This window comes from Chiloscyllium plagiosum, unplaced genomic scaffold (genome assembly GCF_037043375.1).
Source record: "Chiloscyllium plagiosum isolate Xiang-an unplaced genomic scaffold, Cpla_swu_hap1 HiC_scaffold_13, whole genome shotgun sequence".
NCBI classification, from domain to species: domain Eukaryota; kingdom Metazoa; phylum Chordata; class Chondrichthyes; order Orectolobiformes; family Hemiscylliidae; genus Chiloscyllium; species Chiloscyllium plagiosum.
The window spans coordinates 26438889-26573849 of NW_028270151.1; the positions used below are offsets into that span (position 1 = coordinate 26438889).

Sequence of the window (134961 nt, forward strand, 5' to 3'; positions counted from 1 at the left end):
TCTACATAAATCTCACATTAGTTTTGGGAATGTTCAACCTCAGGCAGTTGTGGTTCTCAATTACGGCCAATTATTGAACAACGTTTAGTTATAATTTGCTTACAAATCTACCTCTGAGCCAGAAGGCCCAGATTCAAGTCCCACCTCATTATCACACATCCAAAAAGGCAGATTAAAAAATATGGACAAATCAATATGGATTGCAAATTTTGATCAAATATCATTTATTTCGTTTGTATGCAATACAGGTGGCAATATTGAAACATAAATCTAAATAAAGAACTGAATTAATATTGCTGCATTGGTCAAGCGATTGAAACATATTTTTATTTTCCTATCTTGGACCTTTATGAATGTAAATGCGAACCACAAAAAGCAGGTTTATATCTCTCTCACACCACCACCTCTCCCCCTGCAAACAGTTTTCATTGATCCAACTGTAACAATGATAAACTGCAACTTCATGCCAAGTAATTTTCTTATTTTTTTTAAATCAGTAACCATGATTCATTAACTGAACAAACTCTGTTTGCTGCAAAAGTAAGTTATTATCTCACATTTGTTTGATGGAAGTGCAGTTCTACTACTACTGTTTGTCATTCAATCAGCGTCACTCCATAAGAATCATGATGCTAGTTCTTCATGACCTGCAACTGTAAGTGTTGATGTTGAGGCTGATATTTTCCTTCCCAAATATTGTTTTGCCAGTCAATTTTGGAAAGTGAGTAAAGTTCGCTGATGTTTTAGATACTACTTATTCATTTCTGAGAGAAATATATAAGAATCAGTCCTTAAAACAGATAGAATTCAAGGTTGTGAACAATTTAAAAGCAAACAATTCAAATAGATCAATAGACTACTCTACAGCATAGAACTGAATTACACTTAATATACTCAGTACGAAAGATCATTTTTCATTTACTATTTCATTCATATAGCTAGTTTGCAACTGCTGCACATTGTCATTGCAGTAACATTACATATTTCATTCAATAATGAAACATATTGAACCAATGTGGGGTTTTTTTTAAATCAGTAATGCAATGATGAAAGTCAACCCAGCTCCTTCTCAAATTATTGAATGTCATCATATTCTCTTCCAAATTCAGTACCAAATGAAGCAAATGAATCTAAAAGAAAAGAAAAATAGGCTGGTGTTATGAACTTATTACACTTAAGTCCCAAATTAACCAGTTTTGTTGACTGACATTTTAGGAATCCAGTGCATTGCCAATTGGTTCATTATCAATTAAAACTGCTCCATGTATTCATTCAGCCATCACTGACTCAACAAAAACAGAAAACTATTTTAATTGAGAAACTTAATTACCAAGTGTTGTGGATTCTTTAGAAACCTACTTAAGACTTCTAAATAAAAGATTTTGTGTGTAAAAATGGGAATAGCTTAAAGGAAAATACATGGCCTGAGGACCTTTCTGTTGATTTGAAAAAAAAATTATTTTTATTTCTAATTGCTGAGCACATGTTAGCAATTTGTGTATTTTCCATTACCAGCGTTTCAAACAGCCTTAACATATCATCGAGTCAGAGTTGTACTGCACGGAAACACACCCTTCAGTCCAACTCATCCATGCTGACCAGATATCCTAAATTAACCCAGCCCCATTTACCAGCACTTGGCCCATATCCCTCTAGACCCTTCCTATTCACATACCCAGCCAGCTGTCTTTTAAATGTTGTAACTGTATCAGCCTCCACCATTCCACAGGCAGCTCATTCCATAAAAGTGTGGAAATGTTACCCCTTAAGTCCCTTCTAAATCTTTCCCCGCTTACCCTCAACTTTTGCCCTCTCATTCTAGACTCCCCCAACACTGGAAAACAGCTTGTCTATTTACCCTAGCTATGCCCCTCATGATTTTATAAACTTCTATAAGGTCAACCCTCAGCCCTCGACGCTCCAGGGAAAACAGCCCCAGTCTATTCAGGCTCTCCCTACAAGTGTCATTTAAAGGTGCAGAATTTGTTCATGGAGCCACTCTCTATATTTCTTTTGTTTCTTCGGAACACTGAACAGAAGAACACATGGAACATTTATACTTATATGGACACAGTGGTCGATCTTTGAATTTTGTTAAATGTCCAGAATGTTTCTGCATTCTTTTATCACAAAAAATGCAATTTCAACTATCAGTTTCAACAGTCCAAAAACTACCAAATGAATTGTCTAACAGTGAATTTGTCTGATGCTCATCACAATGCATGTTGATATATGAATAAAATCATCCTTATATCTACTGAGGGTGACAAATAATGATGCAATGTCTCTTGAATCACACTGCCAGTATGCTTCAGTTGAAAGATATACAATTTCAGTGAACACTCAGGCGTTATATCGGATTTAAGTTCATGAGTGACTTCAATCTAAAAAAAACCTCTATTCCTAATATAGTAGCTTAACTATGATGGGATTATTTTATTTTGTCTTGCTCTCCACTGGGAATTTGTGCTGGAACGGTGTGAGAGAGGGTGCCCACTGGCCTACCTTGCATATGTATATCATCACCCTCATGTAGCTCACTTCCTGTATAATATTCCAGTTTCAGTGAACTGTTAGATTGGATATCTGTAAATGGAAAACATTGGAAAATTAAAATTAACATTCCATTTAAATATAATGTGTCACGTGCATAAATCTCAAAGATAATTACCCGGTCCTGTTCCAAGGTTGTGAATCTCAATCTCTTCATAAGCAGGCTCAGGAAAGCTACTAGCAGGATATTGTGTCTTTCCGTAGCCTGTGAAACCAAGAATGCCAGGTTATACATGGACATGTGTTAAAAGTTATATTAACCTCTAATACCTGTTTTCCAACCTCCATTTTTCTTTATCGTTTCCGGGAAACCTCTCACATAACCTTTGACATTACATTCACTGAACCCTGAAGGATGCTATGCCCTCAAGAAATTTCTGCACCCGTACGTCAATATGTATTTGTCTTGGCAATCAAGTGTAATCATTCATAAAATCCTTGGTCAATTTGAAGACAGCAATGTAGTTAAACTTTCTTAAAACCATAACCTGCTGACTCCAAACTTTCTCAATACAATTACTGAACAGAAACTTTCGCACTCTCTGCACATAAAAATATCATTCATTTCAGACTGCAGAGGATTAAAGTTCAGCCTAATATTGAGTCAGGACTGTGACAGTGTAATCTTCACTTGCTTGAAAGGATTCAGACCCAACAACACTCAAGTAGAATGTTATTGGAGCTGCAGCCAGGAAACAGTGTCTCAACCTCACTTTGAGGACACACGCCATTGCATTATCTGGCACTGGGTCTGCGGCAGGTGGTGAAGGAACCAACAAGAGGAAAAAGCATACTTGACCTCATCCTTACTAATCTGCTGGCTGCAGAAGCATCTGACCATGACAGTATAGGTAAAAGTGACCACAGCACTGTCCTTGTAGAGATGAAGTCCCGCCTTCACATTGAGAATAATCTCCATCGTGTAGTGTGGCACTATTACTGTGTTAAATGGGACACTCTTCGAATTGATCTAGCAGCTCAAGACGCTGTGGGCCATCAACAGCAGTAGAACTGCACTCCAGCACAATCTACAACCTCATGGTCTGTCATATCCCCCACTCAACTATTACATCAAGTCAGTGGATCAACCCTGGTTCAATGGAGAGTGCAAGAGGGCATGCCAGGTGCAGCATCAGGCATACCTAAAAATGAGGTGTCAAGAAATGAAGCTCTCAAACAGGATGACTTGCGCCTCAAATGTAATAAACAGCAAGTGATTGACAGAGCTAAATGCTCCCACAACCAATGGATCAGATCTAAGCCCTGGAGTTCTTCCACATCCAGTCACGAATAGCCATGGACAATTAAACGACTCACTGAAGGAGGTGACTCCGCAAATATCCCCCATCCTCAATGATGGAGGAGTCCAGCACATAAGTGCAAAGATAAGGCTGACACGTTTGTGGGCGGCACGGTGGCACAGTGGTTAGCACTGCTGCCTCACAGCGCCAGAGACCCGGGTTCAATTCCCGCCTCAGGCGACTGACTGTGTGGAGTTTGCACGTTCTCCCCGTGTCTGCGTGGGTTTCCTCCGGGTGCTCCGGTTTCCTCCCACAGTCCAAAAGATGTGCAGGGTCAGGTGAATTGGCCATACTGAATTGCCCATAGTGTTAGGTAAGGGGTAAATGTAGGGGTATGGGTGGGTTTCGCTTCGGCGGGTCGGTGTGGACTTGTTGGGCCAAAGGGCCTGTTTCCACACTGTAATCTAATCTAAATCTAATCTAATAATCTTCAGTCAGAAGTAACAAGTGGATGATCTGTCTCAGGCTCCTCCAGTGTGCCCCAGCATCACAGATACCAGTCTCCAGCCAATTTGATTCACTCCAAAAGATATCAAGAAACAGCTGGAGGCACTGAGAACATTCTGGCAATAGTAATGAAGAGGCGTGCTCCAGTACTTGCCGCTCCCCGAGCCAAGCTCCTCCAGGACAGTTACAACACTGGCATCTACCTGACTATTGGAAAATTGCCCCAATAGTCCAGTACACAAAAAGCAGGACAAATCCAACCAGGCCAATTACTGTCCAATCAGTCTACTTTTCATCATCAGTAAAGTGATGGAAGGGGTCATCAACAGTGCTATCAAGCAACACCTGCTCAGCCACAACTACTTTGGGTTTTGCTCGGGTCACTCAGCTCCTAATCTCATTACAGCCTTGGTCAAAAATGGACAAAAGAGCTGAATTCCAGCGATGAAGTGAGAGTGACAGCCCTCAACATCAAGGCTGCATTTCACAGAGTATGGCATCAAGGAGCCCTGGCAAAACTGTAATCAATGGCTATCGGGGGCAAACACTCTGCTGCTTAGAGTCATACCTGGCACAAAGGAAGATAGCTGTGGTTGTGGAGGATCAGTCATTTCAGCTCCAGGACATCTCTGCAGGAGTGCCTCAGGGTGGTGTCCTAGAGGCCCAACAATCTTCAGTTGCTTTGTCAATGACCTTCCATCTGTCATAAGGTCTGAAATGGGGATGTTCACCGATGATTGCAGTATTCAGCATCATTCATGACTCCTCAGATTCTGAAACAGTCCATGCTCAAATGCAACAATATTTGGACAATATCCAGGCTTGGGCCGACAAGTGGCAAATAACCTTCGTGCCACACAAATGCTCGACAATGAACATCACCAATAAGAGACACTCGACACTGCCATTTGACATTCAACGGTGTTACCATCACTGAATGTCCCACTGTCAACATCCTTGGGGTTACCACTGACCAGAAACTCAACTGGACTCAACACGTAAACACAGTGGCTACAAGAGCAGGTCAGAGACTAGGGATATTGTGACGAATAACTCATTTCCTGACACCCCAAAGTCTTTCCACCATCAACAAGGCACAAGTCAGGAGTGCCTTGCCTTGATGGGTGCAGCTCCAACAACACTCAGAAAGCTTGACACCATCCAGGACAAAGCACCTCACTTGATTGACACCACATCAACAAACATTCAATCCCTCCTCCACCGGCACTCAGTAGCAGCAGCGTGGATTATCTACAAGATGCACTGCAGAAATTTATCAAAGATTCTTAGACAGCAACTTCCAAACTCAGAACCACCTCCACCGAGAAGGACAAGGGCTGCAGGTACTTGGGAACACCACCACCTGCAAATTCCTCTCCAAGCCACTCACCATCCAGATATGGAAATATACCATTGTTCCTTCACAGAATCCTGGAATTCCCTCCCAACTGGCATTGTGGGTCAGCCCACAGAAAGTTGACTGCAGCAAATCAAGAAAGCAGCTCATCACCATTTTCTCAAGATCAAACAGGGATGGGCTATCAATACTGGCCAGCTAGCAATGCCCAAGTCCCACAAATGAATTTAAAAACTACTACTTTGGTAAATGGGACTTGGAACTGAAAACAAAACATCTATGAGGTACTCCAGGCCATGAACAACAACAGAATTGCACTTCAACATAATCTGCAACCTCATTGCCCAATATATCCTAATTCTATCTCACTGGAAAGGCAAGTGATCAACCCTGGTTTAATGAACAGTATGGGATGGCATGTCAGGAGCAACACTATGAATTGCCGACATGCTGAAGCCAGAATAAAACATGACATGTTGTCAGACACCAAAAACTGCAAGTGATAGACAAGCCTAAGCAATTCCAAACCATCAGCTCTGATCTAAGCTGATCTTAGTACTGCCATATCTATTAAATAAAATTTTAAAAACTCACTGGAGGATAAGGCTCCACAAATATTCCCACAGAGTCTTCGAGTCATACAGTATGGAAGAAGACCTGACTGTCCAACCAATCCATGTTGAACATAATCCCAAACTAATCCAGTCCTACCTGTCCGCTCATGGCCCATATCCCTGCAAAATCTTCTCATTCATGCGCTGATCTCAGTGTCCCTTAAACGTTATAACTGTACCCGCATGCACGACTTCCACTGGAAGTTCATTCCACATGCAAACCACCTGCTGCGTAGAAATGCTCAACAATGGGAGAATCCAGTACATTGGCGCGAAAGAAAATGCTGAAGCATTTGCAACAATTTAAAGCACTGAACAAATGATCCAGTTTGGTTTCCTGCAGAGCACCTTGCAATTATACACAGCAGTCTTCAGCCAAATTGATTTATAATATTAAATGATATTTAAAAATGGCTAGAAGTATTGGACACAGGAAAGGCTCAAGGTTCTGAGAAAATTCCGGCAACAGTAGTGCAGATGCAGACTCCAGAATTTGCCCCAATCCTGTGTGATATTCCAGTACAGTTACAACACTGGCAAATGCAAAATTGTCAGGGGTTGTCTTATGCAAAACAAAACAAGACCAATTCAACTCAGCGAATTACCACCACATCTTGATCATCAGGAAAATGGTGGAAGGTGTCATCAGTGCTATCAAGCAGCATTTTCTAAGCAATAGCCTGCTCACTGAAACCAACCAGATTTAGATCCTAACCTCTTTGCAACCTTGGTTCAAACACTGAAGTCATATTTGACTGAATATGGTATCAAGGAGCCCTCACAAAACAAGATTCAATGCAAATTATGAGGAAAATTGTCCATTGATTAAAGTCATATCTTGTAGAGTCATAGGAAGATAGTTGTGGTTGTTTGAGATCAGTTATCTCAGCAGGAATTCCTCAGTGCAGTGTCACAGTGCCATCGAATCGCGGAGATGCACAGCACAGAAACAGACCTCGTGGGCGGCACGGTGGCACAGTGGTTAGCACTGTTGCCTCACAGCGCCACAGACCCGGGTTCAATTCCCGCCTCAGGCGACTGACTGTGGGGAGTTTGCACGTTCTCCCCGTGTCTGCGTGGGTTTCCTCCGGGTGCTCCGGTTTCCTCCCACAGTCCAAAGATGTGCAGGGTCAGGTGAATTGGCCATACTAAATTGCCCGTAGTGTTAGGTAAGGGGTAAATGTATGGGTGGGTTCGCTTCGGCGGGTCGGTGTGGACTTGTTGGGCCGAAGGGCCTGTTTCCACACTGTAATGTAATCTGTAATCTGTAATCTGTAATGTAATCTGTAAAATGGTCCAACCCATGCATATTGACCAGATGTTCTAAATTAATCTATTTCCATTTGCCAGCATTTGAGCCACATCCCTCTAAACTCTTCCTATTCACATACCATTCAGATGCCTTTGAAATTTTACCAGCCTCCATAACTTCCTTTCACAGCACATTCCATTCATGTACTACCCTCTGTCTGAAAAGGTTGCCCCTGGGGTCCCTTCAGAATCTTTCTCCTTTCACCTTAAATATATGCGCTCCAGTTTGAGATTCCCCTACTTTGGGGCAAAGATGCTGGAGAATCAGTCGCAAAAAGGAGGCACTGGAAAAGCACAATAGGTCAGGCAGCATCCAAAGAGCAGGAAAGTCGATGTTTTGGGCATCATGGATAGGGTAAATAGACAATGTCTTTACCGCAGGAGAAGGAGTCCAAAGTTGAAGACATAGGTTTATGGTGAGAGTGGAATTATTTAAAAGGGACGTAAAGGGCAACTATTTCAGGAAGAGGGCAGTATGTGCCTGGAATGAGTTGCCAGGGAAAGTGGTGGAAGCTGGTACAATTATAACATTTAAAAGACATCTGGATGGGTGTATGAATCGAAAGTGTTAGAGGTATATGTGCCAAATAGGCAATAGACAATAGGTGCAGAGTAGGCCATTCGGCCCTTTGAGCCAGCACCAAACATTATGATCATGGCTGATCATCCATAATCTGTATCCTGTTCCTGCCTTATCCCCATAACCATTGATTCCACAATCTCTAAAAGCTCTATTCATGTCTTTCTTGAAGCTATCCAGAGACATGGCCTCCACTGCCTTCTGGGGCAGAGCAATCCATATATCCACTACTCTCTGGGTGAAGAAGTTTCTCCTCAACTCTGTTCTAAATGGCCTCCCCCTTATTTTTCAACTGTGTCCTCTGGTTCTGAAAAATGGAACTGGATTAATGTGGGATACCTGACCAGCACGGATGAGGTGAGCAAAAGAGTATGTTTCCATGCTATACATCTCCACAACCCTATGTGTATATCCACTAATTTTTTTCCCACTTATATACACTTTATGAATGGCCGGATCACATTGTCAAACCTCGATGAATCTCCAAATGAAAGCAATTCTCATAAAACTGCTGCTAAACCTTGTACCAATTATTTCAGTTCTTTGGCCTCGAACAACTGAATTCTCAACTGAGTGAGATTGATTTCCCCATCCACTCTACCAATGCCCCCCCTCATTGCCATATTTAAATCAAGTTAATCTCTCTTAAGCCTCCTATGTTGAAACAAATAATTTCCTGCAGAACCAAACATTTACCAATCTTTCCTCATTACGAATATCCTTGATAGTACAGAATTTAAAGATTTCTAATAGGAAACTAGAAATTGAAGCTATTTGTCTTGTGATGATGTTGTGGCTTTCAGAAATGCATTTTGTGCTGTTTTTGTTCGAAGAGAGGTTTGACAGAGAGGTCGAAGCTGTCTATTTGAATTCAATAAACCACAGGTGAGGTCCTTGGGAATTGTTTTTCAAGTGAGAAGAATAGAAGCAGCCTGTTTATAGGTGATCAAACTCCTGTAAGAGCCAGGATTTTAGTTTATCAGTTGCAGTTACTGGGATCTTGAAGCCGAACATAGGAGCTGGAATACAGCACTCCCTGCTACACTTTCTCTCAGAGATTTCTCTTAACATTTTCCCTCCAGGACTGGAGAATTGCAGGTGAGACAGTCTATTTTACTGAATTTCATTTTCCCAGGGTGGGTTTCCAGAATGTTACTATATTGGAACAGCTACTGTTTAGTAGTTAAATAATCTATTTTTCTATTAATTTTTCCAACAGAGTTAAATCATTTCCATTTCTCCTTCATTTTGTTGTATTTAATTATCATGTGTTTTGCTTTCAGATTTCAAGGTAGTTAGACATATCAAATTGCATCTGGAACATAATGCCTAGCACTTGCCTTTAAAATAAGAAAATGTTAGGGTCTAGGCTATCTTCTTAATATATTTTGAAGGGATTTGATCTGGTTCATAACAAAGTGGGACTTATCAAAATCTCAAATTCTAGTTTGGGTTTAGTATTATTGAACTAACTTGCAGTGTGCGATAAGTGTTGATGCTTTACATTTTAGGTGTTGCATTTGATTGCTTTAAACAGGGTGTGCCTTGAGTAATAATGGCTCTCCCAGTCATGAAGAGGTTCCTAGGGATAGAAGAAGTCACTTCAGAAGTTGTACAGAAAGTGAATAAGAGAAAGCTTTTGGAATCGGCAGACAAGCTGGAGTTGGGGTTGTCCATGTCTGTGAGGAAAGAGGACTTAATTAATGCAATTTAAAATAGCCAGGAATGTCATTGGAAACTTCAGAAATGGCAACAGCTCAACTGAAAATGAAGCATCTTGAACATGAAAAGGAAATGAAACAGTTTTACTTACGATTGAAAGCAGAAGAAAGAGAAAAATGGGGGAAGTTGAACTTCAGAAGTGGAAACTGAAAACTCAAAATTGACTTAAAATGTTGGTAGTAGAGGTGAAAAGTAGAAGTAGTGATGAGGACGGTCATGGAGCACATTCACATAGTAACCAAAGGCCTGATGAGTATCTTTTTAAATATTTCCAAGCACTACCTAAGTTTGACAAGAAGGATATAGAAGCCTCTCTCACTTCATTTGAGAAAGGTGCTAAACAAATGAAATGGCTGATGACCATTTGGGTATTGTTAATCTAAACAAAGTTGATTGGTACAGCTAATGATGTATCTGCACCATGATCAGCGGAGGTATCTGGGGAGTAACATGAGGTGATCTAAAGTGCTTATAAACTAGTAGCAGAAGCATACAATGATTGAGGAATCTAAGGAGGGGACCTGGTCAAATGTATATTAAATTTGAAAGGCTCAAACAAAGTAATTTTGATAGGTGGATAAGGACATTGAAAATTGATCAAGTATATGATGCATTTAGGGAGAGAATTATTTTCGAAGAGCTCAAAAATTCACTACTTGTATTACTGATAACTCTCTGCTCTTTCATATGAATTAAGATTAGCAGCAGAAATGGCAGATGGTTATGAGTCACCTTATAAACTGCAGTTTATCTTCCAACAATCTGTCAGGAATATAAATTGGGAAGAGAAATCTTCAGATGGAAGGGAAAAGATTTCATTGAAGAAAGTAAAGGGAGTTTAACACAGGATTAAAAAAGAAACCCATGAGTGGGAAAAAGAAGGGAAAAAGCTCAGGCGCTTTCATTTCAAGAAGGTTCCATGAAGTCACAGTGTTGGTTGTTTACAAAAAAAGCACTGCAAAGACAGGTGTAGGAAAACAAGATAAGCTAGTGAGCTTTGTTGAAGTAATAAAGGAACGCTCAGTGAAAGCTAAAAATCTGCAGAAGGTGCAACATGACCAGTGTTGATTGTGAAAAATTGCCACATCTCTTTAAACAAGTTACTTGCAGAGGGAAGATTTACTCATGTCTCCCAGGAGTAGTTGGTAAAGCAATTAAGATTTTAAGCGATACAGGAGCAAGTCAATCATTGAAGATGAGAGAGAGGAGTTCTGCAATTCAGAAGCAGTATTTCCAGAAAAGGTGGAAATATGTGGAATTCATTGTGAGAAGTGCAGTGTTCCATTATATAAAGTGAGATTAGAGAATCTAGTGAAAAGTGGTGAAGAATTGGCGGTGTAGTTGACAGCGAAGAAGGTTATCTCAGATTACAACAGGATCTTGATCAGATGGACCAGTGGGCTGAGAAGTGGCAAATGGAGTTTAATTTAGATAAATGTGAGGTGCTGCATTTTGGGAAAGCAAATCTTAGCAGGACTTATACACTTAATGGTAAGGTCCAAGGGAGTCCTGCTGAGTGCAGGTTCACAGCTCCTTGAAAGTGGAGTTGCAGGTAGGTAGGACAGAGAAGGCGGTGTTTGGTATACTTTCCTTTATTGGTCAGAGTATGAGTACAGGAGTTGTGAGGTCAGGTTGTGGCCGCTTTTGGAATATTGCATGCAGTTCTGGTCTCCTTCCTATTGGAAAGATGCTGTGAAACTTGAAAGGGTTCAGAAAAGATTTACAAGGATGTTGCCAGGGTTGGAGGATTTGAGCTTTCGGGAGAAGTTAAACAGGATGGGGCTGTTTTCCCTGGAGTGTCAGGGGCTGAGGGGTGACCTTGTAGAGGTGTATAAAACCGTGAGGGCCATGGATATGAAAAATAGACAAAGTCTTTTCCCTGGGGTGGGGGAGTCCAGACCTAGAGGGCATAGATCTAGGGTGAGATGGGAAAGATACAAAAAAGACCTAAGGGGCAACTTTTTCACGCAAGGTGTAGTACATGTATGGAATGAGCTACCAGAGGAAGTGGTGGAGGCTAGTACAACCGTAACGTTTAAAAGGCATCTGGATGGGTGTATGAATAGTGAGGGTTTGGAGGGATATGGGCCGGGTGCTGGTAGGTGGGACTAGACTGGGTTGGGATATCGGTCGGCATGGACAAGTTGGGCTGAAGGATCTGTTTCCATGCTGTACATCTCTTGGACTCTCTGACTCTATGGTGATGGGTTTAATAGAGAAATTCTCAGTTCCATAAATACAGCTTATCTTTGGTAACAATACAGTTTGATCACAAACTGTGTTGGGAAGCCAGTGGAAAATCAGGTAACTGAGGTGATACAGGAAGTATGGCCTGGGATTTTTCCTGACTGTGGGGGAACAAGGTCAGAAAGCCATAGGTGGAAACAGGAGGAAAAAAAATCAAAGAATAAAAATAAGGAATTTGAAGTTCAACTATCAGAGATTATGTTTGACCAAGTTGTATTACAGTGGGCTATAGAAAGGAGGTATTGAGGATGGCAAATGAATTACCAATAAGAGTTTGAGTGTTAAAAAAAAAACTCAACCCACATTACCAAGATATTTTTATGGGCCTGGATTGCAAGAGGATGTGTTTGAATTTTGCCAGGCATTTCATGCCTGTCAGGTATTTGGAAAACCTCAGGCAGAGATAAAAATCAACATTCTTAATACACATTCCAACGTTTGAGGAACCTTTTACCAGAGTTTTAATTGATTGCGTAGGACCCCTACCAAAAACAAAAAGTGTGAATCAGTATTTGTGACCAGAATAGTTGTGTCTACTAGATCTCCAGAGACTAGTCTCTGATGGAGGGGCATGGCTAAAAGGATTGCCAAAGGGTTACTCAGTTTTAAAAAAAGAGATACAGACTAGCCACAGAGATACAATTGGATCATGGGTCAAACTTTACAAAGTTATTTGAGTTATGTATTGTTTCGAAATAAAGCAATTCAAATCCACTGCATCCTAGCCAAAACTGTAAGGGACATGCGAACACAGGCATCAAACTGTAAAGACCATGTTGAGGGTTTATATTCAAGACTAGCCAGAGAATTGGGAGAAAGGAATTCAATTTGTACTTTTTGCAATTATGAATGTACCTAATAAATCAGTTAAATTCAGTCCTTTTGAATTCGTTTTTAGGCATGAGGTGAGATGACCACTGAAATTAAATAAGGAAAAATTGTTGAGTCAGAGTTCAGAAACCACACATTTGGACTGTGTGTCATGTTTTAGGGAAAGTTTAAATAGAATTAATTGGATAGCCTTAAAAAGTAGCATAGCATGTGGTAAAATGGGAAGCAGACAAGATATCAGAAATTCACAATTTCGTAAGTGAAGGTAAAGTGTTAATGTTACTTCTTCTTGTTGCTGAAAATCTTTAAAGGTGAGTTTTAATGGATATTATCAAATCAAAAGGAAATTGAAAGTGAGGTGAATTATTTGAAAAGTCTCACACCATGCGTCATGTGGATACGTTCAAAAGGTATTTTGAAAGGGAAGGAAACCAAAAGGAGAATGTGGTACTGGTTACAATACAGAGTGAAGAACTAAGTTCAGATGACTATGAACTGGACATTCCTCAAATTAAATTGGACAATATAAAAGTTCTCAAAATTTGGGAGAAATGATCGAATTATTTTCCAGTGGAAATTGAAATGACCTGAAAGAGTTAATAATCACAGTCATGTGGGGAGATATATGGGAATAAACTGAAAAATACTAATCTGATTATGCATAATGTAGACATAGAAAATGCTGTTCCAATTAAGCAACATCATTATCGATAGAACTCTCTAAAGTTGGCACCAGTTCAAAAAGAGATTGAACTCATGCTCAACGACAATGTAATCAAAGTGAGTTGCAGCGAATAGAGTTCACACAGAGTAATAGTGTCAAAATCAGATGGTACCCAATGATTATGTGTGGACTATCAGAAAGTCAGTACAGTTACAAAATCTGATTCAAATCCTATTCCTCATTTGGAAGACTTTATTAAGATGGAGAAGCAACTTACATGTCTAGGTTGGGCTTACTGAGATGATATTGGCAGGTACCTGCCTTATTCAAAAGAGTGAAGGAAAGTTTGGCTATTGTGACACCAAATGGACAGTAATGGTTTAAACTCATTTACATTCTGTATCAAAAATATGTCAGACACATTGCAAAGACAAAACAATAAAGTCATTTTAGGGGAGAACATTGATGATCCGGTGATTTCTAGTCATCCACGGAAGGAACATTTGCAACATCTATCAAAATTGTAAGATCGACTTCGGTAGGCGGGCTTAGTGATAAACCTGGCTAAGAATGAGTTCACAAAACCTTAAGTTGTGTTCATGGGCTACGTCATTGAACATGGAAAGATGGCCCCATCTGATGTGAAAACAGTGGTGATGTAGCAGATTCCCAAACCATCAAAGAGGGAAATACTACAAGTCTTGGGTCTGAGTGTTTTTGTTGGAAGATCACACCGAATTTTAGTATTGTGCTTGCACCACTGACTGACTTATGCAGAACGTTTCAGTGAATGCAGAAATGTCAGAATGCAGTTGGCAACCTGAAAGCTGTGTTAACCACTGTCCTAGTGTTATTCGCACCTATTTAAGCAAAGCCATTCAAATTGACTATCGATGGAGTGATGCGGCTGTTAGTGCTAAACTCTTGCAAACCGAGAAGGTTGAAAAACCTATTAAGAATTTTTCCAGAAAACTGAATAAACATCAACAGAAATATTCCACAATTGAGAAGGAGATATTGTGCTTACTGTAGGCATTGCAACATTTCTACTTTCATATTGCCACGAATGGTGTCTGAAACAATTGTATACACAGATCATAATCCCTTAAAATATGTGGAAAAATTAAGGATGAAAATTCCAGACTGTTGACTTGGAGCTCAATATTTCAGCCATTCAATTTGAAAATTGTACATGTGGAAGGACAAGAGAACGCAATTGTCAATGCATTATCACAACTTTGATTAGGAAAGTCATTCAGTTGCTGGAAAAACAATTTGAACTGGAAGATTGCAGTGAACGTTAGCATGCTTTGAGTGAATGTAATGTACATGTACTGTATTGTCATCTACTAATAGTGTAAGATTAAATGTTTTTGAAAATTAAGCTTTCATTTTGTTTCATTATTTGAAGGGGGAAGGTGTGTTGATATTATGGTTTTAGGGGTATATTTTGATGTTTTGTTTTTAGTTTTAGTTTCTCAGTCGTCGTTTTTGGGGTCTTGAAGTTGGGTTTTGGTGCTGCAATACATCTCTCCCTGCCACTCTCTTTCTCTCCGAGAATGTTCTCTTGATGATTTTCCTGCTGGTCTAGAGAACTGTATGAGAGACAATCTATTTTACTGAATTTGCCTTTTTAAATGTGTGTTTATGAGATGTTACTAGACTGAAACAGTTACTGTTTAGTAGTTAAATAATATATTACTCTGTTAAGGTTTCCAACAGAGTTAAGTAATTCCAATTTCTTTCTTTTTTGGATTTGAACTGTCATATAAGAAGAAAGTAAGTGTGTTTTGCTTCAAAACTGATAGTTTGACCAATCGAATTTCATCTGGAACACAAAGCCTGGCACTTGGCTTTAAAATAAGGAAAACGATAGGGTCTAGGCCATCTTCTTAATATATTTACAGAGGGGTGCGTCTGGTTCATAGCAGTCTTACACTCAACTGAACTAGGATGTAAGAAACACAATATTTGCAAAACAAATGGTGTCATAGAGATAGCCAATATCTGCTGTATCCTGATCACAATGTCCTAACCAATCAGAATCTCTCTGACTGGTCCGAGAATGAAGATGGCCTGTTAACTATCCCACTTGCCACATCTTTGTGTTAATCATGCCCCAACGAATCAGTACCCACTTCTCATATTGTGGTAAATGTAAACTCTTCATTGTGCCCTCGTCTGATGAGTGCAAGATAAAAAGTTTCAAATGCTGGTCTCCGATCAACAATGTTTAAAGAAAATTCTCTAATTTGTCTAATGTCCTTGTATATTGTCTCAAGCTAACATGTGACCACATCCTTCCTGCAAACAATAAGAATTGTAGAAAGTAAGATTAGCAGGAATCAACCATATTACTTCTGGGGCAGGCCTTTTAAGATTAAATTAACCAACCTTTCTGAAAGCTTCTTTGTAATTCTGCAGCCAAAGCAATTGACACAGCAATCAAAAGAATAATAAAAACACAAGGGATGATGAAGAGAGGGATTCTTTGCTGGTTGAAGGGCTCTGTGAATTCTTGATGGCCTGTAATTAAAAACATTTAATAACAATACAAAGAAAACTGGCCTCATGAATTTTATTTATGTATATATACACCAACAGCTTGAACCAAAATATTTGTCAGTGAAATTGGATAAGAAGCATGTAATCTGGCAGGAACTCCATTATTGCACTCATTGTTACAATTACTTATAAGTATTAGTTTAATTCTGATTCAGTAGGGTACTCAATCTGAATCTTGCACTTTCCAATTTTTGAACAGCATTTGATCGTAGCCTGGTGTTAGGCACCAATTGCACTAAGTAGAAATATTGGGAAATACAGCAGGTTGTAGCATGGATGGGGAAATAATGTAAAAATACAACTTCAGTGTGAGGAAAGAGATATATATTAAACATTAAAACTGACTTCTAGAGATCTGACAAAGTATATGGGGCAGCATGGTGGCTCAGTAGTTAGTGCTGCTACCTCACAAGTGACAGGGACCCATGCTGGTTTCCAGCCTTTGGTGACTATCTGTGTGGAGTTTGCACATTCTCATCGTGTCTACATATGTTTCCTCCAGGATCTCCAGTTTCCTCCCACAGTCCAAAGATGTGCGGGTCAGGTGAATTGGCCATGTTAAATTGCCCATAGCGTTAGGTGCATCAGTCAGAGGGAAATAGGTCTGGGTAGATTACTCTTCGGAGGGTTGGTGTGGACTTGTTGGGCTGAAGGGCCTGTTTCCACACTGTAGGGAATCTAAAAATATATTGCAGAAAACAGAGAAACCTCCAAATGGTAAATGAATTGAATAGTGGCAAATAGAACTCTTACGTGTCTGGATTCAGTCATACACTTTGGACCTAAGATTTATAGATTAGAGTATATTTTTTCAGATTAGATTAGATTACTTAGTGTGGAAACAGGTCCTTCGGCCCAACAAGTCCACACCGACCTGCCGAAGCGCACCCACCCAGACCCATTCCCTTACATTTACCCATGCACCTAACACTACTGGCAATTTAGCATGGCCAATTCACCTAACCTGCACATTTTTGGACTGTGGGAGGTAACCCACGCAAACACGGGGAGAATGTTTGTCAGTCGCCCAAAGCTGGAATTGAAGCCAGGTCTCTGGCGCTGTGAGGCAGCAGTGCTGACCACTGTGCCACCGTGCCGCCCACAAGTATCTTCTAAATGAAGGAATTATGATGCAAGGATTACTATTGGTGATACATAAAATCTAAGAATTGGAGAATTCTAAAGGTTGTATTGTAACTTTAGGACACAGATAGCACAAATAAGAGCAAAGAGTATATTGAATGTAAAGATCAGTGCAGTAAAATCAAGATTGAATTTAAAATGGCATACCAGAGCATATCAAATTGACATCTTCTTTATGGTCACAGTCATGATTGGCCATTACTGACAATTGGCAGTCCCACAGGAATAATTCACTCCCCTTGCATTTAATTTCATCAATCCATATTGTGCCATTTCCTCTTTCAAACAGCACCTCTTCCAGATGTGAGACTGGATGACCACAGTTTAAATGCCGACAGATCACAGCAGCATCCTTCCTATCCCAGGAATCATCACAAACCGTTCCCCATGTACCATTGGTGAATACTTCAACTCTTCCAGAACAATTATTAAATCCTGCAGCCAACCGCAATTCTGCAGAAACAAAAGTTGTGTGTGAGAATTTGAAGTATTTTAACTTGCAATTGAATATAATTACTTTGTTTGCCTTGTTCCATAATAAAAAAAAACATGATCACACAGGGTGTACCACCTGCAAAATACATTGCATTAACTGATCAAAACCCCTTCAACAGCACTTTCAAAATACATGACTTCTGGCACATATGTAGACAAGGCAACAAGGTCTCATGTATGAGTGTGCCAGCAGCTACAATGGCACTTCAAGCTACATACCATCTTCAAATTCATCTGCTATCATCTTGCCTTTATTGTCACTCAGTCAAAATCTCCTACCTCCCCTAGATAGCAACAGTGTTCTGACATCTCAAGGATTGTTGCAGTTCATGAAGACAGATCATCACCCCACTCTCATCAAGAAATAGAGACAAACAACAATGCTGGATTAGCCATTGACAGCCAGGTCACATGAATGAATTTTTAAAAATTCATAGCTCTGGGATAATTTGCTGCAATCAAAAAAATAAATAAGTTGACCAATTTGTACAGCAGAAACTGTTTACTCATGTTTAAAGAGAGATCATTTAAAACATGGAAATGGAGTCATGTTCATTAAAATTAAGCCTGCTGAGCATAATTGAATATTTGACAGTTATGCTGAACTTTTCCAGAATTCAACGGTCCCGAACAGAGGCAGAGGCAATGTGTTCATTCCAGTGTGAATGACTGAATAAATGCAGTCTGACAGCTGATACTTTGTTCAGACTAGTTTCCCCAATATTTTGTCCCTGGATTAATCTTTCAACCCTTTCCATTAATGAGTGATACTAAATTATCAAGCATTTGATGCTATGTTCCTGTTACTACCACTGGTATAACCAATCCAGTGATACCAGCTGGCAATTGAAGACAATTGTGCACTATACTTAACTCTGGCACTTGGACTCGCTGCTCTGCATTAAATAATTGGTCGGAGAAAGCGAGGATTGGAGATCAGAGTCAAAACGTGTGGCACTGGATAGAACAGCAGGTCAGGCAGTCTGCGAGGAGCAGGAGACTCAACATTTTGAGTATAAACCCTTCATAACATTCCTGATGAAGGTCTTATGCCCGAAAAATCAACTCTCTTGCTCCTCGGATGCTGCCTGACCTACTGTGCTTTTCCAGTGCAACACTTTTTGACATGAAATAATTGGTATTAATGATGCAAAATAATTGTAAAAGTTGAAGTGATGGACAGATTGTAAAGAACCATTTTGGTATTGAAATCAGAAATTTCACAAAGAATCAAAAAAAAGGTTCCTACTGGATGACATTTGTTCATATCCATATCACTAATTACCAAACTTTTCTGAAGCTAGTTGAGTTTTACTGTTCTTCATGTCTCCCTCATTGCGTATTTTCCTTGGACTTCGTTCTAAAAAAAAAAGAAACATTTAATTACTTCAGCAACAACTTGTGTTCATACAGCACACGAGATGTCCCAAGGCACTTCCTGGGACCACAATAAATATAACAAAATATAACACGGAGGCACAAAGTCGATATTGGGTCAGAAGATTAAAATCATGGTCAATTGTGGTCAGATTTTAAGAGGTATTGTAATGGAGGACAGAGACGGATAGAAGCAGGGAGGTGAAGTGGAAGAATTATGAAGCTGAGGACCTAAGCAATTGAAGTCATCTCCATGCAGCAATTGTAATTGGAAATGCCCAAGAGACCAGGCTTAGTGGATGGCAGCTATGTCAGAGAATTATAGGGCTGCAGCAGTTTAAAGTAATAGGGAGTTGTCAAGTAGTGGAAGCAATCATGAACTGGGATGAAAATTTTAAAACAAATTACTGCTTGACCTGGAAACCACAGAGATGAGACAGCAAAGGTGTTGTCTGGACATTGACAATGAAAATGTGCATAATTTCAAATTTGAGTGTGCAGAAATATTAAAAGATTGGTGAAACATTTCAAGACAATTTTTTTCAATTTGCACTTCTTACCTGAACAGATAATTCCAACATCTTCCTGGTGGTCACAATTATGTTCACCCCATGGTGAAGATGGACATTGCCACAAGAACATATCATGCAAGCGACAGTTCACATCATCGAGCCAGATTGGTCCAGAACCGCTTCCAAAGGTAACATCAACATCCACAGATTGGGCAGATCCACAGCTGAGCTGTTTACAAACAACTTCTGCATCCTCCATATCAAAAGAATCAGAACAAACAGTCCCCCAGGTCCCATTGTAGAAAACTTCAACTCTGCCCTGACATGGGTTTGCTCCATCCTGCAGCCTAACAGCTCTGTGGTCTGTAGAACAAACAGTGAGCTTTAATCTGAAACAAAGACAGATGTTGCTGGAAAAACCAAGCAGGTTTGTTGAAAGAAACCAGAGTTTCTGTTTCAAGTCCAGTGACTTCATCAGAACTGATTGCAACTTGGAAAAACTGATTATTATGATGAAGAACAGATTGGAAGGGGATGGGAGAAGGGAGAGTGAGTGAATAGATGGAGATGGAGCCCAGAGAGAGATGTGTGAAAGGGTTGGGTTAACATGGGGATTATGGACAGGCCAGGAGAGAATATAAACTGAATAAGTGATCTTGAGAGCTGAGGGTAGCAAAGAATGGATGGTCTGTGCTGAACGCAAACCATACAGTGTCATAACAGAGTGGGTGAAAATGGGTTGGCTGTGCTAAAAGCAATCCATGTCATGATACGACTGATTATGAGGATGGGGAAGAAATATCAAACAATGGAATCAGGTTGTAAAGTTATTGAATTTGATACGAAGTCCCAGAGACTGTAGAATCCCCAAATGGAACATTAAATGTTTACTCTGAGACTCACTGAACACTGCTGCAAGCATGTGTCAGAAATGTTGGCATTGGAGCACAATGATATGCTGAAATGGTAGGCAGTTGGCAGCTCTGGGTCATTTAAATGGACAGAATGTTGGTGTTCTTTGAAGTGGTCACCCAATTTGCATTTCATCTTGCCAATGTAAGGAGATTACAGTTTGGCTGCAGTAGATTAGATTGAATGAAGTTAAAAAATTGCTGCTTAACCTGGAAGGTATGTCCTACGGTCTTGGATGAGGAAGGAGGAGAAGGTAAGCAGGTGTTACACCATCTGCGATTGCACAGGAAGGTAACATGGGAATGTAAGGACATGTTGGGAATGAAGGAGGAGTGGACCAGAGTGTGCCAGAGGCAAAGGTACCTTTGGAAAGCTAAGATAGAAGAGGAGGTGAAAGTATGACTTTTTGTGGCATCCTGTTGGAGGTGATGGAAATGACAGCTTACAATCCTTTGGACGTGGAGGATAGTGGGATGGGAAATGAAGTCTGGGGAATGTGTCATTTTTGTAGGAGTGAGGAGAAAGGATGAGGACAGAAGTGCTGGAGATGGACCAGGCATGGCTAAAGACTCTGTCAACCCCAGTAGCAGAAAATCCTTGGTTGAGGAGAAAAGTAGGCATTTCTGAGGCCCCCCAAGTGGAAGGTGGCATCATCACAACAGATTCAACATAGATGGAGAAAATGGGAGAATAGGATGGTATCCTTACAGAGAGCAGGATGCTCATGGCATGGAATGAATGGCAGGAGCTGTAGTCTTTGAATTAAGACGTGCAGTGTATTTCATTGAATGAGTGGGTGCAGTATGATTCACCAATTGTATGATTCAAGTTTGTTTGATTGAATTAAAACGTTAAGCTTGACACATTGAATGAATCATGCTTTTGCCCGAAATGTCGATTTTGCTGCTCGTCGGATGCTGTCTGAATTGCTGTGCTCTTCCAGCACCACTGATCCAGAATCTGGTTTCCAGCATCTGCAGTCATTGTTTTTACCTCTGTGAGGATATTTAGTCCAGGTAACTGTGAGAGCTGATTAGTTTGTAATGATTATTGGTAGCAACCCCCTACCCCCACCCCAAATAATGGAAAGACAGTGGTCAAGGAAGGGAAGGGAAGTTTTGGAGCCAAACCACTTGAAGGTGACAGCATAGTGGAAATTGGAAGCAAAATTGATAATTCTTTCCAGTTCAGAGTGAGAGAAGGAAGTAGAACAATGATGTCATCGATTTTTCAAAGAAAGGGTTGTGAAGGGCCCAAGTAGTATTTGAACAGAAATGTTCCATGTATCCCACCAAGAGCCAAGTCTAACTGGGACCTATGCTGGTAATCATAGCCACATCATTGTTCTGAAGAAAGTGAGAGGAATTAGAGAAGACGTTGCTCAAAGTGAGGATGAGCTTGTCAAAGCAGATGAGGGTGGTGATTGGGCCGCAACATCATGACTATCCCACAATTCATTGAGGTGGAGTGCACATGAATCAAACTAAGACCTTTGCTGAGGACAGAATGTTCAGTATCAAACTTTAACCTTTTGTTCAGTTTATTGAACTGTTCAAATCAATTGTGCAATTTAAACATCCGTTCAAAAATAATGACGTTTTAAAAATAAATTCAAAGAATGCACCCCCAGGACAATTAACTTAAAAATATATATCTTAAAAGGCGTTCCACTGTCTGATATTTCCCATATATGTTATCCTTATGGGAGTGAACCAATGGCCTTTCCCTTAGTTAATCATTAGGCCGAACATTGAATTATTCATTAATTACCAGGACTAAAATGTGAATATCAATTCATGCGCAGGTTTGTTGAAGAGTTCCATTTGACAGGACTGGAAAGGGTGAATATTTCAAAAGACATGTTACCTGAGCAGATAACACCAGCATCTTCTTTATGATTGCAGTCGCTCTCACTCCATGGCTCCACCAGACATTCCCACAGATCAGAATCATTCAATCTGCAGTCTAACCATACAGGCCCCAAGCCTGGACCAAACCAACCGGAGACTGTTGCATTTAAAGCCTGTCCACACTTCAGCTGGTTACAGACAACTTGGGCATGTGCTAAATCCCAGGAATCATCGCATGCAGTTCCCCAGCTTCCATTGTAGTAAAGTTCCACCCTTCCAGCACAGTCGCTTCCACCATCCACCAGTCTTATCGGAATATGATCTGAATGACAGGAATGAAAACGAACTGCTGAGAATTATCAGTTGCAACTCCTCAAAACACAGATACTACAGTGCTACAAATAATCATGTGTATGACTAATTTTATTATTTTAATTTATAGAGCTCAACTCCATCTGAACCTGCTTGAGAAATTAAGCCTCTGAATTTTAAAATCCAGTTTCTGCACATGGGGTGTCATATTTCAGGTCAGCTTTATTTAAATCGGTCTTAAAGAAAATGGTCCTGTTGATTGGCTGGGTAGGTTGTGGCGAAGGCACTGTAATTAACCCAGTGTGTTTGAGAGTTGAACTGTTCCGGTTGGACAGGACTAGAGGTTTACTTCCCTAAATTACATTAGTGAAATATTCGGGCGCACTTATCACAAAACGAGACCAATGGAAAGGAAACATCAATGGGAAAATAAAGCTGTCAATCTTTCTTTGCTCACTTCATAACTATTGCAGGATAGTTAGGGCACAGAAATAAAACCGGTTCGAACTATCATTGCAATGCTATTCCAGGCTTCATCGTCTGAACCAATCTCTCTTTTTTCAGCTCCTTTTATCTCATATGCACACTGACTCTCCCATTTCACAAAACAGTAGGCAGACCTACCCTGTGGTTCTAGACACCGTGTGAGAACATAACTTTCTCTTGAATATTGCATTAGCTTTGTTATCGACTCTGAGGTTCTTTATCCAAGTGCTAGCAGGAGGACAATGGTTAGATCTGAGGAAATAAAAGAGGTCATACCAGAGCACACCACTCCCACGTCATCTCCAATTGATGACTGCTCCGATTTTGTAAAAGTGCAATTCCAAAGGAAGGGTTCACTTCCATTGCACCTGACATTACTGATTAAGGTCGGTCCGGTGCCTTTCCCAAACTTCAATTGGTTGTAAATGCTTATTGCAGAGCCACATTTCAGCTGTCTGCACACCACTTCTGCTTCATTGAAATTCCACTGAGTGTCAGTCACTCTCCCCCAAACACCGTCATAATAAACCTCCACACGGCCTTCGCAAATGCCCTCTCCGTTCGCCAATCGTAACTGCCAATCTTCACCTGTAAGAATGCAATTTTATAATCAACGTTCATGCAATGTTTCAAAATAGACAGCAACTGAACATAAGCTATGACCATTAATGTTATTGCACGATTTATCTATTCCCCGCAGTTCATGAATAGAGAATAGAAAGCAGGAATAGAAAGTATCCGGTAATTGAAATGTAGAGATCGTGAGGAAGATTAATGTTTCAAAAGACTCGGTCAGAGCTGCTGTGCTCAGACGGATCGGGTCTTTCCGAGCGGGGAAGATAAAAGATTGCATGTTGTCAGTTGCACTATTTTATTCTTTTCAGGGATGTAGCTACCGCTGGGGAGGCCTGGTGACGGTTTGCGACTTCCATGAATCTTGCAATCCTATTGTGCAGGTAAAGACATAACTCTTTAAGGGAGTGAGTTTCAGGAACCAAAAGAGAAAATGCTGGAAAATCTCAACAGGTCTGGCAGCATCTGTAAGGAGAAAAAAAAAGAGCTGACTTTTCGAGTACAACTGACCCTTTGTCAAAGCTTAAAGGGAGGTATTCAAACCAGGCTGAGAGGTAAGTCATGGCTCCCGAAGCAAAGGTAGCAATAAAGAGGTGATAATGACAGTGCATAGAGAGATTATAGGGAGATTAGGAGCTGTGAATGACCAAGGCTGAAGCCAGTGCTATGTGACAGAATGTGTGGGGGATGGGTGAAGCAACATGGAAAACAGGGGAGAAGGGTAGCAAAGGGGGAAGAGGAGAGGGAAAAGGTGATGAGAGAGTGGGGAGCGAGAGAAAGAGAGACAATTAAGAAATAAGAGGTACAGAACAGTGAAAATTTTTTTTACAAATAAATGAAATAAAATTATGGAGCAGAATGAAATCAGAGGGGTTGATCATCTGAAGTTGTTGAATTCAATGTTGAGACCGGCAGGCTGTAACGTGCCTCGGCGGAAGATGAGATGCTGTTCCTCCAATTTGCGTTGAGCTTCACTGGAACATTGCAGCAGGCCAAGGACAGACATGTGGGCATGGGAGCAGGATTGTGTGTTGAAGTGGCAAGCCATGGGAAGATCCGGGACCTGAGTTCCAGGATCTGAAGGAGTACAACTGTACTGCAACGTTGGTATGTGTGGAGTGCGAGCTGAAAGGAAATTTATTGGTGTTAGTGTTTTCCTGCAGCTGTTGCATTTAATTCCGTAAATGACGGATGTATTGGACTTGGAAGTTATCTGTGGGAAATGGAACCCACTCACTTCAATAATTTCAGTCCGAGACAAGATCTGAAGCAGTATTGTTTATTATACACTTGCAAGCGTGGTGTCTTATATACAATTCATTTCTCTTTTACTCCTCCCCCGCTTATTCCATTGCTCCTCTCCTGTTTACATCTCCCACTTCTCTCAACGCGGCGCCTATTACTGTTGTTTATCTCTTGCCTTATCGGCCTTGTGCATCACAAAGTACAAGATTTGCTTGGCAATTTCACCACATCCTGCTGTGGCCCATTGTTATATATCCTCCTTCACTGCCATCTGTTTCCCTTGTTTGTAACATTTCCTCCCATTCTTCATCCATTCTGAGCCTTATGACCTCTTGATTGTGGATTGTTTTTGTTTTTGCAGAAGCGGGAAACAGATGCTTATAACTACTGTTTGTACAAGCATGTTTAGCTTAACCTACACTCCCTTCCCTCACAGCACCTTATTTATTTGTCTGTGACGTCTACCATTGTTTACAAGCACATTTCATTCTTGTATGCACATTTTAGCTAATGCAAAAGCAATTATATATTTCCTTCACATAGTTTTCATTCTTATTAACTCAGCTCTTGGCTGAAACAATTATACACTGGTGTGAGTTCATTTACCCTGCATAAGCAATAATGATTGCAGAAGTAACACTGCTTTACCTATATCCCACATTATCAATGAGCTTTGATGAATTGTTGCAATGAACCTTTGGGATAACAGACCTGTTCTGTATCAATCTGATGTGGCGCATTATTAGTTGCACATTATGACTGAGGATGTCCAATGATGAGGGGATGGGGGGCTCGTCTCGTATGACCATATAATATGAGAAGGAATAGGTCATTTGGTTCATAGAGTCTGAGCTGTCATGGGATCATAGCTGGTCTGTTTCTCAACTGCCTTCTCCCGGTAACTCTTTATTCACTTACTAATCGAGACCCTATCTATCCCTTTCTTAAATGCACTTAAGGACTTCACTTCCACAGCCCCCTTCAGGAATGAGTTTCACAGAGTCACCACCAAGTGGCCAAAATGGGTGATCTATAGGTCACTTCTGGTGGTACATACTTGCATATGTGTTAGCCTTCTCCTTTTATAGTTGTGGTCTGAGCACATCCATCATTACCAAGTGAAATGTTTTTGTCATAGCTTTTTGGTTAATTTTCCAGAATTCATCACAGGATTTGACAAGGCTACAGGGGTTAATCTGTTCAATTGTTTCACTTCACTTTGTGTTTATGATTCTGTGGTTTAGTATGCCACATAGCCTTATGTTGAAACTCCTCAAGGTTGTACCCCTCACCCTTAGGTGTATCATTTATTACTTATTCTTCTGCAGTGCTCATTAAGAGAGTGGTGGTCATGTGCCATGAAGGTAATGGTATAGTGAGAGTTATGGCATGTCAGGAGTTTACTGTTTGTGGTGAAATGAAACATTGCTGCTTATTATAGCTAATGGCACCTTATGAATATCCAGTCGAAGAGTGTGGTGCTGGAAAAACACAGCCGGTCAGGCTGGGAGATAAATGGTCCATTTATCTCCCAGCCCCCTTGGCCCACAAGCCTCATTCCTGCTGAAGGGTTTATGCCCAGAACCTCAATTCTCCTGTTCCTCAGATGCTGCCTGACCGACTGTGCTTTTCTAGCACCATACTCTTCCACTCTGATCTCCAGCATCTGCAGTCATCATTTTCTCCATATGGATATCCAGTCTTGAGATATTAGATTTGCATTTTGACATTTTGACACAATAAGCAGTCCATTGTTGTTACAGTGACCAATATTGCCATTGATAGGTCCATATGAGTTGAGTAGACATATTTAGCAATGTATTTGTTCCTTTGTTACCTGCTGCATGGCTAGATATTCACAACTGGCCAAGCACCCTCCGTCATAATGGCAGTGACAGAAAGTTCACTGTACACATTGAAGAAATCAACACAGAATGTTTTTTAATACACTCAGATTAGACTGAAATTTGGTAGACTGTTAACTGAGTCAATAATATGGACTGGAATCATTCACTGGAAGAGTCATTTTCTTTGAACATTTATGGAAAGTAACATCAAGTCATGTGTACTTTCCACATCCTCCGAAAAGGGCCCAGAATTAATGAGGTGTTGACCGATTAAGCAAACAAATTTGAGTAAGCAAACAAAGTACCGATTTAAAATATTTCATTCATTTTCTAATTAATATTCTATCATTTAATTATTACTCATGGTAGATTTGTGTTTGACTTAAATCTACAAGTCTTGGTTCCATGTGCCCTAATATCTCTGGATAGCCAATAATGGTTGGCCTCATGTGTAAAATTATTGTGTTAGCTGGCATCCACTTCTACTTTGATCATGGACAGAAGAGTGGGGAAGATCAAAACTCCTTCAATGCCTTATAAAAAGAATTCTTACATTTTATCCTGAATGGCCTTGCAGCGATATTAATTCTATGTCCCTTTCTCCATGATTCTGACACCAGCATCAAAATAAAAGCTTTCTCAATGTTATCATTTCCTTTCACAATATCAAAATGCACATACAATCACTCTTTAATTGCAAGGGGAGAAAAGCCTTTTGTGACTGCATGGTCTCTTCCTAATTTAACACTTGGAAGACTTGGATGCACCAACATGTGCTTTCAACAAGTGATACAAAAAATGGTATTCCATTTTCCAGGTGTGCTGTCAGTCTAAACTCTGTATGTTCAATTCCGAATGATAAATTAAAAAAAACAACACTTGGGCACACAATATGTGTGTTAATATGGGTTACGAGTTATAAACACCTACTTCATTGGGGCAAACTCACATCAACCTAGCATATAGCATATTGCTTTTAAAATTAGTTGAACTCTGGTCAGTGTTATATCCAATGCACCCAGCTGACATTGATTCATAGTTGGGCTCCTCGCATCAAAAGTTCAATAGATTCATTTCAATTTCTTCTGATAACGAAGATAAATTGAAAAGTAATGAGTTACTCTTGGTTGCAGATATATCACAATTGAAGCAGAACATGCTATTGCACATTTCTACTCACAAATAAGTAACAATATAATTATTAGACTAATTGGTATTTGGCAATGAGTTCATGCCTACCTGAACAGATGACACTAGCATCATTTCTGTGTGTGCACTCACGGTGGCCCCTGGATGCAATTGGGCAGTCAGTCAAACGGATTTCATTGCCAGTGCAAACGTGGATATAATTCCATACTGGCCCATTTCCCTCTCCAAAGTATGCACCTCCTGGAGTTGAAATCGCAGCCCCACAACCAAGTTGATTGCAGACCACAGCTGCATCTTGTAAATCCCAATAGGTATCACATACTGTGTTCCAGGTATCATCAAACATTATCTCCACTCTTCCTGAGCAGGTATCATTGCCACCAATTAACCGTGGTCTCCTTTTTCCTTTGTCCAAGAACAATGATCATTTTTCAGTGGATTTATATTCATTTGGATAGACTTCTCATTCAATTTCAAAATGTGTACAAAAGCAATCATTCAAATAAGAAGAAAAAACTGAGAAATTTTAGAAGAAATATACCATGGTGATCCAGCATATTCTCATCTATCATACCAGAGAAACACAGCAGTGCCACAGTGAAAGAATGGGAGTTGCTTTGGAAAAACTGTTGGAACTCCTGTTGGAGCAAGTGTAGCTTATTCTATGTGAGAAGCTCAGAATTTGCTGAGGGAAGAAATTATGAGGCTCTTTATCTTGTTGCAAATCTAGTCCTTCTGCATGTACCATTGAAGTGAAATTTACTATTTAAGTAAAATTGAAGTTTGTGCCAAATTTATAGACAGATAGATAACTTCACCACTGGAAAGCAGTCGTAATAAATTCATTAATTAACTGGTATTAGTTGGGTTGCTGCAGCTCTAGTAGAGTTGGCTTTCTCTTTATCTGTTGTAATCTAAATACATGGGTCCCAGTGCAACTTCATGCAATACCACTGGGATAATGTGTGAAGCTGGAAGGGGGCAGCTTGGCTGAGCTCGGGAAAAATACACAGACACAGAAGTAGCTGTCTGGAACCATTGCTTTGCCCGGAATTCCGATTTACATCTCTATTCCAAGAGAACAATCAACCAAACCTTACACTCCAGACTGAAACTAACTTTCACACCTCCATCTGGCCAACATAGACAGTATGGAATACCTATACATTTACTGGACACTCAACTTCAATCAAAATACTTTCACATACATTCTTAACTATTTGAAGGCCAACTTTAAAGAAAGAACCAGTCACACAATGGCAAGCAGAGATGTAGCACGAATCTATGAGGCGTGCAGTTAATATAATTTCAGGCCCTGAACTCAACTGAAGGAGATATCCCCACAGCTATCTCCAGATGGGGGATCCCTGAGAGCTACTCCCCCAACAGCTAATTCCAATGACTGTTTCTAAGAGCTATCCCTGGAAGGGGATCCCCACAGCAATTCCAAAACCTACCAACAACAGACCTGTTCTAAGCCAGGGAAACCAATGGCAACTGACCACGACCAGAAGACCTAAGAACTGACAACCTCCATGTAGTCATTAGGATTAAATTGACCTTGTTAGGTGCATGCTCCCCACCCTCTGCACCAGACACCTTCCCTTGCCACTGCACAAGGTGCAAAATTTATGCACACACCTCCCCTTCACCTCCTTCTAAGGCCCTCAAGGATCATTTCAACTCTGGCAGAGTTTCTTGCACATCCACCCACCTCATTTACTGCAGAATTTGCTCTGGATGAGATCTCCTCTACATCAGGGAGACAGAGCGCCAATTTGCGGAATGGTTCAGGGAACATCTCTGGTCCGCATGCACCAAACAACCCCACCACCCTGAGGCAACCACTTCAACACCCCCTCACATTCCCCCAAGGACATGCAAATCCTGGCCCATCTCCACTGCCAAATCAAAGTCACCCACCAAATGGAGGAAGAACGCCTCAAATACTGCCTGGAGACCATACAACCACACAGCATCAACATTGACTTCACCAGTTTCCATATCTCCGCAAATCCCAACCTATCATAACCATCTCCCACCTACCTTCCCCCCCCCCCTCAGCCACAGTCTCACCCTTCATTTTTCTCTCAGTGCCTTCCCCCTCCACATTCCTGATGAAGGGCTTACATCTAAAATGTCGACTCTTTGAAGTTGAGATGGGGGATTTCTTTGGGAACAGTGATCACAATTCTATAAGTTTTAGAATACTCATAGACAAAGTTGAGAGTGGTCCTAAGGGAAAAGTACTAAACTGGGCCAAGGCCAATTATATCAAAATTAGGCAGGAGCTGGGAACTATGTATTGGACACAGCAATTTGAAGGGAAGTCCACATTTGATATGTGGGAGGCTTTCCAAAGATAGTGCAGAATAGACATGTTCCATTGAAAGCAACGGATAGGAAAGACAAGATTCGTGAACCATGGATGATAGGAGAAATTGTACAACTAGCCAAGAGGAAACTGGAAGCGTACATAAGGTCCAGGCAACTAAGAACAGAATGGACCCTGGAGGAGTATTGGGAAAGTAGAACTCGCCTTAAATGAGGAATCAAGTGGGTCAAAAGGGGTCATGAAATAGTTTTAGTGAGCAGAATTAAGGAGAATCCCAAAGCATTTAATTCTTATATAAGAAGCAAGTGGGTAACAAGAGAAAGGATTGGTCTATGAAAGGATCAGGAAGGAAGGCTGTGTGTCGAGCCTGAGAAATGGGTTGCGATTCTAAATGATTACTTTGCATCAGTGTTCACTGAAGAGAGGGACATGATGAATGTTGAGATTAGAGATAGAAGTTTGATTACTCTGGATCACATTGACATGAGCAGGGAGGATGTGTTGGGGAGGCTAGATGTAATTAAGTTGGACAAATCCCCAGGATTAGATGGGATCTATCCCAGGTTGCTGAGGGAGGCATGAGTGGAAATAGCTGGGGCCCTAACAGATATTTTTGTAGCATCCTTAACATAGGTGAGGTGCCGGAGGACTGGCAGGTTGCTCATGATGTCCCCCAGTACGAGAAGAGCAGTAGGGATATTCTGGGTAACTACAGACCAATGAGCCTGACGTTACTGGTGGGAAAGTTGCTGGGGAAGGTACTGAGGGATAAAATCTATTTATCTTTGGAAAAGAATGGGCTTATGAGTGATAGGCAACATGGTTTTGAGCAGCGGAGATTGTTGTTTACCAACTTAGAGTTCTTTGAGGAAGTGACCAAGTTGATAGATGAAGGAAGTGCTGTAGGTTTCATATACATAGACTTTCGTAAGGTGTTTGATAAGGTTCCCCATAATAAACTAATGGAGAAAGAGAAGTCACATGGTGTACAGGGTGTTCTTGCTAGGTGGATAAAGAACTGGTTGAGCAACAGGAGACAGAGAGGAGTAGTTGAAGGGAGTTTCTCGAAATGGAGACAGGTGACCAGTGGTGTTCCACAGGGATCAGTGCTGGAGCCACTGTTGTTTGTGATATACATAAATGACCTGGAAGAGGGCATTGTTGGTATGATGAGCAAGTTTGCAGATGACACGAAAATTGGTGGAGCAGCAGAAAGTATAGGGGATGTCAAAGAATACAGGAGGATATAGGTAAACTGGAGAGTTGGGCGGCAAAGTGGCTGATGGAGTTCAATCCAGACAAATGCAAAGTGATGCAGTTTGGGAAGTCTAATTCGAGAGCGAATTATACTTTAAACGGAACAGCCTTGGGAAAAGTTGATGAGTAGAGAGATCTGGGAGTTCAGGTCCATTGTACCCTGAAAGTTGCTGCACAGGTGGATAGAGTGGTCAAGAAGGCATATGGTATGCTTGCCTTCATCAGACTGGGTATTGAGTGTAAGAGCTGGCAGGTCACATTAAAATTGTACAAGACTTTGGTTTGGCCACATTTGGAAAACTGTGTACAGTTCTGGTCGTCACTTTGAAGAGGGTGCAGACAAGGTTTACAAGGGTGTTGCTTGGTATGGAAGGTGCTAGCTATGTAAAGATGTTGAGTAGGTTAGGATTCTTTTTATTGGAAAAAAGGAGATGGGGGTGGGGGGAACCTGATTGAGGTCTACAAAACCATGAAGGATATACACAGCGTAGCTAGAAATAAGCTTTTACGCAGGGTGAAGGATTCAACAACAAGAGGTCACACTTTCAAGGTGCGAGGTGAAAGGTTTAAGGGCAAGTACTTTACACAGAGGGTAGTAGGTGCCTGGAATGCATTGCTGGCAGAGGGAGTAGAGGCAGGCATGGTAGATTCATTTAAGATGCGTCTGGACAGATGCATGAGTAGTTTGGGAGCAGAGGGATACAGATGCTTAGGAATTGGGTGACAGGTTTAGACAGTGTATTTGGATTGGCTCAGGCTTGGAGGGATGAAAGGCCTGTTCCTGGGCTGTAAATTTTCTTTGTTCTTTGTTCTTTATTCCTGCTCCTCTGATTCTGCCTGACCTGCTTTACTTTTTCCAGTGCCACACTTTGCAAGTCTGTTTCTCCAACATCTACAGTCCTCACTTTCTCCTTGTTAACTACGAAGTACTTGTTTAGGGTTGTGAACCTGGGTCAATCAGGAAAGCCTTAGCTGACCAATATATCCAGTAGATTAGAATCTCCTCAGTTGAAAATTTACTCCAAGCTGGCTAACCACAGCCAGTGTGTTGTATATTAGTGAATAAAGGGTGACGGGACTTGGCCTCTGTGAAATTATTTCACTCCAGAAACTATTGACCTGGCAAACACCACAAGGCCTCAGACAGTCCTGAGGTAAAAGTCAGGCCTGCAAAACCACCAGAAGGTATGGAAAACCTTGCACTCATCCGATAACTCCAATACTCATACTAACGCATCAGTGTACTTAACCCAGACTGAAGGCCTGCACAATTTGAAGTCTTCATCGAAGCACTGGGTACAGCAAGTGGGAACAGCCATCTGTACTTCAAAATTGCACTTTTCCCCAGTGGTGACCTTAAACTGCCAAGATGCCAAAATTTCTAACCTAGCTAGCAATAAGGGAAAGGCAGGTAGTGAACTGCAGGGACCCCAAGATTCGGAAGCTTGAACAAAGAACAAAGAAAATTTACAGCCCAGGAACAGGCCCTTTCAGCCCTCCAAGCCTGAGCCGATCCAAATGTACTGCCTAAACCTGGCAGTCAATTCCTAAGCATTTGTATCCCTCGGCTCCCCACCTACTCATGCATCTGTCCAGACACATCTTAAATGAATCTACCATGCCTGCCTCTACCACCTCTGCTGGCAACGTGTTCCAAATGCCCACCACCCTCTGTGTGAAGTACTTACTGCATGTATCCCCCTTAAACTTTCCACCTCTGTCCTTGAAAGCATGACCTCTCATTATTTAAAGTTTCTGTGATTAAAACTGCAGTTTAGGTTCTAAAAGTGTTAAATCTGTGTTTTACTTAATCGTGTATTTCATTGCTGTCCTCTGTATAATTGATAGTGTCAATTTCACTGTTTGTAGGTTTGACTTGTACTTACTTTTTTTGTATTTAACTAAACACAATGATTCTTTTGCCTGAAACACCTGTCTTTAATTCACATTCCCTAAATAAGTCCAGTGTCAAAACCAGGGAACTGGGTATGGTTTGAACCACCTGAAAGTCAGCAAATTACTGATCGCAAACCAAAGCCCTGTATAATGCAGAGTTATTCTACTGATCATGTATTACTTAATAACAGTTTTGCATTTGGGTACTGATGAGGATGATAATTAGTCAGTAGAATCCAGAAAGAGGCGAAAATGAGGCCTGCAGATACTGGAGATCAGTGTCAAGATTAGAGTGGTGCTGGTAAAGCAAAGTAGGTCAGGCAGCATCCAAGGAGCAGGAATCGTGATCACTGATGAAGGGCATTTGCCCGAAATGTCGATTTTCATGCTCATCAGATACTGCCTGACCCGCTGTGCTTTTCCAGCACCACTTTAATCTTGATTCAGAATCCAGAAAGAGCCAAGTCACTGTCGTCATAGGTGGCTCAGCTGCAAACGGGGAAAGAAGAATAGAAAAGCCATGATGACAGTGTATGGGAAAAACTGGTATTTCTGAAACTGCAGATTTCACACTAGAATGTTATGTTTTCTCAAGGTGTCAGGAGCAAGGATGGCACAGAGAGACTTCAGGGTATTATCCTCACGGAGGATAAACAAACAGGTTATGTTCCATTTTGGTTCCAACATTATTAGGTAGGAAGAGAGATGAAGTCTGTGACACAGATTTTTAGCTAGTGAGGAAAGAGATTTAAAGAGAGGACTTTGAATGCAGTCATCTCAGCTACATTCGGTATCACATGCTATTAAAAATGTTTGGCTCGAGAATTGATGGACGATTAAAGGCAGCCAACTTTTGAGGCATTGGGACAACATTTCTCGGGCAGATGTAACTCGTATAACATTGGTAGGTGCATCGTATCATAATCAAGGCAACTATCCTAGCTGAAACATTTTTTGCTGCTGCTGGCCAGTGTTTAAATTAACTTCCCCTTTGACGGAAACCTGAGAGCTCAAAATGAAGGGAAGAGAACCTGATTATTGGAAAAGAAAATAGTCAGTAATTTCTTTGACAGACCATGTTTAAGAAGATATTTCTTACAGTCAGGTTGTGAAAAAGACAATTGAAGACATGCTATCTGAATACACACAGCATTCATGGCCAGGTTAACGATTTGAAGCCGTGAATATGGAGAACCGTATGATTTAATGATTTAAGATTCCAGGGTGAGTAAAACTGAGAATTGAATGCTCAAGGGTGTTCATCATTTAGGAAAGAATGGCAAAAAGAAAGGAAGTGAAGTAATTCTTCTGATTTAATACTAATTTCTTCAACATTCCATTTTCAAAGTACCCTACCATTTCTGGGAAATCTTTCAGTATCATCCTCCATGAAGGTAAATACAAAGAAAATGTTTTTAATCTGCACCAGTTTCCTATTCTCTGATCTTCTGTCTACACCAATAAAAGATATGTTATTTCACAAGAAAAACAGAAAAAAATGGACTTTTTGAACACTGGATATTGTGAAGTGTTGATAGCTAAATGGTCTTTATTCATAAGTGACAAAAAAAGCCTGAAGTCAGAAGGAAAATGCACTATTGACCCACATCACAAGGAAAGTTAAGTATAGGAGCAAAAATCATTTGGTTGCTACTGTATGGACACCTATACTTACATTACTATCTTCAGTTTTGTCTGCCTACCAAAGGAACAACACACATGCTACAGAAGTAATGAAATAGGGTACAATTGACTAATTCTTCCAGGGCAGTACTGACTTATTAGGCAGATTTTTGGATTCTGTCCTTAAATTCTTTGGACTTTCAAAGAAGCAGAGGTCATCTCTGATACTTTGAAAACTGTGACAGCACAATACAGGGCCAATGTAGATAAGATGTTGCCCTGGCTGGTGAGTATAGAACCAGGTGACATCGTCTCAGAAGAAGAATTTTTACTTGAGATGAGGAGTAAGTTCTTCATTCAGAAGATCATATATCTTTGGAATTTTTAAACTCAGAAAGCTCCTGAAATTCAATAATTGAGGAGTGGAATATGAGACCACAATGTCATATCCAGTCACCAAGATTGAAAAGGCAACTGCAATCTGAATCTGACTCTAAGCATCAACTATGTTTCCCATATAATTGATCAAGATGTAGAAAAATAATGCTGTCAATCTATAATTAAAAATGGTCAGATTTTAAACTATCTTCTACTTGAAAGCAGGTGGAGGAAAGGATAAAACACTTACCAGAACAAATAATACTGACATCATGTCTGTGCGTGCAATTCTTTTGATTGATTTGTGTCGTAGGGCAAGACCAGAGAATGGTCTCAGTTCCCTGGCATTCATAGACATCTTGCCATATGGGACCACTGCCCTCTCCAAACTGAGCTCCTCTCCGTACTGTTACAACTTCTCCACATTCGAGTGATGTGCACACAACATTGGCATCCAGTGTATCCCAGTGTGAATCACACACAGTCCCCCAGGTCATTCCTTTCTGGATCTCCAATCTTCCAGCGCATCTACCTGCTCCACCAATAAGCCTTGGCTGCTTGTGACCTGTTATTTTAAAACAATGAGGATCTTTCACTCTACGAGGTTAATCAAGATCTCTCAAGCTAGTTATGTTGTGTGGAAAGTTGAAACTTTTTTTCGCATTGGAGCAGTCTTACCTTGAAGTTACTGCAATCTCTATTCATTACATTATAAACCTAGTACTCTGCAGCTTGTGTTAACATTTATGAAGTACATAACAAAATTGATAAGACTGGTTAGCAAGGTTCAATCTCATGGAATACAGAGAGAACTAGCCATTTTGATACAGAACTGGCTCAAAGGTAGAAGACAGAGGGTGGTGAAGGGTTTGTTTTTCAGATTGGAGGCCTATGATCAGTGGAGTGCCAAAAAGATCGGTAATGGGTCCACTACTTTTCGTCATTTATATAAATGATTTGGATGTGAGCATAAGAGGTAAAGTTAGTAAGTTTGCTGATGACACCAAAATTGGAGGTGTAGTGGACAGCAAAGAAAGTTACCTCGGACTACAGTGGGATCTTGACCAGATGGGCCAATGGACTAAGGAGTGGCAGATGGATTTTAATTCAGATAAATGGGAGGTGCTGCATTTTGGGAAAGCAAATCTCAGCAGGACTTATACACTTCATACTAAAGTCCTAGGGAGTGTTGCTGAACAAAGACACCTTGGAGTCAGCTTCATAGATCCTTGAAAATGGAGTTGAAGATAGTGAAGAAGTGTTTGGTATGCTTTTCTTTATTGGTCAGAGTATTGAGTACAGGAGTTAGGAGGTCATGTTGTGACTGTACATGACATTGGTGAGGCCACTTTTGGTATATTCCGTGCAAATCTGGTCTCCTTCCTATCTGAAGGATATTGTGAAACTTGAAAGGGTTCAGAAAAGATTTCCAAGGATGCTGCCAGGGTTGGAGGATTTGAGCTATAGGAAGAGGTTGAAGAGGCTAGAACTGTTTTTCCTGGAGTGTCAGAGATCCAGTATTAGCATTTCGGGTCCAGTGACATTTCTTCAGAACTGTTCTGAGGAAGGGACAGTGGAACTAAAATGTTAGCTCTGATTTCTCTCCATAGATGCTGCCGGAGCTGCTGAGATTTTCCAGCAATTTCTATTGTTGTTTTTGTTGTTGTTGTTGTGATGCCATTTAGTATGATGCCATCACAATCGATTGTGTTCTTGTTTGAGATGCATAGATTTTTGAACTGTCTCCTGCCTCTCAGAAAGTAAGGCAATCAGAAACCACCAATGACAAAATTAAACTTTCATGGATATGGTGATGAATGTACATTTAGCAGCCCAGGAGAAAAAGATCTGCCTTTGGACAACAGCAAAAATGACATAATTTGAATGTCACTATATCATTGGCAAGTTGGAGGTAATTATGTAAGGCAGTGGTAGATCATGCGTGGGCATTGTGCAACTGTAAATACTTGCAATAGACTTTATGTGCATAATTTCTAGTTGCTGTCCTGTACTTCTATTTGATGGAAGAATAATTTGCACTGCATGTTCACTTTCCACGTATTACTGCAGAAATATTCTGACTGCAGTCTACTCTGGCTTATAAGCATTTAACAGTTATTCTTTCTGTTGATTTTGCTATCAAGGCAGTTGCTAAATCAACTTCCTTTTTGTTATATTTAGTGAAAGGCTGACCTGCTTACTCATGTTCCTATTGAAGGACAACAGATTCAAATTCTATGTGAAAGATAACATGCATAATTAGTGTATCTGTAAAATATTAAGAATGGTTATATTTCATTTCCAAATCTGCACCCTTCAATCTGACTTAAACAACTTTAATTATTTTGCAATCTGGTGTTTTCATGTCTGCTGTGTCAAGAAGTGATATTATCTCCCCTTGTTTTAAATGTTTCAGACAGGAGAATTACCTGAACATATGACACCAGCTGGTTCCACTTCTCTCGAACACCTTCTGTTAAATACAGGAGTAATTTCACAATCCCAAGGATTATTCTCACTGCTCTTGCAGCCAATTTCAAGGTTTAGTATGGGCAAATTGCGATCTCCAAACTGAGATGCTGATGCTGATACAGCTTCGCCACATCTGAGGTATTTACACAAAACACGAGCGTCATTCATGTCCCATGTTTGACCACAGATATGATGCCATGCAAAAAGGAGGTAAACTTGAAGTCTCCCAGCACACGGGCTCCCTCCATCTCCAAGAATCAGGTTTTGCTGCACTGCCCCTGGAAAAATGCATTTACAGTTTGATCATAATAATTCTGATGTGCTAAAATTAAAAAGAAAGAGAAAACAAGCCCTAACATTTCTTCTTATTAGGATGCAGTCAAACATTTGAAATCTGACTGAAACAATATTAATTGATCACCAATATTTTATTCCAACTCACCTGTACTAGGTTTACTCATATTATCCCATTAGATATCTTTTCTTACTCTGTTTTTGAAAAGTACAAGGAGCAATCATAAAAAAAGTAGAAAAATCGCTGAACTCTAAATATCCCTGTGCTTTTTAATAATTTGGCATACCACACCTTCAAGATCCAAGTCCAGGAATGCCTCACTTCTACTTGAACTGGAAGCATTATACTGTGGAAAATTCAACAGAACACACACTGTGAATTCTTTCACTTCTTTGGCCTTAAGATGACAACACTGACTGATAATTGGTTAATTAAAGTCCTCCCTCCCATTATCACCCTCTAAATTTTTGTCCTTCTCAATAATTCTGATGCCAATCTTTTTCTTCACAGCTTTACATCTAATTGGTGGGCTAGACATTGTACCCAACATTTTTTCCTTTGCTCAAGACCATTAGATGATGCTCTTGTCCATGGCATCACCACCAAGGAATTTCTGAACTTTTAGAAAGCAATTTACTGAATGCTATTGTGTACTATTTGCATTGCTGCTTTTTTCAAGCAGTCAAGACAGTTATTGAGAGAAGGGCCTGTGTTATGGACGAGGCCAGACCCCCACAAAATATTTCAAGTCGCTAGCTCAGACCCTAACCTGCCTATTTGGTTTGAGCAGGTGTGAAATGGACATTCCAGGAGTGAATCAACTGGTCAAAACTCTTTGGTTTTAAACAAAACAGAATTTATTTGCAGACTACCAAGTGAATCACAAACAAAAGAAACAGAATAATGTAAACTATCTGAAAACCCAAAGACTATCCCAACTTAATGATGCTGTTCCAAATTCTTGCAACATAAATTCTTCCCCATAAACACCCCTTGGCAAGAAAGGTAAAATCAAACACAGGGTCTTACAGGAGGGCGATGTCAGAGAGATTGAGCATGGAACACCTTCTTCCATGCAACTGTATCTTTGTCCTGCAGCCTCAAAATACTGTTTGCTTGCTCTGCACAGCCATACTTCTAAAAATCAAAACCAAACCAAACCAGAGTAGAGCTGAGCTGGGAGAACAAGCCACTCTCCTTTCATTGTACAAGTGTTTGTTTAAAAACTTAAAAGCTTCTCCAAGTAGATAAATGCAGACAAAATGGAACCTCTGTTTTTACTACCCCTCTGAAATAAAAACCTAAGAACAACCTAACCTTGTTAAAGGTGCAGCATCGTCACACCTCGCCTTAGAAAAAATCAATATTTAAAGATGGCTTCATTTTTAAACTCTTTAATCTCACACTGTTAGTACAATTACAACAAATGTATCCATTACACTGACAATAATCTCACAAACATGAACACTAAATTCTATTACAATCTGTTTTAAACCAACCACCAAACATCTCCATTTCTCATTCAAGTCTTGACAATACATTGGCAATCACATTTTTCTGTCCTGCCACAGGTACAATTTTCAAATTGAATGGCTGTAACTTTTGTCCTTAAATTTCTCCACAAACTTTATTGGTTTATGATCAGTTTGTATGATTGTCTCAGATACATTACTGGTAACATAAACAATGAAATGTTCTAATGCCAACACCAAGCTCAAAGTTGACTTCTCAACTGTTGAATATTTCAGCTGATGAATTTTCAGTTTCCTTGAAGTACCTGATACATCTTTTTATCTTCTTGTTATCTTCCTATAAGAGAACAGCACCGACACCCACATCTCTCACATCAATAGCCCCTTGAATGGCTTTGCATAATTAGGTGAGACTAATACTGGAGCAGTGGTTAAAGCAGCTTTCAGGCTGTCAAATGCCTTCTGACAGCCTACTGTCCACTGAGGCTTCTTGCCTTTCTTTAGTAATTCAATGAGTGGAGCAGCCACAGTGCTAAAATTTGGCACAAATTTCTGTTAAATTCCACTCAATTGCAAGAATCGTAGTCCAACCCGTTTTGTCGATAAAACATAGAACATAGAACAGTACAGCACAGAACTGCCCCTTCAGCCCACAATGTTGTGCCGACCACTGATCCTCATGTATGCACCCTCAAATTTCTGTGACCATATGCATGTCCAGTCGTCTCTTAAATGTCCCCAATGACCTTGCTTCCACAACTGCTGCTGGCAATGCATTCCATGCTCTCACAACTCTCTGTGTAAAGAATCCATCTCTGACATCCCCTCTATACTTTCCTCCAACCAGCTTAAAACTATCATCCCTCGTGTTAGCCATTTCTGCCCTGGGAAATAGTCTCTGGCTATCGACTCTATCTATGCCTCTCATTATCTTGTATACCTCAATTAGGTCTCCTCTCCTCCTCCTTTTCTCCAATGAAAAAAGTCAGAGCTCAGTCAACCTCTCTTCATAAGATAAGCCCTCCAGTCCAGGCAGCATCCTGGTAAACCTCCTCTGAACCATCTCCAAAGCATCCACATCTTTCCTATAATAAGGCAACCAGAACTGGATGCAGTATTCCAAGTGCGGTCTAACCAAAGTTTTATAGAGCTGCAACAAGATCTCACGGCTCTTAAACTCAATCCCCTTGTTAATGAAAGCCAAAACACCATATGCTTTCTTAAAAACCCTGTCCACTTGGGTGGCCATTTTAAGGGATCTATGTACCTGCACACCAAGATCCCTCTGTTCCTCCACACTGCCAAGAATCCTATCCTTAATCCTGTAATCAGCTTTCAAATTTGACCTTCCAAAATGCATCACCTCGCATTTATCCAGATTGAACTCCATCTGCCACCTCTCAACCCATCTCTGCATCCTGTCAATGTCCCGCTGCAGCCTACAACAGCCCTCTATACTGTCAACAACACCTCCAACCTTTGTGTCATCTGCAAACTTGCTGATCCATCCTTCAATCCCCTCATCCAAGTCATTAAAAAAAATTACAAACAGTAGAGGCCCAAGGACAGAGCCCTGTGGAACACCACTCACCACAGACTTACAGGCAGAATATTTTCCTTCTACTACCACTTACTGTCTTCTGTTGGCCAGCCAATTGTGTATCCAGACAGCAAGTTCCCCTGTATCTCATTCCTCCTGACCTTCTGAATGAGCCTACCATGGGGAACCTTATGAAATGCCTTGCTGAAGTCCATATATACCACATCCACAGCTCGACCCTCATCAACCTTTCTAGTCACGTCCTCAAAGAACTCTATAAGGAATGTGAGGCATGACCTGCCCCTCACAAAGCCATGTTGACTGCATTTAATCAAGCCATGCTCTTCCAGATGGTCATAAATCCTATCCCTCAGAATCCTTTCTAACACCTTGCAGACGACAAACGTGAGACTTACTGGTCTGTAATTGCCGGGGATTTCCCTATTTTCTTTCTTGAAGAGAGGAATTACATTTGCCTCTCTCCAGTCCTCAGGTACGACTCTAGTGGAGAGCGAGGATGCAAAGACCTTCACAAGTGGCGAAGCAATTGCATTTCTCATTTCCCAAAGCAGTCAATGACAAATCTGGTCTGGGCCTGGCGATTTGTCAATCTTAATGTTTGACAAAATTTTCAGCACATCAGCTTCCTGTGTCTCTATCCACTCCAGCATGCACACCTGCTCTTCAATGGTTTCATTCACTACAAGGTTCGTTTCTTTCATAAAGACAGAAGCAAAAAACACATTTAGGGCTTTCCCTACCTCCCCAAACTCCACACACAAATTCTCTATGCTATCCCTGATCAGCCCTACTCTTTCTTTGACCATTCTCTTATTTCTCACATAAGTGTAAAATGCCTTTGTGTTCTCCCTAATCCGTTCTGCCAAGCCTTTCTCGTGCCCCCTCCTGGCTCTCCTCAGACCATTTTTGAGCTCCTTCCTCACCTGCCTGTAATCCTCTAGAGCTGAGCTTGATCCTAGCTTCCTCCACCTTATGTAGGCTACCGTTTTCCTTTGACAAGAAGCTCCACCGCTCTCATCATCCAAGGTTCCTTTATCTTACCACTTCTTGCCTGTCTCAGAGGGACATATTTATTCATCACTTGCAACAATGTTCCTTAAACAGTCTCCACATGTCTTTAGTGCCTTTACCATGGAACAATTGCTCCCAGTCCATGCTTCCTAACTCATGTCTAGTCGCATCACAGTTTCCTCTTCCCCAATTAAATATCCTCCCATTTTGCCTAATCCTCTCCTTCTGCATAGCTATGTAGAATGTGAGGCAGTTGTGGTCACTATCACCAAAATGCTCTCCCACCACAAGATCTAATACCTTCCCCGGCTCATTTCCGAGCACCAAGTCTAGAATTACCTCTCCCCTCGTCGGCCTGTCAACATAAGGATGGCCTCTCCCCTCGTCAGCCTGTCAACGTAGATGGTATGGGAAACTCCCCAATTACCTTTGTTTTTGCACTTCATGTGGCCGTTTGTTCATGTCCAATAACATGGCACAGGAAGGTGAATCTGGCTTTGGAAATTCACTTTTAGCCACGTTTATCATCAAGCCTGCTTCCCGAAGTCGATTGAACATTTCTGATTAAATGTTGCAAATGTTCCTTCATGAGTGACTCAAAATGATGAGGTCATCTATATAAATAACACAATTGACAATCTGGAAGTGATCTTACTGGTTAGTCTTTGAAATGTGGCTGGCACATTTTTCATACCAAATGGCATTACTTTAAATTGATACAGTGCATTTGGCATTAGGAAAGGCAAAATTGACTTCACTCTTTCAGACAAAGGTACCTGCCAGTATCCCCTGAGCAAGACCAAGTTAAAAATATATGTTGATTGTTCCAACTTTTCCACACAGTCTTTCAAGTGCAGAATTGGACATGCATCAGCCTTTGTAACTGCATTAAGTTTGCAATAGTCTACACATCTACGTTCGGTACCTCTTGGTTTTTGGCACCATGACTATGGGCGAGCTTTAGTCACTGTAACTCACTTTGATTATATCATTTTGGAGCATGTGTTCAATCTCCTTTTGAATCTGTACCAATTTTAGAGGGTTATGCCTGAAAAGATGTTGCTTAATTGGAACAGCATCTCCTATACCTAAATCATGCATGATTAGGTTAGTACTTCACGGCTTACTTCGACATATCTCTCCATGCAATATTAATGACTCTTTCAGGTCATTTCAATTCTCCTCTGGAATGTTACTCAATAATCTATCCCAATCTTTGACAACGTCCTCATTGTCCAATTTAATCTGAGGAATGTCCAGTTCAGAATCCTCTGAATTTAGTTCTTCCCTCTGTGTTGTAATCAACAGCACATTCTTGTCTTGCTTTCATTCTCTATCAAAATCCTTTTTGAGCATATTGACCATGACAAACCCTGTGAGATTTCTTTCTGTCTGGAGTCCTTATTAAATAGTTCACCTCACTCAATTTCCTTTCAACACGATAAGGTCCACTCAACCTTGCTTTTAAAGGTTCACCTATCACTGGAAGTAACAGTTGACATTTTATCCCCAGTAGCAAAATTGTGAGTTTTTGATTTCTTGTCTGCTTCCCATTGCATTGTATGCTGGGATACTTTCAAATGTTGTCTCGCCAACTTACCCATTCTATTTAATCATTCCCTAAAACCTGACTTATAGTCTAAACATGTGGTTTCTGAATTCTGACTTGCCAATTTCTCCTTAATCAACTTTAGCAGTCCTTTCACTTCATGCCCAAATACAAATTCAAATGGACTGAATTTGTTCGATTCATTTAGTGCATCTCTGACCGCAAAAAGTACAAATGGAATTCCCTTAGGCCAATAATTTGGATCTTCACTATAAGCCCTTTAATGTCTGATGCCACCTTTCTCATGCTCCCTGTAATTCTGGATGCTATGCAGTAGATTTGCATTGTTTTATTCCTAAACTGTCCACAACTTCTTTGAATAATTTTGTTGTGAAATTTGACCCTTAATCTGATTATATCTTGTCAAAAATTTGAGTAACTCCTTTACAATCCTTTTTGCGGTGATATTGTGAAATGAAATGGTCTCTTGAACTGGAGGGGACACATCCATTATTGTGAACAAGTACTGATTCCCACTTTTAGGAAGGGGTCCTACACAATCAATTAAGATTCCTGTGAAAGGTTCCTCAAATGCAGGAATGGGTACTAAAGACGTGGGTTTTATTTCTGCTTAAGGTTTTCCAATTATCTAAAATGTATGACATGTCTAGCAAAATTCAAATATATTCTTGTTCAGTCCAGGGCAATAAAAATGTTTTGTATTTTAGCTTGTGTTTTTCATACCCTTAAATGACACCCTACTGATAGTTCTTGCATAACCTCCTTTCTGTAAGCCATTGGCATTACCACTTGATGAACTTCTGTCCATTTCTCATCTGCATGAATATGCGATGGTCTACATTTCCTCATTTACATCATTTTTAAGATAGTAGCACACCAGGAAAACATCCCAGGATATGTATCCTACAACAGTTCAGTTGCCTGAGTTTGCACTGGCTTTTTGTGCATCTCCAGTTGCAAAAGTACAAATGGAATTTCCTTATGCCAATTATCTGGATAGTTTTGACGAGAAGCCCTCAACATAGTCTTTAATGTTTGATGCCACTTTTCTTGAACTGCCTGCAATTCTGTATGGAACGCAGTACATTTGCATTGCTTTATTCCTAAGCTGCCCAAGACTTCCTTGAGCAATTTTGATGTGAGGTTTGACCCTTCATCTGATTTTATCTCTGTGAGCAGTCCATATCTAGTGAAATTTTTGAGGAACAGCAAAAAAAATCACAGATGATTGAATTTCAGATACAATGGAGGGTGAAATAGTATCCTCTAAAACCAGGATGTTTTGCGTAAACAAGGAAGACTATAACGGGATGAGGGAGGAATTGGCTAAATTAGGCTGGGAACACAAGTTATATGGCGAAACAGTTGAGGAATAGTAGAGGACTTTCAAAGAGATTTTTCACCGTGCTCAAAGGAAGTATCTTACTGTTGAAAACAAGGATAGGAAGGGTAGGAAGAACAAGCATTGGATAACCAAGGAAATAAAGGAAGGCATCCAATGAAAAGCTCAGGCTTACAAAGTAGCCAAGAATAGTGAGAAACAGGAAGAGTGGGAAAACTTTAAAAAGCAACAAAGAACCACGAAGCAAGCAAGCAAGAAAGGAAAGATAGATTATGAGTGCAAACTATCACATAATCTAAAACAGGTAGAAAACAAACATGGTGGATGGAGGGAAATAGGTAGATGTTGTATACTTGGATTTCCAGAAGGCGTTAAATAAGGTGCCACATAAAAGATTCATCCATAAGGTAAGAATGCATGGAGTTGCATGGAATGTAATAGCGTGGATAGAGGACTCATTAACCAATAGAAAACAGAGTTGGGATAAATGGATGTTTCTCTGCTAACTGATAGGTGGTGAGCGGTATGCCACAGGGGTCAGTGTTGGGCTGGACTGAGTTTGCTTATCCAAGTTTGCTGATGATACAAAGCTGAGTGGAAAGGCAAACTGTGCAGAGTAGGTGGAGGACCTGCAGAGAAATTTATATAGGCTAAGTGAGTGGGCAAGGGTCTGGCAGATGTAATACAATGTTGGTAAATGTGAGGTTATCCACTTTGGAAGTAAAAATAGTAGGTCAGAGTAATATTTAAATGGTGAAAGGCTGCAGCATGCTGTTGTGCAGAGGTACTTAGGAGTGCTCGTACATTAATCGCTAAAAGTTGATTTGCAGGTGCAAAAGGTAATTAGGAAGGCAAATGGCATTTTGGCTTTCATTGCTAGAGAGATTGAATTTCAGAGCAGGGAGGTATACAGTTCCTCATCTTTCAACTTCAAAGATTGAGAGGATACTGGTACCTCTTAATATTGTAACATCTTTACCTGCTGCTCCTGGCCTATCTGAGTAAACTTTATCTTCATCTAGATATGTGGTTTAAGAATTTGGCATTTCCTCCTGAAACAACCTCCAACCAGCTTGTACACTCTGGTGCAGCTTTCTAACCTCCACTGTGCTTTCCATTAACACTCCAATAAAATTCACTGGCTTCTCCTGTTTTCCTCCGTCTGGCTTCCCAATGCTTTTCCGAACCTACCAACACTGTGAATGCATGTGGCCTATTTTAATGCATTGAAGACATTGGAGTTTTTTTTAACTTCTCTTACCCCTTCAAGAGTTACCTTTTTACTCTGTGGTAAGTTATGCTTATAGTCCTCACTGAGATGGACCTTTCCCTTTCCATGTGAGGATTTCTTTTTCCCCAATTTCTATCCCTTGTGGATTGAAATAGATTTGGAAGCCAAGTCTTGATTTATGGACCAACTTATAATCATCAGCCATTTCAGCTGCTAATCTTGCATTTTAACTCTGTGCTCCTCCTCACTAAGCTAACATTGAGCCTTCATTTCTGACCTTTTAAGCTAGCTTTCCAGTCTAAGTGTCAATTTCTGAAGTTCAAACTCTTTCCCTTTCTCCTTTCCTTCGCTCTCCTTTTCTCTCTCTTTCTCTCTCATCGCTCTCTTTCTTTTTTGCTCTGCTAAGGTGATTGGTTCTTTTTTTCTCTTTGCTCTGCTTTTATTCATAATTCAAACAGTTTCATTTCTTTTGTCATTTCCTTTTCTTTTGCCTCCAACTCAAGCTGCTTCATTTTCAATTAATTTTAGCCATCCCTAAAGCTTCTGATGGTATTTCCAGCAAATTTAAATGCTGAGCAATTGCTGTAATTATCTCTCCTTTCCTCAAGGTAGGAGGCAGTTCCAACTTCAGATTGTCTGCTAATTCCAGAAGGTTGGCCATATTCACCTTTACTAAGGCCCGCAAAAATAATCTCTTCCACTGTGGTACGGCACGGTGGCTCAGTGGTTAGCACTGTTGCCTCACAGCGCCAGGGTCCCGGGTTTGATTCCAACTTCTGGTAACTGTGCAAACTCCACACAGACAGTCACCCCGTGTCTGCGTGGGTTTCCTCCAGGTGCTCTGCTTTCCTCCCACAGTCCAAAGGTGTGCAGGTTGGTTGATTGGCCATGTGTAAATTATCAATTAGGTACATTAGTCAGAGGGAAAATGGGTTTGGGTGGTGTGGACCTGTTGGGCTGAAGGGCCTGTTAACATACTGTACGGAATCTAATCTAAAACTGTTGGTGACTGGAAGAGCCATTACTACCGAAGTACTGTTGAAGTCAGTCCCCAGAACAAAAGACACTAACACCTACCACTCGCTGCCTTTGAGTCCAGCAACCCTAACCCAAATTGGAATTGTAGAACAAATTCTGGACAAGCCACCAATCTGTTATGAACCAGGCCAAACCCCCTTAAAACATTTCAAGAAGGTAGTTGTTTTGAGCAGATGTGAAATGGATATTTCAGGAGTGATGCAGCTGGTCAAAATGCCTCGCATTAAACAAAACAGAATTTATTTACAGAGTATCGAATAAAACACAAACTAAAGAGAACAGAATACAGAATAACTTAACCAACAAACTATCACAGCTTAGAAATACTGTTCCAAATTCCTGCAAAAATCCTCATAACCACCTCCCTGCCCACCTTGACAAAAAAGGTAAAATCAAACACCGGTTTTGACAGGAGAGAGATGTCAGAGAGATTTAGCAGGAAAACCTTTTTCCATGTCGCTGTTTCTTGGACCAGCAGACTGCTTGCTCTGACAGCCAGACTCCCAAAAACCAAAACGAAACAAAACCAGAGAAAAGCTCAGTTGGCAGAACCAGTCACTCCATTTTCACTGTACAATTGTTTGCTTAAGAGCTTAAAATCTTCTTCAAGTAGATACATGCAGACAATATGGAGCTTCTGAATTCACAATCCCTCTGGAAAAAAAAACCCAAGAACAACCTAACCTTGTTAAAGTAGCAGCATCATCCCACCTGCAACCATCAGGGGCTGTATTAACTCAGGGCATGGTTAAGAAAATGGGACTGGGATATCATAGCAATTAAAGAAATATGGCTCAGGGATGGGCAGGACTGGCAGCTTAATGTTCCAGGATACAAATGCTACAGGAAGGATAGAAAGGGAGGCAAGAGAGGAAGGGAAGAAGCAATTTTGATAAGGGATGGCATTTCAGCTGAGCTGAGGGAGGATATTCCTGGAAATACATCCAGGGAAGTTATTTGGGTGGAACTGAGAAATAAGAAAGGGATGATCACCTTATTGGGATTGTATCATAGACCCCTAACAGTCAGAGGGAAATTGAGAAACAAACTTGTAACGAGATCTCAGCTATCTGTAAGAATAATAGGGTGGTTATGGTTAGGGATTTTAACTTTCCAAACATACACTGGGACTATCATAGTGTTAAAGGTTTAGATGGAGAGGAATTTAAGTGCGTACAAGACACTTTTCTGATTCAGTATGTGGATGTACCAACTAGAGAAGTGCAAAACCTGACCTACTCTTGGGAAATAAGGCAGGGCAGGTGACTGAGGTGTCAGTGCACTTTGGGGAGCACTTTGGGGCCACCAACCACAATTCTATTGCATTTTAAAAAGTGATGGAAAAGAATAGACCAGATCTAAAAGTTGAAGTTCCAAATTGGAGAAAGGCCAATTTTGATGGTATTAGGCAAGAACTTTCAAAAGCTGATTGGGGACAGATGTTCGCAGGTAAAGAGACGGCTGGAAAATGGGAAGCCTTCAGAAATGAGATAACAAGAATCCAGAGAAAGTATATTCCTGTCAGGGTGATAGGAAAGGCTGGTAGTTATAGGGAATGCTAGATGACAAAAGAAATTGAGGGTTTGGTTAAGAAAAAGAAGGAAGCATATGTAAGGTATCGACAGGATAGATCGAGTGAATCCTGAGAAGAGTATTAAGGAAATAGGAGTATACTTAAGAGGGAAATCAGGAGGGCAAATAGAATTAAGGAGAATCCAAAGAGTTTTTACAAATACATTAAGGACAAAAGGGTAACTAGGGAGAGAATAGGGCCCCTCAAAGATCAGCAAGGAAGCCTTTTTGTGGAGCCGCAGAAAATGGGGGAGATACTAAATGAGTATTTTGCATCAGTATTTACTGTGGAAAAGGATACGGAAGATATAGACTATAGGGAAATAGATGGTGACATCTTGCAAAATGTCCAGATTACAGAGGAGGAAGTGCTGGATGTCTTGAAATGGGTAAAGCTGGATAAATCCCCAGGACCTGATCAGGTGCATGCAAGAACTCTGCAGGAAACTAGAGAAGTGATTATTGGGCCTCTTGCTGAGATATTTGTATAATCAATAGCCACAGGTAAGGTGCCGGAAGACTGGAGTTTGGCAAACGTGGTGCCACTGTTTAAGAAGGGTGGTAAGGACAAGCTAGGGGACTATAGATCAGTGAGCCTGACCTTGGTTGGTAGGCAAGTTGTTGGAGGGAATCCTGAGGGACAGGACGTACATGTTTTTGGAAAGGCAAGAACTGATTAGGGATAGTCAACATGGCTTTGTGCATGGGGAATCATATCTCACAAACTTGATTGAGTTTTTTGAAAGAAGTAACAAAGAAGATTGATGAGGGCAGAGCAGTAGATGTGATCTAAACGGACTTCAATAAGGCGTTTGACAAGGTTCCCCATGGGAGACTGATTCGCAAGGTTAGATCTCATGGAATACAGGGAGAACCAGCCATTTGGATACAGAACTGGCTCAAAGGTAGAAAACAGAGGGTGGTGGTGGAGGGTTGTTTTTCAGACTGGAGGCCTGTGACCAGTGGAGTGGCACAAGGATCAATGCTGGGCCCTCTACTTTTTGTCATTTACATAAATGATTTGGATGTGAGCATAAGAGGTACAATTAGTAAGTTTGCAGATGACATCAAAATTGGAGGTGTAGTGGACAGCGAAGAGGGTTACCTTAGATTACAACAGGATCTTGACCAGATGGGCCAATGTGCTGAGAAGTGGCAAATGGAGTTTAATTCAGATAAATGCGAGGTTCTGCATTTTGGGAAAGCAAATCATAGCAGGACTTATACACTTTATGGTAAGGACCTAGGGAGTGTTGTTGAACAAAGAGACCTTGGATTACAGCTTCACAGCTTCTTGAAAGTGGAATCGCTGGTAGATCAGATAGTGAAGAAGGCATTTGGTATGCTTTCTTTTATTGGTCAGAGTATTGAGTACAGGAGTTGGAAGGTCATGTTGCGGCTGTACAGGACATTGGTTAGGCCACTGTTGGAATATTGCGTGCAATTATGGTCTCCTTCCTATCGGAAAGATGTTGTGAAACTTGAAAGGGTTTGGAAAAGATTTACAAGAATGGTGCCAGGGTTAGAGTATTTCAGCTATAGGGAGAGGCTGAACAGGCTGGGGCCGTTTTCCCTGGAGTGTTGGAGGCTGAGGGGTGACCTTATAGAGGTTTACAAAATTATGAAGGGCATGGAGAGGGTAAATATGCAAAATCTTTTCCCTGGGGAGTCCAGAACTAGAGGGCATAGGTTTAGGGTGAGAGAGGAAAGATATAAAAGAGACCTAAGGGGCAACTTTTTCACACAGACGGTGGTACAGGTATGGAATGAACTGCCAGAGGAAGTGGAGACTGGTACAATTGCAACATTTAAGAGGCATTTGGATGGGTATATGAATAGGAAGGGTTTAGAGCGATATGGGCCAGGTGTTGGCAGGTGAGACTAGATTGGGTTGGGATATCTGGTCAGCTTGGACGGGTTGGACCGAAGGATCTGTTTCCATGCTGTACATCTCTATGACTCTCTGACTCATAATCTCTGTCCCTGACCATGTAAATTATGAGGTCGCTATTCAATTGAGTATGCCTTAGCCTGAATCATACTTTTCAAGTGCAATCGCACCTTAATGGTACTCCAGCTTAACAGTTGAAGTTAAGATAAATTAAATTTATTTCTGGCAGATAGTCTGATTTAAAATTGAGCATGACTCTTCTTTGCCACTTCCCTTTAAAAGGGACAGCCAAATTTTGTGTATCGTTCAACCACATCAGTTCCTTGCTAAATGCAACAGTCGCTGACAACTTTAAGAACAAAACTTTGGTATGCGGCAGACACACCAACTTTTCATGTCACACAGATAGCTTTAGCTGGCATCAGCAAATTTTGATGTATAACACGATAAGCAGCAAACATGGTACACAAGTTCAAGCCTCTTGAAGTTTTTTTTCAGAATTTATGGGATATGATTGCTCAACATGATCTGCAGCATCCTCGATATTTTTGGATTATGTTGTCGGTGGTATCATCGCTATTCGTTGGAAAATATAAAAAGGGAAAGAATGTAATGGTTATCGTTTGTCTTCTTTTGTTCATCTCCCTAATTGACACTATGATAACTGTAATTGAGTTATATAGCTTTTCTCTTTGTTACTCTATTTTTGTACCTAATCTACTTTGTACTTAAGATGTGTATCTAGTTAATTTGTGCATGAAATAGCACCTTGTTTAGTAACATTATGAACTTTTCACTGTACTCCTGTACTTTGTACTTTTGGTCGGCACCGAGCAGTTTGGCCAAAGAGCCTTTCTCCGTGCTGTAGGAATCGTGTTACTCTATTCTGAGTGAGATGTATAAGCAAGAAGACACATCTGCCAGCATTGGTATCAGTCCAACATCCTGTTACCAAAGCAGCATTATTGGTAGCGTGATCTTCAAGGATTTCCGCTCATATTCCTGGCTAATTCCATATGATAAAGTATGCTCACAGAAATAGTCAACATTAATAAGCAATTCATAAATACCGTTGCAGATGACGATGACACTCATCTCAGTATCGCACTTCTGCTGGCCGGAAGGACTGAGCGCACACTCCGACAATGAAGATTCTGTTCCTTTGCACTGAATCTTATCCAGGAAGGCAGGTCCATGTGGGATGGGATGTACCTGTCCTGAGAGATAAAACTCACAGCCAATTTGCTTGCAGACAACCTCTCCAGCAGCTGAATCCCACGAATTACTACAAACGGACTTCCATTGACCTCGGTCATAAACCTTCAATATCCCACCACATGGCGCGTGTGGCCCCAACAATGTGGGGTTTCTGAGCTCTGTTAAAAGTCGAGGAGAAAAAAGATTAATTTTGCAAAGCTCTCCCAAACTGAACTGAAGAAAGCATCTTGGAATCTTTATAATTTGACGCAATAATTACACAGATTCATCGGAGTCGATTAGCTCAGTTGGTTGGACGGCATCGAGGTTGACGACATGCAGAGTGATGGTGCTGTTTGATTCCTGCACTGGCTAAGGTTATCATGAAGGATTCTCCTTCTCAACTTCACCCCTTGACTGAGACGTGGTGACAGGCAGGTTAAACCACTACCAACTGTCTCTCTCCACTGAGAGTGCAGTACCAAAGTATGGGAGGACAATGACGACTTGACCTTTAGTTGCACAGATTCGCCAGATTATTAAAGTTTTCATTGTACGAATGCAATTTGTTTCAAAGTGCTGCTGTGTTCACCGATTTTGGCTGGACCACTCTCTCTGAAATCTTTCATGACTCCCACTGAGTGCTTGTGTTATGGGCAGAATTACTGAAAAAGAAGTTCCTGTTTTTGCCCTCTTCATCTGTGCTACTGACCATAATTGCATTACAATTTCATTTTGGAAATACTTCATTTTATTAATCTTCAAAATGTGATATGACTGACTCAAATGGTACAACATGGTCAATAGGTATGGCACAACTTGGACTGCCTGTATCTGGAACAAGAAGAGTGAAACTCTGTTTATTGGAATGACCAATGCATGCTTATTGTGCAGCCAAATTGAAACTAAAATGAGAGTCATAGTCCCCGAATAAATGATCGTCAAGCTTTTTTTTGCGCACAACTGAATGACTTTCCAACCTCTAAAATTCCAACCGTGACTCTTTTTCTTTGTTTTATTCATGTAGTAACCACCACTAGTGACCAAGTGAATATTTACAAGCAAAACCCATTATGGGCAATGTAAACCATCAAAGGTAGCAGGATAGTTGTTGCAGGGAGAGCTGGAAGGAACTAAATCAAAATGGAGTTGGAAGGTGAAAGAAAGCACTGCATTTCTTGCGGTGCCCACCTCTCTCTGAAGGCATCCAGAGCAGTGGTGGATACTACTTGATCCTCCTCCAAGGGCACTGCAAAAGAGGGGCAGACAGTCAGCAAGTATGACCCCCACTATAGTCTGCTGCCTATTTACAGCTGACCTGGCCATAATAAGGAGCAAACCCATGAGGAGATGCTCTAATCAATCCATTCTTCTCTGTACCAGATGTCCAAAGATCAGGAGTGTGGGGAAAACTGCAATGTAAAACACAATGAAAGATTTTTCAAATATCTAAAAAGGGAATGCAAATGCCCACACCAATATAAACACGGTCCATGGACCCCACAGCACTGCTGGAGTCTTATGTGCAGTTCTGTTTGACACACTATAGGAAAGATATGATTGCACCAGAGAAGATTTCAGGATTTAAATGTTTTAGTAGGGTCAGAGGTGGGGGTAAAAGAGGGAGAGGTGTGGCATTGCTTGTCAAAGATAGTATTACAGTGGTGGAAAGGACGATGGATGAGGACTTGCCATCTGAGGTAGTTTGGGCTGAGGTTAGGAATAGGAAAGGTGAGGTCACCCTGTTAGGAGTCTTTTACAGGCCTCCTAATAGTCCTAGAATCATTGAAGAAAGGATAGGAAAGGTGATTCAGGAGATGAGTGACAGTAATAGGGTGGTTGTTATGGGGGACTTTAACTTTCCTGATATTGATTGGGAAAGCTATAGCTCAAGTTCGTTAGATGGGTCAGTGTTTGTTCAATGTGTGCAGGAGAGTTTCCTGACACAATATGTAGACAGGCCAACAAGAGGTGAGGCCATACTGGATTTGGTTCTGGGTAACGAACCAGGCCAGGTGTTAGAATTAGAGGTAGGTGAGCACTTTGGGGATAGTGACCATAATTCGGTGATTTTTACTCTCGTGATGGAGAGGGATAAGTGTGTACTACAGGGCAAGAGTTATAGCTGGGGTCAGGGAAATTATGATGCGGTGAGGCATGACTTAGGATGTGTGGCTTGGAAAAGTAGACTCCAAGGCAAGAGTGTAAATGATATGTGGAGCTTGTTCAAGGAGCAACTATTGAGTGTCCTTGATAATTATGTACCTGTCAGGCAGGGAGGAAAGGGTCGTGCGAGGGAGCCGTGGTTTAATAAGGAATTGGAATCCCTTGTTAAATGGAAGAGGGCGGCATATCTCAAGATGAGACGTGAAGGTTCAATTGGGGCGATTGAGAGTTATAGGGTAGCCAGGAAGGACCTGAAGAGAGAGCTAAGAGCAGCAAGGAGGGGACATGAAAGGTCCTTAGTCGGTAGGATTAGGGAAAACCCTAAGGCTTTCTATAGGTATGTTAGGAATAAAAGTATGACTACTGTAGGAATAGGTCCAGTCAAGGATAGTAGTGGGAAGTTGCGTGTGGAGGCGGAAGAGATTGGGGAGACACTGAATGAATACTTTTCTTCAGTATTTACTCAGGAACAGGGCATTGTCGTCGATGCGAATACTGAGTCACAAATAAGTAGAATGGATGGCTTTGAGGTATGTAGAGAAGAGGTGTTGGAAATCCTGGAAAAGGTGAAAATAGATAAGTCCCCTGGGCCTGATGGCATTTATCCTAGGATTCTCTGGGAAGCAAGGGAGGAGATTGCAGAGCCATTGGCCTTGATTTTTATGTCCTCTTTGTCTACAGGAGTAGTGCCAGAAGACTGGAGGATAGCAAATGTGGTTCCCTTGTTCAAAAAGGGGAGTAGGGATAACCCTAGTAACTATAGGCCGGTGAGTCTCACTTCTGTTGTGGGCAAAGTCTTAGAGAGAATTGTAAGGGATAGGATTTATGCACATCTGGATAGGAATAATGTGATCAAGGATAGTCAGCATGGTTTTGTGAAGGGCAGGTCGTGCCTCACAAACCTTATTGAATTCTTTGAAAAGGTGACGAAGGAGGTTGATGAGGGGAAAGCGGTAGATGTGGTATATATGGATTTTAGTAAGGCGTTTGATAAGGTTCCCCATGGTAGGCTACTGCAGAAAATACGGAGATATGGCATTGAGGGTGAGTTGGAGGTTTGGATTAGGAATTGGCTGGATGGAAGAAGACAGAGGGTAATAGTTGATGGCAAAGTTTCTTCATGGAGTGCCGTCACTAGCGGTGTTCCGCAAGGATCTGTTTTGGGACCATTGCTGTTTGTCATTTTTATAAATGACCTGGAAGAGGGGTTAGAAGGTTGGGTGAGCAAGTTTGCGGATGATACGAAAGTCGGAGGAGTTGTTGACAGTGAGGAAGGATGTGGCAGGTTACAGCAGGATATAGAGAAGCTGCAGAGCTGGGCAGAAAGGTGGCAAATGGAATTCAATGTAGCTAAGTGTGAGGTGATTCACTTTGGGAAGAATAACAAAAAGATGGGGTACTGGGCTAATGGTCGGATACTTGGTAGTGTGGATGAGCAGAGGGATCTTGGTATCCATGTACACAGATCTCTGAAAGTTGCCACCCAGGTAAATAGTGCGGTGAGGAAGGCATATGGCGTACTGGCTTTTATTGGTAGAGGAATTGAGTTCCGGAGTCCTGAGGTCATGATGCAGTTGTATAAGACTCTGGTGCGGCCGCATCTGGAATATTGTGTGCAGTTTTGGTCGCCATACTATAGGAAGGACGTGGAGGCACTGGAACGGGTGCAGAGGAGGTTTACCAGGATGTTGCCTGGTATGGAAGGAAGATCGTATGAGGAAAGACTGAGACACTTGGGGCTGTTTTCATTCGAGAAAAGAAGGTTTAGGGGTGACTTGATTGAGGTGTACAAGATGATTAGGGGGTTAGATAGGGTTGACAGTGTGAACCTTTTCCCACGTATGGAGTCGGGTATTACAAGGGGGCATAGCTTTAAATTAAGGGGGGGTAGATATAGGACTGAAGTTAGGGGTAGGTTCTTCACTCAGCGAGTCGTAAGTTCATGGAATGCCCTGCCAGTAGCAGTGGTGGACTCTCCCTCTTTATGGGCATTTAAGCGGGCATTGGATAGGTATATGGAGGATAGTGGGTTAGTATAGGTTAGGTGGGCTTGGATCGGCGCAACATCGAGGGCCAAAGGGCCTGTACTGCGCTGTATTCTTCTATGTTCTATAAGATGGAGAGGAGATTCAGGGCGATGCTGTCTGAGCTGCTGCTTTGCTCAGAGCAGAGAAGGCTAAGTGGAGATCTGTTTGAAATACACAAAGATCTGAAGTGCATAAACAGGTAGATAGAGAGAAATTATCCCCTTAGTAGTTGGGTCAACAGGCTGCACTACAACTTTAAAGTCAGGGTCAAGAGGTTTACGGTGGGTTTGATGAGTAAAGAATTCATTCTTAGGGTTGTGGGTAAATGCAATTCACTGCCTGCAAGGGTGGTGGAGGCAGGAACTGGCACCACAGCTAAGAACTCATTTAGGTGAATACTTGAAATGCCTTCAAATATAACGCTATGAATTAAGTGCTTGAAAAGAGGATGTTAGTCAATGCATGCATGGTAACAGGTGTATGACAAGCTGAAGGGCCTTTTTACCTGCAGTAAATCTCATAAAGAACAGACACGAAGGGCAGCATGTGCTTCATCTCAATCACAGTCACATTGGAAGTCAAGAGGACAAATTGTCAACAATTTTGCATAGTCACCTATTTAATTGCTGAAGGATTGTGAACAATTTTTGACATGATTCTTCATATAATTGGCGTTATTTTACCATTATTATACATCCTGGATGTTGCTTGAGCTGGAATGTTTTCTCTATGAGAACAGACTTGTCAGGCTGGGTTATTTGCTTTACAGCAGAAAAAAATGGGATGGTCATCCAACTGAGTTACAAAGGGCAGAAAGGGCAGATAGAGGAACCTTTCCCCTTATGAGAGAATGTAGGTCTAAGGTGTTTTAGGGTAGATTTACGAAAAATATTTTTCACTCCGATGGTGGTAGCTACCTGGAATGCACTGTCAAAAGGAATGTTAGATGTGAGAATCATCACAACATTTGAAATTAAACTTCATGTACACTTGAAATGATAAAGTAGACAAGTCTGTGGGCGACGTACTGACAAAATGTATTAGAGTAGATAGGAGTCTGATGAATGAAGGGCTACGATGGGCTGATGGGCCTCTTTCTGTGCTGTAATATTGTAAGACTCTGAGAGTCTACTGTGTTGCTTTGAAATCAGTGTCATGAAGAAAACGTTGACAGATTTCAAGCCAGTCTTCGTGGTTGCAATGTACAAGGCATGTTAACAAGAAGATTAATATTTATGCCAACTCACTATCATGATGCCTGAGAGATCATAAATACATATTTTCTGAGAGATTGTGAATGATTTTTTTTTAACCTGGTATGAGAGACCATACTGTTAGACTGCAGGAAAAGCTTAGGCATTGACTATCATTGCACCACACTTCCTTTGCATAACAAAACTATTGATACATTACATAGAAAGTCATAAAATCCATGAATTCTATATATGTCTACTAGTGAATTCTAAAGCACAAAGAGTTCTAGTTGTTGGTTACATTGTTCTTCATACACCAAACAAAGCACGCTCCATTTGCATAAAACTTTAAATTGCATTTGCTGTCACTATGCAGTTTAAGTGTGACAATCTGCATAGAGCATGAAGAGAAGTTATTATTTTTTGGGACGATCATGCATTAGTTTCTTCAAGTTTGCACCTCACCATTCTGATGTTCAAGATACCAAAGGCTGATTCAGCAATAAATTACATCAGGAACTAAATTATTTCATAATATTTCAGTAATGTTATCACACCAAATCTGGACTTTGTCATGAAGGCCTCAACTTATTCATGGCCCATAATTAATGAGCAATTTGCCTTTCCCACCTAATCCTTGGTGAAGTATTATGCACAGTGCTATAAAACATTTTGTCTATTGTAAAGTATCCAGGATCGTGGCAAACATAAGTTGCTTTCTAAAAGCGTCTCCAAAGTGCTGACTTTGTTTATCCTGTGTATATGTACCAGGAGGCCGATTGATTAAGTGGGAGGATATGATTCAGAAACAGAGGAATCCCTCTGGTCCTTATTATTGTTTGGTGAGTAATTTTTATTTATGTTAAATGTTTAAATGTACATGAGAACGTTTCAGAATGTCCAGAATGGATAGCTATGTGTTTGTGTGGAGAATACAATGGGTAGCTATATCTTTTAAGGAGAAAGTGAGGGCTGCAGATGCTGGAGATCAGAGCTGAAAATGTGTTGCTGGAAAAGCGCAGCAGGTCAGGCAGCATCCAAGGAACAGGAGAATCGACGTTTCGGGCACAAGCCCTTCTTTAGGAATGAGGAAAGTGTGTCCAGCAGGCTAAGATAAAAGGTAGGGAGGAGGGACTTGGGGGAGGGGCGTTGGAAATGCGATAGGTGGAGGGAGGTCAAGGTGAGGGTGATAGGCCGGAGTGGGGTGGGGGCGGAGAGGTCAGGAAGAAGATTGCAGGTTAGGAACACAGTGCTGAGTTCGAGGGATTTGACTGAGACAAGGTGGGGGGAGGGGATATGAGGAAACTGCCCCAAGGGACACTTCCATATCTGCCACAAATTCACCTGCACCTCCACACACATCATCTATTGCATCCGCTGCACCCGATGTGGCCTCCTCTATATTGGGGAGACAGGCTGCCTACTTGCGGAACGTTTCAGAGAACACCTCTGGGACACCCGGACCAACCAACCCAACCACCCATAGCCCAACACTTTAACTCCCCCTCCCACCCCACCAAGGACATGCAGGTCCTTGGACTCCTCCATCGCCAGACCATGGCAACACGACGGTTGGAGGAAGAGGGCCTCATCTTCTGCCTGGGAACCCTCCAACCACAAGGGATGAACTCAGATTTCTCCAGTTTCCTCATTTCCCCTCACCCCACCTTGTCTCGGTCAAATCCCTCAAACTCAGCACCGCCTTCCTAACCTGCAATCTTCTTCCTGACCTCTCCGTCCCCACCCCACTCCGGCCTATCACCCTCACCTTGACCTCCCTCCACCTATCGCATTTCCAACGCTCCTCCCCCAAGTCCCTCCTCCCTACCTTTTATCTTAGCCTGCTGGACACACTTTCCTCATTCCTGAAGAAGGGCTTGTGCCCGAAACGTCGATTCTCCTGTTCCTTGGATGCTGCCTGACCTGCTGCGCTTTTCCAGCAACACATTTTCAGCTATATCTTTTAAGTCATACTACTTTGTTGCAAATGATTCATTTTTAATCTGCATTAAATGCAATAATTTTAGATTTTGTTCGAAATGTAGAAAATCTTCAGTTTTCTGTCACAATTCTCACTGATGCATGTTCGCTGCAAGGCTAAATTGCAAAGGCTTAAATGCAAAAGGGGCATGTATTATGCAATGATTATTTCCTTACATTAAATGTTAGAATATGAACACTTGAAAATCGCAAAGAAAGGTCCTAAAAGTTCAAAGATTACAGAATGCTACAATAACAAGGAATATTCCTGTAAGAGAGGATCTTTCTCACAGTAATTCAGGTAATCTGTTCCCAACTTGCACGAAAGTTTGCAGCTGTTCTCATCATTTCCCACATAATTTAAGTGGAACCAATGAGTAAATGTATAAATGACTGAAAATGTACTTTTGGATTGTTTGGGACATCACCAGTTTAATGAATTGCATCCAGAGGACAAGAAACTGCAAAATTTCAAGGAGTTAGTGAATGAAGACAAACCAACACATTCCTTGTGAAACTTTACTACCGCATTAGACCAGATCAATAAATAGCCACATTTTCACTTTCAGCTTAACTGGTAATTTATTCGAGTAACTAAATTAATTATGTCTTTCAATTTGAGCAAATTTGCATCTATGCCCAATCACCATGATAAGTTGCCAACAGTCATTGCATTGTATAAACTCTGATAAAATAAAAACCTCTAAGTCCTGGGGCCATACAGAAAGTGCACGAGCTGCTTAAAAAATAAAATAGTAATGTGTGAGGGGGGTGCTTAAGGCAAAAGAAAACATAAAAACTGTTTGAGAAGCTCATTATTTGGGAAGAGAGAAACAGAATTAATATTCCAAGTTAAAAGTGACTTGTTCAGAATTCAAATTTTCTCTTCACATGCTCCAACCTCTTGAATATTTTCAGCACTTCCGATGCTTGTTCCAAATTTCCTTAACGTTTTGCTTTTCATTGGAAACAAAGTGATGGCAAATAAAATATGAGATAATCCAAGGCATATTTTAATCACCTTAGGGGCTAAAATGAATCAAAGTGGCTAACTGTGTGCGGAATCAGAAGGCATAGGTAAGGTTTTAAATGAAAACTTTGCATCTGTATCTGCAAAAGTGGGGAATAATGTGTATATAAAAATCAAGGAGGAGTGCGATGATAAGATTGAACAAATGACCCTTGAAAGGTAGTGTGAGAAACTTTAGCAGACTCAAAACTGGATAGTCATGCTTTGGAGATGCCGGTGTTGGACTGGGGTGTACAAAGTTAAAAATCACGTAAAACCAGGTTATTGTCCAAAAGGTTCATTTGGAAGCACTAGCTTTCAGAGCACTGCTCCTTCATCAGCATCACCTGATGAAAGAGCAGCGCTGTGAAAGCTAGTTCTTCCAAATAAACCTGTTGTACTGTAACCTGGTTTTGTGTGATTTTCAAAATTGGATACATTGCCAGACTTCATTATTCCAGGCTTCTGTGGGAGACAAGAAATTAGTTTGCAGGGACCCCGATATTAACTTTCAAATCCTCTCTGGCCACAGCAGGGGAGTCTGTGAACTGAACAAGTGCCAATTTGGTAACCAAAGGGTAGTAGAAAAATATGAACCAAAGATTTAGAGGTCTATGAGTCTAACATTATTGGCAAGTAAGCATTTGGAAAATAAAATCTGAGGGACAGAATTGTTCTTCACTTCGTTGGTAAGGAGTACACAGGAATAATCATCATGGCTTTATCTGGGGGTGATCACATCTGACAGTTTTGATTGAGGAGGCGATGAGTGTGCAGTTGAGTGCAGTACAGTTGAAGTAGTCTACATGCACTTCAGTAAAGATATTGACAAAGTGTCATTTGGAAGAATGTAATAGCCATTAGGATCTAAGGCAATTTGTATCAAAAATGGCTCCGGGGCAGAAGGCAGAGAGTGATAGTCAGAGGTTGTTTTTGTGAATAAAAGCCTATGTCTACAAGTAAACTGTAGGATTTGATGTTGGATCCATTGCTATTTGTAGTATATACATTTCTGATATGGACATAACTGTAGGTGGTCAGATTAATAAATTTACCGATTATATAAAATTACTGGTATGGTAAATAGCAAGAAGGAAAAGTGAAGACTAACGCATTATTCAAACGGGCTGGTCAGGTGTTTATGGACTAGTTCCAAATGAAATTTAATCTGGAAAAGCATGAAGTGATGCATTCTTGCTCAACGAACAAGACTAGTTTGTAAATGATGATGGTTGAGCCCGAGGAAATATGAGGATTCCACTGTGCAAGTCCAGTGGATAAGGTGGTTAAGAGGGCATATCTAATTGCCTTGATCAGTCACTGTATTAAATATAAGAGCAGGTTGGTTATAATGGAATCACATAAGATGTTGTTCAGGTCATAACTGGAGTATTCTGTGGAGATAAATATAGGAATAATGTGGTTGCTCTAGAGAGTTTGCAGAGGAAGCTCCCCCAGGATAGTGCTTGGGCTGGAGTGATTCAGCTGTGAAGAGAGACTACATCGGCTTAGATTGATTCCTGCCACTAGAGAAGGCTTTGTGGGAAAGGAGGGATAGGGGCTTTACTGTTAACTATTCTTTATTTGTCTACTTATTCTACGAAGTAATGTTTAAATGTTTAACTCTCTTAACCTTTGGACCTTGGTACCTAAGATGGCGCCTCTATGGCCACAAGGCCCACTTTTCACTGTATTCCCGTACTTCTGTACTTGAGTACAAGTGACAATAAAATCGAAACCTAATGTCTAAATCATTACCATTGCGCCACAAGAGACCGAAATTCTGAGTTTTAAATCTCTCAACCGCACTTAGAAAAGCAGATGCATCACTTCCTCATTCTCTCATTCTCCACAGAATATTTTCCACTGGTTGATTCAGTTGCTCCAATTCGGAATGAATTTTCAACATTTCTTTAACTCATAATCCTGTCTCCCAATAGCAGGCAGACGTTCAGGGCTCCTTCTCTCTTTATTGGAGATATTTGAGAAGTAGTATTTTAGGTTCTTGCACAGATTCCAGAAATCTTTAATACTAAAACGCAGGAGACAGCCATTCGATGCTTTAAATCTGCAGCGGCTCCTTTGAAGAGCATTCAGTTCATCCCCGTCTGTCTCCGTTCGCCATATCTCACTAATTTCTCTCTCAAGAACTCACCTTAACCTCCTTTAAAAGTGCCATTCAGCTTGCATTTGTCACGGTAATGGGCAGTGCTTTCAAAATCACAATGGAAACAGAATTGGAAAGATGACCTAAAATGTCCATTTCCTCGTGCGAGAATCACTCGGGAACTCTTCATCTAAGATTTATGTTCAATTCGAAACTTGAATAATTTCTGACAGATAAATATTCAGCGCACTTTACAAATTCAACTTTTAAAAAAATCACATTAAATTACAATCAATGACATTTTAAAATATATTTGAGGAAACTAATGCCATTTGAATGGTGTAGGAGCCAGCACGAACTCTCAGAAATCATGTTTTGGGGTCTGTGAGAGCATGTTAGCTGGAGACTGCTATCAACCCGCCTTAAATCAAGTTATTTCTCAGTCTCTTGTGAAACAGCCTTAAACTGAATGCTTCCTTCAGTGCTCACTGTGGAAAGTGAGCAACAAGACTCGTTATCTGTTCAGAAGTAACCTTGAACGAACTTACGATAGAGCCTGAGATATCGTTTAAGGGGTGATTTGCGCAATGAACATATAGAGTCATAGAGATGTACAACATGGAAACAGACCCTTCGGTCCAACCCGTCCATGCCGACCAGATATCCCAACCCAATCTAGTCCTACCTGCCAGCACCCGGCCCACATCCCTCCAAACCCTTCCTATTCATATACCCATCCAAATGCCTCTTAAATGTTACAATTGTACCAGTCTCCACCACATCCTCTGGCAGCTCATTCCATACACGTACACCCTCTGCGTGAGAAAAGTTGCCCCTTAGGTCTCTTTTATATCTTTCGCCTCTCACCCTAAAACTATGCCCTCTAGTTCTGGACTCCCTGACCCCAGGGAAAAGACTTTGTCCATTTATCCTATCCATGCCCCTCATAATTTTGTAAATCACCCCTTAAACGAAAAGAGTTGACGTTTCGAGTTTTGTCAAAGGGTCAATTGGACTCGAAACGTCAGCTCTTTTCCCTCCTTACAGATGCTGCCAGATCTGCTGAGATTTTCAAGCATTTTCTCTTTTGGTTTCAGATTCCAGCATCCGCAGTAATTTGCTTTTACATCAGTGAACTATCCCTATTTTACCAGCCCTCAGTTGAACCGGGAATCGATGATCTCGCTGAGCTGCTTAAGTGGTAGAGCTGCCTCAGTGAGATCCGAGCGAAGAGGCTGCTGTCACACTGAAGGAAGCGTCAATTTTAACAGGGTTAAAAATCACACAAAACCAGATGATAGTCCGACAGGTTTAATTGGAAGCACTAGCTTTCGGAGCGCCGCTCCTTCATCAGGTGTTTGTTGACTCCGCAACCACATGATGAAGGAGCAGCGCTCAGAAAGCTAGTGATTCCAATTAAACTTGTTGGACTATCACCTGGTGTTGTGTGATTTTTAACTTTGTACACCCGGTCCAAAACAATTTTAACAAGAAGACGAATGGACAGAGACCGGATTGAGGGATTATTGTCTCCTGGTATACGGCAAGCCATTGTTGTACTAATGTAGGAATTCTACTTTCCATCAAAGAGAATACTGGTGGTGTCATTCTTGTCCATTTGAACAATTAAAACTGATCTCCCCGGAGCTGAGAATCTCTGGAGAACAACTGCTTTATTATCTTGGCGGCATGAAATGTCGAAAGTTGGTTAATCCATAAAACGGTAAGATATAGTACAGAATTAGGCCATGCGGCCCATCGAATCTGCTGCGCCATTAGATCATGACTGATATGTTTGTCAAACCCATTCCCCTGTCTTCTCCTGCCAACTCGTGAGCCCCTCACGAATTAAGAATCTACCTATTCACCTCCCTGTCTTCTGGTATTTTATTTCACAGAAAATACCTGACCACAAGGTCACCATCCCTAACCCCAGATCCACTGGACGTTTCGCCGTCTTGAGTGTTTAATCAGAATCGGTTTAAGGCGGGTGAAGGCACGCCGTCGCTAATCCAAAAAAACAGAGGAATGATAAGCACAAATGGTTAATGCAAATCTGCAGCAATCTGAGAGAGAAGATCCTGCAGATGTCATGGTCTAATTATTGTGTGAAATTAGATTTTGGATGTTACTCCGCCTTCTTCCAAAATATTGTAAAGCATTGCTGATATTACACTTATGAAATAGTTGTAAATTTCGGGAAATTTTACTGTCATGTGGTCACACTTGTCAGGTATGTTATGGGTGTTGTTGAAACGGTAGATAATGACAATTTAGCTGCTGTCGATGTCAGGACAGTGAGAAACATCTGAAGGAAACTCGCAGGAGACAATAATAAAACAAAAATTCCCAACGGAAACTGCCAAAGTATTGATTCAAATTTCTGAACTTTATCGTTCTATTTAAAGTCTCATTTTCTGGAGGAAACCTAAAAGGAGAGAAAATTAACGCTTCGCTGAATCTAACATCACATTGAATTCTAATTTATCTGATTGGAAAGTTTCTTGTTTGTTGTTGGCAAAACAGACTGACAAATATTTTTCCAAATTGGGATTTCGTTAAAAACACAAGTTTGAAACTTTTCTAACATCTTTCCAAATAAATAATTCCATTCATATTTGTTAGTTATCCTCGCTAACCTGTAATAATAACTGAAAAACCCAAACGAATCCTTAAAGCTACAGCCACAATAACAGGAAAGTGCAATATTTTAAATTGTTATTTTGAAATTAGTTTATTAATGAATAACCACTGAAGCCAATACCTACAATATTAGGTTGATTTAAGTCACTAGATGGTGTCTCAACTTATAATCAATTATTAATAATTAGGGTTAGTTAACTGACCATTCGCTCAGGTGGAAACATTCTGTTCTGCAGAAATTTGTCTTTCTTTAAGACAATGGCTGCAGTCCATCTAGGACAGATACCTGCTTAATTCCTTATCAGCTGGAGAGTTTCTGGAATCCTTTCGCACGATCAGCACATGGATGGACAAGTAGGGTATCGGGGGTAAAAAAAGTTTTACAACTGAACAAAATATCACAGGCCATCACTACAGAAAACAAATCGCGAGAATATTATTTAATCATCCCACGTGCGTAATGATTCCGGCGTGGTCTGGTGTTATTCTGGTATTTTATTTCACAGAAAATACCTGACCACAAAGTCACCATCCCTAACCCCAGGTCCATTGGACGTTTTGACGTCTTGAGTATTTAACAAGAATCGGTTTAAGGCGGGTGAAGGCACGCCGTCGCTAATCCAAGAAAACAGAGGAATGATAAGCACAAATGGTTAATGGAAATCTGCAGCAAACTGAGAGAGAAGATCCTGCAGATGTCATGGTCTAATTAGAGCGCCAAAGCCTCTTAATGCGGAATGATAGTTTTTTTTTTACGTGAGAATTGACATCTCTCTGCTCCACGTTCCTTTCTTGAAAATGATCACAATTAATATTCCAAGATTTCACAAAAACAATAAAGATTTTGAAAGAAAATGAGCGTTAATTGAATAAATGGTGATGGATTGGAACGTAGCAAAAACCATAATTTCCAGCGTTTGAATAAATTGTTGTAATCTACTTACCCATTGAAACGTGCACAATCAGAACAAACACCCCCAAGCGATGCATTTCACGGCGACTGTGTTCAGGTGATGTGAAGGAAAACCTGATCAAAGATGTACGAGTGGTTCTAGTTATTTAAAGGAAATTGACAGTGAAATCCAAATCTGCCAATGATATCGCGTCTTCTCTTTTCAGCTGTATAGATTTGCAATAACCGATGTAATTGCCAATTTAGGTAAAACTGTAGTAATGTCGTTGGGGGGAGGAAGTTCTGTGACCTCAAAGTAGTCCATCAGCTTTTGATTCGAGTTCAAATTCAGAAAAAAATTCTGAAGATTGGATTTAATTATGTTGCACTTCACTCACACCTTCTGCAATTTTCTTGGGTTTTTAGAGAGTTCTGAGTATTGCATACAGTTATATACCGAAAAGATACACCCAGCTGTTCCACAATATTACGCAGGATACCACCGAGAGGCATAATAACGTATGATATGTTCCAGTCCACTGCGCTACAAAGTGCAAATTATTATGACATTACAGAAAGAACGAACGAACGAACAGGGAGAAATTGTCCTTTCAGTTTTATTTTTATTTATCCATGTAACCTGGCCAGTATGTATAACCTGTCCCTTCTGGCACTTGACAAATGGCGGAGAGCTGCAGACTGAAACCACTGCGATCCATGCACACTAGTTTGACCCACAATGCCTTTGGGAACATAATTCCAGGACTTTGAACCAACGACACTCAAAGAACAACAATATATTTCCAACTCAGAATTGTGAGTGGCTTCAAGGGGAACTTGCATGTGATGGTGTTGTTTTGTAACTGCTGCACTTGTCCTTCCAGACGGAAGCGATTGTGGGTTTGGTCGATCTTCTGAGGACAGTCGGCGAATTTCTGCAGTGCATCTTGTAGATAGTACACTGCTGCTGGCTGAGACTAGATGGTGCAGTGAGTGGATGCTTGTGAATGTGGTGGCAATTAAGTGCACTGCTTTGTATTGAATGATGCCAAACTTCTTGAATGTTATTGGAGATGCCCTCATTTCAGGCTGGTGGGAAGTATTCCATTACACTCCTGACCTCTATCTTGTAGATAATGGATAGTCTTTGGGGAGTCAGGAGGTGATTTACTTGCTGCAGTATTCCTAGCCTGTGACATTATTTTGTAGCCATTGTATTTATGTGGCATGTCCAGCTGAATTTCTGGTTATTGATAACCCATGTACATTGACAGTGGGGAATTCATGTGATGATACCACCATTGAATGTCAAGGGATCGTGGCAATAATGACTCTTACTGGAGGATGGTCATTGACTCACATTTGTGGTGCAAATGTTACTTCCCTCTTGGCAGCCCAAGCCTAGATGTTGTAAAGATCTTGCTGCATTTGAACATGGATTGCTTCAGTATCTGATGAGTCACAAATAGTGCTTGACTTTGATGAAGTAGTTGAGCCAAGGATACTACCCTGAGGAACTGCTGCTTCGATATTCTGAAGTGAGATGAATCACCTCCAACAATTTCAACCATCTTCCAATGTGCCAGGTACAACTCCAACCAGTGGAGAACTTGTCCCTTGATTTTCATTGATTCCAATTTTTCTTGGCCTTTTTGACACCACAGTTGGTCATAGGCAGCCTTGATGTCATGAGCTGTGACCCACACTTCATACCTGGTATTTGGCTTTTTTGTCCATGTTTGAATGACAGCTATAATGATGTCAGGAGCTGAGTGCCTCAGGCAGAACCCAAACTAGGCATCACTGAGCAGGCTATTGCTGAGCAGGTGCTGTGAGATAGCACTGTTGATGACAGGTTCCATCACTTTACTGATGACTGAGAGTAGACTGATGGGGCAGTAATGGGCCAAGTTGGATTCATTCTGCTTTTTGTGTATAGGTCATATCTGGTCAAGTTTCCACATTCTCAAATAGATGCCAGTGCTGTAGCTGTACTGGAAGAGCTTGGCGAGGGGAGCAGCAAATTCTGGAGTAAAAGTCTTCAGTACCATTATTGGAATGTTATTAGCAACCAATGCCTTCAGCCATTTCTTAATATCACTTGGAGTAAAACGAATTGGCTAAAGACTAGGGACCATTGGAGGAGCCTGAGATAGATCCTCTACTCAACACTTCTGGCTGAAGATTGCTGCAAATGCTTCAGCCTTATCCTTTGCAATGATGTATTGAGCTCTTCCATCATTGAGGATATGGATATTTGCTAGCTTCCTGCTGCTTTGAGTTGCTTAGCTGTCCATCACCATTCACAATTGAATGTGACAGGACTGCAGAGCTTAAATCTGATCCATTGGTTGTGGGATCCTTTATCTGTCTACCATTTGCTACTTATGCTGTTTGGCATGGAAGTAGTCCTTTTCAGTTGCTTCACCAGATAACGACACCTTTTTAGGTATGCATGGTGCTGCTCCTGGCAATTCCTCATGAACACTCCATTAAAGTAGGGTTGTTCCCCTGGCTTGATGGTAAGGGTAGATTGGGGGATATGTGGGTCATGAGGTTGCAGATTGTGCTGGAGTACAATTCAGCTGCTGATAATCACTGACATTGCCACATGAATGCCCAGTTTTGAATTGTTGGATCTGTTCAAATTATATGCCCTTTAGCATGGTGATTGACTACAATGCCTGGTGTCCTGTGTGGCACAGAGTTCTGGTTCATCATTTAAATTAGTCTGGCTGAAAATTAGTCTTCAAATAATGGGGAAAGGTTCAGTGGCATGGAATTTTTAATGAGAAAATCAAACTGTAAAGAGAAGGTAGAAGTGTAAGTTAGTGAAGAGGCTGATCATTACCAGAAGATGAAAGGAAGAGACAGAACATATGAACATCAAGCGATACCAAAGAATCATACATGTGTTGGGAAAATTGATAAAAGGACAAACTGTTGTATCTGAATGTGCACAGCATTCAGAACAAAATTAGTGAGTTAACAGTGCAAAATGAGACATAATTACACAGAGAACCTGACTGGGAGTTGAATAACCAAGGGAACTCATTGCATCTGAAGGAAAGACAAAGAAAAAGGAGTAGTGTAGCTTTGTTAGTAAAGGAATAGGTAAAAACAATGACTGCAGATGCTGTAAACCAGATTCTGGATTAGAGTGGTGCTGGAAAAGCACAGCAGGTCAGCCAGCATCCGAGGAGCAGGAAAATTGATGTTCCGGGCAAAAGCCCTTCATCAGGAATAGAGGCTGAGTGCCTGCAGGGTGGAGAGATAAATGAGAGGAGTGTGGGGGTGGGGAGAAAGTAGCATAGAGTACAATTGGTGAATGGGGATGGGGATGGAGGTGATAGGTCAGAGAGGAGAGTGGAGTGGATGGGTGGAAAGGAAGATAAGCAGGTAGGACAAGTCATGAGGGCAGTGCTGAATTGGAAGTTTGGAACTGGGGTGAGGTAGGGGAAGGGGAAATGAGGAAACTGGTGAAGTCCACATTGATGGACCTGGAGTTAAAGTGTTCCGAGGTGGAAAATGAGGCATTCTTCCTCTAGGTGTCAGGTGGTGAAGGAGTAGCAGTGAAGGAGGCCCAGGACCTCCTTCACTGGGAGGGGGAGGGGTAGTTGAACTGTTGGGTCACAGGGCAATGTGGTGGATTGGTGTGGGTGTCCCAGAGATGTTCCCTAAAGTGTCTGCTTGGAGGCATCCAGTCTCCACAATGTAGAGGAGACCACATTGGGAGCAAAGGATCCAATAAATGATATTGGTGGATGTGCAGGTAAAACTTTGATGGATGTGGAAGGCTCCTTTCGGGTCTTGGATGGAGGTGTGGGAGGAGGTGTGGGCACAGGTTTTGCAATTCCTGCGGTGGCAGGGCAAGGTGCCAGGACGGGAGGGTGGGTTGTTGGGGGGCATGGACCTGACCAGGTAGTCATGGAGGGAATGGTCTTTGCGGAAAGCGGAAAGGGGTGGGGAGGGAAATATATTCCTGGTGGTGGGGTCCATTTGCAGGTGGCGGAAATGTCATTGGATGATTTGATTTATGCAAAGGTTGGTAGGGTGGAAGGTGAGCACCAGGGGGGGTTCTGTCCTTGTTACGGTTGGAGGGGTAGGGTCTGAGGGCGGAGGTGTGGGATGTGGATGAGATGCATTGGAGGGCAACTTTAACCACGTGGGAAGGGAAATTGCGGTCTCTAAAGAAGGAGGCCATCTGGTGTGTTCTGTGATGGAACTGGTCCTCCTGTGAGCAGATACGGCAGCGACGGAGGAATTGGGAATATGGGATGACATTTTTGCAGGAGGTAGGGTGGGAAGAGGTGTAATCCAGGTAGCTGTGGGAGTTGGTGGATTTGTAAAAAATGTTGGTGTCAAGTCAGTAATCATTAACAGAGATGGAGAGGTTCAGGAAGGGGAGGGAGGTGTCAGAGATGGTCCAGGTAAATTTAAGGTCAGGGTGGAATGTGTTGTTGAAGTTTATGAATTGCTCACCCTCCTCGTGGGAGCATGAGATGGCGCCAATGCAGTCATGAATGTAATGGAGGAAGAGGTGGGGAGTGGTGCTGGTGTAACTACGGAAGTTGGACTGTTCTACATAGCCAACAAAGAGACAGGCATAGCTGGGATCCATACGGGTGCCCATGGCTACCCCTTTGGTCTGGAGGAAGTGGGAGGATTCGAAGAAGACATTGTTCAGGGTGAGGACCAGTTCAGCCAAACGAATAAGAGTGTCAGTGAAAGGGTACTGTTGGGGACGTCAGGAGAGGAAGAAATGGAGGGCTTGGAGGCCCTGGTCATGGCGGATGGAGGTGTAGAGGGATTGGATATCCATGGTGAAGGTGAGGCGTTGGGGGCCGGGGAAACGGAAGTCTTGGAGGAGGTGGAGGGCGGGGGTGGTGTCTTGAGGGGGATGAAGGCGAGTCCTTTGCTGAGGACTAATCATTCATCCTCAGTGAGGGGGAGGTCTGGAGGGATGGTGCAAACTCGGCAGGACTGGAAGCTGGGAGCCGGTGTGGGTGTGGAGCTGGGAGTGAGGGTGGAGCCTGTGACTGGAGTGGGTGTGGTGGGGGGGAAATGGGGGTGGAGTCATGAGCAGGGGTGGTGTTCTCCTCAGGGTTCTGGGGGGGCAGGGATGGTGACAGTGGGATCTGCGGGGGATGTCAGCAGAATGCAGGTGAGTGGCATTGGTGGGGGTGGAAGGGGTGACGACCACAGCAGTAGGAGGGGCGGAAGTCACTGAGCATGTGACATCAGCGATGATGTGAGGGGCGGAAGTGATGTCACGTGTGGTGCATGAGGAATTGTGAGGGGTGGAAGTGGCCATGGAAGCGGCCATGATGGGGACGGAAGTGATGTCATAGATCACCGTGGGGATGGTAGCTGCACCAGCCGCATGGCTAATGCGTCCAGGCAATTCCAGAGTCTGGGGGAATCTACTGGAATGTTTGAAGAGCATTGGTTATGGAGAGAAAAAGTGCTTTGTAAAAGAACAGATCAGTGCTGCAAGTGAGAAATGGTACTGACTTTGGAGATCAAGTAGTAGAACGAGAATGAGGAAATATAGAAATGGCAAGGGAAAGTGCAGTGACTGATACCAAAAATGGCACCTCCACACCAGATCATTAAGTGTTAATTGGACATGGCAATAAACAATTGCTGGAGAGTGGATAAGTATGTGAGAACAGAACCTTTTTCAAGAAAATGGCCCATTTGTGAGAATAAGCTGTTTTGCAGTGAAACCGTGACTTGCTTTTGACCAAGCACAAAGGAATGATTAGGAAAAGTATGCAGAAGGGGCAAATAAGCATGCAACATCAAATCAACATGCTGTTAATATTGGGGACTATCCACAGTACATTGGATTCTCCATCAGTTTGATTTTGCCACCAGTGCTGTGGAAATTTAGATTGTGCTCCAAGTGCAAGCCTTTGTTGAGGGGTCCCCAGCAGGTGAAAGGATGTGAGAAGCAGATGTTTGAATATATCCAAATAGTTTAAGCTAATAATTACTTCCAATATATTGACATATTAACAGGTAATAATATGTTTAGATTGGAATGAATTAAGTAATTTAAACTAATAAACTTGCATTACATTGGAGCACACATGTCTTCTTGCATTCATTTTGATCAGATCTGAAAGAACCAGTTCAGGCATTTCAGCTGAACATTATGGAAAGAAATCCCTTCTGTGAGTAATCTACAGATTACTTAAACTTGCCTTTAACAGCAGGGCATAAAGCAAGAAATACCAGGGGCTTGGAGCAAAGGAAGACAAAAATAATTTTAATGTGCATATAGTTTGGATTAGTCAAACAGCCAAGGACAACCTTAAGGGAGAATTCATTAATTGTATTCACTTGATGTAGTTGAATTATATAGGATTCTTAATGAACTTGATGTTGTAAATGCTGAGAGGATGTTTCTCCCATGGGAGAATCTATGGCGAGATGGCATAAGGAGTGGCACTTTGAGACTGATATGAGGAGGAATTTCACCTCTCAGGAGATTGAGAGTCTTTGGAATTCTTTGACATAGAGCTCTGTGGAGGCAGAGTCATTGTGCATATTTATCACTGAGATCAATCGATTCTTGATCAGTAAGGGAATCAAGGTTTATAGAGAAAGGGTAGGCAAGTGGTACATGAGGAGTGTTGGATCAGCCACAATCCTCTTGAATGGTAGAACAGACTCGATGTGCAGAACAGCCTATTCTTGTTCCTATTTCTTATGGTCTTATTAGAGATTATTTCTTGGAGCAATATGTTGTTGAACCAACCGGGAGCAGAGTATTTCTGATTTAGTGTTGTGTATGAGATGGTATTAATTAATGATCTCATTGTAAATGATCCTCTTGAGATCACAACATAGTGGAATTCCAGATTCACTTTGAGTCCCACATATGCAATCTGGTGTCAAACAAACTTGATTAAATAAGAACAAGGGCAGATCTTGTCCAATTGGCTGTACAGAAAAACTAAAAATTAGGGCCATTGATGAACAGTTGCAAACATTTCCAGAGATATTCAATTCCTCCTAACTGAAATGTATTGCAAAGAGGAACAAAGATGGTAAAGGGAGAAAAAAAAACATGCATTACTTAGCAAGAAATTAAAACATAATATCAGTGAAAACAATTTAAGTTGTAAAATACTGCACCAGTCAGTGACAGGCTAGATGATGGGAAACTTTTAAAGGCCAACAAAGTGTTCCTAAAAGAGTAACAAAAAGAGTTAATCATGAATTAAGACGATGTAAAATATAATGATGAATAGCAAAAGCTTTTGTAATTATATTAAAAAGGCAGAGAGTATCTGCAATGAATGTTGGTCCCTGAGAAAACGAAATGGGGGAGTTTATAGGAGGGAACACAGAGTAACAGAGACACCAAAACAATACTTTGCCACACTTTCCATGGTGGAAATCAATGAACCCATTCACTTAGTAATAGGAAATGCATAAATTGTGGAAAACCAGCAACTTATCACGATATACTGGGAAACTATTTGAATTGAAGGCAGACAGGTGCCCAGGGCCTGATGACTTACGTTCTAGGATCTTAAAGGAACTGGAGCAAAGTTAGAGGATGCATTGATTATGATATTCAAAAATGCACCAAGTCTGAAAAGGTTCCAGTGGAGCCTGTAGGTGGCAGAGACCATAATATAATTGCTTTCACCCTGCTGTTTGATAGGTTGGAATTGGATGTAACAGTATTTCAACTGAGAAAAATTAACGTCAAAGACATGAAGGAGGAGCTAACCAGAGTTGATTGGAAGGGACGCCTAGCAGAGAGGACAGTGAAACAAAAATGGCAGACATTTCTGGGGATAACTTGGAAGACATACTAGAAATTCATCCCAATGAAGAAGAAACATGCTGAGAGGAGAATGTGGCAACCATGGCTGACAAGGGAACTCAGGACAGCATAAAAGCAAAAGAAAACACATAATGGGTGGACAATAGTGTGAAACCAGAGGATTGGGAGTCTTTAAGAACAACAGAGGTTAGTTTCCCCACAGTATCGAAACAGGCCATTTGGCCCATCAAGTCCACACTGACCCTCCAAAGAGTAACCCATCCAAACATATTCCCTTCCCCTATATTGATCTCTGACTAGGTGAATTGGCCATGCTAAATTGCCCATAGTGTTAGGTACATTAGTCAGGGGGTAAATGGGTCTGGGTGGGTTGCTCTTCGGAGGGTCGGTGTGGACTTGTTGGGCCAAACGGCCTGTTTCTACACTGGAGGGAATCTAATCTAATCTAAGATAATCTAATCTAATGCACCTAACACTATGGGCAATTTAGCATGGCCACCTCACCTGACCTGCACATCTTTGGACAGTGGGAGGAAACCGGAGCACCTGGAGGAAACCCAAGTAGACACGGGGAGAATGTTTGTGTGAAGTTTGCACAATCGCCCAAGACAGGAATTGAACCTGGGTCCCTGCTGCTGTGAAGCAGCAGTGCTAACAGAAGATAATTAAAAAAGTAATAAGGAGGGCGATGATGAAATATGATGGTAATCTAGCTAGCAATATAAAAAAGATTGCAAGAGTTTATTTTAAATATCAAAAAGATTAGAGGAAAGAGTGAACATTGAATCACTGGAAAGTGAAACTGGAGAAGTAGTAACTGGGAACGATGAAATACCAGAGGAACAATATATGTCTTTTGCATGAGTTTTCACAGTGGAAGACACAAGTAGCATTGCAGAACTTTAATAGAATCAGGGGCAGAAGTGAGTGCAGTGGCCATTGATAAGGAGAAGAAGCTGGAGAAGTTAAAGGGTCTGAAGGTGGATAAAATACCTGATCAGATGGACCATGGTCCAGAGTTCTGAAGGAGATAGCTGAGGAGAATATAAAGAAATTGGTGGTGATCTTCCATGACTCATTTGTGTCAGGAAGGGTCTCAGATGACTTGAAAATGGCTAATTTATTATGTCTGCTTAAGAAAGGAGGGGGCTAATTTAACATGCCTGTTTAAGAAGGAAGAGAGTTAGAAGACAGGAAACTATTTGCCTGTTAGTCTTGGTCATTGGTAAGAATTTAAATAGATTATTAGGGGTGCAATTGCAGCGCTCTTGGAATTGCATGGTAAATAGTGTTGAGTCAGCACGGCTTCATCAAATAAAAGTCATGCCGCCGAGGAGGCTGCCAAATAAGCTCAGAACCCATTGTATTAGAGGCAAGCAGTTGGGAAGGATAGAGGATTGGCTGACTGACAGAAGATAGAGAGCAGGGACAAATGTGTATTTTTCAGGTAACTTGTGGTGTTCTGCAAGAGTCCAAGTTGGGCTCACAACAATTCACATTATATATTAACAATCTGGACAAACTGTCGAAGTGCATTGTTGCTAAGCTTACAGGTGACATAAAGATAGATGGTGAGATAGGTGAATTTGAGTAAGTGACAAGGCTGCAGAAGGACTTGGATATTGTAGGAGAATGAGAAAAGATGTGTCAAATGGAATGCGGTGAGAGAAAATATGAGGTTATACTTTTTGGTAGGAAGAATAGAGGCAATAGCTATTTTCTAAACAGGAAAAAGTTTTGGAAATCTGAAGCACAAAGACACATGGGAGTCAGAGCTCCGGATTCTATTCAAGTTAACATGCAGGTTCAACTGGCAGTTAGGAAGGCAAATGCAAAGGTAGAATTCTTTCAAGAGGACTAGAATACAAGAGCAGAGATATCCTGCTGAAGCCACATAAGGCTTAGGTCAGACTGCATTGTAATATTGTGAGCAGGTTTGAGACCCATATCCAAGGGAGACCCATATCCATGTTAACAGTGGAGGCAGTCCAGACTAGGATTTAAAAAGTGCCTCCGTGAAGGGCTTTACAGATGCGAAGCAGCTGAGGTACCTGGACCAGCACTTCATGGACTTTAAAAGGATGAGGGGTGATCTGATTGAAACTTACACAATAGCGATAGACCTCGATACAGTGGACGTGGAGATGAAGTTGCTACTAACAGGAGAGACTGGAACATGAGGGCACAGCCTCGATGTGAAGGGGCAATACTTTAGAACTGAGAAGACAAGGAATGTCTGCAGCCAGAGGATGGTGAATCTGTAGAACTTACTGCTGCAGAAGGCTGATGAATCCAAGTCATTAGATGTATTTAAGACAGAAATAAATAGGTTCTTGATTAATAAGGGGATCAAGAATTATGGGGAGAAGGCAGGGGAACAGGATTAGGAAACATAACTGCCATAATATTGCAGTAGATCCGATGGGCCAAATGGCCTAATACTGCATTTATATCATATGGCCTTATGATGTCATGAGCATAGTTCATGTTGCACATTACTAATACTACCATTTCTGATTTCCATAGACGGGGGCAGGATTCCTTTCCAACTCAAATATTGTATCTTAGTGCTTGATTTATAAATCATCATTTTTCATAACCATATAATTCTGATTATCATACTCGTTGTTATCGAAACCATACTTGTCACTGTCCTCGGACTTCCCATAATGGTAAATGACATTTCCAAATACAGCTTATCAAGATTCCTAAGAATTTTGTCTGCTTTAATAAGGTCAATGTTCATTCCACTAAATTCCAGTGAGTATAGGGCCAGCCTGCTCAATCTCTCCTCAAAAGGCAAACCCTCCACACCTGGTATTTCTCTCAACTGCCTGCAATGTCAGTACATTGTTCTCTACTGTTCACAGCATTACAGCCAGGTCTGACAAGAGCCTTCTATGTTTTGAGCAAAACCCCCTGAAACAAAGACCAAAAATCCATTTGCCCTCCCTATTACCATGGATGAAGACTCCCAAATCCCACTGTTGAGGAACTTTGTGGTCTTTCAGTAATATTCAAATTCTCTATTCTTCCCTTCAATGTGCATAAATTCACATTTTCCAACATTATATTCCATTTGCTCAATTTTTAATCCATTCATTTACCCGCCTATGTCCCTCTGCAGACTCTTTATGTCATCCTCAGCACTTACTTTTTCACTATTTTTGTGTCATCTGCAAATGTGGCTGCACTACATTCAGTTTCCTCATCCAACACATGAAAAGGTGTCAAAATAATTGTGGTCTCAACACTGATCTTCGTGGCATTCCAATAGGTACAGGTTGCCTTTCTGAAAATGGCCTTCTAATCCCAATTCCCTATCTTATATTCATTGGCCAATTTTCTGTCATGACCGTTACTCTGCCAGGGGTTCTTACCTTATGAAGTAGCTTAATATGTGATAATTTATCAAACACCTTCATCTCCTCCTTTTCCCTTCATTTAGTATTTTTGCAGCACTATTAGTGAATTACATAGATTTTTGATTCAATATTCTTTTTTCCTCATCAGGAAGGAAACACACTGAACAATAAATGTCTCTAGTGTACATTACACTAATTCCAGTATTCAATGTTCTTTAAACTGTTAATGTTCTAGTTTGAATTAGGATAGTTGTAGTCTCCTATTGTCACTCTGTTCTAGTTCTGGACATTTATTTTAATTAACAGAAAATGTGTTCCTCAATCTCTCTCACACTGTTTATTGGTCTGTGTAGTTTATCCTATGTGCATAATTATCTCTATTATTATTTAATACAGTTGGACTCTATCTTTGGATGCTCTGCTAAATCTTCTATGTCCTGTCTAACATTGATTTATTTAATCAACTTTGATAGTCTGACTAATGCTTTCTTCCTTATTTTCCAAACAAAATGTTCCAGGCAGGAAAATTAAGTTTCACACCTTACAGCCTGAGAACAGGCCACTGCTATAGCCTCTGCATGGTCAAAATATATGTTCAAGGTTACCCACCTTATCGATTGTGTACTCTGAGTGAATTTACATTCAATGCAACTTGCTCTAGCTCATGTGTAACAGCATATTCGACATGTTCTTGAATTCCTCCTACTTCTGGACGATTCTGCAGTAGTTCCATTTGCCTTTCTAAATCCACTGTGTACTTCCTTCTACCTTTCTAATATTTCAAAAAAAGTTGTGATGGCAATAGTCTGAGCTCTGTTGATGCCCACATCAAATATTCCATTCCTGTTAACAGAAATGGATCTAGTCACTGGGGCAACCCTCACCATGTGTGTAGGTGGATGCAAGCATATTTCTCCTTTTCATTCAGATGCTTCTTGGTGCCTGAAATTGAATCATCTAAAGACTGTTTTATTCCATCTTTGATGCTGTGATTTCTACCTTTGATTCTAAAGCTTAAGTTGTCAAGCTTTCATATTTTTCTTTTCCTCTGTTCTTTTGTCTGTTGATGATTAGAGAAATTGTCGCACATCCTGAACCCTCTCAGAAATGTACTCTTACCCTGCCATTCACGAGAAAGGCACCAGGCAGCACTCAGGTTGTCACCTGTGGAAGCCCCAGCCTATTCCCTGTGGATTAGATTCCAAGGATCCTAGCTTCGTTTCCATACTCTACACCAATATGCAATCATTCACTCTACTGTACCATCCCTCAATTTCATCATTAAACTATGGCAGGCAGCATTGTCCAACAAACTTAAAACTAACTGAGGGCTTTAGTTTGAGGAAGTAGATATACTTTCTGCACTTTTTTTCAGCTACCAGAAAGTCCTGGAGTCTGTGCATTGTACAGGAATTACAGACAAGAATCTCGGTTGACTAACTACTTTGATAAAATTACCTTCAGGTCTAACAAATAACTTGGATTGTTTATATATTAAAATATCTGTGATTGCCTCTCTTGGTTCATCTTCATAACCATCATCCAAAACTCAGCTGGGACATTGGAAAATCTCATTTGTTTTTGAGTTGTGTTAACAATATTTACCCAATGATCTGAGCTGCTGGTGGCAACAGCCTCATGAGCTTGCAAAGTTGTTACCAGCAATTGCTTATCTGAGCATCTTTGGTTGCCACCTGGTGCACAATCAAAACCTGAGATCTTTCTGCAGTGAGGCTTGCAGCAGTAGCACATAGTTCAGTGAGCAGGAGCAGGCTGCAAAACATGGGGTTGATGTACAGTGCAAATGTTACCTCATTTTTGCCTAGACGTTTGATAACAGTACAACATAAACAAATTAGTGCAGAAAATCTCCTCAGCAAACCTCCAAGTGTCTTGTTTTTCCAAGAATAAGGGACTGAAAAACATATTCATGATTTATTTCCAGTTTCTATCTATTTTGAATGTTAATTCTGTTGATTTATTTAATGTCTTCTATTTCTATAATGTCTTTAACATAGTGAAACATTCCAAGGTGTTTCAGACCACATTCCTAAAAAGATATTAACCATGAAAAGGAGACTATTTGTATTGGGAGAAAAACACTGTGCAGCCAGGAGCTTTCAGATACTTAAAAAAGAACAAAATAAGGATGAAATCAAAAATCTGAAAATATTGTCCATTTTCTCATTGTTTATACTGTCCAGATTACTCTGCTCAAAGCTGATTTTCAATATCTCTCTTAAATTTCCTCTCAATGTTCTCTCGTCCAAGGAAAGCAATTCCACTTCTCCTATCAATTCAATTAAATGAAGCTCCTGTCCCTACACTAACTCTCCTGAAACTTTTCTTCATTCTCTCCAATGCCTTTAACATTGCACCACAATTTGGAGACAATGTTTTATTGAGATCAAACCAGTTTTCTACACAAAGTTAATATAGCTACTATGCATTTGTTGTTGAAACCATTACTAATTAAATCCAATATGTTCTATGCTTTAGTAACCGTGCTTTCAACCTGTTATGAGAAAGTGAGGACTGCAGATTCTGGAGGTCAGAGTCAAGAGTGTGGTACTGGAAATGCACAGCAGGTCAGGCAGCATCCGAGGGGCAGGAACAAGCTTGATAAAACTTCGGTAATCTGCTTAATGGCTCCTTGTATATTTTGAACTGCAGATTTTAGCTGAAACAAAACGTCTGTACACAGAAATAGAGTTATGGAATGACGCAAATGATTAATGTTTTGAAAAACCAATAAGGCATAGGTTCAGTGCTACAGTTGTCATACATTTCACGATAAACTGTAATTTCTCAGCATATTCTAAAGTATATAATGTTATTGTTTGCTTTCTAAAGTCACAAAAGACTTGGAGTGTGCTGGGATCCTTTGGTTTCTCCCTCCCTTATGATTTTTAGCCAAAAGAAAACTGCATGTGGTGTTTCTTTTAATCAAGGCTGAACATATTTCAGTTCAAGGTTATTTTGAACCTTTGTCTAATGTTTTGAGTTTGCTCTCACAGATCCCTACTAATTAAAATCCGATTCAACATTTGGCGCAGGTAGCGAAAACCAAATAACCTGGGTGAATTCTATCAGGAACTGAAGAAGCAATCCAGCCGCAGCCCAGGGATTAGGGGCAGATGGGCTTGCCAAGTAAGCATTGAAACCTTGGTCTAACAGGCTGACCGCTGTGACCCCTCATCCCTTGCAGAGGACACTAGCAGGTGACGGTTTCCAAATCTAAATTCTAAATGTTTTCAGTTGTCGTTTGGCCGGGAAATCTGCACTGGATTTTTTTGTTAAGTATTTTGTGATTTTTTTTGTTTAAATTTTGAAGGTTTTTTTTTCAGAAATCAGAGAGACTTTTACTTTTCAGATTGGGCCCGTATCTCTGATTGTTTTTAGTACCAGGAATAACAAAGCGCTGTGTGCTGTAGTGTGAGGCAGGCCTTAGAACATAACGTACGTCGTGTGTCGACAGCATTGCAACATAAATTGAGTAAAGACATTTGGCCACTAGGGTGCACCTGGGATCGAGAAAATTACAAATATTCTGGAAAGGCCACTTAGTTGATAAGAACATTCAAAATGAATTTTTTTTACACCGGATGCAGGAATCCATTAGGCGCCAATGAGAACTCACGATTGGTGAGCTGGAGGGATAATGCTCGTAAACAGGATATTGACGAGTACTCAAATTGAAAGATTGGGAGACTTTGAAATTTGAGTGGGCACTTTGGGATTTGAAAAATCAGACCTTAGACAAAACAGCTGTGAAACAAACAGTAAAACGTAAACAGCAGGAAGGGCGGGATAATAAGGACACATCAAAGGGGGAGCCCCAAGTTTATCTGGCAGGCCAAATATTCCTGATTCAAGTGATACACACGATGAGGAAGTTTTAACAGTCATCCCCACCCCCTCCCCGGCACTGATCCTACCTTCTGCTTCTGCTGCCACACAACGTACTGGAACTCGTATTGACCCATCATCAGAACCCCCCACCCACACCCACCTAAATAACTCAATTCGTAATATTTATCTTCAGCCTACAAATGAACAGCCCCTGCCAGTTATCCACTCAGTTCTGTTATCAATCCCTGACTTGCTGCTAGTAACCAAACAAGGCCCCAAAGGAAACTTCCATATCCGCCACAGATTCACCTGCACCTCCACCCACATCATCTACTGCATCCGCTGCAGCCGGTGTGGCCTCCTCTATATTGGGGAGACAGGCCGCCTACTTGCGGAGCGATTCAGAGAGCACCTCTGGGCCACCCGGACGAACCAACCCAACCACCCTGTAGCACAGCATTTCAACTCCCCCTCCCACTCCACCGAGGATATGCAGGTCATTGGACTCATCCACCGCCAAACCACAACAACGCGACGGTCGGAGGAGGAGTGTCTTATCTTCCGACTGGGAACTCTCCAACCACAGGGGATGAACTTGGACTTCACCAGTTTCTTCATCCCACCTTGTCTCAGCCGAATCCCTCTAGCCCGGCACCGCCTTCCTGACCTGCAGTCTTCTTCTTGACCTCTCCGCCTCCATCCTACCCCGACCTATCACCCTCACCTTGACCTCTTTCCACCTATCACATTTCCAACGCCCCTCCTCCAAGTCCCTCCTCCCTACCTTTTATCTTCTCCTGCTGAACACTCTCTGCTCATTCCTGAAGAAGGGCCTGTGCCCGAAACGTCGAATCTCCTGTTCCCTGGATGCTGCCTGACCTGCTGTGCTGTTCCAGCAATAAAGTTTCAACTTTGATCTCCAGCATCTGCAGACCTCACTTTCTCCTAGTAACCAAACAGGTCATTCAGGTCTGGTAGGACTTTAAACCCCAGGAACTATGTTTAATCATGGCTCATGCTCAGTCCTATGAAGTACAAATAATTTCTTGCTGACTCCTTGCACTTTACCACCGAGATCCCTTTATCGTAATGTTTGTTTTAACCATGGGAAGGTGGGCCACTATTCCAGGGCTTGTCCATTGCCCTGCAAACAGGGCCAGGATTCTCACCGTAAACTCATATGCTTCACTACCTCGAACCCATTTTGACTGACCCGAACCAACTACCCTGTCCTCTCACTAGACCATACTGACGAGCCCACAGCAATTCTTCACATTGAAGTATTCCCTTTATGATTGACACTGCTGCGATTCACTCTGCCTTGGCTTTGTCATTGATTCAAAGATTATAATTTTCCCCTCTCTGATGAACATGTGGAAATTTCTGGTTTCATGGGTGAAACTGCTGTTTACCCACTCACACAACCTCTCACGTTTTTTGACTAGCCCGCACTAAATACCCAGCCCCCTCATGTGCAATTAGTTTTTGTAAGATTGCTGTAGAATGCTGTGGGGTGACATTGGCTATCCTGTATTGCTCCCATCGTAAACAGAGAGCAGGCTCAGTGAATTTCTCACTCCGTAGTATTGATATCGCTGGTGGAAATTTGTTTATGATAGAGCAAGGAGTCATGACATACAGTGGGACAATCTCTCGATGTAGTTAGGAAGGTGGAACTAAGAGAAAATACCTGATCAGAAAAATGTTTCTAAGGTTACCGGCCTCTCTCAGAAATTGAATATTTTGGTAAATTCTTTGTGTAAATTGGGCAGCTTGGTAAATTGTTATATATGAATTAAAGGATGTCCAGTTTGAAGTTTTGAACTATTGTTATGGTCTGTGTGTTTAGTGTAAACTTTCCATAGAATTGGTTCCAAAACTGTGACTCTATCAGCAAATGGATGACATGAACACAGGGAACTGACCAGCTATTTTTACCTAATAGCACTTTTAATTGCAATTCCATTGAACAATTGGCAGAAATTGAAAAAACTTCGAATAGAAAGAAAAACAGAGAGAGAGCAACAGGCTGCCAGTCTTTGCATTCACTGGTCTGTTAACTCTTTGTGTTCTGTGATGAAAGTACCTTTGTTCATTGGTGGTTACTTGTGTTCTTATGTAATCTTTGTTTTCTTATTCCCTAGAACTCGAGATCTGGGAATGTTTTGAATTGGGTCTGCATGTTGGAAATCCATGGTGATTTAAAGCTGCTGTTTGTGTCTTTCATTAGTTTAAATTCTGCATGGTTAATGTTAGTTCATTTTCAAGGACTTTCTACACTGATTTAAGTCTATACTTGCCAGGAGAGGTTCATTGAAAAAGATTGGGTTTTAAAGATTGGTTATTTTTTCTTCTTGGGATTTGAATTTATCATGTTTGGAGTCTCATTTTCTGGCCAGTGTGAATTTCCAAATACTATTTTAACATTTAAGGTAATCTTTAATTTCAAATGATACGATCATCTCATTTGCATGTAGCTTGTGATGATTGGAATTTGGGAATGCAGTTCAGAAATGTGAGAACACTGAAGGTGTGGGGGTGACGTTGCACAATATTTGGTTGTTGAAGGACATACAGGGGCACTTGCCCTTGTGAGTGCTATTGTATGCAGGTTGTAACCGTATGTGGAATGACTGTTCTGTACCCCCTATGCAGGTCAGGAAGCTAAAGACCTGTGATGTAGCCATTTGTGAACGGGCAGTGAGCCTAATTTGAGAGAAATTATAGGAAAAAGTGGAAATTATCAATTAAAGAATGGCAAGAAAAAGCAGATCGTGAACAGAGAGATGGCTTACTGGCCAGTTGGAGGAATAATGCATGTGATAGGGGGATAGAGTTACGTGCAGCAGATGGGACTCCCAGGAACTGTAAGAGGTTAAAGGCTGAGTGTAGATGGGCAGACAAAAGGCGACTAAGGAATCAGGGAAAAAGGTGTAAAGATGCTAGGGCTGAAAAAGACAATCCTTGCTAGACCTGATTTGGTTAATAACCAGCAGAACACTGTTTACCCCCTCACAAGTTTCCATTCATGTGATCCCACCCACTAAGGTTCAATCACGAGTTAAATGTTTGGGTGCATTTATTAGTCCTATTGACTGTTCCCTTACACAGAAGCAGATTACCCCCATTTTGCAAACCCCACCCCGTACCTCACCCAAATGGATGAGAGTTTTTGGGGTTGGTCAATTTTTGCAGGCAGTGATTTACAAACATGACAACTTGCACTAAAGGCCTTACTCCTTATTCATCTCCGAATGCTTCCCTGAAATTTCAGTTGTCTGACTTAGCCATGCAATCATTTCATGCCCTCAAAGACAACTTGGCTGCAGCCCAGGATTACGCTGCTCACTGTATGTCAGACCCTTTCAGTTGTATGTAAGTGTAATAGATAAATGCGCTACTGGTGACAACTCAGCAGCGTGGTGACTGTCGTCGCCCGATGGCCTATTATTCCACTGATTTGGATCCTGTTACCTGTGGTCCCGCTCCATGCACTCAAATCCTAACTGCTGTCCACCTGTTGTTCAGGCAGCTTCTCATCGGGCCCTTCACCAACCCATACATGTGTACACCTCGCGCTCTGTTGTTGCCCTCCTCACGTCTCAGCAGAACCAACACTTCACTCAAGCTCATCTGAGCCATTATAAGATCTCAATCTTGCAGAACCCTGACCTCTCGTTTCGATACTGCTTCACTTTGAATTCTATGTTCCTTGAGCAACCCGCTGATGATCTTCCTGATCCCCCCGCATGACTGTTTCCTTCAGAATCATTTCCTTACTGCACCACGCCTGGAATCGGCTGACCTCACATTTGAAAATCCTGACCTCATATTTTATGTTGAGGGTACTTCCTCTGTTTCCCCAGATGGTGTCCAGTAGTCAGGCTATGCTATTGCAATAGACACTGCAGTTCAGGAGTCTGCTGCTTTTCAGACTCCTGTCTCCACGCAGAAAGCCGAGCTTTTTCTCCTCACCAGAGTTTGTCAATTTTATCAGTGGCTATAATACATTGTTTACACCAATTCAAGATACACATTTGGTGTTGCCCGTGACTTTGGTCTGCTCTGGCAGCAACAAGGCTTCCTTACTTCTATGGGGACTCTCATTTAAAATGCTCTTTGGGTTAAAAATCTCCTTGATGCTATTCTACTTCTTTGTCAATTGGTTGTATTAAATGTACTGTATACAGAAGGGGGGGGGGGGGGGGAGACACTCCGGTACAAGTAGGCAATGCCTGTGTTGGCTTGGCTGCTCAGGAGGTAACTAATGGGAATCAGGCTCCAAATCAAGTAGCTACTTCAGGGACAAAGGGCATGCCAGAGCAAACTGCAATTCAAAGTTTACAGAGGATGCCTCTGAAACTGAGCGTGCACTTTGGAAGTCAATGGGGTGTTCACACTCCTCAACATGAGACCTCTGGCAAACACTGGTCGGTCAAGATTCTATTCCTGATTCTTTGTTACCAGTGCTTATTGATTACTTGCATTCTTGTATTCATCTTGACAAGGATGGAATGGTACAGCTACTTTTAAAAAACCTGGTGGCACCCGGATTTGAATATAGCAGCCCAAATGCGGCTAGATCGATGCCTTTATTTGCATGAAAAATAACAAGACTAAATGTATTAAGTGCCCTTCTGGGACTACCCCACTGCCAGATGGGCCTTTGCTTGTATACAGCTTGATTTTATTGAATGACCTCAGGTAAAATGTTATAAATACTGTTTAGTGATGACAGATGTATTTAGCAAAAGGACTGAAGTCTTCCCTACCACTAATTGTACAGCACAAATGCTGGTGAAAATATTGTTTGACTGAAGTTACTCCCCACTTTGGGTTACCTAAAACGATAAGTTCAGACAATGAAAACGAACCTTGCAGCTCAGCAAGCAAACCGACTTCCAGAATGCACCACATTTTGTGGCTCGTATCAATACTGAATTATGTGAATCACTTTTAATTAAACAGCAATTGCCCTACATGTATCGCCCACAGGCAGCAGGGATTATGGAATGGGCCAACGGTACCGTAAATGAAAAATTATCTAAATTAGTCAAAGAAACAAGGTTACATTGGCTCAAAGTTTTGCCCTTACCACATTTTCACATGCGAGTGACTCCGTGTTCACGGACTGAACAATCAGCTGCAGAGATCATTTATAGTTGGCCAATGAGGACTTTGTCGGATGTTCATACTGAACCCCTAAAGGGCATAGATCTCCATGTGATGGGAGAGCAAATGCAGAATTACCTAAAACAGTTAACTCTTTCTCTGAAGTTTCTTCATTTGCAGGTCAGACAATCGCATTGCCCAGCTAAGGAAAATACGATTTCCTTCCAATATCTATAAGTAAACCCAGGTGATTACGTGATAGTCAAGAATCGGGAAAGAAACAAACTAGGACACCGCTGGAGTGGGCCCTTTCGAGTCCTACTGACAACACCAACCTCAGTCAAAATTGAAGGATGTTCCAATTGGGTTCATCTATCTTATTGGAAGAAGATTACTCTTCAACCGGTCAACAACACAGCAGAATATCATTTTGGTACTCTTTGGATTTTTTGAATTCTTTGATGTAAGTGAACATTTGACATTAACAAACCATCCTACTCAGGAACTGCATGCAAACACCTATTTACATATGTCATATATGTTTGCTGATAAATTGATGGTTAAGTGTTGGTTTTGTACCCATGTCCCCATCCATTCAAGGCAAGGTATACCTCTTCAGCCCCCCCCTTTCTATATATCAGAAACAGTTGAGTGGATGTTACGACGGAATCACTCAGGGCTTACTGGAGAAATGAGAATATGGGAATCAGCAGGTTAAGAACTTACTACATTTTCATCATGGTATCAGCCCGCATATAATCACAACTCAGTTCCTTCTTCCCTTACAGTCCATTCGAATAACACTATATGGTCCCTATGCTTTAGAAACTTAGGACAATGAATGCTAATGGGGAAAAGTGAATGTAATCTCACATTTGACTGGCAAGGCCCAGTAATCAATATTTCAAGAAATAGGATGTTTAATTGTGATTGGTCCAGGATATGGAATATTACACCTGATATTCCATGGCCCTTGTCCACCATGCAATACTGGATGACATTGGCTGATGATTTTACAGCTTATAATGGCACATACTTTATAAATGGCACCAAAGTGTACCCATGGCTTCCTACCAATTGGAATCCTGTTATCTGGGTTATGTTGTACCCTACGTGCATCACCTGACCCCCCTTAAGCACTGCCGTCCACAAATTGTGAGAGCCATTACTGGGCTAGACCAGTTCCTCATGTTGTACTTTCCATTGTATGGAATGGGGCGAATATCCAATGAATTGTTTCACATGGCGTCAGCACTGGAACACCTGGCAAATGAGACAGCTTAGAAGCCAAGGCAACTGAACAAGCACTGACTGAGGTCTCAGCTGAGCTACTAGCTATCCGGACCATGGCATTGCAGAATCAACTGGCTTTGCAATATCTGCTAGCCTCATAAGGGGTAACATGTGCTGTTGTGGGTCAGGAGTGCTGTATTTACATTCCAGATACCTCTGAAAATATTACCAACCTCGTTGAACATATTAAGCAACATGCTGATCACATACAAGTCATTGGCAACAAACTCCATGATTACAACCCACCGAATTGATTGGGTTGTTTGGGTCACAGAATGTTTGATTGGATCTTTAAAGCTCGTAGGAATAGGATTACTTGTTTGCTTGTGCCAATGCATTTTAAAGTAGATTTTCAATGTGCCCATATAACTGACTTGTCATATCATGACCAATGCGGAAAATGTGGCATTGTAGGGAGCATTTAACATTGCATGATGGGAAAAATTGACAGCTCTCGAATTATAGATCAGCACATTAAACAGGACTGTGGCAAAAGTTCAGAAACGGCTTTCAAGGCCAGGCTGAATGTAAAAAAAATTGACAAGCTTGACAACTTCAGTAATCTTCTGAACTGCTCCTTGTATATTTTGAACTGCAGATTTAAATGACGCAAATGATTAATGTTTTGAAAAATCAATAAGGCGTAGGTTCAGTGCTACTGATGATATACATTTCATGATAATCTGTAATTTCTCAGCATATCCTGGAGTATATAATGTTACTGTTTTCTTTGTAAAGGCACGAAGAACTTGGAGAGTGCTGGGATCCTTTGGTTTCTCCCTCTCTTATGTTTTCTTTAGCCAAAAAACTGTATGTTTCTTTTAATAAAGGCTGAACATTTTTCAGTTCAAGATTGTTTTTGAATCCTTGTCTAAAGTTTTGAGTTTGCTCTCAAAGGTCCCTGCTAATTAACATCCGATTCAACAGATAAGCCATGCTGAATTACTCATTGTGTTCAGGGATTTGTAAGTTAAGTGCATTAACCATGGGATATGCAGGGTTACAGGAGTAGAGTAGGGGAATAGGGATGGGTCTGTTTGGGATGCTCTTTGGAATGTTGGTGTGGACTTGTTGGGGCAAATGGCCTGTTTCCATTATGTGGCAATTCTACTCTATTCAATTTCATACCACTTTATTCTTGTCAAATTCAGTGTCTCAAAAGGAGACAGTCCATAGCGTCACAGAATCAGAGAGATGTACAATGTGGAAACAGACCCTTCAGTCCAACTCGGCCATGCCAACCAGATATTCTAAACTAATCTTGTGCTATTTTCCAGCACTTGGCCAATATCCCTCCAAACCCTTTCTATTGATGTACTCACCAAGAATCCTTCCAATATTGTAAATTATGCCAGCCTCCACCACTTCCTCTGGCAGCTCATTCCATACACGCACCACACTCTGTGTGAAAAAGTTGTCCCTTAGGTTCCTTTTAAATTCTTCCCTTCTCACCTAAACCTATGCCTCCTAGTTCTAGACTCTGCCACCCCAGGGAAAATACCTTAACTATTTACCCTATCCATGCCCCTCATGTTCATCTCTTCTTGCTGCTCGTATAGCTGTGTTACTAATTATAATTTGACGTTAAAGTTAACCATGCATTTAATGGCATCTGCTCGTGCAATGTGAATAATTCCAGTGACACCACCAGGAATGGATCATTCAGGTCAGAGGATCAGTACTTGGGTGATGATCTGCCTTTGATGTCCACGGTATCAACTTGAGCTGTTCCACGTGTTCCCCCCATGGAACAAATGACCCTGTGCTAATGGGAGTGCTTTGTGATGTAGCAACCCATGGGTTTTGTTCAGCAGGTTTTCCTGATGGCTAACAGGACATCCAATATATATCAGCACAGTCATCACAAATGTTTAACAATCAGAGTTAAATCACTCAAAGCATGTTAAAGCTATGCCATTGGTATGGACATGACTTATCAATCAACCTGCTTGAGGAAAAGCTGATCGAGGTTGGTGTTTTTTTGATAAGGAATAGCATTACAGCTGTACTGAGGGAGAATATTCCTGGAAATATATCCAGGGAAGTTATTTGGGTGGAACTGAGAAAAAGAAAGGGATGATCACCTTATTGGGATTGTACTATAGATCACCTAATAGTCAGCAGGAAATTGAGTAACAGATTTGTAAGGAGATCTCAGCTATATGTGAGAATAATAAGGTGGTTATGGTAGGGGATTTTAACTTTCCAAACATAGACTGGGACTGCCATAGTGTTATGGGTTTAGATGGAGAGGAATTTGTTAAGAATGTAGAAGAAAATTTTCTGATCCAGTGTGTGGATGTACCTACTAGAGAAGGTGCAAAACTTGACCTGCTCTTGGGAAATAAGGCAGAGCAGATGACTGAGGTGTCAGTGGGGGAGAAGTTTGTGGCCAGTGACCATAATTATATTGGTTTAAAATAGTGATGGAAAAAGACTGACGTGATCTAAAAGTTGAAGTTTTAAATTCGAGAAAGGCCAATTTTGACGATATTAGGCAAGAACTTTCAAAAGCTGATTGGGTGCAGATGTTCGCAGGTAAAGGAATGGCTGGAAAATGGGAAGCCTTCAGAAATGAGATAACAAGAGTCCAGAGACGGTATATTCCTGTTGGGTTGAAAAAAAAGGCTGGTTGGTATCGAGAATGCTGGATGACAAAAGGAACTGAGCATTTGGTTAAGAAAAAGAAGGAAGCATATGTCAGGTACAGACAGAATAGATCGAGTGAATCCTTAGAAGAGTATAAAAGCAGTAGGACTATATTTAAGAGGGAAATCAGGAGGGCGAAAAGGGGACATGAGAGAGCTTTGGAAAATAGAGTTAAGGAGAATCCTAAGGGTTTTTAACAAACACCTTAAGGACAAAAGGGTAACTACAGAGAGAAGAGGGCCCCTCAAAGATCAGCAAGGTGGCCTTTGTGTGGAGCTGCAGAAGATGAGCGAGATACTAAACGAGCATTTTGCATCAGTATTTACTGTGGAAAAAGGACATGGAACATACAGAATATTGGGAAATAGATGGTGACATCTGGAAAAATGTTCATATTACAGAGGAGGAAGTGCAGGATGTCTTGAAACACATAAAATGCCCAGGATCTGATCAGGTGGACCCTAGAACTCTGCGGGAATCTAGGGAAGTGATTGCTGGGCCTCTTGCTGAGATATTTAAATCATCGATAGTCTAAGGTGAGGTGCCGGAAGACTAGAAGTTGACTAATGTGGTGCCACTATTCAAAAAAGGTGGTAAGGACAAGCCAGGGAACTATAGACCGGTGAGCCTGACGTCGGTGGTGGGCAAATTGTTGGAGGGAATCCTGAGGGACAGGATGTACATGTATTTGGAAAGGCAAAGGCTGATAAGGGATAGCCAACATGGCTTTGTGCCTGGGAAATCATGTCTTACAAATAGGGTGGCATGGTGGCTCAAAGGTCAGCACTGTTGCCTCAGAATGCCAGGAACCCACATTCAATTCTAGCCTTGGGTGACTGTCAGTGTGGAGTTTGCACATCCTCCTTGTGTCTGCATGAGTTTCCTCTGGGTGCTCCAGTTTCCTCCCACAGTCTAAAGATATGCAGGTCAGGTGAATTGACCATACTAAATTGCCATAGTGTTAGGTCGATTAGTCAAATGTAAGGGGATAGGTCTGGGTGGTTGCTCTTCGGAGGGTTGGTGTAGACTTCTTGGGCCGAATGGCCTGTTTCCAGACTGGACGGAATCTAAACTTGACTGAGTTTTTTCAAGAAATAACAAAGAAGATTGATGAGGGCAGAGTGGTAGACGTGACCTACATGGAATTCAATAAGACATTCGACAAGGTTTCCCATGGGAAACTGGTTAGCAAGGTTAGATCTCAAGGAATACAGGGAGAACAGCCATTTGGATACAAAACTGACTCAAAGGTAGAAAACAGAGGGTGGCGGTTTAGGGTTGTTTTTCAGACTGGAGGCCTGTGATCGCTGCTGGATCCTCTACTTTTCATCATTTATATAAATGATTTGGCTGTAAGCTTAAGAGGTATAATCAGTAAGTTTGCAGATGACACCAAAATTGGGGGTTTAGTGGACAAGAGAAGAAGGTTACCTCAGGTTACAATGGGATCTTGATCAGATAAGCCAATGGGCTGAGAAGTGACAGATGGAGTTTTATTTAGAGAAATGTGAGGTGCTGCATTTTGGGAAAGCAAACCTTAGCAGGACTTATACACTTAATGGTAAGGTCCTAGGGAGTGTTGCTGAACAAAGAGACCTTGGAGTGCAGGTTCATAGCTCCTTGAAAGTGCAGTCGCAGGTAGATAGGATAGTGAAGGAGGCGTTTGGTATGCTTTCCTTTATTGGTCAGAGTATTGAGTACAGGAGTTGGCAGGTCATGTTACAGCTGTACAGAACATTAGTTAGGCCAGTTTTGGAATATTGCATACAATTCTGGTCTCCTTACTATCGGAATGATATGGTGAAATGTGAAAGGGTTCAGAAAAGATTTACAAGGATGTTGCCAAGGTTGGAGGATTTGTGTGATGGGGAGAGGTTGAATAGGCTAGGGCTGTTTTCCCTGGAGCATCGGAGTTTGATAAAATCATGAGAGGCATGGATAGGGTATAAAAAGTTAAAAATCACACAACACCAGGTTATAGTTTAACTTTGTACACCCCCGTCCAACACCAGCATCTCTAAATCATGGATAGGGTAAATAGACAAGGTCTTTTCCCTGGGGTGGGGTAGACCAGAACTCGAGAACATAGACTTAGGGCAAGAAGGGAAAGATATAAGAGAGACCTAAGGGGCAACTTTTTCATGCAGAAGGTGGTGCATGGTTGGAATGAGCTACCAGAGGAAGTGGTGGAGGCGAGTACAATTGCAACATTTTAAAAGACATCTGGATGGGTAAATGAATAGGAAAGGTTTGGAGAAATATATGCAAGGTGCTGACAAGGTGGGACTAGATTGAGTTGGGACATCTGGTCGGCATGGACCAATTTGACCAAAGGGTCTGTTTGCATGCTGTACGTCTCTATGAATATATGACTGCGATTTTTGTTGCAGCTCAAACTGAGACAATTAGAAAGACTGCGTAAAGCAAACAATTGACCTGTCACTGATGGATCAGTTTAACCGCAGTGATGCTTTCAGCTATCCAGCAACAATAGTTTTCTCATGCAGCTTTATTTCATCTTGTCTCAAAAACTCCAAATGTAATGTTTTTGGGTAACCATTATCAGCAATATTATCAGTACTTCAGATGACAATACTTGTTCAACACTTAATAGTCAACACTTGTTGTTTCTGTGCAGCATTCTGGAATTATTATGATAAGTTGATGTTTCAAATTGAAATTGAATCCTTTATGTTCCAGTCAAAAATGCTGCACCTAGATAGAGATGAGTGTGTCAAATAGTCTCGTACAAAATGTCTTATTTAATAATTTGTGTTCTTATTTCAGAAATCTTTCTAAATTTGTGTGGATAGTTTTGCAAAGATTTGATCTTTGGTTATTGAAGCACACAATTACCTCTGATTGTCAAAGCAGTATTTATTGATAATTTGATATAACTCAATAATGATCTCAAATTTATTTTACATGCACTTGGCAACATCGAAACCAACTTAAATGCAATGCCTTTATTTTCATTGGATGACAACTGCTGAATTGGTTGAATGATTGAAACATATTACAGGTTCTGAGATACTATATTTGTCTTTTACAAAAGCCAGATTTGTCAATTTCTCTTAACTTTTAGAATTGGTTGCATTTCAAGGTTACAGCTATTATTGATAATTCAATTTTAAAAATTAATTTTACAGACATTTTTAATAATAATGTTGGCTTGTTTGCTTCCCTTTATTTGTTATATCCTCTATAGTTTGGATGGAATTGCAGTTCCATGACTTGTCATTTTTTTATATGTTTGTTGTTCATTCAACATCAGTCTATAAGAATTGTTGCAATTCATTAGCTGCAACTGAAAATATTGATGTACAGATTAATGTTTTCCCTACAAAAAGCTATTTTCCCCAGATATGTTATAAATTAAATGAAACTTTTGGGTGTGTGAAATACAGTCTCCTTTCAGGAATTAATTATCAATAAAAATCTCTCCTTTTAACAGTTCAATTTCATATTTGTTCACAGTTTTGAGAAAATAACAATTCATATGTCTACATATTGCAAGATGAAAAGTTTGCAGCGTACAACTGAATTAGATTTTGTTTGCTCAGGAGAGAGGATAATGCCTCATTCACTGTTTCATTAAACTATTTTACAACAGTTTTCAATCATCATTACAATATCATAACATATTTAGTAATTCACATATGCACAATAAGATAGAGGAAGGTGTTCATGACTAAACCTTTCCAAATCAAATTATCAAAGCATAAAAAAGTACTAACATGTAGAATTTGTACTACAATAAAGTCAAATTCACACTAAACCTAGAATGATTTTTTATTTTGTTCTGAATATAAAGGTTGTCCTGATTTACCATTCTCCACATGGTAAATTAATTACTAGGAATCTCACAAACTTTCCATGGAGCTTAGCCAACTGTAATAATTGCTGAATTGGTTGGATACAACTTGTGAATTTCAACACCAATATTTGTGCCAAGTCATTGTCGAAAAATAGGTAACTGTAACATACTTTGTTGTAAATGTCGTCCTCAATTACACTTTTGCTCAGATGAAAGTCCTCACAACTCCATCTCAAATTATTGAATTTCATCATATTCCCTTTCAAGTTCAGCATCAGATGGAGGAAACAAATCTAATTAAAAAAAGGAAAACAGGCTGGCATAATAAACTTATTACACTCGACTTAGGCCCAAGTGTTTTCAAACAGCCACTCCAAACGATAATGTAACAAATTGCTTTACCATTAATTATTACTATAATTCTACATCTCTTTTCAGCCACGACTCACTCAAAAAAGTGTTAGAAGTGGTTTAAATCGATAGACCTATTTACTATGTATTCTTGTTCCCAATGAAAAGTCCAGCAAGTTGCGCAGAGTCAGGAGAGAGAGTTCACATCAGGGTAAGAAATATCCGGAGTGAATATATACTTTGAGGAGTTTGGACGCAGCACAGGAATTCAGTGTAGAGGGGGAAGGGATGTTGATTGCTTGCTTTTTTTTCATAGTTTGTAATAGGTTGATGCTGAGGACGGGGGTCCAACAGACCAGCATGAGTGGCATCACAGGAAAATTATAAATTCATTGATTGGTAACAGCTATGTATTTCACTATTATAAGGTTACTTTCAGATTTAAGATAAATGGGAGAAATATTTAGAGGTTACGAACTAAAAGACTTGAAAGAATTTTTTTTAAAAGCATTAATTAAAAACTAATTGAATAAAACAGAGATGCAGGGTCAGGCCGTGAGTTGTACCTGCATGATGTGGGAGCTGATAGACCCCATTTTGATTTGCAAGTGAACACATTTGGAACGAGTGTTGGTTACTTGAGGAAATGCAGCTCAGAGTTGATGAGCTGAAGTCTGAACTTTGAACACTATAACACATCAGAGAGGGGGAAAGTTACCTGAACACTTTCAGGAGGCAGTCACAACCATGAGAATTCGGTCAATGGTCAGGAACAGGAGGGTGTGACTATAAATAAGGGTGCTGAAGGGATCTAGGAGGTAGCGCTGAAGGAGCATCAACCTTTGAGCCTATCTAACAGCTTTGAGATTCTTTCGTCCTGTATGGATAAGAGCTAGGTCTGCAGGGAGGATAGGCAAAGTGACTATAGCATCATGGTACCCAGAGCCAGAGCCATTCAAGAGGGGATCAAAAGAGAAATATATTTCTAATCCGGGATGGTATTGTCAGTGGAATAGTCAATGTTCTCTGTTGCCAGGACCAAGAGTCCTGAAGATTGTGTTTCCTGCCAGATGAACAGGTTCAAGATATCTCATCTGGGCTGGAGAGGAACTTGGCTTGGCAGGAAAAAGATCCAGCTATTGTAGGCAATAACATACTGAAAAAGAAAGAGATTTTGCCGAGGGAATATGAGTATCTCAGAGTGAGATTAATAGCAGAACCATAAAAGGTAATAATTCCTGGATTCTTAATTGAACCATGAATAAATTGGCAATGGGTCAACCAGGTTAAACAGGTAAACATGTGGCTCAAAAATTAGTGTCAAATTCATTAGATATTGGCACAGTACTTGTGAAGGAGGATACTGTTCTAATGAGACAGACTCCACTGGAATCATGCAGGGACCAGATCCAGGTGAAATACATAATGAGGGCTGTGGATAAGTCTTTAAACAAAGTCATTGGTGCAGGGAACAGAAATTATGGAAAATTTTAAAAGAGGGATGGGGAGGCTCTGAAGAAAATTATTAAAGTTTTCAGAATTGTACTTGTTCAGGATTTAGATTCACACACAGTAGATAAGGGGACAGTCATAGAATAGGCAAAAATGAGGACCTCAAATGCTGGAGATCAGATTCAAGAGTCAGGATTCCTGCCCGAAACGTCAATTTTCTAGCTCCTCAGATGCTGTCTGACCTGCTGTGATTTACCAGCACCACTCTAATCTTGACAGTCATAGAATCTCTACAGTGTAGAAACAGGCCACTTGGCCCCGAAAGTCCACACCAACCCACTGAATACCATCACACCCAGAACCATTATCCCTGGAACCCTGCATGTCCCATGGCTAACCCACCTAGCCTGAGCTGGAATTGAACCTGGATCCCCGGCACTGTGAGGCATCAATGGTAACCATTGAGCCACCATGCTGGCCCGAAGTCCTGTGCTGCCCCAGTCAATGTGAGACTCAGGAGGTTACTCTTAATTGTGCATGGTATATGAAAGGAGGTAAATGAGCTTGTAATATAGATTGATATTGGCCAGTACGAAGTTGTCACTATTACAGAGATATTGTAGCAAGGAGATTTTGGCTGGGAACTAAATATCCAAGGATAAGAGTCCTATTAAAGTGACAGGAAGATAGGCAGAGGGGATGGAGTATTCTTGTTCATAAGAAATGAAATTAAATTGATAGCCAGAAATGATAGAGTTGGAAAGCCTAGAGTCTGCGTGGGCAGAGTTGAGGAACTACAAAAGAGAAAAAGACTCTGATGGGAGGTATACATAGTCCCCATAGCAGTCCTCAGGATATGTGGCAGAAAGTAAATCAGGAGTTAAAAAAGACATATTATCATAACCATAGGGGAGCTTCAATATGCAGGTGGACTACAAAAAATCCAAAGAAAACAAATTCCTGGAATGTCTACAAGGTGTTTTGTTTTCAGAGCAGCTTGTGGTAGACCCCATTAAGGAAGAGGCAATTCTACATTTGATGATGTGTTATGAGCTTAAGGTGATAGAACTCCTCAGGGAAGCAGTAATCATGATAGAATTCATGCTGCAGTTTAAGGGAGAAGGTGGAATTAGATGTAACTGTATTATAATTAATTGATGGTAACTTCAAAGACATGAGGGAGGAATTAGCCAGAGTGTTTGGAAAGGGCACCTGACAGAGACGATGGTTGAACAGCAATGATAGGAGTTTCTAGGGCCAAGGAAGAAGAAACATACTAAAAGAGGAGGACAAGGCAACCATCACCGACATGGGAAGTCATGGACAGTGTTTAAAAAAAGCATACAATGTGGTGAAAAATGTGGGAAGCTTTTAAAACCACCATTGATAACTGAAAAGCAATAAGTGGATAGAAAATGAAATGAGGGTAAGATAGCCAGTAATATAAAAGAAGAATGCATGAGGTTTTTAAGATGTATGAAAGTGAGATGGAATCAATAGTGGACACAGGACTGCTAGAAAATGAGGCTGGAAAAGTATTTTTGGGGAGCAAAGAAAACGCAGATGAACTGTGGAAGACACCAGCAGCATACTATAATTTCAAAAGAGTTTGGGGGTAGAAGTGAGTGAAGTGGCTATCATTAAGAAGGTGTATAAATCCCTGTACTGGATGTATTTCACCTCAGAGCAGCAAAGTAGATGGCTGAGGAGATCGTAGAGGCATTGGTCGTACTTCCTTTTTAAGGTATTCCTTTCTTTTATGTCAGTCTTTGTCCGGGGTGGGGATAGAATAGTGTGTTATAGGTCATTAATTTGGCCTAACTTGGATATGTATATCACATTTATATCATTAATTGCCATTATGATATTATTCAGTGAACCTCTGAATGTAAACATATAACCCGAAAGGTCTGCAGTCTTGAATTTAAAGGTTATCACATGCATAAATATTAAAAATAATTACCTGGCCCTGCACCAATGTCCTGAGCTTTAATCTCTTCATAAACAGGGTCAAAATTTCTGTTTTTGTTGGCTGTAGAATGAAGAATGTCAGATTATAGATGAGCAAATGTCTAATGCTAATAGAAAAACAGAAATTGCTGGTGAAACTCAGCAGGTGTCAAAGCATTTGTGAGGAGAAAGTAGAGTTAGAGTTAATATTTCAAGTCTGGTGATGCTTTTTCAGAATTACCCAGCCCTAGTTGTCCTTAACAAATTAATGGTGAGCTGCCTTCTTGAACCAGTGCAATCCAAGTGCTATAGGTAGACTTTCAATGAGTTAAAAAGGGAATTCCAGGATTTTGACCCATTGGTAGTGAAGAAACAGCGATATATTTCCAAATCAGGAAGGTGAGTGGCTTTGAGGGTACCTGCAGTTGGTGTTATTTCGATATAACAGCTGCCCATATCCTTTGAGATGGAAGTGATTGTGGATTTGGAAGGTGCTGTCAAAGGATCTTTGTTTAATTTCTGCAGCATTTCTTTTCAATGGCACAGACTGCTGCTACTAAATGTCAGTGTTGGAGAGATTGAATATTTGTGGATGTTATGCCAATCAATTAGGCTGCTGTTTGTCCTGGATAATGACAAGCTTCTTGAGTGCTATTTGAGCTGCACTCATCCAGGCACATGGGAAGCATTTTATCATGCTTCTCACTTGTACTTGCAGATGATGGACATGTTTTAGGGAGTCAGGAGGTGGTTACTTGTTGCAGTATTCTTAGCATCTGATATATGTTTCAACCCACTGCATTTATATGGCAATTTTATTTCAGTTTATGGCCAGTAGTTTCTCCCGGATGTTGGTATTAAGGGATACATTGATAGCAATGCCTTTGAATGTCAAGGGACAGTGTTTAGATTGTTTCTTATTGGAGATGGTCATTGCCCGGCATTTGTGTGCAATGAATGTTACTTGCCACTTGTCAGCCCAAGCCTGGATATTGGCCAAGACTTGCTTCATTTGTATATGGGCTGCTGCAGTATCTGAACAGATATGAATTGTGTAATAGTTATTGAACATCTCCACTTCTAACATATTGATGGAGAGGAAATCATTGATGAAGCATATGAATTAGTTGGGCCCAGACTGCACCCTGAGGAACTCCTGTAGAAATTTCCTGGAGCCGAGATGATTTGCATTCCAAAAACCACAAACATTTTTGTGTTTTTCTGCCTCCAAGCAGCAGAGTCTTCCCCCAATTCCCATTATTGCTAGGGCTCCTTGATACTGCACTGAGCTTAATGTGGCCTTGATTTCAAGGGCTGTCACTGTCACCCCACCTCTGGAATTCAGCTCTTTTGTCCATGTATAAACCAAGGCAATGATGAGGTCAGGAGTGGAGTGGCCATTACAAGAACCATAGTGGGTATCTTTGAGCAAGTGTTAGCACTGTTAAAGATACCTTTCATCACTTTAATAATGTTTCCTTTTCACCCATGCTCACACCACATTTTCCGAACCAGTTTACTCTCTGAATGAAAGCAGTTCTCAAGTTCCCTCAACTCTTCTGCAAATGATTTAAATTCTATGCCTCCTGGCTGTTGAATTTTCATCCGAATGAGATAGGTTCCCCATCCACTCTATTCCAGACTTCATTATCATGTACGTATTGATTGGATTTCCTTTAGATCTCGTCCATTCAAAAAAGAAGTCTTGACCCAAAACATGCCATAATCTTTCCTCAAGGACAAAAAATTGTCAATCACAGCAAGTTCATGGTATATCACCTCTGTAATTTCTTGTGTGTGATCACATTGTAAACTTTAAGAATCGCAGAACAATAAATGAGCAACAATCAGATTCTCCATTTATGGGGCAGCAATATTAATGGGAAATTAACCAACCTTTCTGGAAGCTTCTCTGTAATTCTGCAGCCAAAGCAAGTGAGACAGCAATCAAAAGAATAACAAGAATGGAAGGGATGATGAAAGTAGGGGGGCTTTCCTGGTTGAAAGGTGCTATGAGTTTCTGCTGGCCTGTAAGAAAGTAATAATAATTATTAATGAAAGAATGATAATGACACAGGGAAATTCTGCCTCACACATTTCCTTGTGATTGATTGAATTGAAATATTTTGTTGATTTAATTGAGCATTACCTGACCAGAGCTATGTTATTCTCTTTCTCATTACAATTACCTTAAAATAACAACTTAGTTATGATTCAGCAAGGACACATAATCTCAATCTTTCCCTTTCCAACCTTTGTACAGCTGTCAATCTCACCCTGGTGTACAGCGCAATTGTACTGACGATATACAAATGTTTCAGTTGTGGGAAGATAATGGGCTATAGCATGAATAATGTAAACATGTAATGTCAATGTATGAAGGAGTAAACATATATTCAAGTTTAATAATGGTTTCAAGATAGTTAGCAAAGTAAATATTGCAGAAAGGAAAGTAACCTGCAAGTGGACATTGGCAGAGTAACTGAATTAGTAGAATGGTGGCAAGTAGAGCTCAGATTGGGATCGTTTTAAGTGATACACTTTGGACTGAAGTTTGAGGGAACAGAGTACTTTCTAAATTAAGAGATGCTGTCAATGGTGAAAGAATTATATTCAGTCATGACCAAAAGACCAGAGTTTAGAATGCAGGGATAGGGTGAGTGAAATAATGGAGAGTTTTAAAGGGAAGAATGTGAATGGTAAATAGTTCACTTTCAAAAACACTTACCAGAACATATCACATTGACATCCTCTTTATGATCACAGTTGTGATCGCCCATAGCTGACAATTGGCAGTCCCACAGGAATAATTCAGTTCCTTTGCATTTAACCTCATCCATCCAAATTGTGCCATTACCTTGGTCGAATATCATTCCTCCCACAGTCCAAATTGGGCCACCACAATTTAATTGCTGACAGACAACAGCAGCATCCTGTTTATCCCAGGAATCATCACAAACTGTTCCCCATGTACCGCTGAAGAATATTTCAACTCTTCCGGAACAATTATCAAATCCTGCAGTTAGCCGTAACTCTACAGAAACAAAATATGAATAAGAACTTGGGGTATCAACATGCAGATTGATAAAATTATTTTATTTGCCCTGTTCCAAATTCCAACACACATGCTACTGTTTGATGCCATTTAGATTAAAGTTTCTGGAAACAGAAACTGAATTTGAATAACCAAATAAATATTGTGGTGACAAGAGAAGTCAAGAGAATGACATTCTGTGGCAAAATAACTCACCTTCAGTTTCCTCATCACTTGACCACCACTTACAAGGCACAAATCAGAAGTGTGGTAAATTACTCTCCATTTGCCTGGAGGACTACAGTTCTACTTGCACACAAGAAGCATTACAGTAATAATAAATAAATGCCAGTCTAAACAGTGACTTCCACTCAACATGAACAAAAATACAAAAAATTGATAGTGGTATGTATCACCAAAAGATTCAGTAACACTCTGAGGCTCATTCAGCAGCAACTTCCAAATTCACAACCTCTCTCACCTCATCAGAGAAGGATGCCAGGTGCAGGCTAACACCACAACTTGCAAGTTATTATCCTGTCTTGGACCTCTTTCAGTTTTGCTCAATAAATATCACATAATTCCCTCTATGCGAGCACCATGGGTGTCCCTTATTCCACAGGACAGTGTGATTCAAGAAAGCAGATCACAGCAACCATCTCAAGTACAATTAAGGATCAATAATAAATGCTGCAATTAATAGCAGCACCCACATTTAATGGATGATTAAAACAAACTCACAGATCTGGGCTAATTCATTGCAATTAATAAAACTAAATTGTTTTTCCAATGCATATCATGGAAGATAATTGTTCACTGTTAAAAATGGTTAATGAGAGTGTTTAAAATATAGAAGTGTCAGCAAATTAATTTTAATTAGGCCCACTGACTGCAATTAAAAGCCTGACATAAAGCTATGTGCAATTGTTATGCTGAATGTGCCAGAATGCATAATGTTGAATAGTTCCTAAGAGGGAACAATGTGTTGAATTCTAATTTGAAATTCTGTGTGGCTACAGTCTGACAGGTAATGCTGCGCTGCCTGGATCAGACTCATGAAGCTCTTTTGTCCCCCCAATATTTAGTCAATGGATAATTCCTTCAAGGCTTTCCATTCATTAGCAAAACTGAATTACCAAGTGTGCCTTGATATATTGCTGTTGCTACACTCAATGTAATCAGTCCTGGCAAAGATAACAATAGCTGGAACTAAGGTAATCGTGCACTGCACTTAACCTGAATCAAGACCACTCATGACTGTATGTAAAATAATTGGGCACTTAACACTATCAATAGCACTCTACGCTGTATGCAAAACAATATATTTCGTAGCACAAAAGTCAAGATGATGGACACACTTCAAAGAACCACTTCACAGTTTTTCCTTTGTTAATTTCTTAAAAATTCAATACCTATCATACAGCATATATTAATATCCATACTAATAATTACCTAAATGTTCTGGAACAGGTCGGATTTCACTTTTCTTTGAATCCCTCTGATTGTGTATTTTCCTTGGACTTAGTTCTAAAATAAAACTACATCTATTACTTCAACAACAACTTATACAGCAATGCCCCTTTGTACTTCTTGAGGGCCATCATAAAATTAAACTTATCACAGAGGCACACAGAGTGATATTGAATCAGATAATAAAAAGTTTATCAAAGAGGTGCGTTTTAATGTTAATGTAAAAGAGAAAACAATGTAAAGAAACAGATGCATGTTAAGGCGAGGGTTATGATTTGAGATCATGTCTACTGAATGGAGCCCCAAAATTGTGGATCATTTATAACTGGAAATGCAGAAGAAGCAAGAATCAGTGGAAATCAGATATACTGTAGAATTGTGGGACTTTGACACAACAAAAGCAAAGAGAAGTAATGCTATGTAGAGACTTACAAATGAGGATGAGAATTTAAAACTCAATTTGCTGCTGAACCAGGTGTCCATGTAGGTCAGAGAGCAAAAGGATGATGTGATCATGAACAACAGAAATTTGAATGAACTTAAATTTACGAGTGATAGAAACATTTGAATATTCACAAATTATTTCAACTGAAATAGGGTCCATTTGCCGTTCTTGCCTGAACAGATGACTCCAACATCCTCCTGATGATTACAATTATGTTTGCCCCATGGTGAAGATGCACATTGCCACAGGAGTGTATCATGTGAACAACAATTCACATCATCGAGCCAGATCTGTCCAGAACCACTTCCAAATGTAACAGGAGGCTCCACAGATTGGGCAGAGCCACAGCTGAGCTGTTTACAAACAACTTCCGCTTCCTCCATTTCAAAGGAATCTGCACAAACAGTCCCCCAGGTTCCATTATAGAAAACTTCTAATCTGCCCTGACAGAGAGTTGGACCATCCTGCAGTCTAACAGCCCTGTGCTCTGTGGAACAAAAATAAGAACTTTAATCTTCTGTTCCATTTAAATATCACTGCTCAAATATACAAAGGAAAGGTCAATTTTTTTGATGTAGACCGAAATTAATATAAGAAGACAGTTTATCAAAGAGCTTCCCTGAAGGCTGAAGAGTCAAATAAAGTAAAATAAAAGACAAGAACAGCCTTGTATTATGAGGGATAACAACGATGTAAGGGCTTAAAGTACAAAAAGTAGAAAAGCTCATGGGGTGAAAAATGACTGAGATCCCTGAATATTAACTTGCCAGAGAAGGAAATGGAAGACGCAACAAAATACCTTCCTCAAAATGTGCCCTCTCCCCCCAACCCCTGACCTTGAGAAACTACACAGGCCTATCTGCACCTGAAAAATGAGTTTATTGGTAAACAGGGTAGGAGACCAAGTCTGTGATGCTGATCAAAGTCAGGATACTATGAGGCATATTGAACTCTGACAGATAGCGCAGGGCCTGCACACAGTCCAACTTGAAAACCAGTTGCCTGATATGACTCTTAGGATGATTTACTGAAGTCAGGGGTAGAGCTTGTGCCTCCTGACCAACCAGGGTATTATATGCCATTATATGCCATTCAGTCAGGACGGATTATAAAGTTTAGGCACTTCAGCTACAATGGAAGACTATTATGAAAATATGTAATTGGCTTCAGAAAATATTTATTCAGCTTTGAAAAACTTTATCTTGCTTAACTGTAGTAAAATTGTACTTTGTTTAAGGCTTTTCATGTAAAAACCTTAATTAAACATTTATTTAGGAGTTAGAAGATGGGATGTGCACCTAGGTTAGTGATAGATGGGTTATTGACCGGAATGGAGTGTGCAACTGTATTTTATGTATAAAATTCATTACTAGTTGCAACTTGGTGCAGAGCCTTTGAGCAGCTCCCCTCATACATATGAATAAACCATTTGCATCTTGGACTGGGGCTGTTAAGTGTCAACTCTGTTACTTAACGTTGTCCAGGTGGCCATTTAAAATAAGATCTAAGTCAAAACATTTAATTTAGAAGATACCCAATTGTCTGCTGCACTCTCATTATACATTGTGCTTTCATGTGAGCAAACCAGGGCCATTCCTATATTACCGACAGCACTGAACAAAAAAAATGTACAATTTGATTACAATGACTAAATATCTACAACTCATGTTTGTTAGATTCCTGTATTATTGCCATGCAAATACACTATTTGAAAGTACATCTCACCCAAGCAGATAACTCTAGCATCTTCTTTATGATTGCAGTCGCTCTCACTCCATGGCCCAGCCAGACATTCCCATAAAACAGACTCATTCATGCTGCAGTTCACATTATCTAACCAAATAGGCCCCAAGCCTGGACCAAACCAACCGGAAATTGTTGCATTTAAAGCCTGTCTGCACTTCAGCTGGTTACAGACAACTTGGGCATCTGTTAAATCCCAGGAGTCATCACACACTGTTCCCCAGGTTCCATTGGAATAAAGCTCCACCCTTCCAGCACAGCGACTTCCACCATCCACCAATCTTATCTGAATATGATCTGCAGAACAGGAATAATTAGACAGTTTCTGGTGGAGGAAACAATTCCTGCTTTCCTTATAGTGGATTTATTTGAAAATGATGGTCTGTTTCACATTAATTTCCTTACAACAATCAGTGAGTTATATTTCTGTCAATTAGTTGTTCCTTTTTTTTCCTATGTCACTTTCAAAATGAAAACTAATTGCTTAACCATGTAATTTGCAACTATTCACAATTCAAATATTACAGTACTGCAGCTAGTCATGGGTATGAAAGAAGAGTGTAAAGTAATGGCTACCCTTATGATGCAGAACTGAACTCCATCTGAATCTAGGCAGAAGTTGGAACTGCAGATTCTGGAGATTAGAGTCAAGATTAGAGTGGTGCTGGAAAAGCACAGCAGGTCAGGCAGCATCCGAGAAGCAGGAAAATTGACGTTTCGGGCAAAAGCCCTTCATCAGGAATGGCCCTTCATCCTGATGAAGGACTTTTGCCCAAACCGTCAATTTTCCTGCTCCCCGGATACTGCCTGACCTGCTGTGCTTTTCCAGCACCACTCTAATCTTGACTCCATCTGAACCTGCCTGCTTAAAAGGATATTTGCAAGTTTTAAAATCCAGTCTCCTCACATCGATGTTATAGTACAAATGACATTTCTTGTCTTTCTCAGCCATGTTTCTAAAGGTTGCATGACAACTTACTGGCTGGCCAGGTTGTGCTGAAGGCATAGAGATTAAACTCATTGACGGTTGAGGGATGTACTGGTCAGGCTGAACAGCACTAAATTTCCCTCAAATAGTTGAACACACCTATAGTAAAAATATTACTTCCAATGAGCACTTATAAAATATAAACTTGTCAAGTTTTAATTACAGACTGCTACCAATGTTTCAGTTGGGTGTTTTGTTTCCTTCCACTGTTCAACTGCACAACACAGAAACATTTGTAGCCCAAACAATTGGAATTCTTTGCTATGTACTTTCATAGCGATTTACATGCAGTTGGATCAGTCATAGAGTCATACAGCTTGAAAACAGGTCCATTTGTCCAATTCTTCCATGCCAACCAAATTTCCCAAAATAAAATAGTTCCATTTGCTAGCATTTGGCACAGATCATTCTAAATCTTTCCTATTTATGTTCTGTCCAAATCTCTTTTAAATGTTGTAAATGTACCTGCATATATCACTTCCTCTGGTAGTTCATTCCACACACAAACCACTAACTTGTGTGAAAAAGTTACCCCTCGAATGCCGTTTCAATCTTTTTCTCTCACCTTCAATCTGTCCCTATAGATCAAACCCTCCAACCCTGACAACATCCTTGTAAATCTTTTCTGAACCCATTCAAATTTCACAACATCCTTCTGATTGGAGGGAGACCAGAATTACACACAATATTCCAAATGTCCTGTACAGCCACAACATGACCTCCCAACTCCTATTCTTAATGCTCTGACCAATAAAGTAAGCATATCAAATGCCTTCTTCACTATCCTATCTACCTGTGACTCCACTTTCAAGGAACTATGAACCTGCACTCCAAGGTTTCTTTGTTCAGAAACACTGCCCAGGACCTTACCATTAAGTGTGTAAGTTCTGACCTGATTTGCCTTTCCAAAATACAACACCTTACATTTATCTAAATTAAACTCCACCTGCAACTCCTTGGCCCATTGTACACGGAGGTAACCTTCTTCGCTGTCCATTAAATCACCAATTTTGGTGTCATCTGCAAACTTACCAACTACACCTCCTGTGTTCACATCCACATCATTTATATAAAGGCAAAAAGCAGTGTACTCAGCACCAATCCTTCAGCACACCACTGTTCACAGGCCTCCAGTCTGAAAAACAATCCTCCACATGACCTTCTGTCTTTTACCTTTGAGCTAATTCTGTTTCTAAATGGCTATTCTCCCTGTATTCCATGTGATCTAACCTTGCTAAACAGTCTACCATAAGGAACCTTGTCGAATGCCTTACAAAGTACATATAGATCACGTACACCATTCTGCCCTCATCAATCCTTTTTGTTACTTCTTCAAAAAACTCCTTAAACCTATTTGCCAACATTCCAATCAACTTGCCCATCACTGATGTCAGGATGACCAAGTTCTCTGACTTCACCTTACCACCTTTTGTAACACCACGGTAACCAACCTGCAGTCCTCCTACACCTCACCTGTGATTAGCAAATGATACAAGTATGTCAACAAGAGGCTCAGAAATCACTTCCCTATCTTCAAATGGAGTTCTAAGATCTAAGATACACCTGATCAGGTCCTGGGGATTTATCCACCCTTATGTGTATTAATACATCCAGCACCTCTTCCTCTGTAATATGGACATTTTTCAAGCTGTCACCATCTATTTCACCTCTTTCGATATCTTTCATGTCCTTCTCTATGGTAAACTGATGCAAAATGCTTGTTTAGTATCTGCCCAATCTCCTGCGGTTCCTGACATAGGCTGCCTTGCTGATCTTTGAGCAGCCTTGTTCTCGCCATAGTTACCCTTTTGTCCTTCATGTATTTATAAGATCCCTTTGGATTTTCCTTTAACCTATTTGACAAGTCTATCTCATGTCCCCTTTGTGCCCTCCTGGTTTCCCTTTTAAGTATACTCCTACTGCATTTATAGTCTTCTCAGGATTCACTGGAGCTCTGCTGTCTGTACCTGACATATGCTTCCTTCATTTTCTTGACCAAAACCTCAATTTCTCTAGTCATCCAGTATTCCACATACCTACCAGCCTTGCCTTTCACCCGAACAGGAACATACTGTCTCTGGGCTCTCATAATCTCAGTTTTGAAGGCATTCCATTTTCTAACCATCCCCCACAAATAACCTTTGAAAGTTCTTGCCTAATACCATCAAAATTTCTCCAATTTAGAACTTTAACCTTTTGATCTGTTCTATCCTTTTTCCATCAGTATTTTAAATACAATAGAATTATTACACAGGCCCCAAATTGCTTCCCCACTGACACCTCAGTCACTTGTGCTGCCTTATTTGCCAAGAGGAGGTAAAGAGTTACACCTTCTCTGGCAGGTACATCCACATCATGAATCAGAAAATTTTCTTACACACACTTTAAAAAATCCTTTACATCTGAACCCTTAACACAATGGTAGTCCCAATATATGTTTGAAAAGTTAAAATCCTCAACCATAACCACTTTATTCTTCTTACAGATAACTGAGATATCCCATCCTATCATTTCTTTGCATGCTGCATAACTATTGCAAAGTGTTTACAGGATAGAAACGGCCTGTTCAGGCTAACAGTTCTATACTTCTCATCTCTTCTCAGCCATCTTCATCAAAGACAATCGCCCTATTCTCGTAAACATATCTCACTCTTAATGTAGCTAGCGTCCCTTGTATGAATCAGTGCTGTAATCACAGCAGATCACAACTTCAAAGTTGTAGACACAGTCTGAAACCATACATTTCTCTTGAATAGAATTATCGACTCTGAGGGTCTTTATCCCATAGCTGGCAGCAGGACAATGGTTACATGTGAGGAAATAAAGAAGGTCGTACCAGAGCACACCACTCCCACGTCATCTCCAATTGATGACTGCTCCGTTTTTGTAAAAGTGCAATTCCAAAGGAAGGGTTCACTTCCGTTGCACCTGACATTACTGATCCAGGTCGGTCCGGTGCCTTTCCCAAACTTCAATTGGTTGTAAATGCTTATTGCAGAGCCACATTTCAGCTGTCTGCACACCACTTCTGCTTCATTGAAATTCCACTGAGTGTCTATCACTCTCCCCCAAACACCGTCATAATAAACCTCCACACGGCCTTCGCAAATACTCTCTCCGTTCACCAATCGTAACTGCCAATCTTCACCTGTAAGAAGGCAATTTTATAATCAACGTTCATGCAATGTTTCAAAAAGACATCAACTGAAACATAAATTATGACCATTAATTATTGCACAATTTATCTATTCCCCAGTTAATGAATAGAGGATAGAAAGCAGGAATAGAAAGTAGCCGGCAATTGATCGCGAGGAAGATTAATGTTTCAAAAGACTCGGTCAGAGCTGCTGTGCTCAGACGGACAGTACTGTCTCCGTTTGCCAGTCGTAACTGCCAATCTTCACCTGTCAGAGTGCAATTTTATAACTGTTCATACAATGCTTAAAACGGCATCATCTGAACATAAAATATGACCATTAATCTTATTGTGCGATTTATCTATTGCCGAGTTAATAAACTGAGAATAGAAAGCAAATAGAGAATGTAGCCCCGGTTTGCAAGATAAAGATATTCTGAAAGATTAATGTTTCAAAAGATTCACTCTGAGCTGCTGTGCTCAGAAGGACAATGTCTTTACAGGCAAGCAAATCGAAGTCAGGGAGATATATTGTCAGTTGAACTTTCAGACAGCAACGACTTTCCAATTTTTTAATCTTTCAAGAGATGTGCACATTTAAAGTTGCCATGATAGCTGGAATCCATTGGTCTATCTTAGTTTGGGGTTGAAAGAGATTCACGCTTCCACGTGTTGGTAAATTAATGCTTCTTCGCTTATTCCTCCCTGAATGGCTGTGATAATAATTTAATGTCTCTTTGTCTTAGATTCTTTCGCGAGCTAGTAAAAGAATATTTATTTTCACCATCTGTTGCTTTCAGAATATTAAAAGTCACAATCAAGCCACTCTTTCACTACAAGAGCATAAAAGTATTGTTAATGAATACCTTCTTCACAAATTTAGCCCTGTGAACACTGCTTGTATTCAATTAATCGAAAGCAGATATGTTGTCATTATGTGATATCCCATATGCTATATATTGTTCCCAGAGTGCTTTGACACTGAGTTTCATACACCTAGTCTGGACTGGGTCATGGTTCATTGAATCATACAGCGCAGAAACAGACCCTGAGGTCGTACTTGTCCTCGCAGACCAGCTATCCGAAACGTATCCAGTCCTATTTGCCAGCATTTGGCCCATATTCATGTACCCATGCAGATGCCTTATAAATGTTGTAATTGAACCTGCCTCCACCTCCTCCTTTGGCAGCTCATTACATACATGTACCACCCTCTCCGTGCAAATGTTGCCTTTCAGGTCCCAATTAAATCATTCCCCTCTCACCGTAAACATATGCCCTCTAGTTTTGGACTTCCCTATTCTGAGAAAGCGACCTTGTCTATTTATCCTATCTATGTCCCTCATGATTTTATGAACTTCAACAAGGTCACCCCTCAGCCTCCAAACCTACAAGGAAAACATCCCCAGCCAATACAACCTCTCCTTATAGCTCAAACCCTCCACTCCCAGCAACATCCTTGTAAATCTTTTCTGAACCCTTTCAAGTTTCATAACATTGTTCCTTTAGCTGGGAGACCAGAATTGAATGCAGGATTCTAAAAGTGACCTCACCAATTCATTTACGCGGCATCCTACCTCCTACCCTCAATGCACAGACCTGTGAATATAAGTGTGCCAAATGTGTTCTTTACCATCTTGTCTACCCGTGACTTCACTTTCAAAAATCTATGTACCTGCACCCCTCCGGTCTCTGTTCAGCAACACTCCCCAGGGCTCTACCATAAACTGTCTAAGTCCTGCCCTGGTTTGCCTGACCAAAATGCTCAAAATCACAACCTGGTGTTGTGTGATTTTTAACGTTGTCCACCCCAGTCCAACACTGGCACATCCACAGCACAGTTATCAAAATGCAACATCTAAATTAAAATCCATGTGCCATTCCTCGGCCCATTAACCTATCTGTTCAAGATCCATTGTACTCTGAGATAACCTTCATCACTGTCCACCACACAGCCTATTTTATCCACTTCGCACCTATATATGGTCACATGGGCGGGAGGTGTGCTCATCAATTTGTAACTTTCAGGAGCAGACACTTCAATCCAATGTGCTCACATCTAGCTGAGATTAAGCACATTGTATTGAAAATTAGTAGAGAAGTTCTTTTGTGCAGTAGTAATGCCCTCATCTCTGAGCCAGGAGAGTCTCTTTGGGAGAAGACATCTCAAAATTTGAGGGGTTGTTGTGGAGCAGTGGGAATGTTCTCACCTCTGAGCTGGGAGACCCAGGTTCAAGTCTCACTTGCTGAAGAGGTGTGCAGTGATATCTCTAAACAGGTTGATTGTAAAATACATGGATTAGTTACACCACATATCTGGAACTCAGATTCCAACAAAATTCAGGGTGTAAACTCATCAATATCATATCAGGTGCACCCAAGACTGTGTAGATTTATAGCTGTTTCACTATACCTTCTGCAACACCCTTCAGAGGAAGTGTTCAATAGTTTTATGTTACTTTCTTGTGAAAATGAGCAAAAAGTGAAGCAAGATAGAAAACTCTGATATATTGGTCACTCTGCTGTCCTTCAGTTCATGCTCATATATAACTTAAACAGGACAACCAATTGCACATGTCAATGTGCAAATATGTGATCATATAATTATGAGAATAGTTGATACAAGGCAATGAAGGATTCCTTACCTGAGCAGATGACACCAGCATCATTTCTGTGTGTGCACCGATGTTGCCCCCAGGATACAAAGGGGCAATCTGTCAAACGCATTTCATTGCCATTACATTCAATGATATGCATCCATATCAAACCATCTCCCTCTCCAAACAATGCACCACCAGGAGTTGATATCGCAGTCCCACAGCCAAGCTGATTGCAGACAACGTTTGCGTTCTGTAAATCCCAGTAGGTGTCGCAAACTGTGCCCCAGGTATCACCCATCAGTATTTCCACTCTTCCTGAACAGGTATTATCACCGCCAACTAACCGTGGTCCCTTTTGACCTTTTTCCAAAAACAATAATTATTTTTCAAGCTGATTAATATTCACTTAGAAAATATTCACCTCAATTAATTATCAAAGTGTGCACAAAAGTAATAATTCTAATGAGGAAAATGAAGAAATGAGACAGAAACTCTGAAATGATCACAGAAGCAGGTTCTCATCCATTAGATCGCTGGATCGCTGAAGCACCACAGTGGAAGAATCAGAGTGGAAAACTCTCAAGAACACTTGTTGGGAAAAAAAGAGTATAGTTTGTATTTTGGAAGGAGCTGAGAATGTGCTGAGTGAAGTTCTATCTCTTTCTGAAAATCAAATGCTGTCTGCATTGATCATTTGACTGAAGTTTAATATAAGTTTCCGTAAGCAGCCCTCCAGTACAGAGCTGCTGTAATCAATTGATTAACTTTCTCGTTCAATCTAGTTTCTGTATCTGTAGAGGAACTGACTGTGCTTTTGTTTTTATCTGGGCTCATGAAAATATAAAGGTTTAAGTGTTTAGAGCACAGTTAAGATTACATGAGAATCTGTGAATTTAGTGAATGTAAAAATTTCATGGAGGGCGAGGAAAGCTTTCTCTTCCTTACTTTTCTCACTCTTCAGAATTTAGTTCATATTGAGGTAAAGTGTGAGATGTGGATTGGTGAGTGGCTAGTACCTTAATCTTCTTATCAATCACTTGTAAAGGTATGGTAAATGCAAGGCGGAGCTACCTGGTTCAGTGGAATCCACCTACTATACCACATGAGAAGTAATGGAAATATCACATGTCTTAGACAAGCACAACTGTCCCTGTCTACTTGAGCTCTGCTATTAACTCAAGCAGCAGTTGTAGTTCTGGGGTGAAAACACAGAACAGAGAATGGCATGAATACCATGTTCAAGGAGGTAGTAACACCGCAGGAGTGAATGGGTAACCACTCGGAGCTCTAGGAGAATCAAGGAAGCAGTGCAAGAGAATCACTCTGAGATAATATCATTTGCAAATAATTTGCCATAAGATCATAAGATACAGGATCAGAATTAGGCAATTGGGCCTACTGAGTCTGATCTGCTATTCAATCATAGCTGGCACATTTCTCAATCCCATTCTCCTGCCTTCCCCTATAACCCTTGATCCCTGAAAATCTTAAAGCCACATAATGACTTGGCATCAATAGCCTTCTGTAGCAAAACGTCCCACAGATTCACTTCCCTCTGCCTGAAGGAATTGCTCCTCAGCTCAATTCTAAAGGGTCATTCCTTTACTCTGTGGCTGTGGCTTTGGGTCTTCGTCTCTCCTACTAATGGAAACATCTTTGATACATCGCGTGTGTCCAGGCATTTTCCATTTTGTTTAATACTGACAGAAATAGTTTCTCAGTGGAATTCAGTCAAGTCTGTGACAAATCTGTGTCATTATGGTTGATCGGGCTGCACAGTTGCAGAGGAAGCAGAAAACAACAGCAATAGTGTTAGAGTATCCATTGAATGGGAATGAGCATGTGTTTCAGCAGATGTAGATTTGACTCTAGAATCAAGTTTGTCTCCCTGATGCCACAGCAAGGATGGCACATCAGAGCTGTATGATGTTATTGTGGAGGAGAGCGAACAGTCTGTGTTTAAATGAGCATGTGTTTCAGCAGATGTAGATTTGACTCCAGAATCAAGTTTGTCTCCCTGGTGCCACAGCAAGGATGGCACATCAGAGCTGTATGATGTTATTATGGAGGAGAGCGAACAGTCTGTGTTTATGTTCCACATTGGGACCAATAGCATAGGTATTAAAAGGGTGATGTCCTGAAAAAAAAATTAAGCAAGCTATCAGTGAGATTTAAAACTAAGAATTTAAAAGCAGTAATATCAGAGTTATTCCCACTACCACTGTTCTTTGAACTTGTGAATAGAAGGATCAAGCAATTGAGCAGTTGGTGATTAATTGTTGTAGATTTAGATTCCCTACATTAGATTTAGATTCCCTACAGTGTGGAAATAGGCCCTTCGGCCCAACCAGTCCACACCAACCCTCCAAAGAGTAATCCACCCAGACCTATTTCCCTCTGACTAACACACTTAACACAATGGACAATTTAGCATGGCCAATTCACCTGACCTGCACATCTTTGGACTTTGGGAGGAAACCCACGCAGACACGAGGAGAATGTGCAAACTCCACATAGACAGTCATCCAAGGCTGAAATCAAACCTGGGGACCCTGGTGCTGTGAGGCTGCAGTGCTAACCATTGAGCCACCGTGCCGCCTAAGTGTGTCATTACCATGTTTATAAAAAATAGATTCATGGAGCTTCACTTTCTGATCCTATTTGGTGCTTGCTTTCATTTTGTCTTTTAATCTTGCTTACTACTTGTTTTACTTCCAGTTACCAAGTATGCTGCAGGCTGTAGGCTGCAGGCTTTTTCAAACTTTGAGACCAGTCTGGGGCAGGAAGGACCTTTATAAGATGAATGTATTGCACCTTATCAGTATCAGGATAACAATTTCATACTATGATTTTCTGCTGCTGTTGTGAACACTTCAGACTAGGTTGGCTGGGGAAGGGATCCTGGGGGAACGCATATTTGGTAACTGGAAGTCAAACAAGTAGTAAGCAAGATTAGAAGACAAAATGAAAGCAAGCACCAAATAGGATCAGAAAGTGAAGTTACATAAATCTATTTTTTATAAACATGGTAATGACACTCTTAAAAATAATTTGATAAGTCAGTAGAGTCAAGATTGACTTATGGACGGGAAATCATGTTTGAAAAACCTGGGGGAGTTATTGGAAGAAGTTATTTGTCACATCTTTCAGATAGTAACCACTCAATAAATGTGATCGACTTAAAAACAAGGTGAACTGCTGGATGTGGTATATTCGAATTTCCAACAGTTTTTTTTTCAACTAGATCCCAGACAGGAGATTAAGACATAAAATTAGGGCACCACAGATTGGGTGTAATGTAGTTCTTTGGATTGAGAATTGATTATAAAACTAATAACAGGGATAAGAAAAGATGGCAGGATGTTACTAATAGAAAACCATGAAAATAAATTTTGGGGTCACAGTTGTTTACAATCCATGCAAATTTCTTGGTTCTAAATTAAATATTTCTGAACTTGCAAGAAGATTGAAAAAGAATCATATGGTCTAAATGGTGAGAGATTGCACCGCGCTGAGCTGCAGCGGGATGTTGGTGTACTCATGCATGAGTTGTAAACTGTTGGTGTGGAGTTACACAAAATACTTAGAAAAGAATATGATCACTTATTGGGAAAGAAATTGAATACAAATGTAAGAAGGTTATGCTTAAGTAATGCACCCTTGAGACTGCAAGTGGACTTACATGCACAGTATTGGTTAGCTTATTTACGGAAGGATGTAAATGTGTTCAAGTTAATATATAGATGGTTTACTGGGTTAATATTTAGAATGGGGGTGTTATAAGGAAAAATTGGACAGTTTCGGCGGGTGCTTTCTGGGGATTAGAAGAGTAAGAGGCAACTTGATTGAAACATATAAGACATTGAGGGTCTTGTCGGGTAAGATATGGAGACGATGTTCCCTCTTATGAGAAAATCTGTCCATTTAAGGCAGAGATGTGTTGACTATTTTTTCCTGTCTCAACTGTGAGTCTTTGGACCTCTCTGCCTGAAGAATTGAAAAATGAGTCTTTGACTACTTTTAAAGCAGAAGTGGTTAGGTTGTTGTCAATCAAGAGGGTGAAGAGATATCAGCAGTAGGCAGAGACAGTTTTACAGTTATAATCAGATCAGCCATGGAATGGCAGAGTAGGTTTGCGGGGCTCAACGACTTACTTTGGAACCTACTTTTGATTTTATGTTCATATGTTTCTCATATATAATGTGAGAGGTGAAGAGAAAAGGTGAATTGCGTCTACTAGATTAAATGGGCAGTTTTAAACTCATTGTTTTGGTTATGAATTTAAATATAAGAAGAAATGAAACACTTACCAGAACAAATTATACTGACATCATGGCTGTGTGTGCAGTTCCTTTGATTACTTGATGTAATGGGGCAGTCCCAGATAACTGTCTCATTACCCTGACATTCATAGACATCCTGCCATATAGGACTACTGCCTTCTCCAAATTGAGCCCCGCTGAGTACTGATATCACTTCCCCACATTTCAATGATGTGCAAACCACACGGGCATCCAGTGAATCCCAATGTGAGTAGCACACAGTCCCCCATGTCATTCCTTTCTGTATCTCCAACCTTCCAGAACATCCATCCACTCCACCAACCAATCTTGGCTGCTTGTGACCTGTTGTTTTAAAAAGATGAAATAATGTTTTTATCAGGTAATTTCCTTCAACCTAAGCATATATTGAGACAGATTTAACTGAACTATTATTGTATTTGTTGTTCATTGTACAAAATGAAGTTCAACTTCGTGTCATTTTGGATGTAGGTTTGCTCGCTGAGCTAAAAGCTTCATTTCCAGACATTTCATTACCTTACTAGGTAACATCTTCAGTGGGAGAAAGTGAGGACTGCAGATGCTGGAGTTCAGAGCTGAAAAATGTGTTGCTGGAAAAGCACAGCAGGTCAGGCAGCATCCAAGGAGTAGGAAAATCGACGTTTCGGGCATAAGCCCTTCTTCAGGAAGAAGGGCTTATGCCCAAAACATCGATTCTCCTGGTCCTTGGATGCTGCCTGACCTGCTGCGCTTTTCCAGCAACACATTTTTAAACATCTTCAGTAGGCCTCATGCAAAGCAATGCTGAAATTTCCTGATTTCTATTTATATGTTTGGGTTTCTTTGGGTTGGTGATGTCATTTCCTGTGGTGATGTTATTTCCTACAGTGGGGGGAAGAGACTTGGGGTGGGGGGGGGGAAGAGACTGGGCGGGGGGGAAGAGACTGGGGGGTGGTAGATGGGGTCTAACCCGATGTGTTTGTCGCTAGAGTTCCGGTTGGAGTGCCATGCTTCTAGGAATTCTCGTGCGTGTCTTTGTTTGGCTTGTCCTAGGATGGATGTATTGTTCCAGTCGAAATGGTGTCCTTCCTCATCCATATCTGAGGATACTAGTGAGGATAATAATGACATCACCAACCCAAAGAAACCCAAACATATAAATAAAAAGCAGGTATTTTCAGCATAGCTTTGCATGAGGTCCACTGAAGATGTTACCCAGTAAAGTAAAGAAAAGTCTGGAAATGAACCTTTCAGCTCAACGAGCAAACCTACATCCAAAACTTCAACCTGAGCTACAACTCTTCTCAAAATTCATGTCATTACTGTTGATACTGTAGAGTTAAAAAGTTTTGATGCCAGAAAGATTGTTTTGTTTCCAAACCTATTGGATTCCAACTTTGATTACAGCACTGGCCAGTATTCTCATATCTGACAACACTTTATTTTGTTTATTATCTATAACTCCACCTCAGCAACTGAAATTTGATTTGACATGCAAGGCATCATTTCATTTTTAAATCTACCCTTTCCAAGTTACCTAAGGCTGGACTCACCATGTCTGTGCTGACCAAGTGCCAATCGAAACTAATCCCATCTGCCTGCCTATGGTTCATGTCCCTCTATACCCTGCCTGTTCATTTACCTGTCCAAATGCCTCTTGAATGTTGCTATTGTATCTGCTTCTACCATCTCCCCTCACAGCTTGTTCCAGGCACAAACCACCCTCTGCATAATTAGCTTGTCTTGCACATCTTCTTTAAATTGTCCCCTCTCATTTTAAACCTATGCCCCCTAGTATTTGACATTCCTGCCTTGAGAAAAAGACTCCAACTATCCATGCTTCTCATAATTTTATAGATGTCTATCAGGTCGTCCCTCAGCCCTGGATACTTTAGCACAAACAATCTAAGTTTATCTAACTTCTCCTACTAGCTAAATACTTCATTCCAGGCAATATTCTAGTAAACCTCATTGCCACCATCTCCAAATCCCCCATGTCCTTCCCATAGACTGGTGACCAGAACTGCACACAATACTCCAGATAATTTCCAGATGTGATTTCTAGATGGAGAAATAATTTATTTTTGCTGCACAATTATCACCTGCTCTTGGCATGTTGCTGTAGAAATGTTCCTGCTGGAACCTGAGCACTTATTTGTGGCTTATGAACAAAGTAAGCCATTAATCCAACCTGTTTAATCTTTCATCAGTGAAAGTTTGTCCTTCTCATTTATGATCCTGATGAAAGGACACAAGTTAAATTTCCACACAAAGGTGAAACACATAGCTTTAAAATCTAGAAAATGGTCGAGAGAATTTTATTTCATTTTAGAATCTAAAACCTTCAAACTCAGTAGAATATTTTTCAGTACTATTAAATAGCATATTGTCAAAAGAATTGTATGATTTGATGCAATAACAAGAAATAAATCACCATGCTCCATGTTTTCAAATATTTCAGGAAGGAGAGTTACCTGAACATACCACACCAGCTGCTTCCACTTCTCTGGAACAGTTATTGTGAGCCAGCTGCTTCAATTCACACTTCCAGGGATCTTCCTCGCTGGCTTTGCAGCCAATTTCAAAGTTCAGCACAGGCCAATTGCCAACCGCAAACTGAGAATTCCCTGATGCAGATAGAGCATCACCACATCCCAGGTATTTACATAAAACATGAGCATCATTCAAATCCCACATGCGACCGCAGATAATATTCCAAACACCGAAGCTACGGGCTTGAACTGTCCCAGCACATGGGCTACCTCCACCCTGGAGAATTGCACTTTGCTGCACTGTTATGGAAGAAGACAGTTTCAGAATAAAGGTGATCACTATGGCATCTGAATTGAATTTATTGTCACGTGTACTGAGATACAGTGAAAAGCTTTGTCTTGCGAGCAGTACATGCAGATCACAGAATTAATGGCATGGATATGTAAATAATAGGTAAACAGCAGCAAAAACAAAAACACAGGTACAGGTGAATGTATTTGGCATCTGTATTTGGTTACCTAAAGCCTGCCATTACAAAATTCATGCTTTGTTTCTGCTTTCACAAAGATGGTAGCAGATAATTTCCCAGAAATGTTCGAGGATAGAGTATTTAATAAGAGGGAGAACTGAAGCAAATCTGTATTAGTAGAGAAATGGTGCAAGAGAAATTGATGTATTGAAGGTTGATAAATCCAGAAGTTCTGAGCATTTACATACAAGAGCACTTAAGGAAGTGTCCCTAGAAATAATGAATGCTTTGGTAGTCATCTTCCAAGATTCTTTAGACTCTGAAACAGTTCTTACAGATTGGAGGGTGACTAATTCAACCTGGCTATTTAAAAGGTGGGGTAGAGAGAAAACAGGGAATTACAGACCAGTGAGTCTGAGATTCGTAATGGGGAAAATGTTATTATCAGGGATATTATAGTAGAGCACTTAGAAATCAGTGATATAACCAGACACAATCAGCATGGAAATTACAAAAGGGAAAGCATTCTTAGCAAATCTACTGGAATTCCTTGAGGTTGTAACTAGTAGCATTGATCAGAGAAAGCCAATTGATGTGGTTTATTTGGACTTCTGACAAAGTCCCATGTAAGAGATTAACATGTAAAATTTAAAAAATGGGATTGGGGATAGTGTAGGAATTGGGATAGAAAATTGGTTAGCAGACACAAAACAAGGAGTCAGAACAAACTGTCCTTTTTCCATGAAAAAGACAGTGACTCGTGAGAGAAGGAAATGTTCAACAAGACGCAGCTGTCTTTCGGCACCAGTTGCTGAAAATAAAAACATGGGTGCAGCAGACAGTAAAGAAGGCAAACAGTATGTTGGCCTTAATAGCAAGAGGATTGGAGTGCAGGAACAAGGATGTTTTGCTGCAATTCTACATTGCATTAAAAAGGATGCAGCTGGAATATTGTGTGCAGCCTTGGTCACCTTAACTAAGGAAAGATGTTTTGGCTTTCGAGGCAGTGTAGCAAGGGTTTACCAAATTGATTCCTGGAATGGCAGGACTGACATATGAGGAAAGTTTGAGTAAGTTAGGATAGTATTCTCTGGAGTTTAGAAGAATGAGAGGGAATCTCATAGAAACTGTACAATTCTAACAGGACTAGAGACTTTAAATGCAGGAAGAATGTTTCCAATTATGAGGAGTCCAGAACCAGGGGTCATAATTTAGGGATAAGGGGTAAACATTGCAGGATTAAGATTAAGAGAAACCTCTTCACCTAAAGAGTAGTACGCTTATGGAATTCACTACTACAAAAATTATGAAATTCGAATGGCAGATTTTAAATTCAAATGGCAGATATGAAATTTGAATGGCAGATCACCTATGTATTAGGAAAACAAAGGCTAAAATATTATAACACATGTATTGATGAGGACAGCAAGATATAAGTGAAATTTGCCAGACATGCCATGTATGATTCTGATTTATCTCGAGTTCTTTGGGTTTTTTTTTGTTCAATGTATGTTCAGCCTGACCCTCAATTAAGAATTTCACTTTCAATTCTGCTACCAGCATTTGAAGAGCTGTTTACAGAGGTCTTAAACAATTAAAAGATACAAAGACCAGCAAAGTCATAAGAGCTACCAAAATGGATTATTAAATGTACAGAAGAACATAAGAACTAGGAGCAGAAGTAGGCCGTCCGGCCCTTCAAACCTGCTCCGCTACTCAATAAGATCATGGCTAATCTTAACATTGACTCAGCACCACTTAACCGCGTTTTTACCATATCCCTTATTTCCTTTATTTTTCAAAATTACTGAATTACAAATTACAAATTACGAATCAAGATTACTGAAGTAGCATCAACTACTTCCCTGGGCAAGGAATTCCATGATTAACAACCCTCTGGGTGAAGAAGTTCCTTCTCAGTTCAGTTCTAAACCTGCTTCCTCTAATCTTGAGGTCATGCCCTCATGTCCTCATCTCACACACCAGTGGAAATATCCTATATATTTCTATTTTATCGAGTCCCTTCATAATTTTATATGCTTCTATAAGATCCCCCTCATTCTTCTGAATTCCAATGAATATAATCCCAATCTACTCAGCCTCTCCTCATAAGCCAACCCCCGCAACTCCAGAATCAAACTAGTGAACCTCCTCCGCACACCCTCCAGTGCCAGTGCATCCGCTCTGAAGAAAAGAGATCAAATCTGCATGGAATGCTCCAGGTGTGGCCTCACCAACCGCTTGTACAGCTGTAACATTATCTCTCTACTTTTAAACTCAACCCCTTTTGCAATGAAAGACAAACTTCCATTTGCCTTCCTAATTACTTGTTGTACCTGCAGACCAACCTTCTGCGATTCATGTACAAGGACACGCAGGTCCTTCTGCAAATCAGCATGCTGCAAATTTTTCCCGTTCAAATAATAATCTATTTCCCTGTTACTCCTACCAAAATGTATGACTTCATATTTACTAACACTGTAGTCCATCTGCCAGACCTTTGCCCACTCAATCAATGTATCTAAGTTCCTCTGCAAAGTTTCGCAGTCCTCTGCATTCTTTGCTCTGCCACCCATCTTAGTGTCATCAGCAGATTTTGACACTGTATGTATGGTCTCCAACTCCAAACCATCTATATAAATTATAAATGATTGTGGCCCCAGCACCGATCCCTGAGGCACACCACTAGTCACTGATTGCCAGCCAGAATAGCACTCATTTATCCCCACTCTTTGCTACCTGTCATTTGCCCAATCCTCTATCCAAATTAATACTCTACCCCTAACATCATGCATCCTTATCTTATGCAGCAGCCTCACGTGCGGCACCTTGTCAAAGGCCTTTTGGAAATCGAGGTACAGCACACTCACTTAGTCCCCATTGTCCACCTTGCTTGAAATGTCATCATAGAATTCCAAAAGATTTGTGAAGCATGACCTGCCCTTCATGAACCCATGTTGCATCTGTACAATGGGACAATTTCTTTCAAGATGCCCTGCTATTTCTTCCTTGATAATACACTCAAGTATCTTCCCCACTACAGGGGTTAAGATCACTGGTCTATAATTCCCCATTTTTTGTCTACTTCCCTTTCCAAACAGTGGCATCACATTTGCTATTTGCCAATCTGCTGGGACTGCCCCAGAGTCCAGTAAATTTTGGAAAATTACTGCCAGCCCAACTGCTATTTCTCCTGCCATCTCTTTTAGTACCCTGGGATGCATTCCATCAGGGCCAGGAGACTTATCTATCTTTAGCTCCATTAGCTTAATAATAATTGTTTCCAGGTTCTTTCCTACCTTTGTCTCTTTGTCACTTACAGGCACATTGTTAGTCTCCTCCACTGTGAAGACCAATGCAAATACCTGTTCAATGCCTCAGCCATTTCATCGTATCCCATAACTAACTGCCCCTTTTAATCCTCCAATGGACCAACATTTACTTTAGCCACGCTTATTCATTTTATATATTTATTGAACCCTTTGCTATTTTTTTTTTTATATTCTGTGCTAGTTTTTTGCTCTCACTCTATCTTATTTTTCTTTATAGCTCTTTTTGTGGCTTTCTGTTGGCTTTTAAAGTTTCTCCAATCTTCTAGGTTCCTTCAGTTTTTGGCCATTTTGTACACCTTATCTTTCACTTTGATAGTCTGCCTTATTTCTTTAAACTCCCAATGCAGATTACCCCTCCTCTTACAGTTCTTTCTTCTCACCAGAATATACTTTTGCTGAGCACTTCAAAACATTTCTTTGAAGGTCCTTCACTGCTCATCAGCTGTTGCAGCATAAAGTCTCTGTTTCCAGCCAGGTCCTCCCTCATTCTATCATAGTCCCCCTTATTCAAGCACAGGACCCTGGTATTGGATTTTATCTTCACGCTATCCAGCTGTATTTTAAATTCAACCATACTGTGATCACTCCTTCCAAGAGGATCCCTGACTGTGAGGTCATTAATTATTCCTGTCTCATTACATAGGACCAGATTGAGGAAAGCTTGCTTCCTAGTCAGTTCAATTACATACTTTCAAGAAAACTATCATGGTTACACACAACAAACTCCTCCTCAAGGCTACCCTGACCGAGCTGGTTCGACCAATCTACATGCAGATTAAAGTCCCCCATGATAATAGCCATACCATTTTTTCAGGCAGAAGTTATTTCCTTGTTTATTGCCCGCCCCAATGTGATGTTATTATTTGGTGGCTTATAGATTACATCTGTCAGTGACATTTTCTTCTTGGAATTCCTAATTTCTAGCCAAATGGATTAGACCTCATGCTCCACAGAATCTATGCCATCTCTCAGCACTGCCCTGATGTTGTCCTTGAATATCTGAGCTACACCACCTCCCTTGCATGCCTGTCTGTACTTCCGAATAGTCTGGTACCCTTGGATATTAAATTCCCATTCATGACCATCCTGCAACCATGTCTCCGTGATGGCTATCAAATCATATTTGTTCACGATAATTTGTGCCGATAACTCGTCAACCTTATTATGAATGCTTCGAGCATTCAGGTAAAGTGCCTTTATGCTAGCTTTCTTACAGTCATGATTCACAGCATCTCTAATATCTCCTGAGTTATCCTTCATTTTTGCTTTTTTCATAGTCTGCCTTGAACTTAAAGCTTCCTGCATGCATGCTAACCTGTTGCTTCCCTTTTCATTTATCACCATACTTCCTGTTGCTTTCCCTTTCCCTGCCCCGTGCCTCACAATTTGAAGTCCTAGTGATCACCTTATTTATCCTTTTCGCTAGAATACTAGTTTCAGATCGGTTCAGGTGGAGACTGTCCCATTGGTACAGATCTCCCCCTTCCAAATTGGTGCCAAAGCCCCATGAAATGGAACCCTCCTTCCTACACCATTCCCTTAGCCACGTGTTTACTTCACTAATTTTCTTGTCCCTAAGCCAATTTGCACGTGGAAATTACTGCATCAGGCAGAAATCCGAAGATTACGATCCAGAAATGAAGCTTGCAAGAGACATCAACATCAATAAAAAAGAATATTATCGTTACATTGTGGGAAAGTTGGTAGTCAGGAATAATGATGGCCCACTGAAAACTGGAAATGATGATCTTGTCATTGAAGCTGGGGAAATGGCAGACATGTTCAAGAATTACTTTGCCTCAGCGCGTACAGTAGAAAGGAGGATAGCTTGCTAGGCATCCTGAAGAAATTAGTGATGGATTGGAGACAGGGACAGAGTTAGCTTTCATGAGGGAAGAAAAGTTATGTTGTATAATTATTGAACCTAGTTATAATAGCTGGTGATCATCTATCGTGGTGGTGCTCAAACTAAATGGGCACAAGATTCTGCATTGAGTAGTACAAAGTCAATATGGTAATAAATGCTGATTCATCTCCAACTTTGAGATTGGAAGACTGTACAGAAAGAATTGTACGTGCATGATTTGTGAAAAAAATGACCTGCTAAAATGATATTGGGAATTTTGTTGTCTGACAGAGCCAAAGAAATGTCAGTTTTTCGAATGCCAAATTAACCTTATCAATGCAAAGTCATGCTGTTTGTATTCAAATCTGCAGTATTATATGCTTACATTTTAGTGACAACCAATCTTCATTGAAGCCAAAAAGTTATTGAATTCATGTTCAGACCTCCAGGCTGTAAAGTGGGACTTTTTATATTAGTACATGTGCTGTGGGTGTCACTGTTATTGTCACAGTCATTATCAATCCCTATTTACCTTGGAGAATGTGGTGGGTGAGTAGGACTCTTGAAATGCTTCAGTTCATGGGGTGTAGGCATACCTACATTGTGAGGAAGGGTTTTCCAAGACTTTGGTGCAACATCAACAAAGGAACTACGACTTGATTCCAATTCAGGCTAGTATGTGGCTTGGAAGGGAACTTTTAGGTCATGATATTTCAATGCATCGCTTGCCCTTCTGTCCATTGGACAGTGCATATCTGCTGCAAACCAACACACTGTTATCATCTATCCTCCAATGACAAGGACCACAGATGTGTGGGAGCACTGCCACTTCTCAAGTGCATTTAACAATGGGAAAATATGGTTGTCTAGCTGGCAACACACATAGCCAGGGCTGAATTTATTTAAAAAAAGATGCAACAGCTTCTCTGTGATGTTTTGCAAAAGATATTGATCACTAATTAGCTGATAGCTCCTACGGATGCAACATCCTCCACTCAGACTTTGATTCCAGTGGAAGGCCTGTGACCTTGACACCATCAGATTGGTGTAAGATTTGCTCGTCATTCCCTGCACCAGACAATGCTGGCTGAAAAAACATCTGGTGCCTCATTATCCTGTAAGATTCCTTGTGAGCTAGTAAAATACATGAACAAATATATTTAACATGAATTAACAATTATTAAATACCTTTACAGAAGATGACTGCACTTGTCCCAGTTTCGCAGGTCTGCTGGCTGGACGTTGTGAATGAACAATCCCACAATGAAGATTCTGTTCCATTGCACTGAATTCTATCCAGTAAAATAGGACCTGTTTCTTGCGGGTTTGGGCTAGTTGTTAATGTATGAAATGAACTGCACAAAATCTGTTTGCAGATGACTTTCCCAGCAGCTGAATCCAACACACCACTACAAACAGAGTTCCACTGACCTCGGTAATAAATTTCCAATTTTCCGATGCATGGTGCAAGATGCCCCACCAACCTCAGATCTCTGAAATCTGTTAAGCATTTAAAGTGAGAAAAAATAATTCGAGCATAAAATGATCTGAAATAATCATTTTAAAATCAATTTTAAAAATTAAACTTGATATTATAGTTGCATTTAATAATCAGAATATTAACATTCCTTTATATATTAATGTGATTTGTTTCAAAGTGCAGAGTGGGACAAGTGTGCAGAAAGTCAGCATAACTGTGAAACAGACTGTGGACAGTGTGCATCAAGTCAATATTAATGTGAAACAGACTGAAAGGAGTGCGCAGTAAGATAGCGTCACCACAGTGAAGCAGAATGTAAGACACAGACTGAGAACATAAATAAAGATACTGATTCATGGAGAAGTAAGTCATGGTGGCAACAGAGTGAACCTGAGGATGAACAGGGGTGACAGCATAGTTTCCTAATAACTGCTTGAAGATGGAGGCTCAGACCAAGCACGGTTGGAATAGCAGCTATATCCCAACTAGAATCCTGTCAGAATTCAATAAAGCTGACAAAAGTGTTTTCAGTGCAAAACAGTGAACTGATTGCTTACAGTGGGTATTTTGTTTATGTCTACTTTCAAGCTGCATGTAAGAAAGTTGAAGTTCTTGCTTCTTCTGTTTAATTCAAAACTTAATTAACCTTCTTCTTGGCTTAAATTAAAGGTCAGATTATTTTTATATAAAGGTACAGCAGGGAGGTCGGTCCATTCCGCAAGGTTGAAAGTTACACATATAATCTTTTATCAGATGTTGTGCCCGCAGCTTAAAGAAGTGCAAAGTGAAGAAATGGGTGAAGTCTTTGATACATTGTTGGCACTTAAATTTGACACGGCAGCAGAACTGGAGGAGATGCATCCATGAAATTTGAAGAAAGTGATGGTTAGAAATTGCAGAGGCAGTAGCCTTAATATTTCAGTCTTCCCTGGATTGGGGGAGGCTACAAAAGGCTGAAGACCATTCTGGCCTTGTTCTACAAATGTTGTAACAATTATCACAGTAATTACAGATCTGTTGGTCTAATTTTGGTGATGGACAAAATTGCAGAAACAAGTGTTCAGGATAGAATTATTTATTGCCTGGAAAATGCTGGGTTGATTAAGAAACAACAGCATAAATTTTTAAAGATGAACTAATGTTTATCAAACTTGCTGGAAGTTTTTGAAGAGATAACAGAACGAGGATGAGGATAACACTGTTGATGTGGTATATATGGATTTCACGAAGGTATTTGACACAATATCCCTACACCAAACTTGTGAAGCAATTTATGCGTTATGGCATAAAAGGGACAGTGGCAACTTGGTTTAAAAATGGCTGAGTGATAAGAAACACAAGGTAATTGTCAATTAATACTATTGAGCTGGAGGAACATTTGTTCTGGAGTTCCAAAGCAGTCAATATTATGATCATTAATTTTCCAAATATATGTCACTAATCTGGATGGTAGCGTACAACAAACAATTTCAAATTTGCATTTCAAATTTAGAACAGTGAATAGTTGTAAATAATTGTTTGGAGCTCCAAATGAACATTGACAAGTTGGTGGCGTGGGCAGATTTTCTTTTTTATTCATTCACAAGATGTGGACATCACTGGCTAGGCCACCATTCATTTCCCATCCTAATTTTCCATAGGGAAGTTAAGAATCAACCAAATTGCTGAGTGTCTAGAGTCACATGTAGGCCAGATGTTTTTATCCTGACAATAATTTCATGATAATCATACGGCTCTTATTCCAGATTTATTAAATTAGATTACTTACAGTGTGGAAACAGGCCCTTCGGACAAATAAGTCCACACCGACCCTCTGAAAAGCAACCCACTCAGACCCATTCCCCTACATTTACACCTTCACTTAACACTACGGGCAATTTAGCATGGCCAATTCACCTAACCTGCACATTTTTGGACTGTGGGAGAAAACCGGAGCACCCGGAGGAAGCCCACACAGACACTGGGAACTCCACACAGACAGTTGCCCGAGGTGGGAATTAAACCCAGGTTCCTGGCGCTGTGAGGCAGCAGTGCTAACCACTGTGCCACCATGCCGCTGTCACTATTGATAATTACTGAATTTAAATTCCACCATCTGTCTTGACAAGATTAGAATCCAGGTCCCCAGAATATTAGTCTGATCTCCGGTTTAATGGTTTAGTGATAATACACTTCATCTTTTTGTAGGTCACTTATGATCAGTTATCATCATAATTTGGCTTCACAAAGGATCTTAGATGTTGAAGAATGCATTGGAATGGATAAACAGCAAAATAGAATCTTACATCAGCTATTGAGGGCCCAGAACATCAGAAAACCTAGACAGAGATAGAAAGCAGAAAGGGCAATGTGATGGAGCTGCTGTTTTAACAATGTAATACTGTCTTTAGAATTTCTCAAAGCAGTCCTAAACAACACAAACTCTGAAAAGTCTGGGGCTGAAGTGTTTTAAAGACATTTTAATAATAGTTAACAGATACTGCCTCAGACAGAAGGCTTTCAAAAGGACTTGTACAATGAAAGGGGAGTGGCAAGTTCTCCCAGCTTAACTTTACTCTGGTATAGTTTGATTTTTAGCAGTCGTGTGAAAAAAGCTGCTGGACCTGAAGAAGCAGGTCTCGGCAGGTACTCTTTCTCTGACTTCTATCTTATAAGAACCTGTATTTGATTTTACCTTTTGTGTCAAGGGGTGTTTATGGGCATTGTTGAAAGTATTTGGAACCGCATCACTAAGTCTGTTGGGTTTTCAGATAGGATAAGGTATTCGGTATTCTGTTCTCTTTTGTTTGAGTTTCATTTGGTAATCCTGTAAATAAATTGTTTTGTTTAAAACTAAGTGGGTTGACCAGTGGCATCAATCCTGGAATACCCAGGTTATGCCTGCTTAAAACAATTAGCAAAGTTAGGGCCTGGTCCACTTCTTTGAATTGCTTTGAGCAGGTCTGGCCTGGTCCATAACTGTAACATAAAAATGAAATTAAGAAAGTGAAGCGGTGATGTGACCAACTACAGTACTGTAAATCTGAAGCAAATTTAATGGCACAGTACCAAGCTAAATGAGAATGAAGCAGTTACACAAGATTTGCTTTTCTATTTATAAGTGTGGTGAGAAATTTGACTTGAAGAGGTACTCAAAATATCAAGAGTTGTTCCTGCCAACAACTATTAGTTCCTCTCTATGCGAATGCACAGAATCATACAAGTGTTGTGATGTAGAAGGAGCCCATTCACCCTGGTGACTGTTCATAAGCTCTCCAAATGAGCATCATATCTGAGTGGAATTCTCTTGCCTGTTCCACATACCTTCCTACATTGTTTTCATTGAAATAATCATCAATAGTTCTCTTGAATTCAACAATTGAACACTTGTTCATTGCACTTCCAGATCCAAAGTACACATGTGCAAAATATTACTCTTGATTATTTGATGAGTTAATTTAATCTGTATTCTTTTATTCTTGATCCTTTTATGTAGGGGAAACGTTTCTTGTTATCTAATCCAGCTCATGATTCTGAAACATTTTTCAAATCTCCTGTTAGTCTTTCACACCCCAAGACAAGTACAAATGTCTTGAATCTCTCATCACACAGATGCTTCTGGTTCCTAGAACCATTGTTGTAAAGTGTTTCTGCACTCGCTCCAATGCATTCATATCCTTTCTATAGTTTGGCACCCAGAACGGGAGACAGAATTCCAATTGAGGCAATGAAGTGTCTTATATAAGTTCAGAATCACCTCTTTGTTCTTGTACTCTGTGTCTAGGATACTGTTTGCTTTATAAGCACCTCTATTCGCCTTTAGAGCCACATCCAATGATCTATGCACATACGCATTAAGGTTCAGTTACTTCACCAAATTATGTATGAATGTTTGAAATTCTATGCTGTTCTCTGCACAGGTTACAAAGCCTACAATCTGTGCATCATCTGCAAACTTTGAAATTGTCCGCTGCACACCAAGATCTAGATTATTAATTTAAGTAATTAAAAAATGCAAACAACAATCCGTGGAGAGGTCTGCTACAAATTTACCTCCACACAAAAAAAAGACCATAACCTCTATTTCCTATCATTTTGCTAATATAACATTTATTTTGTTACTGTCTCTTTTATTCCATGAGTTCTTATTTTTGTTACATGCCTGCTGTGTGGAACATATAGGATGTCTTCTGGAAGTCTGTGTACACCACATCAACAGTATTACCCTTATCATACCAACAAGAATGTCTGAACTGACACAGTTCTTGCCCAATTGAAGTAGCCTGCCAGTCAATTGATTTTCCTTCTCATTCTCCACCATTATCCTAAATTTTATAATACAATGGTCATTGTCACATAAATGCATCCTGATTGAAACTTGATTCACTTGGCCAAACTCATTGCGAAATGCCAGCCAACAGTGCATCCTTTGTCATCAAACTCAATAAGTACTTCTGCAGAAAAATCTCCTGCACATAATCTTGGAACACTTCGTGGTCCTCTGCACTACCAATATCCCAGTCTATCTTTTAAAATAAACTTTCACACTATAACTACAAGATGATGCTGGCATCTCTCTGTATTTATCCAGCAGGTTTGTTCCACTGCACCCATTGATTGTTGATCTGTAGACTAATCATTCAAAACGATTTAATTGCACTGTTTTTATTCAGCTGCAACCACATTTATAGTAAACTTTGGTATATCCTCTCTCCCTTGCACTGCAATTCTCTCCTGATGAATAATGCCATCCTTGCTTTCTTTTCCGTCTCTTCTGAACACTTTGTACTTAGAAATATGCAACACATAGTCATGTCCTTTCTTGAGCCACATTTCTCTTATTGCCAGAGCATCATATTTCCACTGTGTCTGTGACTCCCAGAGATATTTACTATGCTGCATGTGTCAAATACATGCAAAGTAACCCTAATGCAATCTTCATTTAACTCTGCCTTATTCCAATATCACCTATTAACTTACGCTTCTCTATGCTAGCATCATCTGTCATTCTAAATGGTTTGTGAACACTAGTAACCTTCTCTAATATTCTTTCTTGGCATCAGCCATCATTCCAAGTTATTTTGAGAACCTGCCAAAAACATTATCAAACCATTCTCCAAGCAACTCAACCTAGCAATAGATGGGTGTAATCTTTCTGGTTTCTACAGATGCCACCTTCCCCAGAGCCAGTCACAGTTCTGTAAGAAACTGCAACGCCTCCCACTTGCATCCTCCCTCCTCCATCTTTCAAGCGGGGAATTGATATGCTTTATCACCTTTTTTCTATACTCATTTGAATGTGACACATTACTAAAATGAGGCCATGCATGCAAATGTTCTAACATCTCCCTGAGTTCTCATTGAGGGTCCACTTCCTCCTTGATGCTCAAGCTTTGCGAAACACAACACCTGATTGTTCAGCTTCTCCGAGAAAAAAAATCCTGACCCTGATCTGCTGTTCCTCCTCCTTCCCGTACAATGGCGTGGCTCTGACAGCAGGCTACTGAGGAACAAGCGCCCTCATCAGCTTCAAAAAGGAAAAGCCCATTTGTGAGCAGGACCTCAGAAGATGCCCGATGCACATTTCTGTTACTCTTGGACTGCCTCAAAGGTCACTAAATGTATAATACAAAGAACTGTCCACCTTGCGGATGTGCCACCGTGAATGCAGCCTCACCTTTTTGTATTTAATCGAAAATGTTATCACACGTATGTTTTTTTACCATCACCTAATCACGTTCACTTTATTTCTATCCATTAACCGCCACCAGTAAATCACTCATGTTTTCCGATTAATTATTTTGTGTGCAAGGCCTGTTAAGGGCAATGCAAGCCATCAAATGTGAGAAAGGTGGGGGTGGGGGGGGGGGGGGGTTGTGGGGGTGGGCAGCGGGGAACCGAAATGGTTTGGAAGGAGGTAATCTCAACTTCTTAACAATGTAATGTTTTCGCCAAACGACTTGTTCAGAGATGTTATTACACCCCTCTGGTGTAAGTCGTAATTGGGACAGGAAAACTACCGCTGCTCACTAAAGGGCCTGAGCATCCGCTTTTAAATGCAGGATTCACGTTTCTGTAGATGGCAGCACTTCTTGCACGATGGTCATCTAGAAAACCAGTAGGGTCCATGACTTCGAGTTCACTTTGTTTTCGATTGAGCTGGATTACTTGGTATTCATTTTCTTTCATTTATGCTACCTTTACTTTCTGTTACTTGTTATTATATTTGCCCTGGCTTTTCCTTATTCGTAGAATTTCTCATCTTTAGCCACTTTGAGTCCCTTTCAAAGGGCGGCGCAGTGGTTAGCACTGCTGCCTCACGGCGCCAGGAACCTGCGTTGAAGAGCAGTGAGTTCACCCCGCTCTGCAAACATCACGCACACGCTCAAAGACCCCAGTATCACAACTTTGTATTCTCAGTGCTAAAATCGAACATTGCTGTGCAAATGTGTGAAAAAAAGATAGCTCTACTGTGTTCGCATCTCATTTCATTTTCCTCCTCTCAGCTCAAATGCAGAATACGTTCATAAAATGTGGACACTGACTGCAGCAAGTGCGCCATCTCGCTCACGGTCTCTTTGAAATGCAAAATCCGAAGTTCTGGAACAATAGACAATAGACAATAGGTGCCGGAGTAGGCCATTCTGCCCTTCGAGATTGCACCACCATTCATTATGATCATGGCTGATCATCCTTAATCAGTATCCTGTTCCTGCCTTATCTCCATAACCCTTGATTCCACTATCCTTCAGAGCTCTATCCAACTCTTTCTTAAATGAATCCAGAGACTAGGCCTCCACTGCCCTCTGCGGCAGAGCATTCCACACAGCCACCACTCTCTGGGTGAAGAAGTTTCTCCCCATTTCTGTCCTAAATGGTCTTCCCCGTATTTTTTAGCTGTGTCCTCTGGTTCTGCACTCACCCATCAGCGGAAACATGTTCCCTGCCTCCAGAGTGTCCAATCCTTTAATAATCTTATACGTCTCAATCAGATCTCCTCTCAGTCTTCTAAACTCAAGGGTATACAAGCCCAGTCGCTCCAGTCTTTCAGCGTAAGGTAGTCCCGCCATTCCAGGAATTGACCTCGTGAACCTACGCTGCATTCCCTCAATAGCCAGAATGTCTTTCCTCAAATTTGGAGACCAGAACTGCACACAATACGACAGGTGTGGTCTCACCAAGGCCCTGTACAGCTGCAGAAGAACCTCTTTGCTTCTATGTTCAATCCCTCTTGTTATGAAGGCCAGCATGCTATTAGCCTTCTTCACTACCTGCTGTACCTGCATGCTTACCTTCATTGACTGGTGTACAAGAACATCCAGATCTCTCTGTACTGCCCCTTTACCTAAATTGATTCCATTTAGGTAGTAATCTGCCTTCCTGTTCTTGCCACCAAAGTGGATAACCATACGTTTATCCACATTGAACTGCATCTGCCATGCATCTGACCACTCACCTAACCTGTCCAGGTCACCCTGTAATCTCCTAATATCCTCCTCACATTTCACCCTGCCACCCAGCTTAGTATCATCAGCAAATTTGCTAATGTTATTACTAATACCATCTTCTATATCATTAACATATATTGTAAAAAGCTGCGGTCCCAGCACTGATCCCTGTGGTACTCCACTGGTCACTGCCTGCCATTCTGAAATGGAGCAGTTTATCACTACTCTTTGTTTCCTGTCAGCCAACCAACTTTCAATCCAAGTTAGTACTTTGCCCCCAATACCATGCGCCCTAATTTTGCTCACTAACCTTCCATGTGGGACTTTATCAAAAGCTTTCTGAAAGTCCAGGTACACTACATCTACTGGATTCCCTCATCCATCTTCAGAGTTACATCCTCAAAAAATTCCAGGAGATTAGTCAAGCGTGATTTCCCCTTCATAAATCCAGGCTGACTCTGACCTATCCTGTTACTACTATCCAGATGTGTCGTAATTTCATCTTTTATAATTGACTCCAGCATCTTTCCCACCCCTGAGATCAGACTAACTGGTCTATCATTTCCTGTTTCTCTCTCCCACCTTTCTTGAAAGGTGGTACAACATTAGCCACCCTCCAATCCACAGGAACAGATCTGAAATCTATCAAACTCTGGAAAATAATCACCAACGCATCCACGATTTCTCGAGCCACCTCCTTCAGTACCCTGGGATGTAGACCATCAAGCTCCGGGGACTTATCAACCTTCAGACCTAACAGTCTCTCCAACACCAATTCCTGGCAAATATAAATTCCCTTTAGTTCAGGTCCTTCAGCCACTGTTACCTCAGGGAGACTGCTTGTGTGTTCCCCAGTGAACACAGATCTGAAATACCAATTCAATTCTTCTGCCATTTCTTTGTTCCCCGTAATATATTCTCCTGTTTCTGTCTTCTAGGGCCCAATTTTAGTCTTAACCATTTTTTTGCCTTTCACATACCTAAAAAAGCTTTTACTATCCTCCTTTTTATTTTTAGCCAGTTTACCTTCGTACCTCATTTTTTCTCTGCGTATTGGGGCGGCACGGTGGCACAGTGGTTAGCACTGCTGCCTCACAGTGCCAGAGACCCGGGTTCAATTCCCGACTCAGGTGACTGACTGTGTGGAGTTTGCATGTTCTCCCCGTGTCTGTGTGGGTTTCCTCCGGGTGCTCCGGTTTCCTCCCACAGTCCAAAGATGTGCAGGTCAGGTGAATTGGCCATGCTAAATTGCCAGTAGTGTTAGGTAAGGGGTAAATGTAGGGGTATGGGTGGGTTACGCTTCGGCGGGTCGGTGTGGACTTATTGGGCCGAAGGGCCTGTTTCCACACTGTAATGTAATCTAATTTCCTTCTTAGTAATCCTCTGTTGTTCTTTAAAAGCTTCCCAGTCCTCCGTTTTCCCACTTTTCTTTGCTATGTTATACTTTTTCCTCTTTTAACTTTATATGTTTCTTAACTTCCCTCGTCAGCCATGGCCACCCATTCCTCCTCCTAGGATCTTTCTTCCTTTTTGGAATGAACTGATCCTGCATCTTCTGCATTATACACAGAAATATCTGCCATTGTTCCTCCACTGTCATCCCTGCTAAGATATTGCACCATTGAATTTTGGCCAGTTCCCCCCTCATAGCTTCATAGTTCCCTTTATTCAACTGAAATATTGTCACTTCCGATTGTACCCTCTCCCTCTCAAATTGCAGATTGAAGCTTATTGTATTATGGTCACTACTTCCCAATGGCTCCTTCACTTCGAGGTCCCTGATCAATTCTGGTTTGTTGCATAATACCAGATCCAGAATTGCCTTCTCCCTGGTAGGCTCCAGCACCAGCTGTTCTAAGAATCCTTCTCAGAGGCACTCCACAAAGTCTCTTTCTTTAGGTCCAATACCATCCTGATTCTCCCAGTCTACCTGCATGTTGAAATCCCCCATAACAACTGTAGTAACATCTTTGCGACAGGCCAATTTCAGCGCCTGATTCAACTTACATCCGACATCCAGACTACTGTTTGGGGGGCTGTAGATAACTCCCAAGAGGGTCCTTTTACTCTCAGAATTTCTCAGCTCTATCCACACTGACTCTACATCCCCTGATTCTAGGTCCCCCTGTGCAAGGGACTGAATATTATCCCTTACCAACATGGCCACCCCATCCAACTCTGCCCGCCAGTCTGTCCTTACGATAGCAGGTGTAGCCTTGAATATTCATTTCCCAGGCCCCGTCCACTTGAAGCCACGTCTCAGTTATCCCCACAATATCGAATCTGCCAATTTCCAAAAGAGCCTCAAGCTCATCCATC

At 40.8% G+C, this 134961-nt stretch overlaps 2 protein-coding genes across 2 annotated transcripts; both read right to left on the reverse strand.

The window, feature by feature from the left end:
- Positions 1 to 246: 246 nt before the first annotated feature.
- Positions 247 to 66349, reverse strand: LOC148148277 (scavenger receptor cysteine-rich domain-containing protein DMBT1-like). Its single transcript, XM_087993946.1, has 14 exons — positions 66304 to 66349; positions 52108 to 52413; positions 38012 to 38326; positions 35833 to 36147; positions 28184 to 28498; positions 23556 to 23867; positions 22498 to 22803; positions 19768 to 20082; positions 19116 to 19190; positions 17483 to 17788; positions 16022 to 16153; positions 2672 to 2758; positions 2506 to 2586; positions 247 to 1130 (listed from the first exon to the last, which is right to left on the reverse strand). The coding sequence occupies exons 1-14, from the start codon at positions 66347 to 66349 to the stop codon at positions 1075 to 1077; spliced, it is 2967 nt and encodes a 988-aa protein (XP_087850072.1). The 3' UTR covers positions 247 to 1074.
- A 26845-nt stretch (positions 66350 to 93194) lies between these two features.
- LOC148148278 (scavenger receptor cysteine-rich type 1 protein M130-like) lies at positions 93195 to 129515 on the reverse strand. Its single transcript, XM_087993947.1, has 13 exons — positions 129431 to 129515; positions 124924 to 125235; positions 118070 to 118387; positions 115626 to 115940; positions 111361 to 111675; positions 108416 to 108727; positions 104574 to 104888; positions 103021 to 103335; positions 102416 to 102460; positions 100628 to 100933; positions 99796 to 99927; positions 97913 to 97981; positions 93195 to 94439 (listed from the first exon to the last, which is right to left on the reverse strand). The coding sequence occupies exons 1-13, from the start codon at positions 129513 to 129515 to the stop codon at positions 94384 to 94386; spliced, it is 2895 nt and encodes a 964-aa protein (XP_087850073.1). The 3' UTR covers positions 93195 to 94383.
- Between the last annotated feature and the right edge of the window lie 5446 nt (positions 129516 to 134961).

What these genes read in the sequence shown, in the direction of transcription:
- LOC148148277 (XM_087993946.1), bottom strand. Translation starts at nt 66,349, where the DNA reads ATGCATCGCTTGGGGGTGTTTGTTCTGATTGTGCACGTTTCAATGG. An exon ending in TGTCAGTATTATTTGTTCTG is followed by an intron (nt 28,499 to 35,832) that starts GTAAGTGTTTTA and finishes TCTTGGACAAAG; the next exon opens with GAAAAAGGAGACCACGGTTA. An exon ending in TGCTGGTGTTATCTGCTCAG is followed by an intron (nt 20,083 to 22,497) that starts GTAACATGTCTT and finishes TTTGTTCTACAG; the next exon opens with ACCACAGAGCTGTTAGGCTG.
- LOC148148278 (XM_087993947.1), bottom strand. Translation starts at nt 129,515, where the DNA reads ATGGTGGAGAATGAGAAGGAAAATCAATTGACTGGCAGGCTACTTCAA. An exon ending in TGCTAGAGTTATCTGCTTGG is followed by an intron (nt 103,336 to 104,573) that starts GTGAGATGTACT and finishes TTTGTTCCACAG; the next exon opens with AGCACAGGGCTGTTAGACTG. An exon ending in ACAGAGAAGCTTCCAGAAAG is followed by an intron (nt 97,982 to 99,795) that starts GTTGGTTAATTT and finishes TTCATTCTACAG; the next exon opens with CCAACAAAAACAGAAATTTT.